Source organism: Pseudoliparis swirei, chromosome 20 (genome assembly GCF_029220125.1).
Source record: "Pseudoliparis swirei isolate HS2019 ecotype Mariana Trench chromosome 20, NWPU_hadal_v1, whole genome shotgun sequence".
NCBI classification, from domain to species: Eukaryota; Metazoa; Chordata; class Actinopteri; order Perciformes; family Liparidae; genus Pseudoliparis; species Pseudoliparis swirei.
The window spans coordinates 7,965,416-8,097,083 of record NC_079407.1 but is presented as its reverse complement, the minus strand read 5'-3'; the positions used below and the strand labels follow the sequence as shown (position 1 = coordinate 8,097,083).

Below are 131,668 nucleotides of genomic sequence, written 5' to 3'. Positions count from 1 at the left end.
ACGCATGTTAATTGTGATACATTTCAAAAGATAATAAGTCAGTTTGTTCATAGTGTTAGTCTTATAGGCAAACAAAAGCATCATTAAGAACATATGAGGTGGTTTAATATGCCAGATCCAGAGCAATAAACTAGTCATATTTAAAATAAAAACATTCTATATAATGGTTTATTTAATAAGGGACAGTGCACATTGATAAAAACTTTGCAGTAAATGTGCCAGAGTTAGCCAAGAGGCTATTTTTCATCTGTAGTCCCAATGTTGCTGATGTTAAGAACAAACCTAAAAACATAAGATTACAAATACAATCTACAAATAAAGCAAATAAAATAAGGGAGAACAATGTAAAAATGGACAGAATAAAAACATAATGTCAGAGATACAACGTAAAAGCTTACAGACTAAATGTGACATATAACTGCAAACAGGTGAACGACAAGAGAAGACACGCAGGTGGAGTAAAACGGCCGACCAGCAAGTCAAGACATACAGAGACCGGACAACAGACAGACAACAACTGACAGACAGAAAGAATGAAAGTCCAACCTGGGCAGATGGAGGAGGTAGTTACAGTCTAGTGCTGACAGAGCTGGGTAGTAATGTACCATTTCTTTGTTTCCGCTTTAAAAGAGTTGAATGATTGTAGCTCTCTAATATATACTGGAATGTAGTTCCAGTCAACTGCTGCTTGTACTGAGAAAGCAGCGTGACTGAAAGCACTTTTCCTGAGAGGGACGATACAATCCCCTCTCGCTGCTCCTCTTGTGAGCCGATATCCAGTTCGTGTGGTGACAAATTGTTTGAGAGGAGGAGAGGTCAATCCATGTATGATTTTGTACATCAGACAGATGTGCACATATTTAATCAAGTTATCCCAGCTAAGCAAGTTGTATTTTTTTAGTATAGGACAATGATGTGACAGAACTTTTTTTTTATCAAGAGTTTTGAGCGTCCGCTTGTATAATGACTGTAATGGTTTGAGAGTCGAGGCACTAGCATGTGACCAGGTTGTTAAACAGTAGGTCATGTGGGAAATAACCATTGAATGCATGAATGTTTTAGCTGCCTCTGTTGACATGTAGTTGCGCGAGAATCGGAAATTGGATAGATTGTATTTTACCCGATTACAAACTTTTTTCACCTGTGATTTGAAAGACAAATTAGAATCAAAAAGTACTCCCAGGTACTTGTATTCAGATACAACTTTTAGCCTCTCCCCAGATACAAAAACATCCGGTTCTACACTATCAGAGTTTCTTTTGGTAAAAAACATACACACAGTTTTGGATATATTGAGTTGTAAACAACATTGCGTTAACCAAGTAGTCACATTAGCCATGGATGTAGTGAGTTCTTTTGCTACATCTCCCAAATTGCTGCCATGCAAATAAATGACAGTGTCATCAGCATACATTTGAATGTTGGAATGAGGACAAACTGATGGCAGATCATTAATATATAAGGAAAATAATAATGGGCCCAGGACAGATCCTTGTGGGACACCTGTGGACAAGCGGAGGGCAGCGGATTGATGTTTTTGAATTTGGACAGACTGTGACCTATTTAGCAAATATGATTCCATCCATTTAAGTGTACCTGAGGAGAAGTTGTAACTGTGCAATTTAGACAAAAGAATACTATGATTTACAGTGTCAAATGCCTTCTTGAGATCAAGATACACAACTCCAACAACACCCCCTTTGTCCAGTAGAATTTTGATTTTTTTCAGTGAAGAAACAGGTGGCCGTCTCAGTGGAATAATTGGCTCTAAAGCCGAATTGCATTGGATGAAGGGCAAAGGGACTGTTTATCAAATGGCAGATCATTTGCTCAGCTACCAACTTTTCTGCAACCTTTGATATTGTCGGCAGGATACTGATTGGTCTGTAATTAGAGGTAGAAAGGCGATCTCCTTCTTTGAATACTGGAATAACAGCAGCCGATTTCCAAACACTGGGAAACATGTTTTGAGAGATTGAGAGGTTGATGATATTGCTGATGGGATTTATTAGTGTTTTGGAAAGAGTTTTGAGCAGACTAATTAGGGTATAAACAGTATTTTTAGAAGTAAGGTTTATTCAATTTTATTGACAAACACATTTTACAAAACAATCTATTAATAACTGCCTGTGCTATCTCAACTGTATTGAGATTGTATTGGTTACTTGTGTGTATATATATGTATGTATCTATATATGCAGGCACGTGCACAGATAGAGCCCTAGTGGTGCTCAAGCACCAGCCCTTTTGCCCTGGATGAGAAAAGTGCCCTTTTTGCTGGAGCCCAATTTTTTCATTCATCAGTATTTTAGAATAAAAGTAACTCTTTCTGTCATCAAGTCCCCCCAAATGTGTTTTAATATCCAACGGGGCATTTATCTGAGAATTTCGCCCCGACATGCTCCGCGGCGCTCCCCCCCCCCCCCTCCTCCCACCGCCTCGCCCCTCCCTCCTCCTCCTCCACTTCCTCCGCGCAGGTCTCCTCGCGCCACCAAACGGCTGCACCTCCTTATCCTCTGACCCGCAGCATCAGACCAACAGGTCATGACGGTGTTTCTCCCCTGACTTTGTTTTGTGATAAATCAACCAATACATTAGCGCTGCTGAAAACATGACGTCACAACTGGTCCGACGTTTCCTAAAGAAATAAACAAACAAAAACCCACGAAATCCGTGATTTCAAAGCCTTGCAGCTGTTTACTGACGTTAGTTATGTTTAGAGAGAGTGAGAGAGAGAGAGAAGAGAGAAGAAAGAGAGAGGGAGAGAGAGAGTGCATTCTTATTCCGTTCTATTTAACAGGGGCTTGTCTAGGATTTGCGTGGCCAGACTGAAAAAAAAAACATAAGGACTCTCTGGTATTGTTCAGAGGGATGTCTGTTGATGTCTATCAATATCGGTCATTTTGAAAATGACGTAAGAGGGCAATACGGATCCGTATCAGACCAGCGAGGAGGGCAATACGTGGCTGGCATGACGACCCATTAGCCAATCAGAACGCTTGTAGCCTACTGTTGTTGCTATATAATAATTAATCTTTATTCATAAAGAAAATGTAAGCTAGCAGTCTGATGCTGCCCAGAGGAAATGCAGGTCGAGGATGTATTGCATCTTCAGTGTAATGCTGCTTATGCTTCAACTCTGTCAGAATTTTTTTTTGGCATTGGGTGCCCTTTTTTTTGGTTTGAGCATCTGCCCCCCAAAATGTCTGTGCACGTGCCTGTATATATGTATATGTATGTATGCTATGTATGTATGTATATATATATATGTGTGTTAATAAAATACTCAAAATGAAAGACTGATCTAATGAAGGAATCAATTGTCAACTGACACACCTATTGTGGTCTGCGTGGCACTGATCAGAAAATATGCCTTCATAATTACATCCATAACTAATGTTCCCTATCTGCCTTATGTGAGCTTTTGTGATGTCTGAAAATTAAAAAATTAATACTACAACAAAAATATATGAATGTCGTCACCTTCCTAAAATAATGGCCTTTGTCATTTTTTGTTGCCTAAATCGTCTCCTCAAGATACTGGCCACCTGGTAAAATCGCCTATATCCTCAGTTGAACACATCATGTTATTCTACCCATGTAGTATAATATACCACAATACCATGTGATCAACTGTTTTGTGTTTTCTGAAAAACCTGTAAAAATGACGTATGCCATTATTTTAGGAAGGTGACCATGTGATGCTTTGTGAGAGCTGTCATCCTTCTCTTCAATCGGCTCTTCAAAGAACCCCAATTATGTTTGACATGACTGTCGCACAAGCTGAAACAGATCCTGAGAGAGCCAAACAAGTGAAATTCTTTCGACAATGAAAAGCAAACGCAGATATGCACTGCAGTTTACTGCACATAACACAGTCTTCAAATAACCAGCGAAGGCGGTATCTCTGCTTAACACAAGTTAGTACACTGTCATAGCGTAGGGAATCATTTCCACAGTCTGCTGTAGTAACGGGGATATTCATTTACTTCTGTGGAATATCTAATAGCTTTTTCATCTCCTCGGTGCGCGCGGTGCGAGTTCAGAGCTGCAATATCTGCATTGGTGAGGAACGACAGCCATGGGTGAGGGAAGTTATGATCTAAATTACTTTCATCAGCTGGTAGAGCTACGGCTTATACGTCTTCTTTGTGTGCCACTGGAAATCTGAATCAAGATCGTTCCTCTTCCTCCCCACCAAAACATCCTGGTAAAGAAACGACAACACGGCAGGGCATGAATGTATCACAAAGTGTCCCGAGAAAGGACCATTCCTCACTTTCGGTCAGAAAGAATTTTGCACCTCTTGTATTTGTTCTTATACAATTTGATATATTTCACCACCACTGATCACCTCCTTTCCACATTTGTTCTTTGAAAGTCAGAGTAGCATTTTTCAGACCCGGGTTTGTGTTCACAGAATATCGTGGAATACATCAAATGTATTGTGAACAAAGGTAAAGATATTGAGACAAAGAAGGCCAACAACTACAAACAGGACAGGTTGGAGAAGAGACTGTAAGACAGGCACGACACTGTAAATTGTAAAATTGAGGAAAGTAATATTTTAATATTATTGTGTGCCACTTGGTCAGATTTTCTCCAAATATGGGCCTGCTACATAATTAAAGAAACAAAGTGTAATACTCCTTTTGCGGAACACAAAACACGACGTCAGTTCGTTTGTTTACAATAATTGAGCTGCCGCTGTTCATTCAAAAGCTACCTTTTCAATCGGTTGTTCAGGGCTCGAGCTGATTCTCTGGTATGATACACCTGAACGCTGTTGCTAGGCAACCGGCAGCTTCAGCGATCAGTCTCACCTGCAGCGGCAGCAGCAGCAGCAGCAGCGTCTGCAGTCCAGACCGAACTGACCCGTTTACGATGCGTTAAAGAAGGGCCAGGGCCCACCATCAGAAGACGATTGGGACATGTCAGAAAGGTGAGCAGCGGTGACAGCAGGTCCAGTGACAGCAGGTCCAGTGACAGCGTGGCGTTTGGTCATTTTAACAGTGTGTGTCCAGAGTTTTTACTTCAATATCGCTGCCTTTAACGAATATTAGATTTAAAGTAACATTTGTGTGTTTGAGCTGTAATATTGTGGAAAAGGGGCAAAGCTTGTGATTACTTTAAGAGCAGTATCAAGTATATAAACGTGTGTGTGTGTGTGTGTGTGTATGTGTGTGTGTGTGTGTGTGTGTGTGTTTATGTCCAGCAATCCCCCGCATACAGCGGCTATCCTAAACTAGCTAATTTCACCTGCTCAGGTGTCCGCTACTGCCATGGCAACGGGTCCTAATCTGCATTGTCAGGCCCAGTTCCCCGTAACTCTAGCCACTCGGCCGGTGGTCAGGGTTTCAGGACACATCAGGGCTTACGTTACGAAGAGACAGGTGCATAAAGATGTGTTAATTGTTCTGACTTACCCTGCCCTTCTTTCTCTCTCTCTCTCTCACACTCTGTACCTCTCTCTCTCTCTCAGTTCCTCAGGTGTGAACACTCTCTGCGGCAGTTTCCCTAAATCCCACTCGTCCCAGTACTCTGACCTCGGGGTTACACGCACACCTCTGTCTGTGGACCAGAGTCCTGATTCTGGACTTGTATCTACACCTGTGAGTGGCACTCTCTCTCTCTCTCTCTCTCTCTCTCTCTCTCTCTCTCACACACACACACAATAGCCCAGTAATTGTCCATTGCTGCTGACCTCAAGTCATTTGTGCTCCTCATTCTCCCTTTACGACTGCAGCTCAGCCTCTTTCATCTCCTTACACTGCTCCTGTGTCCTCCCCCTTTTCTCCTCACCCTTTCATTTCAGCCGTCATCCCTCTCCCTTGTCTCCTCTCCTCTCTGAATCTAATATACTCAGTCCTTGCTCTCTCTCTCTCTCTCTTTCTCTCTCTCTCTATTTCCCCCTGAGTTTACTGGCCTCTTGCCTAGATTGCTCTGCAGAATGAGTTGTTGCCCTCTTGACTATTTGAATAAAGAGAGATGAAAAATGGCTTCCTTCTGAGCACTCCCTCTCTGCGTTCTATACGAGAGTTCTTCACCTGTGGTCAAATAAAAAAACTTGATGTACTCTGGACTTTATGGGGGGTTTGTGTTATTGGTGGGTTTGTGTTATTGCGTTCATAATGGATGATTCTGTTTTAGCACTGAACCCGTGCATCTCGTCAACAGGTGTTGAATAAATGATAAACGAGTGAGCTGGTTTAACTACCAGATAGCATTTTTTTCCTATTAAATGTTAAATATCGCATATTTTTAATCAGTATACATGACTCGTCTCAATTACCACATGTCCAACACTTGGAATTGAGAAAGTGCATCAGTCAAGTTTGAGTTTTTCTAAGGTGGGGATGTTTAGTGTCCAGTCAATGAGGAGAGGTGGCATGGGGGGAGCGAGGTCGTTCCAGTGTCTAGAATATCAGAGGAAGGAGTTGAGTTACACAGAACAAGCAAGGGTGAACGAGATGAGTGTAAAGGGGTTCAAAAGGTCACGTCGGGAGAAGAGTTCAGTCCAGTACTTCATCACACTGGAGTGACAAAGACAGGCGACTTGGAATTGCCGGGAACCAAAGAAAAATGTCTGAATGTTTAACATGACAATGACAAACAGATACACAATGGTAATCTGCATTTTATTTGTGCCGTGTGGCAGAAAGATCTGTGTTGGCACAAATAGGTGTGACATACAGATCTGCAAAAGAAAGAGAGACCAGAGAAGAGATTATAGGCGAGAGGGGAGGAGTGATAAAACGTTAGGGGTTCTCGTCAAGCATCGGCCAATCTGAAGGAGTAATATCATAGTAAATGTTAATATGCGAACCGGTATTGCTTAATGGTCTTAAAAACGGCCACAGACAGTTTATATTGCACTAATGGGAAACTGTGCTAGATTAAGTTTTAGTGACCAGTTCTCCCGATCACTGGTGTCACATTATGGATCAATAGACGGTGTTGCTCACTGGCCTGAGCGTCACATCGCTCATCTACCCTCTGCTTCTTCTTTTCTCTCCCCCGTCAGCTCCCATCCAGTCGGTTCCGGTTTGTGTCGTGGCATCGCCTGGAGCAGTGTGATGTCACGGGGGACCAGCTGACCTGCCCAAGGGTCAGAGAAGGTCTGCATCCAGGAACAAACATTTCAAAATCACCATTGTGACCTTTGAACTTTGATGTTCCAATATGCACACAGCCACAGTAGAAGTCCCTCTTAGTGCTCCGTCTGCTGCAGTAACTTTGGATTAAGCGAAACAGCCGGCAGGGAGATGTGATCTACGAGCTTCCTGTGAAATAAAAGAGGACAGTGTTTTCAAATTCAGGCACTGCGGCAGTGTGGCTTCTGCGTTTGAGAGTAGAAAATGTACCTTTTTAAAAAGTAAAACGACCCGTTAATTGGATTGTGGGATTTTGTTTAACGCTGCAGTGAAGTTCATTAACTTCTTTACGTGGAAGTTAATGAACTTTCACTTCCATTTAATTGATTTGAGCACCAAAGAAGCAATTCAAGCTTATGAATCACTTCCATTTTCTTTTGCTTTCATTTCAAGTACATTTCATGTCATTCAGTAGATAATGACGATTCCGGTGAAAACCGCAAGCAGAATAATGACATGAATATCGTCACAGACTTTTTCTTTTGACAATGTCTTCATGAAAGGGCCTTCAGAAGAGGAGCTGCTTCAGAGAGAGGGGGATGACATCTGTTTGGAGAGAGGAGGGAGGAGTAGGAGGAGAGAGGAGGAAGGACAGAGATGGGAGGATCGACTGCAAGAGAACTGGGAAAACTGTCTGGTAAGTCAAGAGACATCGTTTGTTTGCAATGGTCAACTTATACTGGACAGGGGGAAACTAGAGACTAGAGAGGGAGAGGAAGGAAAGGAGAGAAAGAGGATGGCTGTCATGGCGCAGAAACACAACCCAAAGGTAGTCAGATAAAAGTCTACTGAGGGCCAAAAACATGCAAACTGGGAATCAACTATCTCTGTGTCTGGAAAATGGGGAGTGGGAGAGAAACAAAGACAAACGCAAACTAGACCATTTGGCCGGGAGATGAGTGACCAGTTTGTGGGAGGTGAAGGACCAGGTGATGGAAACGGTTACTGCAGGTAACAGTAGGGAATGGCTGGATCGGGAATGACAGGGAGAGTTGGCGTCTGGCAGAGTAGGACAACAGAATGAATGCTGGGAGTTGGCTGGAGTTGTGAATCTCACGGTTTCACCACCTGTCTCTTCTCAGGAGTTAAATCTGTCCTACCAGGACCTGGGTGACCCCTTCCAGCTGGAGAATTTCTTGCGGATCCTCCGCCGGTTGATCCGCGTGGAGAAACTACAGCTGGTTGACAACTCGCTCACCAACCTGAGTTCTGTACGTCTGCCAAGGTACGAAGCACACTACCCAGGCTGCGCCATAACGCCCTCACAATCCACAGCCACGCCTCGACGTCACTCCTGTGGTCGGATGTGAGAGCTGTTCCTTTGTCCGATACAATGTTGTTACCTTCGCATTGAAAATGCGGAAGGTTATGTTTTGATCGCCGTGTATTTATTTATTTATTTGTATGCGTGTTACTCGCATAACTCAAAAAGTATTAAACCGAATCGCATGAAATTTGGTGGGATGATTGGTTATTATCCGGGGACCATTTGATTAGATTTTGGGATCGATCGGGTCAAAGGTCAAGGTCAAGGTCATGAAAAGGTCAACATCTTCTTTTTACCATAGCGCGGTCAATTTGTATCCAATTGGCATGCAACTAATGCCAAAAAGTTCATAATTCAATGCCCAATCTTGTGATATGCGAAGGTATGTGCTCTACCGAGTGCCCCTTCTAGTTTTCTTTGCATTAAAATGAAAGCCTTCTTTTGGCCAGGTGCAGAATGCTAAACCTGCACCGTAACCACCTGGTGTGTCTGCGTCAGCTGCCAAAGCTCCCAGCGGTGGAGCACCTTTGCCTGTCTGAGAACGCCATTGGCTCCCTGGCGGGGCTGGGCGCTCTGGGGAACAGCCCGCTTCGCCGCCTCAACATGACCCGCAACCCAGTGACCTTCACTCAGGACTACCGTGCACGGTGAGGAGAACCGGACGCTTCAGGGAGAGGGTGCAGTGAAAAGGAGAAGACGAGGACGTGTTTGGTAAAAGTTGTCGTCCTTGTCGTCTCTCTCATCTTGCTTTGGTCTTTGTGCAGTGTCTTCCTCTGTTTGCCAAAGCTGGAGATCCTGGATGGAATCCCAAAGCTGCCAGAAGACTCTCAACCCACCAGAATGCAGTTCCCAGAATCCACCAGGATGTGCCACATTTTATGACATCCTCTCTGTGGATGGATGCGTATGGAGTCCGCTGCAGCGATCCCATGAAACAATGGAACTTGAACTTTGAAGTTGCACCAAAGGTTTCGTAGAACCGTTCAATTTATTTGTACAAGTTGCCGAAAAACACACTGAAGATGCAGTCACAGGAAATGTCATGGTACAATGCTCCAAGGCATAGACAAAAAGTACCAATTATATAAGTATCTTCTTATCATTATTAATATCTTTGTAAATATATATTTTTATATATATATATATCCTCCATGTATTGCTAATAAAGACAACGTACTGTATAGTTTATAACTGACTGTGGTGCAGCACGGACACTCAGCTCTGGCTTTGATGGAAGCATCATGACTCATCTCCACCAGCTCCACATCTCTCAGGACGTAGCTGAGCCAACACATTCTCTCCCCTCTGACAGAATGCATCAGCCACACAGGAGCTGGTTTTCTTTCCAGACACGCTTTGTCTTGCCGAGCAGAAACGCATCAGCACACCGTCGATTATTTGACTGATTTATGAGTTTATAACCGGGAGTTGAGTCCCTCAGTGTACATCTGTAATATATAAGAGGAACGGGACATCCGCTATCGAGGCTTATCAAACATTTAGCGACCAGACTCCCAGTAATAATTGCCTCTTGTGTCCTCTGACTGCGCACTGACCCATGAGCCCGTGCAGCAGGTCACACACACACACACACACACGCACACACTCACACACACACAGTGCACCTCGGTAGCTTTGCAAAGCACTCACATTGACACAACTTAATTCCCACTTAAAGTGTGTGTCGTCTTAGTCCTGTAAAGTGCTTTGGATGAAAGAACAATAACAACCTCCATACTGTCATCCTTATAAAGCAGCGTTGCAAAAGGGGTCATGCACGTTGCCCCCCCCCCCCCCCCTGCTGGAGATGATTTATTTATTCATACATTTGCAGCAGCGTATTATTTTAATAATAGTTTCATTTCCAGCCTGCACCTGACACATAAACACACTTTGTTATCTGATACCGCAGAACACGAGAATGAAGACTGCCGCACGTTCCCACAAGGGAGCACACGCACACGCACACGCACACGCACACACACACACACACACACACACACACACACACACACACACACAGAAACACGCGCACACACACACGCACATGCGCGCGTTCTCCTCCCTCACAGTAATGCGGAGAAAACACAATTTAAGCAGCCGATATCTCGCTAACAAGCACACGGCCAGGCACAAACTGCCGGTTACACGCCTCATTGGGATTCGTTTAAGTGTGGAAGAGTGTTTGTGCCAACGCGTGTCACGTGCGTGTGCGCGCGCGTGCGCGGAGAGAGAGAGACAGAGACAACTGTGGGTCTGCAGCAATGTGTGAGAGCTCATTACTGCTGCAGAGAGAGCGCGTAATGAGCTCTCTGGATCCTCGTGCACTGCAACAGGATCCGGGTTTTAAAAAGAGAAGCCGAGCCCTCAGCTGTCTTCTTCAGCTGAGGGCGGTTCAAGATGTCATCAATTATCCTCGCTGCCCATTACGGCGCTATGTGATCTCTTCAAGTGTATACCAGTAGAACAAAACATCTTTTTTATAGCTCGGAGCTTTTCAGACTTCAAGTAAATCTTGCACATGGTATTAAACGGAAAGATGTGAGACTGCTGGTTTTTCGTGTGGGCACGCGCGTCTCAAGATAGACTCCGGCTGTGAAGGCATCGACACGTTCACATTACTCATGGCCTGGTAATTCACCCGTGAAGTGACGACTTGAGAACGAGAGAGAGCGCGCGAGGAATGTGGAGGCGTTATCTCCCCTGTCACTGTAAAAACACAGTGCGCGCGCACGTCTTTCTGTGGCCTGTTATTAGCACTTTGATGAGACACCTGTTGTTCTGGTGCAACAATCTCACAATGGCAGAGGGATGATGACAGGAAGGGGGGTGGGGGGAGAAGACATGAGAGGCAGAGAGGGGGGAAGAGAGAGAAAATACACGAGGAAGAGAAGGGGAGGAAATGGAAAAGAGAAGAAATATGGACAGGAAGTGAGAGGCAGAGGAGGAGAAGGGATTTGATTGAGACTGCGCGCGCCGGGCACACGTGTTGTATATTAGCGGTGATTGCCTTCACCAGTCAACTCGTTTGCTTTTCATTCCATCCCTAATTTGCCGATTCGTTTCTCACGTGAGCGAGTTCACACACACTCTTCTCAGCTCGCTGTGCTCTCGAGCCACAGAGAGAGGAGGACACGAGAGGATGTACTTTGGCCCGCAGTGCATGCTTCCACCGTGTGTCAACTCAACAATGAATATTCAAGAGTTCTTCTGCAACATCTGTGAAGCATTCCCAACAACTTCCTCTGGATCCGACATGGATTTTTAAGAATATTGTTATGGCGTTATCGTATTCTACCAACTCTATTCCAGGGGAAACATATAGCCAACTGAACCAGGGTGTGGAAACACATGGGGCCACCTATTTGTACATTTGAAGGTCATAATTACCTTCGCATTGAAAATGCGGAAGGTTATGTTTTGATCGCTGTGTATTTATTTATTTATTTATTTATTTATTTGTATGCATGTTATTCGCATAACAAAAAAACCGAATCGCATGAAATTTGGTGGGATGATTGGTTATTATCCGGGGACCATTTGATTAGATTTTGGGATCGATCGGGTCAAAGGTCAAGGTCAAGGTCACGAAAAGGTAAAAATCTTCTTGAATGACATGAAATTTGGTGGGATGATTGCTTATTATCTGGGGGCCATTTGATTAGATTTTGGGATCAATCGGGTCAATGTCAAGGTCATGGAAAGGTCAAAATCTTCTTTTTACCATAGTGCGGTCAATTTTTATCCAATTGGCATGCAACTAATGCCAACATGTTCATAATTCAATGCCCAATCTTGTGATATGCGAAGGTATGCGCTCTACCGAGTGCTCATTCTAGTTGTAATTGTAGAGCAAATGGTATTTACATTTTTTTTAAATAGTAAATTAAATGATGTCCTTTTCCTTCTCCAATAACTTCTCGTTGATTTATTTTTTATTTTTTTTAAAGTAAGAAAATGTGTGATGGAGAAATCATCAGAAGTACCACCGTGGTGACCTTTACTGTGCTTCATAAACCTTTCAACACTTGGCAGAAACATCTGACTACTGCATTTCAATTTGGCTGAAGCGAGTATTGCCAAGACTGCAGAATTTACGAAGTAGATCAAATTTGTAGAGACTTATGACTTCTTTTATCATGGCCGACATGAAATTATTATAATAAACTTACATTTTAGAGCATTTATGACCAAAAGCACTCTGCATGCTTTATTGTATTTAAACAAAAAGCCACCACCGCCATTGGTCCATATTTTCAGATGCTGCCTTACTCATCCTGCCTCCAGTGTTTCTCTTTGCTCTCAGAAAAGTGTCACATCATGTTGCTCATCCCTGAGTTTTTCTTTTTATCAGACAGCATGGACAGGTCAAAACGATAAGATCTTTGGGTAAAAATAGACCAAACTGAGGAAAGCTCTGCTTGCTACACAAACATTCAAAGAGACTAAATTGCAGCTAACATCCTCAAAGGAACTTACGGTTTGGGTTTTGCTTCATTCGTATTCATTGTATGGGTTAGTATCTCCAGGTAGTTAACTTCATAAACAACATGGACAACAATCCTTCGACATCTTTATTCTGCACAACAGTCAGGTGGCATAAATTGTACAATCAAAATCCCACTTGTATCAAATATAGCTGGTGGAAAAATGTACAAATCGTCAACATTTGTGTTACAATACATTGTACAGTAGAATAAAGATGTTGCAGGAAATTGCAGTAGGTTTGTGAATTGAATTCACAACAGCAGTCGACATGAAATAGCCATCTGTTCATGGCTATGCTGATGCAATTATGCAAGCTCGGCACTAACTTGCACACCTTGATTTCTCCTGTCCTATTGAAATTTTTTACTTTTTTCAGATGTGAAATTACCAAGACTTAACAGTGGGTTTCCAAGAATGGAAAGGCACATGTCAGTGTGACACTTTCAGTGCACCAGAAATGTCTTTTTGACCGGCAGCATCCAGTGAAAAACCTCCTGTGTATCTGCTTCAGGTAGTCTGTTAAAGCTATCATGAAACAAACTAGTTCAGTCGGTGGAAATACAAATACAAAAGTTTTTTTTTCTTTTTTCTCAACGATTGTCAGAATTGTTACAATCAACAATAAATAACAGAAAACGACTTGATCGATTGGAATGTAAGATAACAATTTAAACTCTAAAGTATACAGCCGTTTGCATAAAACATACATATAAAGGCCTGAACCTGAAGAGATCAGAATAACATAATTTATCTTTGCTTTCTTTACACATACTCAAAAGACAGAACATGGTAAATACATTCTCTCCCTGTCTGCTCTTAAAAAAAAACAGAACCAGGCAGGCAAACATGCAGACAGAAAAGCAAGTGAATACATTTATTTTTTAAATACACAGTATGCAGCCAATTTCCCGCCTGGCAAGTTCTGTCCATTTCCACAGTGAAAGATGCTCAGTTCCATCCCCACACAGAGTTTGCAATGGCATTCCGCCTTCCAGGCGTAATATTCCAATTTGCCTAATTGGAATTCTGAATGGATGGCTGGTTTTATTCCTTTGGGAAATAAGGGAAAGAAAGAGCTGTAAGGGCAGCCGAGAAGGCACCGCAACTGGTCAAAGTCTGCGTCCGTCTCACATCTCTGCCCTCCGATTGGTTCCCTTGTCTCGACCAGCCGCGTCCTTCTCCACTTCCTCGTCTTCCTCTTCGTAATTCTCTTCCTCGTTATTCTCCGCCTCTTTTCTGTGATGCCCCTCCTGCCTTGGTCCCTCCTGGGTTTTTACTGCATCCTGGAGCAAATCACAAGCACACAACAAGACTATTTTAACGGTCGTCAAATGCAGTGTTGTGAGCATCCGATGTCGGATATCGTTTTCCATTAAAAGATGATCCTTTTAGCTATTCATGACACATATGATCATATTTGAACTCATAACAGTCTGCCTGTAAGATTGGAACACAAAGTAGGCACAAGTACGCTCACTCACGAGTGTGAAACACCAGTCACTTAAAGAAGCGAGTGGGCCGAACTAAATGGCTAAATACGAGGGATAATAAATAAAAGGCTGTCATTCTCCAAGGAGGCCAGTTACAGAGCTTGGAGTCAATCAGCAAGGTGGGCTGCTCATTTTCATTCATTTTGTGCATGACTCAAAATTGAAAATCCAATCACTTCTTCAAATTATTTCTCAGAAATAACCCAGCGTACACTCATTTGTCATGTGAATACATGCAGGGTTCTTACACATTTTGACCAATGGATTTCCATGACTTTTCCATAACTTTTCCAGGACTTTAAACCAAATGTCCACGACCAAACTGAAATCTCGGTATAAACATGAACAATTTAGAGAATTTTGTATTCAAAAAATGAGAATTCCAAAGCATACAGTTTACCTCAAATGAAACGAATGAATGAGACAATAGTTTGATTAAAAGAATAAACATTTCTATTCATGTTTATTCCTTTAAACACTTATATAAATGTTTATTCTTTATGTGTAAATCCATCTGTTTATATTAATTATTTCAAACTCGGCGTGAATGAACATGTGAATATACCAACATTTCCATGACTTTTCCAAAACTTTTACGATTTAAGTTTTTTTCCATGACTTTTCCAGGCCTGGAAATGACCATTTTAAAATTCCATGACTTTTCCAGGTTTTTCGTGACCGTACGAACCCTGTACATGACATGGACGTATTGTTTCAGAGTCATGAGATGTGTGTGAGCTTCTCCATTTTAGCAGATTTGCTCAAATTTAATAAACCAAGCCCGGGTGGTGACACGACACCCCGAGAGACCGGACACCTGATCTCCCTCACTTGCCAGGACGTGCACGGGCAAGGTTCCCGTTACAGGGACGTGACACGGGCGTGCACACGCATCCTCGTCCCCGTGCAGCCACCGCAGTTTATACGTCACCCTTGTAAATATTACTTCCCGGATGTGGGACCAAAACATTTGACCGTGTCCAACAGCTTCCATCTGCTTTGATTGTTACTCAGGAACTGACCAAAAGTCCCAGATAATAATTATAGATTACCAGGTTAGTGGGGAAATTATTTTTTGATTATTATTGGCAACACCGTCTCAACTATTGCAAGCATCATGGCTGAGATCTGAAACTTTGAAAATGCATTTTGATGCAGGGACAGGAAGAATAACCCACCTGTTCTATGTTCTCCTCGTTATACGGATCCTCTCCATCCTCCTCCTCCACCTCCTCCTCTTCTCGCTTCCGTCCACCAGCTATGTCCTCCTGCGCCTTCAGTACGCCAACGACGAGAATCACACACACAGAAACACATGAGGGCGAGTCTCTTCCTGCGTTCCCTTTTGCTCCCTCGTATCTCCTGCGTTACTTTACTCAATATTCACAGAGAATGTCACATACATCGTCCTCTACTCCCTCCTGGTACTGGTCATCCAGCGTGTCTTCCTGTTGATCGGGGTTTCCAGCCATCTGAACACACACACACACACAAATCACACGCACACAGGTTTAAACACTACTTAAAGATCATTTGGTTTCAGAGATGCTGTGGTTCCCCCGCTGCCTCTGGATCTCACCATCTCCCGGTCAGTTTCATCATGCCACCATGAGTTGTGATTGTGTGTGTGTGCACATGTTCCGCTAGTGGCTATGAATGCGTCCCTGTCCCCCATTATCAACATGTCTCCCTCCCAACCTTTAATCTTCTTCCTGTCAGCACCTCTGTTACCTCGTTCCTCCCCCTACTCACCACCAGCTCCTCCTCCACAGCAGGTTGTTTGGGGCCTGAGCGTTTGTCTTTGTGCTTGGCTGGCACTACCGGCTCTTCCTCCTCCTCCTCCTCCTCCTCCTCCTCCACGACCACCTCCCCGTCCTCTTGTGCAACCCTGTGGTCCGGCCGCTCGTCCTCAGCCTCCTCGAACTCGTCCTCCCCCTGGTTGTTGGGGTCGTCCTCAGGGTCCAGCTCACCACCCTGCATAAAAAAGGACAGTAAAACAACACAGAACAAGAACGGGCACTCGGTAGAGCGCATACCTTCGCATATCACAAGATTGGGCATTGAATTATGAACATTTTGGCATTAGTTGCATGCCAATTGGATCAAAATTGACCGCGCTATGGTAAAAAGAAGATGTTGACCTTTTCATGACCTTGACCTTTGGCCCGATCGATCCCAAAATCTAATCAAATGGTCCCCGGATAATAACCAATCATCCCACCAAATTTCATGCGATTCAAGAACATTTTGACCTTTTCATGACCTTGACCTTTGACCCGATCGATCCCAAAATCTAATCAAATGGTCCTCGGATACTAACCAATCATCCCACCAAATTTCATGCGATTCGGTTTAATACTTTTTGAGTTATGCGAGTAACACGCATACAAATAAAAAAAATTAAAAAATACACGGCGATCAAAACATAACCTTCCGCATTTTAAATGCGAAGGTAATTAAAGTACAGAAGAGGTACAATAACATCAGAATTAGTGGGTTATTTTCGCATCAGATGGTGCAAGAGTTATGCTATAATGCATGCAATGAAACAGTTGCGTGGCGGATCTATAGGTGAACATGTTGGCAGATCAAACTGATTGTGGCAGTTCGTGCACTCTAATGATGCATTAACGGCCTTGTTGGTATTCAGAAGCTTGAACAGATCACTGGGTAGACTGACAAGTGGAAGACGGATAGAAGGGAGATGAACATGGGGGGCTGGATGGCTGAATGGACGCATGACACATGATATCGTGGTGTGAATGTGAAGCGCTGAAAGAATCGTCGGATGATGAGGACACATGCGAGCGATTAACAGACGGCAGCGAGTGGGATGGATGGGTCGACGCTCACCTGCTTATGTGGCGGCACTCTGTGATCCGCCTCTCGATTCTCCTCCTCCTCTTCCTCCTCCTCGTCGTGTATCATGTGAGCGTCTGTTAACGAACACAAACATACCCACTGTGAACTCTCCTCGTACCATCAGACGGCGAGAAACACACGTGATGCTCTTTTGCCGACATGATGAACAGTAACGTTCTGTATCTGCCCGTCTCTTTGCTTCTCGTGGTCGTCCTGCCTCACCTTCTTCATTGTCAGCGTGACGTTCCTCTTCTCCTTGAACAATATCATTGTCCATTTTCTCATAATCGCTTTGTTTCCTAATGACAGCAATGACAGTACAGTGGCGGTCAGAAGAGCACCGGCACGTTGAGAAATGTACATCTGTACGACAGTGTGTTTAAACATTTACTGCATGCCACGGATGATTATTGTTGTTGGGGCAGTCTTATTTTGAGTTATTTATACATATTTAGCTGTAGAAGATACTGCATATCATGTGTGGTCGAACTGGTTCAGTTTGCACATACGTGGACAAATCATCACGCACATTGACAGCCACGGCAGAGAGCTTTCCCTTTCTTCTTTGTAAAAATGCAATCAGCATCACACGTTTCCTCCTTGATGGCGCATGTGTTGTGTTACTGCCAGCATCAGAGAATAATTAGTTTGGCGAGTGGCAAACCAGTGTGACCGGAGGGAGATTTTTGTATTATTGTTCAGGTCTGTTTAAAAAAAAAAATTAATTACGAAAATGTCCGACAGCCAATGGTTGACTGAGCTGCTGATTTTCTATCTCCATGCGGCTTTTGAGGTGATGTAACAGTGAGACTGAAGATAAAACACACACTGCTTTGGTTCAGTTCATTTCACTTTCTTCTTTTCAAATTAAATTAAATTAAATTATATATTTAAATGATTTAAAGAGGACAGATTAAAATTGCATGTACCTCCTTCCTATTGGCTGAGCACAAGAAATGTCAGAGGGAGACATCCTAAAAACCGTGACACATAAAACTGAAATATGCAGTATAAAAGTTCATTTTTTTTGTAATTTGGCCAAACTCCTTCTGCACCATTTGAATTGATTCCCGCGACCGATTTGAAATGTAACCTTTGGTGCTCCTCTCGCAGCAGCAGCTCCCGCTTGTCGGCCTCCTTGTGCTGCAGGTGCTCTCTCTCCTGTTCTTGCTTCAGCCTCTGCTCCCTCTCCTTCAGCACCTTGTCTCTCGCGACCTTCATGGCCTCCTGTCGCATCTGCATCTGCTTGCGCTCCCCGGCCCTTTGAGCCTCCAGCCGCTGCTGCTCGTAGGCCGACTTCACGCGCTCCACCTGGGCGTGCGCCTCCTGCTGCTCCGGATGGAGGCCCTTATGAGAAGACGAATAGATGCAGAAAGGACCAGCATGTTGAGCAAGGAGAGGAGATGAGGGCAGATCAAACGCACAGAGCTGTTGCTAATTTGAGACGTAAATGTGGAAGCGCAGTATAATTCACCCTTTGGGAAAGTTTAATAGATTAAAATGACAGAGGAAAACGATGAACACAACACATAATGAGCAAGCTGTTGTCGATCACAGACGTAAACACTGAGGAACGCTTGTAATTCAATCCAGTTCCTCTGGGATTTAAGATAAATGATAAGCACTTCCCTTTGACAAGGACACATGTGACTAATTTATGATTACAAGGTTTGTTATGTAGCTCCAATAAGCTTCTTTGAAAGGTTTTAGCCACACAACACGTATACAAGTCACTTTAAATTAGTAACTAAGATATAGTAAATTAAAGCCAATTTAAGGCCTTTTTTTTTTTTTTAACCCTGTGTAGATCAAACTGAGTAGCCTGCGCCAGTTCTAACCGGTTGTGGATGGCGTCTCTGTCGGTCCAGGGCGTTCTCGTCCGGCTGTTCCTGTTCTGGCTCCTCCTCTTCGTCCAGCTGCTCATCCTGTGGTTGCTCCGGATCCTCATCCAGCTTCTGGGGCTGTCCGGCTTGAGCCATCTCCTCCTCTGCCAGCTCCCTCCTCCTCTCAGCTTCTCCCTCTCCATCCTCCTCTTTGTCCGACAACGTGTGCTGGGATACGGTAGGGTGGGACTTGACCTCGGACCGAGCGTGCAGCTCCTCTTCTTGATGGTCCAACTGAAGACAAAGCAACACAAGAGATGTGGATCAGATGTATGTGTCTTTATAATTATACGTCATTTAGCAGACGCTTATCCAATAAGTACAGTGCGCTTGCTCTTACAGTGCACCTTGTTGATGAGAATAGTATTATTTTTTTTTTTTTCTTCTCCAGAATCAGAATAGTATTACAAATAATAACATGATCCCAAAAAATCCCACATTACCCTGGACTCAGTGTCCTCGTGGGCATGCTCCTCTTTCTGTGGCTGGTCCAGTATTGTGGCCTGTTGGTCTTCCTGAATATGAAACTCGGGTGCGATGGCAGCTGCTTGCGCCTGCTGGGATGCAGGCTTTTGTTTTGGCTGTCTGGGATTTGGCGCCCTGTTCAGGGACTCCCTCAGCTGCTTGTATCCATGCACCTGCGCCTAACGGGATCAACGTGCACAGGTGGGCTTAGAGGGGCGATCCTGGGGAAATTGTGTGATGCCGCTTGATTTTCAGGATTCAAAACATTACCTGGCGTGCACCTCTGGGAAGTTATATATACACTTTATACTATACGCTTAAGTTATGGTAACTACATTGAACGTGCTTTTCTACAACACTCTAGCTTCCCATGTTAAAGAGAGTTGTGAAATTGTAAATGTTATTTTAGCCCAAGCCGTCTGACGGTTTAGTCTAAATTAAAAAACAATCTCAAATTAGCAAAATTATAAAAAGATACAAACCAGGAAAAACTTATTGAAGCTAAATAAGAAACAGGAGTATTAATCTGACGATGTATTAAATGCCAGCTTTTCAATGGATTTAAAACGAGGCTGTTTTAAATCCTCTGTGTTACAGCCGGATGTCAGTCAGCCAAAGGATAAAGATCCCAAAAGCTGATACCCAGCATAAATGTGAATGGGTTGAAAGCATAGACAACTATTACACATGTAGCGTATATATTCAGACACTAACATTATTTAGCCACCTAAATACTTTAAAAAGTACATTTTAACTTGATGTTTCTGTGGTGATGCAGACATTTCTTTCAGTTCAGACCATCATGCCATTAAAAAGGGCGTCATCCTTTACATACACACACATACTTTCTAACCAGGCCAGAGGGTAACATTTGAAAAATAATCTGAATTCCTCCCCTCTCTTTATCCTGCTCCACTCCCTCCATTATATCTTTCTGCCTGATTGGCTTGAACGTGCTTTAGATGTACTGCTCTGACAGGCCTGACTAAACCAAACCCCCTGGAGTGATAGAAAGTGTGGTGTGTGTGTGTGTGTGTGTGTGCGTGCGTGTGCTTGCCTGTCCAAGCAGATGCAAAACAGCACAGGCTTTAAAATAAATTAGCGAATGCAGACAGACAGAAAGAGAGAGAGAGGAGAAGAGAAGGCACTGAGTGAGTACCCATTAATGCAGGCAGAGAGGAGGAAAACATTTCACACAAATGAGCAGAGCCCCGTACATCCAATAAACCATTCAGGCATTTCAAAGGTCAGTCTTGGGGAGAAACAGCAAACATCTGATCTAATTACCCAAAAACCAAGCATCTCGGGGAATCTTTTTTTCCTCCTCCGCTTATTACACAGTAGTAAGAAGGTCAAAGTAAAAGGTTAAAGTAGGAGAGGAATGCAGAGCAGGACTTGCTCTTCAGTCCTCAAGCACGACCTTGTCTTTCATCAGCTCATTCGGATTATTGACAAAGCGTACAGCAGTAACAGAGGCTCCCCCTCACCTGGCTGTGTCACTTCATTAACACCGCGCGTGTCTCTGGAGCGTCACTGCTCACAGGCAAAACACACAAACCCATCTCCGCGTGACACAATTAAAATACCACTCTCCCTGCCTTGTACGTCAAAATCTCACCGAGAGCCTTTGATTACACCGGGCAATAATATTTGCAACACTTGATGGGGAAGAAAAATACGTGACCAAATTACTTGCGATGCAGCGATTCCGCATCAATCAGCTGTTGGATTCAGTGACTGGAATAAGCAATAAGACCAGGCTGAAGGCCTACCTGAGCTGCAGACAGCGCACTCTTGTGGTCTTCCAGTGTCAGTGCGAGATTGTCGTGGGACGTCTTCAGGTTCTGATGCTGAACCTGGGCAAATAAGTGCAACCAAACAGCTTGAACCAACCATGTATCTTTACGTACGGCTTTCATTATATTCACTGACATATCTGATTTGAACTAAAATGTAAGATCTGGCACATATTTATTAACGTGACACTGATAACTTTATTTCTTCAATTTCAAAAGCACACGTTGTGCGACACATACGACAAATAGAATCAATATAATGAAACAGGTTTGGTCCTACCTGTGCATCCTGTAGCTGTGTGTGAATGTCATGGTGGGCTTTCCGCAGATGTTTATTCTCCTCTCTCAGGTTATATACATTATCTACCGTCACAAACAGAAAACACATTCAGGGAAAGCATGCAGGAAACACGTGAAACAAGAATGATATTTTCCTCCAAAACATCTGCATAAATAACTAGAACGGGCACTCGGTAGAGCGCATACCCTCGCATATTACAAGATTGGGCATTGAACTATGAACATTTTGGCATTATTTGCATGCCAATTGGATAAAAATTGACCGTGCTATGGTAAAAAGAAGATTTTGACCTTTTCATGACCTTGACCTTGACCTTTAACCCGATCGATCCCAAAATCTAATCAAATGGTCCCTGGATAATTACCAATCATCCCACCAAATTTCATGCGATTCGGTTTAATAGTTTTTGAGTAATGCGAGGAACACGCATACAAATAAATAAATAAATACACGCTGATCAAAACATAACCTTCCGCATTTTCAATGCGAAGGTAATAAGGACCACTTGTTTCTTTTTTATTCTTACGACTTATCTTAACAACCCTGGTTATTTGTCAGTTAATATTCCTGCTTAACAATATATTTAGATATATTTATTTATTTAGCAGGCACATTACATCCATATATTGTAACAGATATAGCTTGAAAATAAGTTTCATCAGTCGTACGTAGAAGTAGGTACGGTAACACGATTACAAAGTTCCAGGAATAAAAGAACAGTTGAATCGAAACCTTACGCTTCAGAAAAAAGCAGGCACAAAAAACAAAGAGTTAAAATAGTGAACAAAACTCAAATGTACAAGCATCCCGAAGGAAAAAACAGAACGAAAATTGTTATTCGCACTAGGTTTAATACTACTTGTATTAATAATACAACACTTTTGTTTCCAGTCCAGTAGATCTAGAAGTCTGCAAATATAGCACTTATACTACTTCAAACATGCATTATTTAAAAAAAGTCAAACTGTTTAATGATAACAGCGCCACAAAAAGTGACACTGCATTGCTACTCGTGTGTTTAACCGAGCGCCGTTAGCATACGGCAGCGTTTCTGTGACCATCTGTACCTTTGAGGTGGGAGATTTCCGACTCTTTGACCTGCTGCACTTTCTCGTAGTGGTCTTTGTGCTCATCGAGCAGCCGGCTGTGGTCCTCGCCTTGGACCTGGTGCTCCTCCTGCAGATCGTAAAACTGCTTCTTCATGTCCTCGTGCTGGTTCTGACCGAGGAAGACAACAACTGTCATCATAGGATAATATATAAAGTAAACATTCATCAAAGCAGAAGTGAAACTAGAGGAACAAGAGGAAGGATAGAGTGTGGTAAGGCCAGAGAGAGAGAGTGTGTACCAAATATGGCAGAAAGAAAGATGGTTAAATATGAGGATGTAAATCATTAAGAAAGCGAGAATGTGATTGTGACTAAGGGTATAGTGATGATGTGTACCTTCAACATCTGATGTTGCACTTGTAGAGAACCAAATCTGCTGCCGGAGTCTTGCTGTTTGAGCATAACAATCAAAAGTTATGGAAAACATTCTTGATTTAGCGTTTTTTGAGAAAAATTAAACTAGTGACTTTGAAGGTCAAGCTTGCTACCGAAAGTGGCGAAGAAGTGAATTATAGTCGAAAGTGGCGGTATTTAAAAAGCAATGCGAGAAGATGTAAAACCATGGAGGACAAGAAACACAATATGAACGTCTACAAGATAGAGTTTAAAGATATTTGATGATGCTCCGTCATAGCTGAAGTCCTAATGTGTGGAAACATACCTTCTCCTTGTTCAGTGACTGCTGTGCATCGAGTTTAGAAACCAGAGAATCTACAAGACAGAAACGGCACATGTCAATCTTCACTCTGTTTTTTTAACAAGACTGAAAATTCTCCGTTAACTTTGCTAAATGCTTTTGATGGAGAGAAAAAGGTATGACACTATGACGCTGACTTATGAGCTTCATTCTGATGCCTCAGACACTCCCAAAAAACTCTAACCCACTTCACTTCAGTACTCAGCATTATATTAATAAAAAAACATTCTGTTAAACACATCTCAGCTGCTGCAGATGGTGTTTTCATAAAATGTTTACGGAGGCTAAATCGGTTAGAATGACCCCTAAATGTGTGAAATAACATTATATTACCTTCCATTTAAATTGCATACTACATTTACTTAGCAGACTACTTTTTGAAAAGGTGACTTATAATAATAATCGAAATAAAGAGTTGATGTATCATATTAAACTAAACGGTAATCTAATCTCCGTTGCAGCCGCACAATGAGAAGCGCCCGTGAATGGAGATAAACCTCAAGAGCGGGGAATGAGCGGAGACGTTATTTTTCTCACCTTCTTTGGCCTTTTTGTGCTCCAACCTCTCCTTCTGAAGAGACTTCTCCAACCTGGAGCGATGCTCGTACACCACTGGACATATAAAAACAGAGGGAGCGAGAGGGGGAGAAATGGAGGGAAGGAGATGGAGAGAGAAAACACAACATTTGTATTAGTGAGTTTGAACAACTTAAACATGTTTTCTAAGAACTCACGAACCCTGAAACGTTCCCTCTAGAGAGGTGGACAGAGAGAGGACGAGCATGATACGCTTTAAAATAAAGAGCCAGGTGTGATATTTATTCGACCGCACCGATGACAGCTGCTCCGTCGGCACAAAGCTGTGGTATTCCTCACGAGGCTGTCGGTCAAAATCTATTCGCAAATACTGCCGGTTCGGCTCTAGGCCGCTTCAGGGTCTGGCGGATTGGCTCATCTGAACTCAGTTTTAGTAAGTCGTGTTGAGCTTTTTCGCATTTCAACTGTCGTTCTTCCAAACACGTCATCTTAGCGCTAATCAGCGATGTTTTCTATTCCGTCCCTGGTCTGCGAGGCTTAAGTCCCGGCTCTGTCTTACATACGCACCCGAGACCAACTGGCGATGCAAGCCAGCCTTTCCTGTACACATGCATGTGCCAGAAATAATACGGAGACTTTTAGTTCATTTATACATCTATAATTTGCCTCATTCACTACAAAATAATATGTGTATTTAGGAGATAATAATACCTAATTGTATTACTCACTTGCACGTTTAATGTCGTTTTAGATCTGAAACGCTTTCAAACATCTTCAAAAGCTAGTTATGCTTTTTGCACGTTTTGAACAGACATTTGATAGCTAGTATTCTGACCGTGTTAAAATTGTTTTAGGTAACGCATCCTGTGACCTCGACATGTGACAATAATAGTAACACCCATCAACGCTTTGGAAATATATATTTGGCAATGCATCATCTGACAACCATGTGAAAGGAAAATCTCTCCTTTTGTACATGTTCTCTTTGACTCGCCAGCCTTGGGTTGGGAGGGGGGAGGGGGCGGGGGGGGGAGGGGGGTTGGGCAGTCTAACTGATGATGTGGCTGTTCTTCCTTCTGAGTGCCACCTCAACAGATTTCAGGATAGGACCGGTAGACACACACAATCGCGTTTGTAATAATTCCATGAGGATAACAAAACTGTGGAGGAGGAGGGTGAACACGGGAAGATTAGAACAAATGAAAGAAATGCGAGAGAGTGAAGCAGAGAAAAGCTGGCACAGATGGGACCGGCACGCATAGGGTTACGATAAATAGACAGACCGGAAGAGACTGAAGGGAAAGAGACAGTCAAGGAAACGCACACACACACACACACACACACACACACAGACACTTTGTAAGAGAGAGAATGACGCACACACACACACACACACACTATGATGACCTCAAACTAACAGATTTCTTATGTAGCTTAAGTCATCAAATGACTATATTTAAAGAAAGGTATCAAGTCCAAAATGTCCACTTGTGTTTCCTTCATGTTCTCAGACTTGTTCAGCCGTTTCACCCCCCCCCCCCCCCCTGTCTGTTGACACACGAGAGGACACTGTGCTTTGTTTGACACCTTCTTTTAGGCCAGCTGATGTCATGTCCTCACAGTTGTTATTAGACGTTTGGAATGTGGTTTCCTCATCTGCTCGATGTGGGGAACACGTCCCTTTCTAAAGACTGCGTCCTTAACTATTTCAAGACGACCCAAGTCCAGCCTCCTCTCAAGAAAAAACCTGGCCTTAATCCCTCCATAGAAGATCTCTCCAGACCGGTCTCCAAGCATCTGTTTACAGCTTTTTGAAAAGGCATAGCAAAGGAACCGTTTAATGAATGCAGATGCCGGAGATCGCTCCATTCTCATTTGACCTGCCTTAAGTGCAGCCTTGAGACCTTGATACACGAAGTGGATCATGGTATTTAGATAAACAGATTTCAGCAGTGGGAGGGTAAATTGAATACAGCCTCGCAGTGGTCTTTAGCATATTTGTTCTATTGTGTGGCGACAGTATCTACTCGTCAGCCCCCGACAGCATGAGGAGTGCCCCAGGGTTCAATTTGAGGACAACTCTTATTTTCTCTCCTTGTGCCACATCATACGCAGACATCGTGTCACATGTCATCGTTGTGCAGATGATACCGAGATTTAACTCCAAATAAAGCCCAAACCTCTCCGGTGTCCAGCAGATGTAAAAATATCTATTAAATTCAGAATTATTTTGACAGAAATCCCGCATGCGCAGATCCAGAAATATATTAGTCTCATTAATCACAACATCACAGTCCATGCAAAAAAAAAATATGGGTATTTTTTCTGGACTACATCTTCAGCAAGCTTGGCAAGTCCCCTTGTTATCGTCACACATTTCTGTCCTTGTTGATTGTATTATTATATATATATATATATATGTTTACATTATGTGTTTTCACATGAAGTGCTGTCATAATAAAATATGTTTTATAATGTGTGTCACTATGATCTTTATACCATAATCAGTGAGCCATCAATGGACTCTGCCTTGACCAGTTTTCAGTGTAAACTATACGTTTTCCAAGATGTATAATACTACAACTTCATAGGATAAGATTGTTTCAGAAGTAACACGTTACATGTGGTTTAATAATTGTTCAAATGGCTACATCCAACAAACTTCAATCAAGCAAAATTCCAAAGCATTCCAAAGGATTTCTTTTGATATGAACTTTCTTTAAACCTATCTGAGCTTGATCCGAAGGACGTCCAGACACAGGAGAGCAGGGAGGTTGTATTCTACTTATAAGAGGCTATGCACCCTCTCTGCCGTGAGAAGAGCCAAAGATGAGGCCATGTTGTTCTTAGCTCAGCTCCGTTCAGGCCACTCCACACACACCCTCTCTCTGGGGGACAACACGGACAAGCAGGGCAATAGCTACAAAGAGGCCAGTCTAGAAAAGGTAATTTGAATGTCCATTTGAAATATTTAAAACCCACAAAGTCATAATAATTTACATAGGACCGTTTATGCAGAAACACAATGTGCCGCACCTAAGAAGCTTTATCTCAAGACATATCAAGAGAAGGTAAAGCAAGGAGATTCATTTAAACATTGGTCAACAAAAATTCTATGTATTTAGTTTTTCTACATTTCTAGATTTGTTTGCATTTTAAAGCAATATAACAACATCACAAACTATGACCTCAACATGCCCTTATCCAATCAAACTCTTTGCCATAGCTCAACTCAGTATTTACAAATATTCTATTCCTCGTGCGAAGATCTGTATCACCATCTGCTGGTGCTTAAGGAAAGTTCCCACAGTCAAATTTGTAATGAAGTACAGACGACTATTCTCTAAAACCAGCAACGAATTGACTTTACAGCAACCCGTATCTTGTTCAAACCTCATGAGCATGGGAATGAACATTTCTTGTTGGAGGGTTTCCCCTCGGACCGATGAACCATTTCCCAAAAGGTGCGGTTAAAGTGCATCGGCAGAGCGAGTACAAGGGATCTCTCTATGGTGGTGACCTTCACTGGCCTACTGGTTTAGAAGTGGAGAAGCCCGGTTTGGTTAGATCTAGCAAAAGTTGGTGTGCACTGGGAAATACTATCAATCCCACTGGGGAAGATTGTTTTTCGGCAGTGTTGTCCTTGTGCAGTGCACTCGATCCTAACTCATTCCAATAATGCACACCGTGATGTGTGGAATGGTTCGGGTGATCAAAGAGCTCACAGAACACCCGAGTAGGGTTGGGTACTGAAAACCGGCGCCACATTCCTATACAACCGGTGCCAACCGGCTCGAAACGCAACGCACATTTCGGTGCTTCCTGAGCCGATTGAAATTCAAAAAATATATATTATTTTAAACTTCTCTGGTGACTCCGCCCTGTCAGATGGTTAACTCAGATTAGTACCGTAACGTTGATTGCAAGTCTTGCATTTAAAAAAGTAGGCCAACAAATAATAAATTAGCCATTATAACCATGTTAAAGCTAGCTCGTAGCTAGCGCTATCTACGAGCTACGAGAGTGACAGTCTGATATCCGCTTTTTGTCAGTGCTCCACGATAACAGCTTTTACAGGGAATATGGCCGAAGAGGTTTTTACTGTCCTCATTGTGCTTCTTTTTTTCTTTTGAGCATCGGTTCAGGCACCGTTCAGGCACCGGTATCGTTTTAAAAGTACCGGTTTAGTACCGGTATCGGAAAGAGAAAAAAAAACGATACCCATCCCTACACCTGAGCTGTGTCCACGGTAATGACCGCTGTCTTCATCCGGTGATCTGACTCACACAAACTGATCCAGGATCACATTTCAGGTCACAGAAGTGAAAGGTGTATTTAAACAACTGCAGAACTTTTTCTGAGTGAAATATAATATTTTCAAGTGTTTCTGTCAGTTTCCCTTCCATTGCACTACAGCTCGAATATGCAATACAATATACAGTAAGTACTGTATGAATTACTGCAATATATATATAATTATTTAGAATGGGTAATATTTGTCGCTCTCTCATAGAAGCAGACAGAGCAATGTTCTGTCAGTTTTCCTTTCATTGCACTACAGCTTGAATATGCAATACAATATACAGTTAGTACTGTATAAATTACTGCACTATATATATATATATAATTATATATAATGGGGCATATTTTTAGCTCTCTCATAGAAGCAGACAGAGCAAAGTTGCAAAAAGCTGCCAAGCTAAACATAATGTGGCTTTCAAGTTTCCTCTCTCACAGTAATTCCTGTGGCTTTTTTGTCTACCTTCTACTCTATAACCCACTTTTATACCCAGTACACCAATATTTCAGTAAAACTAGATAGACATTGGGGATTTGGGACAACCAGATAATGGACCTACATTTGGACTTGGACATTTTAAACACCAGAAACAACATCTAACAAATTCTAAAAAGGAAGAAATGATTTAGTTGTATTATTCAAATGAACTGTTGGTTTATATTCTAAGCGTAGACAGCAACACTTTTTTACAAAACTTTTCCTTCTTTTCCCCCCAAAAATAAAACCAGGTCTGTTAATTCCAGAGATAAAGTACATCTGTAACTCAAAGAACAATAGTATTGGTTTTATCTCATGGATAAAAAACAACAGAATCCGAGAAGAGCACTCGTGTTAATAAACCGGAGACGACAGCGTTGTTTGGTGTTGTACAAAATGATTACAACACTTTTTCAGCAACAGCCGCAATTATTCTATTGGATTAATTATTTGCGGATGACATATAAACAATAACGCGTCTAGGTCTGGGTTGAATGGGTGTTAAAGAACAGGGACACATTTGAGTGCAAGCAAAAACCACAAAGTGCCAGTTAATCATTTTAAATGAAAACTGTGGGCAAGAGTGAATCAATACAGCTGGCTCACAGCCCCTCAAGCTATGGCCCACCTCTAAATATAGGACACAAAAAACAGCAATCAACCATCAGCCAAGGATATCAAGTGGCCCGGGCCTTGGGATTGTCTGAATGGTCCATCGCTTTGTGATGAAAGTATGGGTGTGGTGCACAAGAGTTAAGCAAACTCAACTTCATTCAAAGTGTTACGCTATATGGTAATACTCTCCGTTTCGAAAAAATCATCAGCTTTGTTGCAGCTTTTTTATGAAAAAGGAGCCATTTGACTAAAAGAGGCTGCTTTGCTCGAGGATAAACAGATATTCAACAGTTCAAGCCAAACTGACCTAGCATGGAAAAGTCTGATGGCTTTTATTACAAATTAGAGGAGGGGTCAAATACTCAGGGGTAAGATTTGGATTTTGAGGGGATTGCAAATACAGATGCAGAGTGGTGTATACACACTTACAAGTAAAAGATAATTAAGGGGGTGCCGGGGTTGTTTTTTGTTGTTGTTGTTGTCTTTGTTGTTTTTTATTGTTCTTTTTATTTATTTTTTGGAGGGGGGGGGGATGTGTGTGTGTATGTGTATATATGTGTGTGTATGTATGTGTGTATATGTAAATATATGTATGTATGTGTGTGTGTGTGTGGGTGTAGGGGTATGTATATGTGTGTATATATATGTTTATGTCTGACATTTTTGTACTTGTTTTACGTTTATATCACTAAACAAATAAAAAAATGTAAGTGACCAAAAAAAACAGATATTCAATTGATTTGTACAATGTCCTACTCCAGTTAGGTTGCGCTTTTATCTCGGAAAATGTGGGACTTCCGACACCCCCGGCCAAATATCTTTGTCTTACAAATGAACATAATAATAAGCATTATAAAGCATGGTTAAAAGTACACATTTCTCATATAAGGCTGCACAGTTGGAGGCCTTAACCCCATAAACAACCTATGGAGGCAGATTTAGTGGAACAATATGATTTGTTACAGAATGTTTCACATGACAACAAAACAAACAGGATGCCTGTGTGCATGTGTACATATCATTTGACAAAAGTGATAGGTTGCAACTTCATGACTGCTGGTTAGGGGGATCAAAGGCACACTATTTGACTCACTGATGTGGGCACAAACCGCATTCTGAATACATGAAGCCATGTAGGGTCAAGCTTCCCCACCCAAGTTAGTCATTTTAAACTCAAGGCTTAATGGCATGCCACAAAACCTCACATCCTGTCAGCAAAGCAACTGTGTTTAAGTGTGTTTATATATGGAGGGAGTACATCAGAGAGCTTACTGTATAGGACCGTCCTGTTTAATTTGCTTCTGTAGAGTGGGAGTACACGAGAAGCTAAACATCAGGTCAACTAATGTGAATGTGTGTCACTGTTTTACAAACATGGCACTAAAGCAAATGTATTGGTCCATTATTATACATTTTTCAAATGTGAATGTTGTAGTTTTTAAATGTTAGTCAATGTCATAATGTTTTATGAGTGTAGCTAAATAACTCCTGACTGGATATTGGCCTCCCCCTCGTTCAAATTCAAAACACAGGACTGGAACTTGACTTGAGTTGAAATTATTCTAAGTTATTCCTGTTTTAGAGGGCTAAGAAAAGTCAATACAAATTCTATATTAAAATTCAAAGTGTTACCATCTTATGTAAACAAACCACACAATATTAGGGATGGTGCAGCACCAAGCTGACTAAACCCTAAAATGGCCATACGTTTCTTTAAAACCTTTCCTCTGTTCCCTCAACAGAAGCAGCTCTTCTGGATGACCTCATGACTTTAAGGTATACTCATCTGTATACTGTAGAGGTGAGCCTGGGGACACAGTGACTACAGCCAGGTGTCTGTTTGTGTGTGTGTGTGTGCGTGTGTGTGTTTTTTGTGGCCTTCAGTCCACAGTAAACCTCCCTTGTATATTGTGGAGTCACATTTCAGTCTTGCAGTAAGCTTATGGAAAAGGGAGACCCGTCCAGCCAAATGAACTCTGCAGCCCCATCTGCTGAGACTTTAACCAGGTTTAAAACAAAAATAGGTTACCCAAGGTCAGAGGTCAACGACTGCTTCGCTGTACAGTAAAGTTACAGTTCTGTTAGGTCAGAGAGAAAGTATAAGTGGAGTCATTCTTGCATTTAACACAAACGAGCGCTTCTTTGTATACAGTATAAACTCTATGTGCAACCACCCACATGTGTTGGTTAGTGACTCAACTGTGATGTTTAGAGGTGCTAATGGAATGCGGAACTGAGCGGCGGTTAGTGGTAAATCGAATTAAATCCTCATGTTGGGTATCAGGAGGCGCGTGCGTCTAACAGCAAGCGTGAGCACAATCACATCGACGTGTTGTGAGCGGAGTCTGGCCGTGACGCGGAGAACGACTCCTCGCGCTCACTCCTTCAGCTCCGTCACCTGAACAAACTTCAATCACGTCGCCGCGCCACTCGGTGTTTACCTTGGAGCTGAGCCGAGAGCGACTCCTGGTGCTGCTGGTACTTGAGGGCCATGACCTCGGTCCTCCTGAGCTGCGTGTGCATCTCGTACGATATCATCCCGCCGTACATCATCCCGCAGACCACGGTGACCAGCAGGAGACACTGGAAGATCCTCCGCTGCCTCCGAGAGCACACCCCGGTTCCCATGTTGGACCCGCAGCCCCCCTCCGGCCCCCCCTCCCCTCCCAGTTCTCTTTCGCCGCTGGAAACTTCCGACACAACTTCTGCTTCTTTCTTTTTTTACCTCCTGGTGAAGACGTGAAGAAACCCCCCTCCCCTCACTCCCCGAACATTTCCAAGCAGAAAAACACGAGTCAAACGCGAACGTCTGCGGATGGATACATTGTTTTCGCACGGCCGCCACATCCACCCGAGCTCTCTCTCTCTCGGTCTCTCTCTCTCTCTCTCTCTCTGCGACTTCAAAGTAGCCGCTCAGATTTTCGCTTCACTTTACGTGAAACTCGCCGCTTCTTGCCGGACAAACCGAGGCTGACGGCTCCCGCGCGCGTCCACGTTCCCCCTTGCAGACGTGAACTTTTCCGACGCAGTTTAAAGAGGCTTTTTGGGGGGGAAACGGAAACTCAAGTCCCGGACGAGGCCTCCGTAGCACCTTTAACTTTTAGTTACGTGTCAGCTGCCTGCCATCCAAGTACAACTCTGAAAGAAGTCCCTCCTCCTCCTCCAAAAAAAAATCAAAAATGTCCCTATTCCCGCCCTCGGAGAAATGTTTTGATCAATTGATCCCCAGGAAGCTCGATCAAGCCCTAGAAGGGTTTAGAAGTTTAGACCGTTTAGGTTTTACCAAATACGGATACTTGATGTTATAACATATTAGGTACCGCAGACATGGTTTGTAATAATAGCTGCAAAAACACCAGTGTTAATAGAGACATGAGAAGTTTAAAACTGTACATTATTCTTCCAATAGATGTGGAAATTATGCCATATTTATAGTGTACATGTTATACTGTACATTTTATATTTTTTAATTATGTCTGATGTGTTTTTCTTGTTTTTGTTTATTGTTATGAACCTTCCACCAAGTCGAATTCATTGTATGTGTAACTTGCGTGTATTAAAAACAAAAAATGACAACACAAGAACAAAATTGAACTTTAACCTTGGATGCATGAATGTGCAAAACAATCAACCATAATATCCATGAGATAAACAAACCTACGAATATGTTCAAGTGTAAATTGGCAGTGATGGCTGATTAAAATCTAGAGAAATATATTTATTTCGCTCATCTTTTCCATCTAAAAAATATATATATATCTTGAGTCAGGATATTCTTTATATTGCCGTTTATTAAAGTTTGATACAATATGTATATATATATATATAATGGAATATGTACACAATTATAACAATATATATATATATATAGCATATTGAATTGTATATACAGTGATTATAACACATACCAAGGTTTTATATACAGTAAATATCAGAAGACATTGTCAGTACAGATACCCTGGTACGGAGCTTCGAATTACAATATAACTGGTCATGTGCATTTCACCTGAAAAAAACAAATGGACATTGAAGGCTTTAAGAAAATAAATAAATAAGAGCAAAACACTGACCAATAAGTAACAACTGCAACATGTTCTACCGTTTACAGTAATAATATATACAGTGAATATTTCATTATTTGTGCGAGATTGAAAAACTATATCACTCATATTTCAGGATTTGGAAAGGGATGAAAGTATGAATCGTGCAATATAAAACAAAAAAAATTTGACTCTTACTTGCATATATTTGCAAATAAGTCAGAAGAAATCCCCCAACATCCACATATTTCTACATTATTGCATCAGCTGTCCAACTTAGCAGCCAGACATGCTATTGGGATGATCATGAACAACATATACTTAACTATCATTTTCTAAAAACATTGTTCTTTGGATGCGAACAAATAAAAAAATAATGGTATGCAGCGTGTGTGCACAGGCTCTTCATTTACTCTGGAGAATCAAATCATGTCCACGCTATAATGAGGTAGAGAGATGTGCAAATCTCTGCGAGTAAAGTGATGCCGCACCACACAGACACACTCTTACACACACACACAAACACACACAGTGTAACATTTGTCCCAACATCGACGAGCTGTTTAGCAGTTTCGCTAATGAGCTAAACGCATGTCCAATAACTTAAAATGCTCTTCATCAATAAGCCTATTTGTTTTGTTTTATTTTTTGCTCTGCTTTATTGTCTATTTTTGATCGTTTTGCTCTTTGAACGATCAAAAAGATAGAAAAAAAAAGTTTATGAATAATAAATGTTTTATCTACTCTGATTAAAACAGAAGTAACAGGATAGACACACCTAGAATCTGAAAAAATAATGTTGAGCCTCATTGCTTCAACAAGTCTTCAAGAGCATCTCATTATTGTTCCTATACTTGGATCCAACTGAAAATATCACATCAAAAGGTCACGTCTTGATCAAAGAATGTGTTTGAAGATGTTACTAAAGTGAAGAGGACGCTATTACAAGAAAACAGTTACTGCTGATCATAACAATTACAGAGGCAGATCATATTTTAGGAATAAGACAGGGAAAAAAGAGAAAGCATGTTTCACTGCATTTTGTAAAAAGAATACAAAAATCACTGCCAGTATTTCAAAAGATCGAACTTATATTTGATTTTAAAATCATTTAGTTCCGACTTGGATATATATATAAATATATATCTATAGAACATTTATATTAAGACTATTTATCTTCTCTCTTTTTTTCAAGGCATGAATGCGTTTCTCCAGAAAAAAAATTAGGTCATTAAACACCTGTAGATGAGCGTGTTTCAGGTGGAGGGATGCCCCCCCCCCTGCTACAAAAAACATATCTGGCTAAGTACATTTCAGGCAAAGTAGACCATCCAGGAAGAAAAGAATGCTCAAAATTCACCCAATCTGCCAAGTTCACAGAAAAACATCACTGTCCCTTACTCTCCTCTCACAAACTCTGTATTTTATGGCACTCAAAAACCCAATCAGGCAAGAAATGTAATTTACCATGCATAATAATGCAATCCTCCACAGCAGTGTTCATATACCCTCTCCATAATGTGTGAATATAACAGGCACTTCATTCTTCCATAAAGCTTGCGTTTGTGAAGAGACGTCTGGCACCTCCTCCGGGTGTGTTTGGTCCCCAATGGCCGATACAAAATGCGGCTATTCCAGCCAAAACAAAAAATCAAGTAATACGAGTGGGGAAATGTATCAAAAATGCCCGTATTCATCACCGGGAAAATATTTCACTGATGCTTACTCGCCTGCCTCGAGAGAAACAGACAGAAACGTCTCTAAAGTGGTACTGTAGGTGTTTTTTGTCCGGTTACCACAGTAACACAAGAGTTGATCATCTTAACGGCATAAAACTATGACGATAAAGGCGCGCTGGAATTGCCTGCTGGAACAATGCTACTGCAACGTCTCCTCCGTTCTCTGACGGTGGAACGAGGGAATCGTCACCACAGAAGGATCTCAAACAAATCGTGGACCGAGCAGTCCGTTCTTGACGTGCGTGGAACATGCTGGTGTCCACTCAGTGTCCTACAACACTGACAGCTCCACTTCCTCACACAGCAGAGGCTCCGCCTCTGGGACGCGAAGTAGCGCGCTGCCTTTGGCAGGGTGGTTCTTCCTGTACATGATGAACTGGGCGGTCACCTGGCGAGGTTAAGGCTCAAACACGAACACAAAGAGTCGAACAATGTTATCGTCTCTGAGACCACAATTGGAGACAATTTGGTGTAGTAATCTGGTTCAAATTGTCTTATACATGATTATCAGAAGACATGACAGATAAGACACAGTCACCTCGTAGCTGAACTTGGGAGTTAAAGGATACAAAGAAGTCAAGTAGGAGGACTCCCAGGCTGCCGATGAGCCAGGCCAGATGTTTGATGATGAAAGTCTGCTTGGAGCCCTTCAGGGCAGGCAGCACCACGATGACGCTAAACCCATATGTCCCATTGCCCATCATGGCCAGGGCAAACAGGAGGTAAGAGGTGCCCTCCGTAGACTGTCTCTGGAACTGGAATGAATAGAGGTTAGGGCACTACGCTGATGGACCAAACGGCAGGACTTGCTGCTATCGTTCCCTTATTTACTTTTGTACTGTATTCTGTTACTGCAGCATCACCTCCGAGTGTACATACTGTATGTCAAGATAACACACACAAAACGACTATGTTTACCACAAGCTAGGTTTCTGTACTCACAGCAAGGGATTTGTTTCCTGTGTACTTGTGCGCTAAACAATCGTGATTGTAACTTTTTTTCATATCAACAAATGGGCGATACACGACTGTGAATTCTTTCTACTGGCACACACTGTACTCTCTGTGACATGGCACTGGACAAATAGATAGATAAGACAGATCACGCAGATGTTTTTGTTCATGCTAAAAATGTAGGAACTAACAACTGTGTCATTCAGCACCAACAGCAGGAAGGATGTCACTTCTGAGAGCATCCGTTCGAGATTGCGAAACCAAAGAAACATATTAACCACTGTAACCGTGACTGAAGAATGTTAGTTACCGGTTGATTCTTAAATGGGCTGGACACAAACAATACCAGACAACCAGCTAGTGTTTGCCAGAGTAGTACTAAAGGTACTCACAATAAAAGACATATCTATAAATATACATGTATATGTTGTCACTACGGATGATGTTGAGATAACATGTGGGGCTATCTGCTGAGAAAAAAAGGCCCGATTCAACATTTATGAATTTCCGCGGGGAAAATCCATCTTAAATGATTTACAATAGTCACGGTGAGTGTGCGCCCAGAAGTTTCTCTGGCACTCGCAGCACGAGACGATCCCCTCTGATGTTTCTCTAACACAACAGCACCATTGTCCTCGACGGCTGGTACTTATTTAGACACAAATATACTTCTGATACGCAGACGCACACACGCATCCCACCTCCCGCTTCAAAACACACCCACGGTCCCCATTGACAACTAGGTGACATACAGGACTGTCTCAGAAAATTAGAATATTGTGATAAAGTTCTTTATTTTCTGTAATGCAATTAAAAAAACAAAAATGTCATGCATTCTGGATTCATTACAAATCAACTGAAATATTGCAAGCCTTTTATTCTTTTAATATTGCTGATTATGGCTTACAGCTTAAGAAAACTCTAAAATCCTATCTCATAAAATTTTAATATTTCCTCAGACCAAGTTAAAAAAAAGATTTATAACAGCTGAGTGTTTGTCAAGGCTCAGGAAACCCTTGCAGGTGTTTCGAGTTAATTAGACAATTCAAGTGATTTGTTTAATACCCAACTAGTATACTTTTTCATGATATTCTAATATTTAGAGATAGGATATTTGAGTTTTCTTAAGCTGTAAGCCATAATCAGCAATATTAAAAGAATAAAAGGCTTGCAATATTTCAGTTGATTTGTAATGAATCCAGAATGCATGACATTTTTGTTTTTTGAATTGCATTACAGAAAATAAAGAACTTCATCACAATATTCTAATTTTCTGAGACAGTCCTGTATACTGAGTGCCGTTTCACCTGAGAAAGCTTTCCGAGATCTCCCGCCAAGAGGGCGCCGTTCGCATGCAAGCCGAACAAACTTAACATTGCGACTGGAGACCCTGCGCCAAACTATTTGCCGCTTACATTTTTATAAAGCTGGGGGAAACGGGAGCTGAGGTAGAATATAGATGCTAGGTATCCACATATGTAGCCGGTAATTTCCACCGATTTAGAGGTAGCTGGACTCTGCTAGAGACGAGGACACGAAGAGAGGGAGAGAGGGAAACATACAAAAAGTGAATTAATATGTGTCCAATCAACCCTGAAAAAAAAAGCGACCCAAATTTGATTTGCAAGCACATTCATTGAATACATGTACAGATGAAAGCAAATATACACTGCACACATTCTACGTACCTGGGTGTCTAAAGTTGCACTATTGTCTACGATGAGTTTGGGTAAAGCCAGGAGAACTAACGTAGCAGCGCCACACCACATGAAACACAGCCACTTCAACACAGGGCTTTCTAGAGCAAAACACAAAACAAAGAACTGATTGTGAAGACTTGTAAATACCCCCCCCCCCCCCACACACACACACACACACACAACATGAGCACTCCTGTAGTATCTGTAGCTTTTGTGTTACACTAGACAAGTGCAAGATATTTGAATTGTTTTGATCTCTACTGTATTACCAGCATTATAAATAGACGGCAGCAAAAACTTGTATTAAACAAACCTATCATACGTATATATATATATATGCCGGGCTGTGTGCAGTCTTTCTCAGCATGAGTCATGAGGCAGCCATGCACTTTTGGTTTCCGTGGTAACCACTTATCAGACAAATAATGTTTGCAATGGCATCTGTCAGCTCTGAAGTTAGCAGGTGCCTGGCTGTCATACAATGCAAAAAAAATATAGAGAAATGATTAAGTCAACAGCAGGAAATACTTCCTTACTTTTAACTCAATGTCAGGGCTTACTTCTGCTGGATCTGTTCTTGATCTTATAGTAGAGAAACTGGGAAATGAGAATCAGGTCAGTGACGATGTAGAACACCACCGTGACTATCTAAGAGAGGGACAAGAAAAACATTGTTTTGCAACATTATTTGGTTATAAGTAGATGAGTTCACACTGTGTAGTGGTTCCCTCTATAGAGTCACAGCTATAAAGGCTAGTAAAAAGGTCACACTTCATGTCTTCATAATTCAAAACCCCAGAAACCGTATGCTTTTGAAATGTTTTTTCCATCTAAAGATGCCGACAAAATTGTCAAAGTTCCCAAGGAAGAGTGCAGACCATACGTTTATTTTTTATTTTTAAGAAAGCAAACTGATTTTGACATTTTGATGGGCCGCATTTGCATACACACACAGATATGTTTAAAAACCCGCAGCCAAAAGAAGCCTTGAACACAGCTTGATCTAAGATGTAATAACGACCTCAGGGGCGAGAAAGGACATTAAATATGACCAGGGACCAACAACCCAAGGTTGGATGGGGTTTACAGTACAGACACAGATACAAACTGAGGATGAGAGAGAGCATGTTTGTGTTTACCTGAATGAGCAGCTGGCTGGTGAGGTAGCAGCCTGCAAAGCTGGTCAAATCTCCACTGAAGAGGAAGAAGAGAAAGCCGAAAGACATGGCCTCTTCCACTTTACCGTTCCGATAGGCCTCATAGAATTGCCTATAGATGGATGTATTGATTGATAGATGGATGGATGGATGGACGGATGGATAGATAGATCAAAGATGGATGGATAGTTAAAATAACAAATCCCCAGCACTGTAACCAGATTACTGGGTTGCACTTCAAACAAAGTAACACTTTATTAACATGGCACACATCACGTTACTCACGGCAGAGCGGACAGCAGGAAGCAGAACATGGACACGAGACCGATCACCACGCTGCAGTACTCCCACACATTCTCCACACACTCCTCCAACAGGTAGAGGATCCACGGGGTTCCGTTGACGCACACCGGCCGGCCCAGCGCCACAGCCGTCCAGTTGACAGCCACGTCCGCACTCTTCCCGGGGAACCGCGCGGTGGCCATGGCGTTTCTGACGGGACCTGCACACCAGCTGCAGGCTCCGTCCTCCTCCTCGTCCTCCTCTTCCTCCTCCTGATGCTTCCAATATGTGAATAGATGTGAATGTATTCTGACAACAAGTCCCCAATGTTAACAGGTCCGGCACACCTATCTCGTGTAATAGATGTGTACTTGTTCTGTCATTTGACAAGTCTGGAAAAGAAGAACATAGAAATAAAACACGTGTTTTAAACAAAATCTGATGCAGTTTCAGTACTGAACAAGTTAGAAGGGTTACAACTGCTTTAAGAGTTAATTCCGAATCAGTAATTACGCCTTTAATTGGGGAAACGCCTCGGTACTTCGTGACGATTGCTCATTTAGGGTCAATTTGAGTTGAATTTGCATTCCGTTTAGACACTGTCATTAAGGCTAATTTACTGAGACTTGAGGATGCGACGCTCAGGTATAAAGATGGGATAGCAATCAGCTTCCGGTTACCGCTCAAGAGATGAAATGGACTCCGTTATACTGCAGAGTGTAAATGGGTCTGCGTAGATGTCCCCCACATCCTCGCACATGTCCGTGAGCGGTGTGCCTGGCCTTTGAAGAACATTGTAGATTAGCTCCTAGCTTAATGTTATCCATTGCCGGTGGTCTCTGAGTGACAAGACATCCTGAATGACATCACAACATCCGGTAAGGATTTTCAGAATAATATCCCGACAGACCGTTATTTCTATACAGAGGTGCAAATTGATTTTTAAAAAAGTTTGTGTGTATGTATCATGATTTGTTTCTAATTAATGATGCTTCATTGTATACTGTATCATATACACATAGGCCCTAAGTGCATATTACATTAACTGTACACATAGGATGCAGTACCGCTACAACGAACAGTGTTGCCCAATTTAATTAAAAATAAAGATGTTAAAGTATGGTAACTAATTTAGAAATTCATTTTTGTTGAGCCTGATGATTCAAAAATTTCAAAAATAGGTTGTTTTCTTTTGATAAGGTGCCCTCTCTGTACCTGCCTCACTTCAGTATTAAAGGAGACACATCCTGCGCTTTTGTTTTGAAAGCAAACGTACTAATACGACTTGCATTGCTTTGTCGCGCCGGAAACCTCTGACTGATGATGCCTGGCGAAATACCACCACCCAGAGCCGTCTTCTCTTTATGTGGCTCTGCCACCACCTACTGATCACATGGAGCTTTCATCAGTGCATTATTGAAATGAGTAATAGTTAAATAAGTGCCACTAATTTACACCTCAAACTCTAACAAATGGATGTTTATTCTTTGTTTGGCATTCCTTCTTTAGATTATTATATTAGCCTATTGAAATAATGTATTTAAACTATCGTACTGCAGCTACCTCTACTACTACTGCAACTATCACTACCACCACTAATGATACTAAAAGATTGTTGGCTTGGCTTTAAGCTGCCAAACGTAATATGGCCTTTACCTTTTTCTCTGCATCCCATATACAGTATACTTAGCCTACTGTATATTGCCCCTGCCAGTAGTCTCATTTTGGCACTCACGCAAACATTAAACAGTATGTCTGAGATGGGAAAAGAGAATCAATCTGTGCTAACTGTTAATATATTAATATAGTATATATGTGTATTTCATAAAAGCCTACATCTTAAATCCCCGACCCACAAATTAACGGAATACTTGGTGAATTGGTATAGCCTCATCGGTGTGTAACCAGCTGAGGAAAATCTTTGAGCTACCTTTGGTATTTCCAGAGTGCACCTGAAGGCCATCCACCTGTCGAGCCGCGCGCCCGGGTCGGCCGCACGATGGCGCGCTTTCTAATGGTGGACGACGATGATGAATACAAGGCTTGCTCTGTGGGAGAACTTGAAGCTGTGCAGGGGTAATTTGTGTTGCGATGTTCCACTTCGGACCGAGGTTTAGACTTAACGAACGACGCTCCGCCATCCAGTGTCCGCGCGTCATCGTCCTCGTCCTGCACGGAGCAGGTAAGCTGTCCCACTATGTGGGGGTTAGTAATTGAATCAGGCTTCTTTAGTGTTTGTTTTCTTTGTGCATGACATTCTGTTATTAACGCGTTGCCTGGCTTAAGGCATGAATGCTACCCACATTGCCCGATGTCCTGAAAGATGACTGGATGACGTGGAATCGTGCGTCGGAGCACCGATGCGCCTCGCTCTCTCCTCGTCGTGCGTCACATGCATTTTATTTGTGAAATCTAAATCGGAATACACGTGGGAAGCGGGCAGGTGGATCGCAGAGGGCTTTTCGTGAGTTGTCGCCAAAGGAACTGAATGCAATATAGTTGCTAATTTGTATATGCCAACTACACATATTGCCCTCAAACGATACACTGTAGAGGTAAGATTAATGTTATTATATGACAGCTTATAGGGAAAAGTTTTAGGTTTGGATGGAAACATTTGAGGTATGCTGGATAGTGTATGTTACACCTGTTTTACTTTCATTCAGTCTCTCTCTCTCTCTCTCTCTCTCTCGCTCTCTCTTTCTCTCTCTCTCTCTCTCTCTCTCTGTGAGTACAGAGGAATGTGTTTTTGGAGCTTGAAAGGCAAGTTCAGTCGCATTACTCACGTTTAGTCTTTGCATTTCTTCTATTGGTATGTGTGTGCGCGTGCGTGTGTGTCTCTCTGTGTGGCTACGCAGAGAGGAGGGGCTCTTCAAGGTCACAGACTTCTTCAGACAGACATATCTTGATGTCCCAGGAAAGGAGAAGACTGTCCTGCTTATTTTTCATGCATTATTTTAATGGATATTGAAATTCTCGTTTGGCCTATACACAGTGAAAGGAATTGACATTATATACAAAACTGCTGGACACGCCAGCTTGCAAACCATTCATTCATGTTTTCATTTATTTCTCCTTTCCTTCCAAATCCGTCACGTGGAGGCTGCCAGTTTATCACAGGGCCAGGCAGATGGACACACCCAAGCCCATATTCGCTCACTTGCTTTTCTCCAGACTGCAAAGGCCAAATCAAATATTGTTGCATTTTATTGTGTCCTTTAGAACATATGCATTCATGGCGCCTAAACCGGACTGCTAGTCTTTAATTCCAATCACCATTTGACTTGGTGTCACAAAAAGATCAATTTGTTATATAGGAATGAGGACAAACCTGTCTTCTAATTCCGGCTGAACTGGGTTCATGTGGAGTCATCTTTCAGCATATTTTGCTATTTTTTGTTCTGATGGCATTTAGGGTGAATTTCAGCTCCAGTTCAAATGCTTGCATATATATATTTAACTTTTATTTTTTTATTTTGTAAAAAATGTTTTGTTGAGGATAACAACTTGATGTATAACTGTTTGCCAGGATATGCACTCTAATACATAATAGGCCCAATCGCCGATTTAATCCACCTACTCTCACACAATAATGTGGAGAAGGCACGTTTTGAAAAGATTTCTAAACTTAGTAACATGTTAACCATGTATTGAGGATATTTGAACGCAGTTCACAGAATGATGTCCGAGGTCAGACCCGTATGAGATGAAACCAGAACATGCTTCCGTTCAGCTCTCTGACTTTGGGCTGCTGAAGGCAGAGGGGGGACTAATGAATAATGAATGCTTTATGGAAATGTGTGTATGTTAGTTGGCCGAGTGTGGCGGTAATGCACTTCTCCAACCAGCACTTCTCCTCTCAGCGATGGAAATCCTCTCAGCGGTCCAGAGTCTCACAGCGCAGCAGAGAGGATCTCCCCCATTACACTTTTGGTTGGATTCAATGCTATTTGACACAGTTATGCTAACAGAGAATCAGACACACACACAGACACACACCGACACAGACACAGACACACACACACACACACACACACAGCGAAACCAGTTCAAATCAGTTGAGGGTTTCTTCTTTTGGGACTCAAATTAATTTCACCTTGGAAATAAACATGGTTGGTACCTAAATAGTTTTTTTTGTGACCAATCTGGGTTAAATCTGTGTGTTTATCAGTTAAAACTATATAGTTTATGTATAAATCCCATACTGTCGTGCTTCAATCGAAGCACTGCTCAGTAACGGAGCTGGAATGATCCATTGACTAGTCCATCAGCAGGATAAAAGGCCACGGAGGATACATTGAACCCTTTTCACCACAGCTCTTTGGTATTCAGAACATCTCCGCAGTATAGGCAGTGTGACATCCATAAGTCCCTTGTGGTCTGGTTCCGCGTTCACTTATCGTGTCCACAGTGATCCCCAATCTCAGTCTCTGTTTTCGCTCCACATTTACCACTGTGCCTTTCTTTATGACTCGGTGGCTTCAGTGCGTCTTTACAGTAGCTATTTTCTCCGGCTCCTGTCATACCGTAATTCCCAATCCTTTTTCAGCGGGTGCATAAATGCAGGGCATAAATAATGCAGAACTTTCCCTTTTGTCTCACACACACAAACACACACACACACACACACACATGTACATAAAATAAAATGCACTCATACATTATGCGCGGATGCAAAACTTGGGGTGTCTATATTTCAAGAAGAGTTCTCTGCGGCAGCGCAGCCCTATTTCCAGAGAAGTCCTCCGGTAATTTCTTCAAAGTGACTTAGTCCTATTACTTATTCATGACATTCATGGCATCACGTTACATAACTGATAGGCCCCGTAGTTGGGAATAACTACCAATGAAACAAGCCTTTAATCATACCATTAGTATGGACAGTCTTCTGCTCTGGATGTGACAGGAAGATATGACCGGAGACACAGTGTGGCATAATTTGCCTGTTAGGTGTGGAGATGAAAACTTTTTTTTAGTTGTTTTCAAGCAGTTATTCATTTTGGGACCTTATCGTTGCCTGAGATGCTTAACAGAGTTTTCAAGGAGTCCTGGAATGATTCTGATGCACCAGTTGGATCGGATTCGAGACGATTAACGATTATTCAAGTTAGGTTCACGCTCCTCCGATGTGAGGATTTTCTGATCACAGTAAACTGAATTTCTTTGGGTTTTTGGTATTTTTGGTTGAACAAAGCTAAATCTGACTGTCAGGTTGAGGAATTTACAGCAAGTTATTTTCACCAATTTTGAGCCTCAACGAGTCATCGATTTAATTGAGAAAATAATAGGCGTAGTAATCGACGGTGAAAATAATCATGAGATCAAATGAGCTTGTGCGTATGATTGTCTCACTGTGGCTATTTTGTGAGCACTTTTTATTCATGTGTTTTTTTTATGTAGAAGCAATCATTAGGACATGTTGCTTCACATGCTGGCGCAAACCTTTTAATTCACCTATCGTAGGCCTCATTTTCAGGAAACCCTCCAACTTTTCCCAACACCAGCAACAAGGGCCATACAGTTTTGAGCTAATTCTCTCCAGCATTTAGTTCTGCGCCAAAAAGAAAGCTTATTTTAGTGCAATTTAAAAACACATGCTTCTTGTTTGCATATTGGCAGAAATGAACAAAGCAAACACTGATTCGCTATGACACATTTATTATGAGATCTTATTAAATCCATACGTTATCAAAGTGTGTAGCTCAAATAAGAGCAAACATTATCGGTGAAAGTCCAGAGGATGTTTTGTTAACTGGTTCCTGACTGCAAAATGAAGGCCAGCTGGGCATCTTTATCTTTGTCTCAATGGTGTGAGTTGAGGAATGTAAAATGTTTTACAAGAAGAAAGAAAAAGAAAAGCCAGCCGAGTTCCCCAATCCTTTACTCCAAACTGCTTCTTAATAACTCAGTCAGACATGAAGCAGTAATGTAGAGAAAACGGTGGAATGCTGTCTTTTTCTTCTCTAGTCTCACCCTTTCACTCAGCCCCTTTCTAAAGTATTTGTGCGAGTGTGTGTGTGTGTGTGTGTGTGTGAGAAAGATGTCCTGCAGGCCGAGCAGGTGCACATTACAGAGGGATAGGGCCCAGGGAGCAAAGAAAGGGAGAGAGGGGTGAGGAGAGGGAGGGAGGTCTGTCTTACAGGTCATACAAAAGAGCCAGTGTTTTCTCTCTCACTCTCTCGGAGAGCTGAGTGAAGACAGTAGAGGCCGTGGTGGTGGAGAGAGAGGGAGAGAGGGAGAGAGAGAGAGAGAGAGAGAGAGAAAGAGAGAGAGATTTCATTTGAACTATTTTAAAACAGGAAAAGTTTTTTAAAACGCACCTCAAATGTGCCGTTCAGTTAATATTATTATTTATCAATAGTATTTAAAGTTAAGAATGTATCAGAAAATACAGGTGGGAACAAGCTATCACAACTGTCTTTCCCTGTGTACGTGTGTGTTTAAGGCCGCATTCCTGAGCTTACTGAGCCGTAGCCGGGTGATTAATAGCAACTTGCTGATTGTTTAAGAACTGAAATTCCTCAGACCCATTTTTTTCCTCTGCTTTCACACACACACACGCAAACACACACACACACACACGCGCGCGCGCAATGCCACAGCCACAGTGGCGCTTAGTCACTCAGACAGGCTGTGACATAATGAGAACAGGAAAGGATAAGTAAATATGCACAACAGGAGAGAGAGGTAAAGTGTGTGTGTGTGTGTGTGTTTGTGTGTGTGTGTGTGGCATTCAGGTAGAATAATGGAAGCTCAGTATGCGAGTTATCTGCAGGTTACACGGTGAATTCAGAACACGGACACATTATCCACCTGGCTCTCATTCCTCCTTTTCTCCTGGTGCCTCTGCTCTCGTTTTGTTTCTTTCTTTCTCTGTTGTCTCTCTCTGATCCTCTATCTATCTCCCCTGCCTCTGCTTTCTTTACTGGATTTTATACTGAATTACTTTCAGAATTTTGTTTCAATCAACACCTCTCAACAAACATCCTAAACTTCATGAAGGTATATTGCAGGACCACATTGTTGCTATAGGTGTACCTAATAACTCACCATCCTGTTGTCTCAACATTCAAGAATGCACGTATGCAGTGTGTGTGTGTGTGTGTGTGTGTGTGTATAAATATATATATATTTAAAAAATGCTGCAGGTAATTGATGTCTGCCACCCTTCAACACACACATTCTGTACCTCCAACCATGCACAGAAGTAGCTCTCATTGTAGCTTGTTCAAGGATAATAGGGGTGTGTGTCTGCCTGCGTGTGATGTCGGTGTTTATAGTCGTTTTGTTGTTTTGGCCCCAGCGGCCCGGCTATCGGAATTCCTGATGTGGTACCCTGGCAATGGGCGGGTTTCTATGGCCATCACCGACTTGGCAGGAGAGACAGCGGACTCCCAAGGGCCCCGCTTTGTGCCTTCCTTTAGTTCTAGCTTGGGCTCGCTCCAATGTAACTTTCATAGAAACGGCGCGATGCCGTCTGATTGTGGAGAAAAGCGGGTGCAGCAAGACAATGACACAGATACATATGCTTATCCTCTGAAAGGGAGGCAGCAGACACACAGGGTGGCTGCTTTGAAGAATGTGTGTGTTTCCTACTTGTGAAAATGTGTCTATAAAAACAACGCAGGAACATGCACACAGTGTGAGTGTGTGTGTGTGTGTGTGTCTGTTTATTTTTTATATGGGAGTACAGATATGCTCTGTGTTAATTGATAAACACTTTTTTTGAAACAAGCATGCGTAGATTGTGCGTGATTGTGTATGTTTGTGAGTTTGTGTTTAAAACTCCCCTCCGCTCCTCTGGTTGCCTCTCATGGTGTTTAATGTTTACTTGAGGTTCACATTAACAAAGATAATGATTAACGTTGTCTTTTGAATTCTCACAACTCCATTCAGAAGACTTTAAGGCAGATGACTGTGTATTCTCATTGGACCATTTCTGTCACTATGATGACTAAATAAATAGGACTGAAAAACAACATATGAGGAATATAACAAATCAAATACATTTGAATACATTCAACCCTATCCAAGAAGGTCTATGTCAATACTGGTTTAGCCTTTCATTGCAACATGGTTGATTTGAAGCCAGCCCAGTGGAATGTGCACTGGACTGAACAATGCCACGCAGACGGTCACCCAAAATGCCACAGAGGCTGCATAGTTTAACCCTTGTGTTGCCTTAGGGTCATTTTGACTCGAATCAATATTACACCCTCCCCCCGCCTATGGGTCATTTTGACCCGATTCAATGTTTCACCCTCCTGTTACCTTTATATTTACTAACATATTTTACCCTTTGGGTTCAATTTGACGCCAGCAATTAAAACCTCCAGAAAATTATTAGAATTAATATTGTTTTCCAAGTTTAAGTGTGAGGCACTTTATCTTTGTTTGTTGACTACCGAAAGAACACCGACATTAAACATTGAATGGGGTCAAATTAATCCTAAGGCGGGGGGAGGGTGTAATATTGATTCGGGTCAAAATGACCCTAAGGCAACACAAGGGTTAAGCAAACACCTCTGTGAAGTGGAAACTGTAGTCACACATTCCCAGAGTGCGTGCGTGTGTCTGAGCGTGTATGCGTGTGTGTTTAAACAATAGTAAGTATGTGATGATTCTGTAGCTGATATGCCACACATCTCTGTGAGTAATCTCGTTCACATCATATACATCGATCTCTGAACCCATCGGCTATCGGTCTGACGACACATGAGCCTCAAGGGGTCAAGGGGTCATGGGGCTATGGTTCTGGTGGAGCCAGAGATATTTCATGTCCTGGATTTCCTTCACGCTGCTCATTGTTTACGGTCCTAATAGCAGCTTCAGAGGCGAGAGTTTATTCACATGTAGATGGTGTACAAACTCATTTTCAACCCATTTTTTAAAAGCAAAATAATTTTCAGTGGATTCTGAGATTGCATTTTGCCTCTTTGGTCTCCACGCGGACTGGGTACCTGAATTCAACCAAAGCCTGCTTCAACGTGATTGGTCGATACTACTCAGACCACAAACGCACTTCTGATGCCAACGTCTCAGAAAATATTTTTCACGTTAGCTTACACTTTATGCACCTGCAGAAAGAGGACGAGAAGGAGAACAAGCTGTAGAAGGGACGGCTAAGGCAGGAGGACAGTAGGAGATTGTTTAGATACTTGAAACGCTGTTGTTGAATGTCATTTTCACAGGAAGTCTATTTGAAATCCAAACAGCAGCAATAGTTCCTTTGGATACACGAGTATTCCAGGGACGTGCGGTCAGGGGAGGCAGAGCCTCACCTGTCATCCTGAGTAAAAAAAGTTCAAACAAATAATAATGATGACATCAAATTTATATTAGTATTTGTCCACCGATCTTTATGTATGACTAATTTCGAACATTTTATCGTCAAAATCGCTGAATTTGCCTATTTCCTGTTCAAATACAGGATGAAACGAGAGTTGAGGCGACGAGTCGAGCCTCACCTCTGATTGCGCAATCCATCACAAGCTGGGTTGATGCAATTGGCCCGTGCGGGTTGTCGTATCTCTGCATGTCGCCAATATAATGTTTGCAGATATGTTTATTTGCCCTGATTTTCCACAGTCTGGCGAAGGTCTTTAACCATTACATTTTAATGTTTGTAAGTGACATATTTAGTTTTGCTGAAAAGGCACAGGGTGAGGCAGGTAATACTCTGCCTCACTGAAGGGGGCGCTAGTGAGCCAACGGGTACTTGTTGCTGCTTCTTCTACGCTGAGGCACCAGGCGAGTCAAGCCCGTTTGTTTTTGTATTTTGCTACGCCAGACTGCCAACATGGAAGATATATATATATTGGTCACAGATATATCTAAGCTTAAACATGTATCAAAACTGAACTTTCAGTCAAAAGTGGACGTGATTAACATAGGTAGACCAACGCCGGTGTTACGGTTCAACCTGAGACCCTGTTAACTGGCGACCTTCGGTCGAATGCGTCTGTTGTTGTCGTAGTTACGGCAGATGTTGATAATAGCATGAGAACACGCAGCTGTCCTCGCGAATGCCGCATTGTTAAGTTCTACAATTCAATGAGAAACCTTCTCGTGTCGTGTCTGGTCTGAACATACCGGAGGAGACGATGTAGAAGAGAAAGCGTCCAGAGACTTGAAGCGTCGCGTGTTGTTTATGGGATGAAACAGGAAGTTAGCAAACTGCCCTTCCTTTGAAATACATTTGGTCAAATAAATAAACACTTAATCAACATACAATTGGGAGTCTGTTTTGTGCAAACATGCATCACGTAGCATAACTCTGTAGTACAACAACAACAAATATATATAAGGATGTTACGCGATTCGAACTCATGTCTTTGGGAGGAAAAAAGGTTAATTGCCGGGCTCTTAGCACTAGGCCAAGATCGACACGATTTACTCTGTTCGCACAATTAAATAACCTGCACTGCGGTCACTGGTCACCACGAAAGGCAGAGAACCACCAGATCAACTTGTGACCAAGGACACTGCCGACTACCATGGAGCATGTTGACGTGAACGAAGGAGCACTCTACAATAGTGATGGCTTCTCAAACAAATATTCAGCTGTTTCAATTCAAAACGTCTTTAAAGGGCTGCACATTAATGAGGAAAATGTTTGTGTTGTTGTCATGAGGTAAACATACACAATCTGGACAATAAGGCCAGAAATGGTCATACATGTATGAATATCCAAACATTACACCCATATGTGATTGTTTACCATCTGTCCACTTTGCCTTATTGTGTCCGTGATTTATGCCACTTAAATAAAGTAAATAAGTGACCTGTACTGTTTGACTTCTCTGTGTTCTTGGCTGGCCACACAATTAAGAATTCAACCAGCCAAGAACACAGAGAGGTCAAACAGTTCAGGTCACTTCTTTAGTTTACTTTAAATATGACAGATGGTAAACAATCACATATGGGTGTAATGTTTGTAACAGGGGGGGGGGGGGGGGGAGGTGCTGATGGAAATGTCACTCTTGCCTGTCTTCAAAACTTGAGAGCCCTGTTTATATATGTGTAAATCTGACACTAAAGGAGTCAGTGCCTCACCAACCATGAACCTCACCGCACGTCACTGGAGTATTCACTGTCTAATATGAAGCTCCCGCCAGCAGCATGTCAGCTGAGGTTAGCCTGAAGACTGGAAACAACATTCACCTGAGGCTCACTATTAACGCGTTACATCTCATTTGTTTCATTTGTTTCAAATGTGCAGGCTGTAGATTTACAGGGGGTTGTGTGCTGGACTACTTCTTGGCTGAGAGGGGTGACTTATCAGTGACTGATACCTTCGGATAGAGCCAGGCTAGTTGTTTCCCACTGTGTGCAATTTGCCTGCTGAGTGAAGCCAAGCAGCTGCTGGTGGGAGCTCCATAAGAGATATAAGACATTGTGCTCCAACTCCTGGGAGGTGGAGTACTGCTTTTCATTTAATTTGGACTTACATCGACTTCCATTCGACTTTTTCTTGGTTGTCAAAGTTGTCCAAGACACTAAAGAAAATCCCTTCCGAAACCTGGACAGCTTCTCTTTCTGGCTCAAATGAGCAGTTCTTATTCTCAGCAGCTCAATCTATTGCACGTCAGATTATTATTATTTGTATACAAAATAATTCCCCAGCATTTAATTATCTTTGGTTAATTTGTTCTTCTCTCCCTCTCTTTCCCCCCCCCCCCCTTCTCTCCTTCAGTGCTCTGATGTAGAAAGCCCTCTTCAGAATATGCCTTGTCTCCATGGTAACGGACATCAGGCAGACCCAGGAAAACATCCACATAACCAACCTGATCCTGGACTGTACTGAAGAGGATTGTACCACACATTCACACAATGAAGCATTCTTAAAAATATGACCACTGTTCTGCTGTTACTCCATGAAGTTATTTGACCAATTCCAGGAAGATCACAGGAGTCAAAGGGCCTAAAATATTGCTCGAAAAAACTTTAACTTTAGGATCACAATGCAAAGGACTTTGTATTCTCTCTAAATGGTTCCCTAAAACCAGGAGGAAAACTTCATTCAAAAGGTTAGCTTTTCCTTGATCCTTATATCAGGGATATATTCATTCACAATCAAGGCTTCTTAAACTGGGCAGCACCAATCCCATACTCGTCTGAAACCAGCACCAGGATGCACCAGCTGTTCAGCCAGGTGCTGGACCAGAGGGATCTGTCCAGGGCAGGGGACCTGTTTTCTCTGGAGGACACAGCGATCGAAGCATGTCTGTCTCAGGCTCTGGACCAGATCAAGGCTATCTCCTGCTCACAGGTCAGTATGCAGAACCAATCAAAAATACCACAAGGGCAAATGTCAGTTTGAATAATTATTCATGCACTTATCCATAATTCATCTATTCATCCTTCATTCATCACTGTCTCCCTGATGTTTTGTTTCCGCTTCCCATCTGCCGGCTGACAGGACTATTTGACCAATGACAACGACCAGGCGGTGGTGGAGATTTGCATAACGCGCGTCACCACGGCCATCAGGGAGACGGGCTCCATCGAGCGCCACAGCACGGCGCTGGTGGGGCTGTGGGAGTCGTGTCTCGAACACAACCTCACCCCGCAAGGTGAAAACACAGAGGACACACCGCACACCAAGATCGCCTCGGACATCACCAGCTGTATCCTGCAGGTATACGCACACACACACACACACGCCATATTGTTGGAGTGTTGAGAAGCACAAACGCCACATCCAGTACATACCTTTGCACATATCTGTTGACACTTTGAACAATGACTCTGTATAATATGATACTTCAGCAGTAGATTTGCCAGACGGGGTTTTGGTCTGTTTAAAACATAATTTTTTTAAGCAGTGGCATATAGAAGTAGTTTACGGTTTATACCCATCTCTGGACACAAGGATTTACTGTGCACCAAGATAAACATGACCACAGATATGTATCAGTGCACATGTTGCAGAGCAGACTCGCTAATCTGGCACAGATCTCTACATTGTTAACCGTTATACACAAATATCCGTCTGACGGACAATGCTGATCCTGAAAACAGTCCAAAAGACGATGAGACGGACAACACCTGGATGAAGAATTCGGATGTTTTACCTAATTAAAAACCGCAATATTGCAGTATGGAAATATACTGTACTACAAGTTAAAGCTCCTGCTTTGAATTGATTGCTGATTCATCAATGTTTGAAAAACATATTTTGCTGCTATAGTTGGTTGAGGTGGAATTATTACGTTTTTACGATTTTACCACTTGTTTAAACCAATACTCAAAACTCAAAAATACTTAACTGTATTGTTTGGTAACATTTGTTTTACTTGAATGCTGCAACTAACAGGTGAATCATAAGCTACAACTATCCACTGTAAGTCATCAGGCTGAAAGGATTTGGGGTATTTTGAAGTAAACGTAGATGAGAAAGGTTGAGGTAAAGTGTCTACATATATGAATTAGAATATCCATCATGCATCATATCCAACGGTTTTTTTTTGCTTCGAGAGTGAATACTCTTAATTTATTCACTGCTGAGGGGCTTTAGAAAAATGTACCCCCCCCCCCCACACACACACACACACACCTCCCCACCATATTTCCTTCGGGAATGTGCTTAATTCCATCTTAATGAGACCGTTTCTTGAGGGAAAGGCACACACACATACACATAGAAGTTATTTTTTCCTCTTGATTCTATTCCATTTTCCTCTCTCTTTCTTTCTTTCTTTCTTTCTTTCTTACCCGCCGACTATCTCTATCTGTTTTGTGCTAGAGAAGAGAAGAGATGAGCAAGAAATGTTTTGTTTAGCTCACTGCTTGTGCGCAACACACACACACGTATAAGCCTGCAGATGTCTGGCCTGATTGATGATGATGGCATCTACAGTGTTTAAAGAAAGTGTTTTATATGGGCATTAAAGGGACTCTCTGGAATAAGATAAAAGAGAGAGAGAGATAAATAAATCTCTAAATCCATACATAAGTAAGTTGGGAATTTTTTAAATTGTATGTTTGGATTTAAATGCAAACCTGTTAATTGAATGCAATGAAATGTAGATTGATGATCATCCTGACTGAATAACGGTGTTGGTGATACTTTGTCTGCACCGCCACCTAGTGGCTGAATAGAGATGTGACAGACAAAGAGAGGGCAAGTCGACACGCTTCCCCTCATGCGAAAACAACTGTCAACATCAGTTTGAAAGGCATTCTGGGTATTCTGAAGTAAAGGCAGATGAGGAAGGTTGAGTTTGAATGAAGTGTCTTGACGTCCACGGGGTGCAGTTAACCTCGCATGAAACATATTTATTTATGTAATCAGTGCTGAGGGTCTAAAAGGTGTCTCCTTTCATCATTAGACATCTGCAGTTAAAGGGGGAGGGGGAGGGGGAGAGGTTCTCTTTTCCATCCTACAGACTTATCGGTATCGGTATCAGTCTGTCCTGTTGAAGGTGCTGGTGCATTTCAAATCCCCTTTCTTTATTCTTCCTCTTGCAAATGTCCACAGGGACCAACCACTGCATTCGTCTGCCTCCTCCTTTCCCCCCTCGACACACTTGAAACTCATGGTAAATGTGAGCGCTTTTAAATGTCTCTTAAAGCCTGTTTTTTAAATTTATCTCACACTTATTGCACTGCTTGAGGAAAGTGGTGATCGTAGCTTCCACTTTTTTTCTGAAGAATCTTTTTGATGGATAACTGGCAGCAGTGGGGATGTTTTCAAGTCACACTGTAGTAGCCATCAAAAACAAACATACATCAAATTGCCACTGGCGCACCGTGGGTTTATGGTCTACGCAGCCAAAATATTGTCCATTCGGGATTCTGTTTTTCTGATCATTTTATTTCACTAAACTAAACAAGCAAACAAACAGAAGAACAAAGGAACTCCAAACGCTGCCTGTCCTGCGATGGTAAAAACAAAAATTGTCCTAACCAGGTGCATGCTGGTCTTGTACCTGCCTACCCCTACATATAACCACAAAAGACTAAATATATCTATTCAAAAACAACAACAACAACAACAACAAATTAAACTAAACTGAAGACTATCACACATAAAACATCTATTGTAATATATCAAAACATTTACCCTAAATAAGCAAACAACCTGAATGATTAAACAATACTACTAATAAAATAACTAAATACTAATATCAAATAAATAGGCTAACACACAGACAATATTTGACAATAAACGCTCAGTGCCTCCATAGATCAGCTGTGCTTCTGGGCCATTGTAGATATAAAAAAATAAATGTTAATGCAGGACGTTTCTTCTCCCTATTCAATATGTGAACCCAGACTGAAAAGAGCTAGATATCGTTACTTTTTATATGAAAGGATTTGTCACCGCCTTAAATGAAAGCCCCTGGGTCTGCTTCCTTTCCCTTGAATGCGTGTGCGATGCCCTCTCTTCTTTTGTCCCCTCAGAACTACAGCTGTCCCTCGGTCATGGTGCTGGCCGTCCCGGTGGCGGTGCGGTTCCTGCAGAGCGGGAACCGGGAGCTGAGCAGGAACATGTCCAGTTATCTCTCCCTGGCTGCGATCGCCAAGGCTGATCTGCTGGCGGAGCACACGGAGGCCATCGCGCTCAATGTGCTGGGAGGTAGGACGCGCAGACACATGTCCACTTGGAGAGGGCGCACACGTAAACTAACATGCACACAGGAGGGTGTGTGCCTTTTGTTGGCGCTATGAAGACAGGGCGAGTCACAGCAAGAGCTTTGCAGGAGAGCGCTGCTTATGAATGCACATTAAAAATGATTTCATTATAATAGGCGTTGTTTATTATAGCTGCTAAAAAAATCTTCTTTTCTCTGATGCATACGTAAGACGTAGTTTATTGTGTGGAGAAAAGGACAACCGATGTTTTGTGATGTGCAGTTTCTTCTTGTCTGTGTCTGTGGGATATATTGATATTCTTTTTCAACTTGGTTCTACTTTGTCTACTTAACTGTTTGATGAAAACATAAAAAAGATGTTCATTGCTTTCATGGCGCTGAGCTGATCAGTTCTATCAGAGGGCAGAGAGGGAAACGGAGCTGACCTCCGGTCAGTGGTTAAAGAAGGCCTTTAAGAAACAAGTTTTTGGGGGATTATTTTCAAGCTCATTAGTTTGGTGTAAGTGTCTAAAGAACCATAGTTAGCACTGCCTGATGGAGATCTGCTTACCTCTCACACAGCACACACACACACACACACACACACACATGCTTCATTAATACGAGGGAGTTGCCATGCAGCAGTTCAGTTAAAAGAGAACAGACTTTTTTGAGAAATAATTTAGGTCTCCATTATGTGAAAATGGTCACATGTATGGATGGGCTTTTTTTGCTTTTGGCAAAATGCTGAACTATCACCTCACACACACACACACACACACACACACACGCTCGCACACACACACACACACACACACACACGCAAACACACACTATTGCATGGTGCTTATCACCTCATGCAGCACCACAGTGATGCTCCCACCGAGCACATTTTCTGCTAGCAGCTCAGCACATGAAACAGCTCGGCTGTCTGGTTTATTATACAAGTGAAGTTGAGCCAGGGTTTGGGCTTAGAGTGTTAAATAGTTGGAAGACACTTTACACCTTTGGTCATAAAACTGTGGCTGAAAATAGAGATACCACGTGCCCTGGCAACGGAGAAACATAAATCAGGTTTTTTTTCTGATTAGAGTTGCTGTCTGAGAAAATACGATTATGTTTTCATTCAGGCACTGTGTTGTAAACCTATGCCTGTCAACGCGGCTCACCGTTGACGTCAGAAGTGCATTCAGGGGCAGATGTTAACTCTAAAGAAAGAAACGCCACTAGTTATTTCCAAAACAACAACAAATCAAATCAAATCAGCTAACGCTATTTCTTTTCTGGTGAATTTTGGAAGCTTTTTCACTGACACAATGTTTATATGAGTCGGTCGTTATTCAGTTTTGTGCACAAAGATGTGGATGCACATGCAAGCATCACTCTGCATTATGCTGATCGACTTTGGACGGCGGTTTTGGCGAAGAAGCGTTGCAATGCGAAAATCGCTGTTGGACCAAAGTCAAACACAGATAATTTGAAGGAGATGCAAATAAAGTCCCACACGTGTGTCATTTTGTCATATTAATAATGTTTGTTGTCCACAAGCTCGCATCAAATTCCGGTTGGTCAGCTGCTCAGGGCAGACACAGTCATCATGTTTGTGACATAACTTTGACCTGCAAATTTATTTCCAATACATTTATAACCTCCCCAAAGTCATCACATAATATCACACTTCAAGACACATTGAAAGTTTTTTTTCTTGTGAGCTTAGAAAGAAATGGAAAAAAGACTGGAGGGACAGAACATTCCTTGCAAATAAATACAAAAGTGAACAATGCTTGTTTGAAGGCTTTATGAAAGTAAGTTCATATTTACGTGTCCATGGGCAGTTTTTATTGCAGCCTCGGCTGTTTCACATTTTTACCCTCCTGCAACCCTCTCCGAACATTTCAATCTCATGTTGCCTCTTCAAGCCGAGCTCGCCTCTACTTCTCTCCTCCCATCTCAAACGGCAACATAAACACAAGACTATAGCCATGCCAAACTGTACACACACACACACACACATATACATGCACGCAGCGCTTGCAGAAGTAAAAACAGATGACCTCTCTTTTTCCCAGCAGCCCCTCTGTTCAGGATGTGAACTGATGTAATGGGGTTCGGGTGACGTTGATGGGGTGTGAGTTGGTCACACGAGCTACCAGCAAGTTCTGTGCGTGTGTGTGTGTGTGTGTGTTTACACTCTACGCTTGTTACCAAAGCCTGAGGTTGCCTGCCGCATGCAGTTTTTGTGTTCTTTGGAATGCAATGTATTAGCTACATTTAGTATTTTGTTGTATTTCTATTATATATCTGTTAGTTCCATGGAAAGCAACCTTTACGAGGATGTGTGTGTACACGAGTTTCAGGAATCCAGAAGCAGGATACAGCGTGAAGGTTTTATAGCTTGCTTTAGTAAGGACCCGGCCATTATCAGATACACACACACACACACACACACACACACAGTACCTGCACACAGAAACATATGGCATTGCTTTGGCCCAATAAGGATTTTAGAACTAAGAGTTCCTTCCTTCTCAAAGTAAAACCCGATCTTATGGTAACACTGAAGCTTGGAATGTTTCATCTGTCAGAGTTATATGTCTCTTCAGGCGACCCGACTGCGAAACATGTGTAGTCACTGTACTCCGTCTTGTAACGATAAGAGACGGCGGAGGGAGAAAAGTTTGGGAGGGTGGGTTGGATGGGAGTCGGTGTGAAAGGTGACGTTTCCATTTCACAACAGGTCCCAGACAGGAACAGTTGGAGACTATCCAGAGGTTGTAGCTGCAGGAGGAACCTGTTATATTTCACTAATGAGCAAGTGGGCAGGATGGGCCTCAGTAAACTGTGAGCATGTGTGAGCTGCTAACAACTTGCGTGCTATTATATATTATATATTTATGCAGTGGCAGATGTATTTTCATGTACCATCGTCAGATAAAACTTAATCGACAGGAGATTGCACACATTGTATTAAAAAATCTTTTTTATTAACGATTTTTTGATTACATTTATTTTTGCTGGATGTTATTATCTGTCAGTCAAACTTTGCAGAACTGCTCTTTTGAGTATTTTTAATTCAATTCAATTCAATTCAGTTTATTTGTATAGCCCAATTTCACAAATTACAAATTTGTCTCGGAGTGCTTTACAATCTGTACACATAGACATCCCTGCCCCAAAACCTCACATCGGACCAGGAAAAACTCCCAAATAACCCTTCAGGGGGAAAAAAAGGGAAGAAACCTGGAGGAGAGCAACAGAGGAGGATCCCTCTCCTAGGATGGACAGATGCAATAGATGTAATGTGTACAGAAGGACAGATTTAGAGTTAAAATACATTCAATGAATATGACAGAGTGTATGAATAGTTCATAGTAGGCATATTCCACGATGGAGACCTCCACGATCCATCAGGCAGATGGCGGTGGGGAGGAGGGGCGGAGTCTCAACAGGACAGTGGCGTAGTCATGAGCAGGAATTCCACGACCCAGACGATCCATCAGGCAGATAGATCTATGCCGTCTCATAGGGTCCGATGACCCCATGAACGAAAGTCAAAAGGACTTCGGGAGAAAGCAGAGTTAGTAACGTGTGATTGAGAGATGAAAATTCATCCTTAAGGAGAGAAAAAGAGGAGATAGGTACTCAGTGCATCCTAAAACGTCCCCGGCAGCTATAAGCCTATAGCAGCATATCAAGGGGCTGGACCAGGGCAAACCTGATTCAGCCCTAACTATAAGCTCTGTCAAGAGGAAGGTCTTAAGTCTACTCTTAAACGAGGTGACTGTGTCTGCCTCGGACTGAAATTGGAAGCTGGTTCCATAAAGAGGAGCTTGATAACTAAAGGCTCTGGCTCCCATTCTACTTTTAAGACTCTAGGAACTACAAGTAGTCCCGCATTTAGTGAGTAGCTCTCCTAGTGTGGCAATATAGTGCGACAAGCTCCTTAAGATATGATGGAGCATCACCAATCAAGGCTTTGTAGGTTAAGAGAAGAATTTTAAAAGTGATTCTTGATTTTACTGGGAGCCAGTGCAGAGCAGCTAGTGCAGGAGTGATGTGATCTCTTTTCTTAGTTTTAGTGAGAACACGAGCTGCAGCATTCTGGATCAACTGGAGGGACCTAAGAGATTTATTAGAGCAGCCTGCTAATAAGGAGTTGCAGTAATCCAGTCTCAAAAGTAAAACAGCGTGAACCAATTTTCTGCATCTTTTGAGACAAGATGTGCCTGATTTTTGAAATATTACGTAGATGAAAGAATGCAGTCCTTGAGATTTGCTTTGTGGGAGTTAAAGGACAAGTCCCGATCAAAGATAACGCCAAGATTCTTTACAGTGGTGTTGGATGCCAGGGCAATGCCATCTACAGAATCCACATCACCAGATAATTGATCTCTGAGGTGCTCAGGGCCGATTAAAATTACTTGGTTTTGTCTGAGTTTAACATCAAGAAGTTGCAGGTCATCCATGTTTTTATGTCTTTAAGACATGCTTGAATTTTACAGAGTTGGTTGCTCTCCTCTGGTTTTATCGATAAATATAGTTGAGTGTCATCTGCATAACAATGAAAGTTTATGGAGTGTTTCCTGATAATATTGCCCAAAGGAAGCATGTATAAGGTAAATAAAATTGGTCCAAGCACAGAACCTTGTGGAACTCCGTGATTAACGTTGGTGGTTATCGACAAATACAAACTGAGATCGATCTGATAAATAGGATTTAAACCAAATTAGTGACGTGCCTGAAATGCCAATCGACTGCTCCAGTCTCTGTAACAGGATGTCATGGTCAATGGTGTCGAATGCAGCACTAAGGTCTAACAAGACCAGGACAGAGAGGTGACCTTTATCTGCTGCCATTAAGAGGTCATTTGTAATTTTCACCAGTGCCGTCTCGGTGCTGTGGTGTTTTCTAAATCCTGATTGAAATTTCTCAAATAAACTATTATGATGTAGAAAGTCGCACAACTGATTTGCGACCACTTTCTCAAGGATCTTGGAGAGGAAGGGGAGGTTAGAGATCGGTCTGTAGTTAGCCAATACCTCTGGATCCAGAGTGGGCTTCTTCAGGAGAGGTTTAATAACAGCCACCTTGAAGGTGGGTACGTGGCCTGTTAGCAGAGACACATTGATAATATCTAATAGAGCCCGCCAATTAGGCAAGCGTCTTTAAGCAGCCTCGTCGGGATGGGGTCCAAGAGACAGGTAGAAACCGTTGAAAATAATTGGTCACGGTTGATAGGAGAAAATCCTCCAAATATACACCAGGGCACAAGCGGTTTCCAAGGCCATTCCACTTGCGAAGAGATTGGCACTGGTTATGGGACAGAGATTATTAATCTTGTCCCTAATAGTTAAAATCTTTTCATTAAAGAAGTTCATAAAGTCATTACCACTAAGGTTTATAGGAATGCTCGGCTCCACAGAGCTGTGACTCTCTGTCAGCCTGGCCACAGTGCTGAAGAGAAACCTGGGGTTGTTTTATTTTTTCTATTATTGATGAGTAATAGGCTGCTCTGGCATTACGGAGGGCCTTCTTATATGTTTTAAGACTATCTGCCAACTAAAAGGATTTCTTTGAGATTAGTTTGAGCGCCATCGTTTCAGCAGCTGTCACGCTTTGCTTCAGTTTGCGGGTCTGAGGGTTATACCAGGAGCAAACCTCCTCTTCCTCACTGTCTTCTTCTTCAGAGGCTATCGAGTCGGTCAGTGTCATTCTCAGAGAGCCTATGGCACTGTCAACAAGATGATCAATCTGGGACGGACTAAAGTTAGACCAGGAGTCCTCTGTTATATTGAGACGTATCGAATCAAATGCAGAAGGAATCGCTTCTTTAAATTTAGCTACAGCACTATCAGTTAGACATCTAGTGTAGAAACTTTTGACTAGGAGTACACTCGGTAGTATAAATTCAAAAGTTATGAGGTTGTGGTCTGACAGAAGAGGATTCTGTGGGAAGACGTTCAAATGCTCAATGTCAACGCCATAAGTAAGAACAAGATCAAGTGTGGCCAAAGCTGTGGGGTTCTGTACTCTCTGGCCAATCGAGTCCAACAAGGAGATGAATGCAGCACTAAGGCAATCATTATCAACATCCACATGGATATTAAAATCTCCAACAATAATAACTTTATCGGTTTTAAGAACCAAACTTGATATAAATTCTGAGAATTCAGATATAAACTCTGAATATGGACCTGGTGGCCGGTACAGAATCACAAATCGAATTGGCTGTAGTGTTTTCCAGGTTGGATGTGAAAGACTAAGAACAAGGCTTTCAAATGAGGTGTAGTGTAATTTTGGTTGAGGATTAATTAATAGGCTCGATTCAAAGATGGCTGCTACTCCACCTCCCCGACCGGTGCCTCGAGGAATGTGAGTATTAATATGACTTGGAGGAGTCGATTCATTCAGGCAGACATATTCTTCATGGCTCAGCCAGGTTTCAGTTAGGCAACATAAATCAATGTGATTATCTGATATTAAATCATTCAGTAACACAGCTTTAGATGACAGAGATCGAATATTTAGGAGACCACATTTAATAGACCTATTTTGTTGCACTGCTGAAATAATTGTGTTAACTTGTATAAGGTTGTTGTACGACTCCTCTTCTGCTTACTTTTGATTTATTTAATTGAAGTGGCCGTGGGACAGACACAGTCTCTACTCTAAAGTCAAGGGTGGGTAACTGCTCGAATGGAAGAGCAGAGAAGGGTGTTAAACTACAACTCTGCTCCCGGTTCCTGATCTGAACCCTGGGTTGTCATAGATTAAGTCCGGTGATCAACTTGGTCATATTCGCAGAAATGAGGCGCTCCGTCCAACGTGGGATGAATGCCGTCTCTCCTCATCAGATCAGGTTTTCCCCAGAAAGTCTTCCAGTTGTCTCGTAGCCCACATTATTCGCTGGGCACCACCTCGACAGCCAGCGGTTGAAAAGCGACATTCGGCTATACAATTCGTCTGTCTGCAAATTTGGGAGAGGGCCAGAGAAAATTACGGTGTCCGACAATGTCTTGGCATAAGCACAACCGATTCCACATTAATTTTAGTGAGTTCGGCGTCATCCACCCGGCGTGTGTACGGCGGGCGGGGGGCGTCATTACCACGGCGTGTATTACAATCTGACAGTATCTCCGCTTATCCTTAGGCAGCAGCTTCAAACAAGACTCCGTCGCCGCTCTGGCCCAGGCACACGACTCTGGTCCGTGGCTTCGCTATTTTCACGTTCCTGACTATAGAGCTCCCGATAACCAGGGTGTGTTCCTCAGCGGGTGTGTCGCTGAGCAGGGAAAACTGGTTCGAAACGTGAAGTGGTTGGTGCACAGCGGGCTTCTGTGTAATGTTTTCCTATTGCATTATGTATGGGGACAAATCTACCCTTCTATAGTGATTTCACTCCCAAAACCTTTCATTTATGAATTCATTTATTTCATTATAAATGTACACTACCGTTCAAAAGTTTGGGGTCACCCAGACAATTTCGTGTCTTCCATGAAAACTCACACTTTTATTTATCAAATGAATTGAACATTTCATAGAACATATAGTCAAGACATTGACCAGGTTAGAAATAATGATTAATATTTGAAGTATTAATTTTGTTCTACAAACTTCAAGTTCAAAGGAAGGCCAGTTATAGCTTATATCACCAGCATAACTGTTTTCAGCTGTGCTAGCATAATTGCACGGGTTTTCTAATCAGATATTAGTCTTCTAAGGTGATTAGCAAGCACAATGTACCATTAGAACACTGGAGTGATCGTTGCTGTAAATGGGCCTCTATACACCTATGGAGATATTTCATTAGAAACCAGACACTTCCACCTTGAATATTAATTTACCACATTAACAATGTGTATAGAGTGTATTTTTGATTAATTTAATGTTATCTTTATTGAAAAAACAGTGCTTTTCTTTGAAAAATAAAGACATTTCTAAGTGACCCCAAACTTTTGAACGGTAGTGTACATGCTTGTATTATTTTAGAATTATTTCTGAATACAAGATGGTTACGGAGCCAGGGAAAGCTCATTGTGTTTCGAATTGTGCTTATTTAAACGCAAAGCATTTCTTTTCATTATTTAAAGCAGTTTGAATGACCTCAACTAGTAAAGAAAAAGACGAGCCTGTTCGGAATGGCCCGATTCTCAATATCGCTCATTTACACAACCTCGCACTCTACAATGAGCCCCTCGGGTCAGCGTTAACTTTGGCAGCTATTTTTTACTTCGCATTCTGCGGAAGGTTATGTTTTGATCGCTGTGTATTTATTTATTTGTGTGTGTGTTTGTGTGTTATTCGCATAACTCAAAACGTATTAAACCGAATCGCATGAAATTTGGTGGGATGATTGGTTATTATCCGGGGACCATTTGATTCGATTTTGGGATTGATCAGGTCAAAGGTCAAGGTCAAGGTCATGAAAAGGTCAAATTCTTTTTTTTACCATAGCGCGGTCAATTTTTATCCAATTGGCATGCAGCTAATGCCAAAATGTTCATAATTCATAATTCTCATTCCAAGTACCAAAAAAGGCTGCGGCGAAGGTATGCGCTCTACCGAGTGCCAGTTCTAGTTTATTTAGTCTTGATAGAATGCTTGTATTTCCTGTATATTCATACCATATTTGTCCGTCATCTATTTAGTCTGTGTCAATTAAAAAGGTCTATTGTTTGGGACTACAGATGAAAAATAGCCTCTTGGCTAACTCTGGCACATTTACTGAAATGTTTTTATCAATGTGCACTGTCCCTTATTAAATAAACCATTATAACAAAATAAAAAAGGATCTGACAACGTTGGCTCCTCAAGCAAAGCCGGACTCTACGAGCTCACGCGAACATCCACGGAGATCAAGCTTTACGCAGCATGCCCTTCGTAACAGTGGCGGTGTAACACTTAATAGGGGTCTCAATACACTGGACAGTGTGAACAGGACACAAGAGCTGTCTACGGCAAGAGCTCGTAGACAGACTTCCATTTCAGTTACATTTTTGTAAGATGCTATACGGATAAACTTAGATTGCCTTCCAAGCTAAGGAGCAACAGAACATGTTAAACTCAGCTTGTTAGTGCTGTGAGCTTTATGGGGAGAATTAAAATCTTAGCCCTCATATGATTTAGTGTCAAATTCAATTAGTATTTCAACAAGTTCAATGCCATTTATGCAGGAAGAAAGATTTTCATTCGCTCACTTCTGGTGCGCAACACACACATACAAGCCTGCAGATTTCTGGCTTGAATGATTATGATGGCATCTACAGTTTTTTACCTTAATTTTTTTTATATGAGCATTAAGTAACGGAAGAGCTGGTTGTCCGCTAACTGTTTGGTGTCTTTGAACAAGGCACAGGACCCCAGATTGTTCCCAATGAGCAGGCCAGAGCCCTGCATGGTGGCTCGTCTGCCATCAGTGAGTGTGAGTGTGTGCGTGAATGAATGAAAGTCAAATTGTGCTGTCTAATTATTGATTGTACTCATAACCCATAAGCAGACTTGATGAGATGTTTAAAAAACACTGACACTGCTGATCCAGCAAGAGATTATATTATAACTTGAAATGTTTATTCATATCTCACTCTCCATTCATCCAGTCATGTTATGCAAAATATATTTATGTACAATATACATTCATTTTCACCTTTTCACAAGAACTTTAAAAGCAATTTACATTATAATACAAGACAACTCCATTCATGAACGATTAGTGTGTAAACATTGTCCTCAGTTTCTTTTAACAATTACAAAAAACGATGTAAATGTCACATAACAATCACGGTTTTACTTCCTATTACTTAATGCAGTTTAAAAAAAGAACACACAAATATAACTATTAAAAATAAAACAGAGCAGAACTCCTATGAATGTAAACACTTTAATTGTTACACGTTGGAAATGTAAGGTCTTAAAAATGCTCTAAAAGCTTTCATAAATTCAAGAAAATTCTGAGAGTAAATTAATAAATTGGTAATAAAAAATCTGAAGCTGTTTCTGCAGTGGCTGGTTGTCCATGCATGAAAACAATCTTTCAGTCAGGTCAGGTATTTTATACATTATATAATGTTAACACATTATCGACACATTAATGTGGTACCTCTGCTTTCAATTCAAACATCTAATAATTGTACCTACAACACTTCAAAAGTAGAAAACAAAAATATTGTGTTATATTAATGCTTAACATTAGTACTAGCTATTTCTGTACACATCTAGATAGAAAGAGATAAAAGGCCATCGTTACCCTAAAAACTTCATCACTCTGCAGTTACAAGATAATCTCTTGTAATTGGTTGTGACCTCTTATTTTACTCTGTCAGTTTACTGGCTCACAACCCATTCACTGTAATGATATATTGTGTGTGTGTGTTTGTGTGTGTGTGTGTTATGCTCTCAGTTCAAAAGATTACGTTACAAAAATAAATGTCGTCTCTCACAACATTGGCTTTCTCTACGTTGAAAATGTCCAGTAAAGTTCATTGCAGCATTATTGTTCATGATAATAGCGATGGAGATGACGATGAAGGAAAAAGTAACATTAGAATTAAAACGTTTAACTATAGGGACAACGATGGTACATTGTAAATTGCTGGTTGTAAATTGCTATCTTCAGTTGCATCATGCAAGCTTATCGCGATGTCGCTGGTATTCACAATGATGATGAAGATTATGAGGAAAGGTTCCACCACGAGGAACCCTTCAGTTAATGAACTGAGCGCCTCCATGTGGCACCATCTCCGTCACGCCCCACGCCACCATGTTCCCCCTGCCCTGGCCCTCCCGCAAAGCTATCTGGGAAATCTCTCCCTCTGACAGCGCCCTGTCCCACATGTTCACTCCCGTCATCTTGCCCGCAAACGCCATCTTTGGATCGAACCCTCCATCAAACCCTGCCACCCCGCTCCTGCTGTTCGGAGACTGAGGGCAGCAGTCATTTCTTTCTTGCCCCAGCAGGAGCGAGCCTCCGTCGGGTAAGACGTGTCCTTCCGCCACTCCGGGCGTGGAGGCCACTTTCTTCCCACCTGCCCAAAGGGACGCCAGGCCCTGCTCGGATGACCACGCCCCGCACAAGTGGATCCACTCCGACGGGCCTCCTGGTTTCACCACATCCCGGGCCTCCACCAGGTGAGCCTCTCCTCCGATGGTGAGGAGCGCAGAGGTTTGACCCAGCAGCAGCTGGATCTCATATGGGTTGCGACGGTTCCCGTATGAGAACAGCACGGTTCTGTTGGACATGGTGGTCGGCTTCACCCACATGCAGACAGTGAAGGACGAGACGGAGAGGGGGACGTCTGGTATGACGGAGGTGTAGATTCGACGGGAACGCATGGGGAAGAGGAGCGCCATCTCACAACCTGAACAAGAAGACATGTTTAGTGTTACCTGCCAGTATTGGTGATGGATTTTTCTTGAATCCTTGGAGAATGGACACCTTGATAGAAAGACTATCTAGTCATATTGTAAATATGTAAGCTAAAGATATTTGAACCAAAGCAAGCCATGTCTCACAGAAGATTGAAGGCATTTCAGAAGACCAGGAGTTAGAAGTAAATCTTATATTTGGAGCATCTGGGTCTCATTTTGTGCTTGTAGTTTACATGTATCAATACAGGATCGCATATGAGGTTTCTAAAGTCATTATTATTCAACTGAGGAAAGTTTTAGCCGGACAACATTTAATGTCCTCAAAGTTGCTATTTTTATTTTATAGGATTCTGTATTTTTGATTATGATACTTCCTGGTAGGAGCATATAAATAGAGATAAGAAAAATGGGCCCGCAATTGAACCTTGTCAAGTTGTGGGACTCCACATTAATGAATGTATCTCTGATGCAGATGACTGCATGACCCATTTAAAGCTACAGCGCCGTACGGTACCTTCTTGTGGTTGGACCGATGCAGTGAAATGCATTTGTGAATTTTACTGGCATGTGTTGTTGAATAAAACGGAGACATGTCTGTGGAAAATGTATTTGTGATGCTTATGGAGCCATACAGTGAATTCTCCTCCTGTTTTGTAAAGGGACTTATATGTGGCAGTATTACAGTAAATATGAAGTTAGTTTTCCTCCCCCACCAACACATGAACACACTCTCTCACACACACACACACACAGACGCACACACACAGAGACGCACACGTCTCTCTCTCTCTCTGGATCATTTGGTTCATTGGTCTGTTTTGCTTCATTTATCGTTTCCCCTGCGTCTTTATCTCTTCAACTTACTCCATTGCAAAACTCTTTATCGTTAAAACTACTTTTCCAATCTGTTTTAAAAAACGGAGATATTGTGTTTGATTTCTGGCATATTTCTTTAAGTAAGGTCTTTACAAGCATTTTTTTCTTGTGGAAAGCTACTATTTTTTTTCCCCACTGTGCATGTTTTATTTATATTTTTCTACTTCACTCTTTTCTCTTTTGTTCGTCATCATTATTTACTTCCATCCGTCACTCTCTCATTTTTCTCTCTTGGGTACCAAATAATTGTGTCATTCGTCTCAGGTTTCTGTCACTCAGAAAATAATAGTGAACATGCTGAGTGTGTATGTATGTGTGTGTATGTATGTGTGTGTGTGTATGTGATGGTTTCCATCTGGTTCTGCTTTACCAGGGTGCTTTGGTGTGATTTTTGTGGCGACCAGCTAATGATTACATCCCCCTCTGGTCTTTATGTAGGCCAGATTTTTATTTCTGGACTGTAAATGTGTGCGCGCATGCATGAGTAATATAAAATATCATTTTTTTCACTTTTTATTTGATTAATTCTTGGAAATGAAGTTGTCTTTCTGACACAAGTGATGCTTTTGTGGTTCAGGGCTACCTACTCACACTGAGTCACTCCAAAGTTACATTGGTATGAGTCAGTGGACTGCAAACCGGAGAAGAAGCTCTGATAATGAAAACCACATGTGGTGCCGTCTTGAATCTGAGAAGATTATGTTGATGTTCACGGTGCGTCCAGCAAGTGTTTTGCATTATGCTTATCCTTTCATGCATGTATTGGTTTCCAATATTATCCTTAAATCAAAGTATTTCTTAATAATTATGTAAATTAAATGAAAATAGCTGACAGAAAAAGTTAAGCTTGACGAATGAAGTCTTACACTACCTGAGCTGAGAGTTTGAGGCTTTTTGTTGTTTTGTGATGACTCTAAAATGTCTTTTGAATAATGTCCAATAAACTTCAATAAGTGGCAATAAGTGAACATAAGACAAGTGACCCCACACCATCCACTGGCCCGTCTTCTTGACTAATTGTGAAGGGAAAAGGATAGGTTGCTACAACATGCCTGAAGACATACAGAATAAGTGGAATAAGTATTTGGGAACCCCATGAGCTGCATGATTAGTTGTTGAACGTTCACCAGCAAACGGTTCTAGGTGTCAACGCGGAGGAAAAGAAATTTGAAGGTGGATGGTTGTTTTTCTGGTGTTGTTGTGAAAGGGGACAACAAATACAAAGAAAGCAACAGGTAATGACAGACCGAGAGATGGCTGATGTTAAGATGGATATCTCACCTGCGGGTAGTGATCTCTGCCTCGATGACCTCAGCACCTCCCCCAGTTCCACCTTAATCTGTTCCATCGCAGCCAGCACCCCTTCCAAAGCCACCTCTTGTGGTGTGACCTCTTGCTCCCGGAGCCCTGCCCCCCCAGCTTCTTCCGGTAGCTGGGATCGTGGCTTTGCATTCAACCCCGTCCCCGCTCCTGGGCCGCTGAAGCAGCTGGTCTCCAGCTTGGCGAGTCGGGAAGCTTGTGTTTGTGCTGCGGAGAGGAGCTGCTGCAGCATCGCCTCCAGGTGGTTAGAGTTCCAGGCAGCAGCAGCGGTCTGATCTCTGGGTCTGAGGCGCTCCATGGTTTCTCTGATGCGGCCTTCCATCTGCACGGCCATCTTTCTTCCTGATGCCTCCAATGCAACGCCGCAGGAGTAACCATACTGGCTTACGAACCTTATCAAAAGGACCGATGTAAAACATGTCAACCTTTTCTATCACGAGAATAATCATTCGTTGCTGTACATTGATTACTTTGTCCAACTAACCTGAGCAATTCTCCACGCAGTGAAGCCAACTCCACCTTGACGATCTCATCTGCATACTGAAGCAGCATGTTCTCCCTCATCTCACTGTTTTCCAGCATTGTAAAGATTTTGTCCCATTTGGACAAGTCTCGAGAAGTGCAGGGTGTTGGACTCGGTGTGGCTGGATAGAGGGATGAAAAGAAGGAGAGGAAAGTTAAGCTCAAGATTAAACAGAATAATTTATTTTGGGGTTTCTACAGCATGCATGTAGAGAAGATCCGACATTATTCTTTTCAAAACTTACATCCGCTTCAAAACACTGGTTCTGGCATACCGTGCTCTAGACGGATCGGGCCCCGTCTACATCCGGGATATGGTCACACCGTACACCCCGGCACGTTCACTCCGCTCGGCAACAGCCAATCGACTTGTGACTCCTGCACCTCGAGCTAATCACTCGAAATCCAGACTGTTTGCTGTCCTGGTTCCTCAGTGGTGGAATGAGCTCCCCACTGACATCAGGACAGCAGAAAGTCTCTACATCTTCCGCCTGAGACTGAAAACACATCTTTTCCGACTATATCTGGATTAAAACACAGATTTGCATTTCAGTGGCACTGGGATGGCACTTATTGTGGTGCTTTTGTGGTTCGACTGAGTTGAGGAAGTGTTGCTTCCTGTGTTCTTGTTGTTCTTGGTTTGAAATGCACTTATTGTAAGTCGCTTTGGATAAAAGCGTCTGCTAAATGACATGTAATGTAATGTAACATCTGCATAATGGTTTGGGAGATACAACTAGTTACCAACTTTGTAGCTTGTACTTGTTTGCATTTTGGTCAATGTCCGCCAAATAAGTAGTTCCTGTTTGCAATGTACTCATGGATTCACAGATAACTATCATCGGATTACTTTGATAGTGATGGAAACATGACAATGTGCACGTTCTGAAGTTATAATGATTTCGAAGAAACCTTATAGATCTTTATTTGCAATAGACATGGGAGAACATGATATGAAAGGTTTTTTTTCTATTTCTTGGGAGTTTTTCCTCATCCGATGTGAGGTCCTGGGACAGAGATGTCTATGTGTACAGTTTGTAAAGCCCTTTGAGGCAAATTTGTAATTTGTGACATAGGGCTTTACAAAATAAACTGAATTGAATTGAATTGAATATGCTCAGAAAGTGTTTATGCGCTTGTCCTATATCTGTGTTCAGATTGGACTGATAACGAGGAGAACGACAGAAATCATAGATGAAAAGTAGGTAAAATGAAGAGTGGAGAAAAGAGGAAATTAGATTGTTAGGGGAGTGATAAGAGAGTGTGAGAAAGAAACCGTACAAACCACTTTGCTTGTCCGGAAAGATCACCTGGCTCCCTGCGTGAATGAGGAGAAAGAAGGAAGGAAAAGGAAGGTGTTGGTTACAATGAAAAGGAAAGAGCTGCTGAAAGTAGGAGAGAGATAAAGCAAAGCCATGGAAGTGAGAACGTGTCTGTCCCCGAGGTTCAGAGTGAAGTAGACGGAAGGTTCATGCACTCTGCTGACCCTAACTTACTAAACTAAAAGTACTGTCAGTGGTTTAAAGAGGATAGATTTGCAGATGAGTTGAGTGTCTGTGAGTGATTTGTGTCCTTTAGCCTTCTATCATTACTGCCTGCATGGTTTCATTTGTGAAATCATTCCTGAATGAATGCGTTGTGTTTGTGAGACTTTTCAAAGGATTTGAAGTCGTTCATGCACATACCTGTACATCCAGCATTCGGTAGAACACTGACAGAAGATTACTGATTTAATAGATTAGGAGTACTTTAACCTGTACATGTCTTAGCCTGTCATTCAGTTAGAAATGAACTAAGTCATGGCCTCTCTCACGTAGCCCTTGTTGATTTAAGTTCCTCTCCCTCCAGCCCTTGAGGACTACCAGCGGGTCAGAACTCAGAAGCACTGATCTGTGTCTTCCTATGGGCCTCTCTCTCTCTCTCTCTCTCTCTGCCCCTCTCCCCTACTCACACACCTGCAGACTCCATGCAACTCACGTGATTCAACTGTTTCTCTTTCGTGCAGTGAGCCCATGAGGAAACGTGGTGTTTCTTCAACCTTACTGCGCCTACCTTTCTCTTGGTTTAATCACATCGCAGGCTGTGGCCAGAGCAAAGTGTCCTGCCCGTTAACTAAAGCGCCTGTCGGTTTTAGAACGACAAACAAATGCCAAATCCAAGCTTTAAAGGGATCGATTGCAAGCACGCAGGCGAATGCACTCACTCGTTCTCGCGGAGAACAGCTGAGAGAGAAGCGTTCCGCGATGATACAGGATGCTGTTGTGGTTCTGCGATTGGTGACCAGTCATTCACGCTGTAATATGTGTTGGTTCAGAAAGACGTTTTCTCTGGCTCAGCATTTTCTTTGACGCTGCTCGTCTCGTACAAACTCCAGTGCCTGCCAACAGTCTGTGTACTCGACGTACTGGGATCTCTTGTCCCTGTCTTTTCCTCTATCTCCGTAATTTAAGCTCCCTTTGCACATAAATGATAGAGTACCCACCAATACAAGACAAAGAACCGCCTTCCCTGTATTATTCTGTCTTTTTCTGCAACCTGTGATGTGGCTACTGTGTAACTGGACCTCAACTGTTCCTTTATTTCCCCTCCATTGCTCAATTGTTCTTTTAAAAATCATAATGCTAGCCAAAAGTCCAGCACTTTTTTTTGTGTCAGTTTTAAAGTTCTGTTCGTAAAGTATATTTGTAACTCAGTTCAATCCCAGTAAGACACTAGCTATTAAGAGATGATGAATCATAAAGTTCTGAGCTCACACACAACCCCCATGCACAAATCCTGCAAGAAATCAATGACACGCTCTCGGAATGAAGTTAAGTTGCAACATGTCCATCTGAGAATCTTAATGACATGAATCACCCCCCAATGCACACACAGTTTAACACTTACGTTCTGGTGTCTCTCCATCTGTGATTTCATTGTAGAAGGTGTCAGCATAGTTGACCTCAATATCATCCTCATATGCGAGAATCAGACACGCGCACGCTGACAGCGCACACACCGCCTGGGGGAGCCTCCACCAGAACATGCTGCTGCTGCCGACTGAGTGTGTGTGAGAGAGAGAGAGAGAGAGAGAGAGAGAGAGTGTGTGAGTGTGTTCGAAGAGTGTGTCTGGTAAGTTTCAGGTCCGCTCCTCTGCCGACCTGCTTCTCTGTGTGTGTCTGCGATTAGCTCCGTTTGTTTTTAGTTTTTTAAAATCTCTGCTGCTTCTCCCGGTCTGTCTCACTTTCTACGCTGCTGAAGGTCCACCGCTCTCTTTTTCAACCCCTCACTCTGTCATGCAATATTTGTCCCTCCTCCCTAATGACTCCCCACCTCTAAATCTCTCTCTCTCTCTTTTGCTCTCTCCCCCTCTCTCTCTCTCTCTTGCTCAACCCCCCTCTCTCTCGTTAAATGCTGAGCAATCCTTTGGCAGGAAGCCTGGCAGTGTAGAGTACTTCAACTAGAGGGGCTACGTGCGTTACACACACACACACACACACACACACACGTATAATCATATACAGTACCTTCTGTTGATTTACTATATGTATCTATAAACTTAACATGCAGACTTTAACTCTCAGCCCTGCATACTTACTCTTGAAAGATCAATTTGGCTCAACTTACCATAACAAATGCTGGGAACATGATGTCATCGCTACAGCAAAGTCTGACAGGGCAAGAAACACAAGCGCTGAGGCCATCACATATATTGTAATGAGGCCAACAAATCAGGCCAACACCTTCACCAGATTATTAAGATCATTCATCTTTCCAATAAACCCAAACTGTGCTTCCAACATGTTAGTTAACCCTGAATACACTGCAAAACGTTCTGTTGGAGCACAACTGCAAACATCGTCAGTGAAAGTTGAATGATTCAGTCCCACATCAGTTTAACAACGATGGATTTATGATCCGAAACCCATATTTGCAATAGGCCTTAAGGTCAAGTGTTCTTTTTTAACATGACGCTGATATGACTGCTATCTGTTTGCTTTTTGAAGTGGGACCCAGATCTCAACATTTACTTTGAGTACATTATTGAAACCAAAAACATAAATATGATCAAACTTGTAATAAACTCAAATAATTCCTCAATCCCCAAACTAATGCTTCTACAAACCGTAACTCTAAACCCGAGCCGTCTTTGATCCACACAAATTCTAATTACAAGTTTAGCCTTAAATTCTTTTATTACACAACATTGTACCAACGCAGGAAGAGTATCCTGTGAGTAAATTATGGAATGTTCAAAAAGCTCTATACATTTCCATCCTTGTGAAAACATTTTGCCTTCACAAGTACAGAATGTGAAAACGGCACTGAAACCTGCAAGCCAGGCGGTGAGTAATGCGTCGTTGGAGGTAGTCAGTATGTTGTAATCAGAGACAACTGCAGCCCCTGCAACTCCCAGAGAGAAAGAGAGGGAGGGCAAGAAGTAATGGAAGGGGCAGGAAGCGGAGAACACAAACCTTCCTCGTGTTTGCCCCATGCAGAGGGGTGTGTGTGTGTGTGTGTGTGTGTGGGTGTGTGGGGGAGAGAGAGAGATCGGGGGGTAGATCGGGGGGTAGAGGGGAGTTTGAATAGAACCCAGACATTAGGGGTTTCTAAATGGCTTTATTGTTCTCCTGCTCTGTTTATTTATTTATTTGTCAGCCTCACCATGTGGGTTTGTGTGTATATATTGTATCTGAATTTGTACGGTGTGTCAGTAAATATTCTTCTGTGTGTGTGTGTTTTCAAGGGGATGGAAATAATGACTTCCTCATGAGATTTTATCTCGCTCCCCCTCCTTCCATCTTTCTGTCTGCCCGTGTCTCTCTTCCATTGTGTCTGTTTTCTCTTTCTCAAATACTTACTGAAACACACACTCGGCCACTTGTTATCTGCCTTTTAATTCCGACAGCTGCGTAGACCGAGAGGAAGTGGAAAATGTTACTTTATTTAGTTCTCAATATATCTTTAATCTCAGAATGTGAGACTTTTTTCTGCTAGAGTTTGTGTTTCCTCAACATCGGTGTTTTGCTTTGACGACATCATTTCCTCAGCCACTTCTGTCTAGTAATAATGCCAGGGCTGACCTTAAAATGCATCCTTTCAGTCAATATTGATTACTGATCATCATTTTGAATTACCTACTTTTGAATAATAATTACCAAGGGGAGAAAAATATTGAATTTGAAGGTGCAATGTGTAAGATGTGGCCATAGTTTCAGTTTCAAACCTAAAAAAACTGGTTGTGAATGTGAAACAGAATGTGAAGAGGTTTCAGTGTTGACGATTTGTCTAAGACGTGTCTGGTGTTAGAGCGATGTCTGTCGGTGTGAAGCTGCACCGATCACGGTGCGTGTGCATCATTTGATAGTTTGTTTATTGGATAAATCCAAAATGTGCCTCCTTCCCGCCTCCAGGAGACGATTTCGCCAGCAGGAGAGTGGGCGCCGTCTCCGGGAGATGCAGACTGTTAGTAGTTAGCTCTAATCCAGCAACGGATTGCCACCAAGATAATGCGGTCGGACCGGGAACCTGTCGGTTCAGCCAATCTTCATCTTCTAGGCCTCTAAAAGTTGTGAGAACAGTGAGTAGAGAGAAAGGGAGGACATCATGAGTCTAAACAAACTGACTCTAACCCTTCAATTAATAGCACATTGAAGCGTGTGAATCGAATTTGGGACACGGCTGGGATTCACACTTTTTATAATCACTACCATAATTTTACACTCTTTGATTAAAAAAAATATGAGACAAAAAAACAGAGAGACATGCTGACTCCTTAACATTATGGGAAAATGATGACTTAAGTTATACAAGTTAAAAACTGAGTGGTTGTGTCTTTAATTATACCAGAAGACGCACATTCATTTCAGGAGACATGCGATAGGGAAGAGTAGATCAAAAAGTTAAAAATAAAACTCCCGCACACTGTGAACATATATTTGTTACAACATTATTTTGCTCGACCTTTATCAGGCAATGCAACGTAGACTTTGTAGTCAGTCAAACCAGTATGCTACATTTAAGGTACAAAGCGATGATTTGTCATATGTAGAGCTAGAGGGATATTATATGCTTAGAGATTTTTTTTTAAATAGAAGTAGACAAAAAAACACATATATGTATGAGTGAGAAAATGTGTCCACATTTTACTTTAAGCCTGCTACCCGAGGAAGGAAATGCATCATGCTAGCAAAGCATCATACAAATCACTTCAGTGTGTGTGCATGTGCATTATGCACATTGATGTTTGTAGCATTGTGTCTGCGTCATGGGAAGCTAGATGTGGATAGACAGGATTTATGGTTAAGATCAGATGTATAAGTTACCTTGCAGGACTCTAAACCTTTCATGCATGATTCACGAGTGGAAATTAATTGGCTCCACTGCATATTTTATCACCACGAAATGTCAACTTAGAAGGCACAGGACATTTTGTGTCACACACAGACAGTGAGAGTCTGTACGGGCAAGTTATCATGGGGCAAGGAGAGGATGGTCATTGAGTTTAAAGTTTACTCTTTGTGTGTGTGTGTGTGTGTGTGTGTGTGTGTGTGTGTGTGTGTGTGTGTGTGTGTGTGTGTGTGTGTGTGTGTGTGTGTGTGTGTGTGTGTGTGTGTGTGTGTGTGTGTGTGTGTGTGTGTGTGTGTGTGTGTGTGTGTGTGTGTGTGTGTGTGTGTGTGTGTGTGTGTATTTAATGGAATGCGTATCAAATATTTGAATGCATGAAATATTTTGAATCTTGCGCACATGTGAGAAATTCCCTCCATGTCATTTTGTGTTGCACTCCACTCACGATCCCCTGCAGCTTCATGTGGCGCTGAATACTTTAAAGTAGTTCACTGTGAGTTTGGGGGGTCGGTCGGTGGGTGGGGGGGGGGTTGCCTCATGCAACAAAAATGCACACAATCCCAAGAGAATTATATTTTCTGGAAGATGTTTGAGTCCTGTCTCTATTTTTCTTCTATTTGATAGTTCATCCCGCCCTCTTCCACCAGAGGTTATTCGAGCTGTGCGATATATGACTATAAGGACAAAGGTGCAAAATGAATGTCGGGAAACATGTGTAAGCTGTAAAGACATCCAAATACGTCCCTCTGGATATCCTTTGTGCTGATCTCTGCATTTTTTTCCTGTACATTAACGTACCGTGGATAAGAGTTCAGTGTGCACGTTTTGTGCATTGTGGGTTATTAATGGAATGTTCTCATGTTCTCACTGCAACTATAGTTCATTCATTGAATAGTAGGGCTGTCAGCGTTAACGCGTAAATCTATGCGATTAATTTGGCCGCGATTAACCCACTAAAATATGTTTACGCAATTAACGCAACTTTGTTTACTTCCGGTGTCGTTGAAGTTGTTGCACTCCTGTGAGTGTCAAGCCGCGGCAGTCCGCCTCCTTCCTCCCGTCTGCTCCTCGATATTCACAGAGAAACAGAGGGCGACGTGTCGGTGACGCGGGGCGGAAAGTGCAGGTGGAGCTCTGCGGCGCGCGAGACGGAGAGCCGAGAAGAGTAACCGACACGTGGAGACAGAATGACATGCTGCTGTAGAGACGACCAACAACAGATGTTTAGTTTAATAAAAGAACAAAGACGTCTTGAAGGAAAGAACCTTACATTACTTCTGCTGTAATCTGGCGCGATAGAGAACATGACAGGGGGGCGGGGCCTCACCCTGATAGAATGGTGGGGGAAACACTGGGATGTGTCACATGCAAAAGACTTTAAAAGGTGAATTTACATTGTTTTGTAAAACCGAGAAAATGCGCCCAGCCTCCAGAGGGTTAACGTGACATTGTCAGTTACCAAGGCCACTGGTTCTGCTGTTCAATGTTAAAGATGACAGGACCAATGGGGTCTCTAAATACACCTTTTTTTACGAATCTGATGTTTCACTGAAGAAACAATTTATCATCCACGATATTAAATACCTCGCTGGCACTTTATAGGTAGGAGCCTCTTTGAAAACACAGCTCTGTGTGAAGTTTAGTCTTTAAAAAAGAATACAATTAAACAAGTGTCTAAAATACACGCTGTCTGAAGGGATTACTCGTTCATTTAGAAGATTTAGTCTTTAGAAGAAAAAAAACTTTTAATCGTGATTAATGAATTTCAAAATGTGCGATTAATTAGTTACATTTTTTTCATCGATTGACAGCCCTATTGAATAGTCAATCGACAGACAATTAGACTGCGAATTGTTTGAGCAGTTTTTCACGAAAAAAACGGCACAATTCTGACAGCTTGTAAAATGTTTTCTTCAATGACAGGAAATATAATCCTTGGGTTTTGGGGGTTTTAACTTCATGGCGCTAACGTGGCACCATAGCTTTAATGGTAATGTTGGCCCAGACTATAACGAGGACACTCATGGTTCCCACATGATAAATCCTAATCACGCTGACGATCCCCTGACTTTTCATTCAGCGCCACCATCTGGTCAAAAAGTGTAATTTGTCCAATATCTTAATTTATCACTAAATTCCCTGCAAAACTGATCACATGCACTTGGTTTGCTAATGTTACCATGCCAACACACGAACCCAAAATGGGCAACGTGGTGTCAATAGTATATCTGCGAAACATCAGCGTGTTAGCACTGTCATTGTGAGCATGTGTGCAGGATGTTCGGATTTAGTTCCAAGTCCACCCGTACAGGGAAAAAACTAAAAGTAGAAGCGCTTCACGGCTGTAAACTTTTATTCTGGTTGGCTGGTGGTCAGACAAAACAAGACATCTGAAAAAGTTGCTATGATGCTACTTCTTTAATACATGTACCCTGCCAGACAAAACAACGCACAAAACACTTTTTTGTTTTTTGTTAACCTTCTTGAAAGATGTTTCTTTTTGGCCTCAATATAGCCATTTCTATATATAGGCCTTGGTTTTACTGTACGGTGAAACGCCTTGTTTTTTGCTCATCAGTCATGTGTGTTCTCTCCCTTATCTCAGTTTCAAAATATCTTGAACCACGTGGGGTTTGGTCTCACAGACTTTGGGTGTTAACATATCTTTGCTTAACATTTGAAATTGAGTAAAATAAAATAATCATGTGCATCTTGACTTAGATGCACTGGTCCCAGCACTGTTAGTGATACCTTCAGTTAATGGTTTTGTCATTGCTGTGGGATGTAATATATTTGTACGACACTGAAAATCCGTTTTCCCATTATTCAGCCAATAGCTGTATTAATGTCATTTTCTATTCAAAGTGCATGTGTGGGTAAATGTGACATTTGGAAAACAGCACAGCAGAAGAAAGCCATCGTGTCCTCTCCTGCCATCGTGTCGTTAACAAAGGCCTTTGTGTGCCACACAACCAAAGGTCATTACAGGATATTTTATTGAGATTTGTAAGTTATGATGATGGCTTGGGTGTAAGCTGGAATGAAGGTATGAAGGTCAGAAACTGTATACACGCACGCGCACACACACACACACACGCACACACACACAGAGGGATAAGGGATTCAGTGTGAGTGAAATAACATAACATATATGAGACAATAGGTATATTTACTGGAAGTTATGATGATGGGTTGGGTGGCAACTGGATTGAAGGTATGAAGATCAGAAACTGTATACACACACACACACACACACACACAAAGGGATATACAGTGCCAATTCAGAGTTCAGAGTCAAATTAAAAAAAATATACGAGACAACAGGTATATTTACTCAATAATCAATATCTTCGTGTCTCACATGTATTGCCTGTGAGCGTGATCTCACAGGTACCCTGTTTCTGTGCAGATTCCTGTCCCTTCCTGTCTTTTAACATTCCTCTGAACAGACCTGTAAATGCTGCAACCACAGCTTTATGGTGGTTGCCAGCACTCTCCTTCACTACCTGTCTCTTTTTATGGTGATTTGTGTCGTAAGTGGAGAGATGGCTGTGTGTCTATATGGTGTAATTTATGATTACAGGAGGCGAAAGGGACCATCTTCTAAACATTGACGTGCACTCTTCTTCCCTCCTCTGCCTCTGCTCAGATCAGCACAGACCAATCCGTCCTCTCTTCAGTACCAGTCATCTGTTACAGGAGAAAACCTGTAGTTACAGAGATTTATAGCTGTGAATCACCTGTTTTAAACCATTTATGAAATACATGACAAAGGTTCCCCATGTGAGCTACTAGCTGTTTGGAATATTATGGACCAGATGTTCATGATGAATACAAATATGATTAATGATGATAAATACTGTAATTTCGCTTCAAGGTGTCACCCCAGATGTATTGCTCCATGGCTCTTGGTATGGCAATGTTTATTTCAGTCCCAATTTAAATATCCTAGCAAGTACTGGGTGGATTGCTGGGACATTTTTGTACCATCATTCCGATGTGTCATAATTATTTTGGTGATCCCCTGACTTTTCTCCGAGCGCCAACATTAGATATTGTAGTTAACATGTGTTAAATGTCTAAACTACTGGATGGATTGTCAATTGTCAATGTAATATTTATTATAAAGTGTAATAGAATGAAGATTGGAAAAGGGTGAATTTGGTTGCCGCACCAGGACATGTAGTTTTTGGGTCAAATTTGATTAGTAACAGCAACATATCCACTTATCCTACCATACGCTGCATTTGTTGTCTTTTTGATGCACTTTTTTTTTTGAAAGTAGGTGAAGTTTTGCCCTTGTTGTTATTATTTTGTTCTTATTCATTGACATCATCTGAATAACCACTCTTCATTATTATTATTCATTCATTATTATTCATTACTTCTCATTAAACATCACTCTATTGTTCCATGTTTCTGTTCTTGTCGGACCGTCTTTCTTCCATCCGTCATGTAAATTTAAAAGATTATTTGAGTAAATCCCCAATTAAGAACACCACTTATAATGTGTCCATGGGTTTAACCCTGCAGCATCTTTAACATAAACCTTTATTATATTCTACTTTTATATTAGGCTGCAAATTGTCAGTGTGTTGAAAAACAGCCGGCTGACACAGAAGCCATTGTTTGAAATCTTGAAAGGTCACCAAGAACAAATCTTTCATTTGAAAACAAGAGTCTTTGTTCAGCAAAGTGAATCATTTAAAGATGTTTCATACGTGAGTCAATGGCTGTTGGGTAATGCCTTTTTTTTTAGGCTGTGTGCTGATTTAAAGATGCCGTTGTTTCCAGCTGTGTGTCAGCGCTAATTTTCTACAACAACGTCATTGAGGAAATATTGACAACAAATGCCGAACCTTTTATTTACTGGACACAGATGTTGTGTCATGACGGGGGATCTTGTGTGTTTTCTAAGTTAAATGACATTTAGGGCAAATATGCATGATGTCACCCCACGCTTCGGTTTTCTTGCTCGTGATTTACAATCATTATTTGTTAGATCTGGGAATGTGGCAACATCAATAAGTAAATGCAGATAAGTAGTCTGATGGAGTAGATCAGGGGTCCCCAAACTTTTTCCTGTGAGGGCCACATCACTTTTCCCTTCTCTGATGGGGGCCGGGGTCAGTTTGTAAAAGAAAAAGTGTGTCGATCACAGGGGTGCCTAAATGTAAACATTTATTATTTTCCAGACAGCCACACATAACCAAATATTAATAACCCTTTCCGGGATCTTCACAGAAAAAAAAAAGTCAGGAAATAAATAACACTATTTATGAATTAATAATAATTTAAAAATCATAATGCGTCTCTGTTATTGTTCAGGGGGCCGGGCCAAATGTGGAGACGGGCCGCATCCGGCCCGCGGGCCTTAGTTTGGGGACCAATGGAGTAGATTTTAAGGGTTCATTTTGGGAAAATGTGGATGTATGTCCCACATGTAATTTTTTTTTCTTCACTAGATTAATTCTTAACTGAAAGCAATTCTGTCTCTCTCTCTCTCTCTCTCTCTCTCTCTCTCTGGCAGGTAACCACATGCTATTACGAGTGTTGCCCTCGGTCTACCCCAGACAACCAGATACCATCCACTGTCACCTAGGCAACCTCACTGCGATGATGTCACAGCTGGAGTCCCCAGAGCAACAACACCTAATCCGACTCATTCAAATTGTTGCGGAGCAACATCCACTGGTGAGTGTTTGTGTTGTTTGACGACACGTAAAGCACAATGCACTGTGGGTAAACCAATCTATTTGCTGTCACAACTCCAGACTGTTTGTATTACTGCATAGGCATAAGGAAATCACCCCACTTATTCCACTGATACTGATCGAAATACAAATTATATTTAGTCAAATTTTTACAAAATGTTTTTGTTGGCACTATTTTCATCAGCCTTGGACAAACTGTTTCAAAAGGCAGAGTAACACCTAAAACAAGTATCCTTCCAGCTGTATAAGATACTACTATTTAAATGATAATGTACATAAGACTGTGGGGATATTTAAAACTAAAGCACCATCCAACTGAATGAGAACTGAGTCTCTGTGGCCACAGCTTAAGTTTACATTCAGCTTGGTTTTGCCTGATAATAATGTACGCTTGTGGCTTTTGTGTAACATTTCTGCCCATAAATCAAGCTTACTCAGAATGTGTACTATTCAACTACGCAATATCCTGTAATGAGCTCATGTCGAAATATAGAAAAAGCCACTGGAACATAGGAGTGAGGAAATGGAGTGCATGTGGAGTGCACATTTCTCTATAAAAACTCCCTTGTTCCTGTATATTTCAGAGCAGAGCTGCAGGTGGTTAGCATGAGGAGAAAATACCTGCAAACAGAGCACATGGTGGTAAAATATGGATAATCTAACTCCTCAGAAAAACCAGCCATCTGGAGTTATTAGAATATCCACCCACCACACAGAAATACAACATATTTCTGCTGTGACTGTAGCTGCAATTATCACAAATGCTTCCCAATATTCACGTACTGGAAGTGCCGCGGAGCCCACGCAGCTCGAGCATCTTCTCCCCGGAGAACACACAGTCTACGATAATAATCGGATTATTCGGAACCAGTGACTCATTAAGTGGCAGCAGCAGGGCCGGTCATGGTGGGCATTGTTTGCCTGATCCAGTCCATTCTAGTGCATTCCAGTGTGACCAGTCCAGATAATGTGTAAGGAACTGCTTATTCACAAACTTAGTACAGAGAGTCCTGCAGTCAAGCTTTCTTTAATATTAGTCACCAGTCTGTTTATCTCGCTCCAACTCCTCTCACGTGAAGCCTTCATTCAAGGCACATTGAACTCGTGCTCGGTATTAAGTGATGGTGCTCACACAGCGACGGGATTACGGCTGTAATCAAAAGCGATGAATAATGCGCTGTGTCCTCTCGAACTTTGCTTCTCCTCACCCGGACAGATGTTGAGCCCTCAGGTGCCCACGCTCGTCGGTTACCTAGGAGACCAATCCCTGACTGAGGCCCTGCTGGGCGCGCTCGTGGACGTGTCACAGGCCAGCCCTTCTTCACTGGTCAGCTTTCTGCCGACGCTGAGGATTGTGGGACAACAAAGCCCTGCTCTCTTGGGGCACGTGGCCAAAATCCACGGTGCCGTGGGCATCATCAGTGAGGTACAAAACACCGCCGTCAAAAACACACACAAATTACCCGAGTTCATGTTCGTATGCAGCGCTGATTTGACGTTGATTCAGAAAGTGGATGCGTCAGAATACTCTGGGAGACTCCAATAAATTACTAATCCCAGCCAAGAAATAATAATAATAATGTTGTTTATACACTTTGAGTTTTGTACAGATTACACAAACAACATATAACGTGTTCATCTGGGAGCTTTAGAGGTGCTGGGAGAAGGATTTTCTTACCTCCGGACGGAGCCAGGCTCCTCTGTTTACACTCTTTGTGCTAAGGCTTTTGTCTGGGGGCTACATATTAACTTTAAAGACATGATCGTAGTATCGATCTTCTCATCTAACTTGCTGCAAGAAAGAGAATCAGTTTTTTTCCCGAAATGTAGAACTATTTCCAGAAAGAAAGAATCGCAATTATTACATCAAGGTACATAAAGAGAGACAAGAGTCTGAAGGTAATAAGAAGGATAGATAGTGCTGTATATATTTATTGTTTGATATGTTGTCTTCTGTTTGAGATTACATTGCCTGCCTGGATGGACTCCCATCGCTTGATTGTGTTGTGCTTCATTCTGCGCTTTGTTCTGTTTCTTACTGTTCTTACTTGTTGACTTGATAGCTTTGGCCTGACGCAACAGAATAACTTTGAATTTATACTACACTGGTGTAATTAATTTCTATTTCCCACGTCCTCCTGTAACTTTGAACCAAAGTTACTAGAAAAGATGTCTAACTGACTGTGTTTACAACCTATTAGAAACTCAATATTATTTAGGAACTGATGTCTAACCATTTTAGCTGTATTGTCTAACTTATAGACAGTCTGGTAGTCTTGTCTCAGTGAGGTTGAAACTCTCTGCAGCAGAATCTGAAGTCTTGACTCGACAGGAAGAGAAGAAGACCCTTAGAGGAAGAGAGCTCTGAGGAAGAAGTTGGTTTGCTTCCTGAAGCTTGAACAGATTATGAAGCAAACAAGATCAAGAAGAACAACACAGTTCAATCAGAAAGAATTAGTTTGATATAATAGTCTCTAAAATGCCAAAGCAGCCGTCATATAGATGCCCAATATAGAAAAAAATAAAATAACTCATCAAACAAGAAAAAATAAAACAAGAACTTCAGCACTATCAGAGCAGCTGAGAGCGAGACACAGTGACAATAACATTCAAGATAACCTTAGTCTTTTAATGAAAATGCACTTTTGATATAAAACAAGATTTTATTAGGACAAGCATAATATAGTTCCAATCTGTCCTAAGCCAATGCCAAATCAAGTTGGAATGGTTCCCTGGTGTATTTAACTGGTTTATATTTCCTGGACCTCTCCTATCAATTTCTTTATCGGCTTTTCAACGGTTTCTACTGGCTCTGTCTCTTCTTCCCACGACCCCATCCTCTGTCTTGACCAATTGCTTTAAACCTTTTTACTGGATATTTTATTGCTCTTATGCATCTTATCAATGTATCTGCACCACCGGCTACACCTTCAAGGTCCTATTAAGACTCAAACCCTGAAGAAGCCCTCCAAGATCCTTGAGAAAGTGGGCGCAAAATCTATTCTAACCTCCCCCCTCTCTCCAAGATCCTTGATAGAAAAGATTGTCATTCATCAGTTGTTTTCTACATCATAATAGTTTATTGAGAAAATTATTTCAAAAGATTTAGAAACACCACACACAAAGCAGCCGGCACTGGTGAAAGAAGAAAAATTACAGCTAATGGCAGCAGATAAATGACTGGTCTCCTTGCTTGGCAGTGCTGCATTGACCTCTGTCCACTGACTTGACCTGTTATACAGCATCTGACACCATTGTTGGCATGATCAGGTTGGGCACAAATTTTTTTTTCAGATATTTCATCAGAGATCAATCATTGGTTTTTTACTTATGACCTCGACGCTAACCAACGTTAATCACGGAGTTCCACAAGGTTCTGTGCTTGGCTTAATTTAATTGTTCATGGCATTATATTCTTTTTATATTCATTACCTTATACACAACTTTTATTGTTAAACACCACAGACTACACTCAACTATATGCAGAAAAAAACCAACTATATAAAAAAGTAATAAAATTCAAGCATCTTAAGACATAAAAACATGGAAAACCTAAAACTTCTTGATGTTAAACAGACAAAAAAACTGTAATTTTAAAAATACCCATGTACCTCAGATCAATTATCTGGCCCTGATCAGGATTCCACTGTAATTGGCATGATGGGATTCTGTAGACTGTAAAGGCATTTGGCTTTGATCGAAATCAAAAATCTCATCTTTTGCCACGTAAAGCAATCCTCAAGGACTGCATTCTATCATCTCAAACTTCCAAAAAAATCATCACAAAAAAAAGCAAAAAGAAAAAAAAAAATTGGTCAAAAATCTTACTTGAGACTGGATTATTGCAACTCCTTCTTAATCAATTGCTCTCAAGTCCCTCCAATAAATCCAGAAGTTGATCCATCTCGATCCAACCAAAAAGCTCTATCAAAACTCAGAAAAGAGATCAACTCACCTGGCACTCACTCCATCACTACTGGCTCTGTAAAATCAAAATCAATCTTTTTATCTCTTTCTAAAAAAAGCTGATCTCTTTGGTATCCATCATAGCCATATGAGCTGAGCTTATATATTTCTAGCTTAGAACTAGATAAACACTTGCATCACTGTACTACAAAAGTAACTGGGAAAGGAGTCTAGTCTTGGAGCCAGAGCCTTAGCCTTTAGTTATCTTCTTCCTCTTCAAGGCTCTCCATCCAGTTCTCAGTCCTGGGCAGACACAGTCACCAAGAGTAGAGACTAGACTCTTCCTTGACTTAGACCCTTAGAGGTTTACAGGTCAGGCAGGCCCTGGTTCCCTGATATGTCCTTATAGGCTTATAGCTGGCTTAGCGGCCGGGGGGACGCTTAGACCTCTTTCTCTCTTCTCCTCTGATGAATTTCATCTCTCAATCTCTCATACTAACTCTGCTTTCTGCCTTTTCGAAGTCCTTTTCCTTTTTACTCTTTTTCATCGGGTCTCCGGACCCTATGGGGACCCTCCCATCTGCCTGATGATGATCCTGGGTGGTGGAATTCTCCTGGAATTCACGCCCACCCTCCTGTTGAGACTCCGCCTCCCCCCCTCCACACCCATCTGCCTGATGGATCGTGTGGATCTGGAGGTCGTGGAATATATGAACTACTCATACTAACTATTCATCATGTCATTCATTGTATTTTAACTCTAAAATCTGTCTTCTTCACACACACATCATCTATCCTGTCTGTCCATCCTAGAGGATCCCTCTCCTGCTCTCTCTGGGTTTTTTTTCCTTTTTTCCCCTGAAGGGTTATTTGGGAGTTTTTCCTGGTCCGATGAGGTTTTTGGGCAGGGGATGTCTATGTGTACAGATTGTAAGCCGAGACAAATTTGTAATTTGTGAAATTGGGCTATACAAATAAACTGAATTGAATTGAATTGAATTGAACTGAAGGTCCTTGGAGTTAGTCTCACTCTGCACTTTGTGTGTTGTTAGCTGCTGCAGCAAATGTCTGTATTGTCTGTGTTTTTCTGTCAAAATGGCTCGGGAATAATGCTATTACTACACCTCACGTCCATCCAGCAATGTGTATTCACACACACACACACACACATACATACACGCACACTGAAAAAAGCGGTGATTATTCCAATGAGTAGGGAGCAACTGGCTGCACTGAACATGACTTGTTCTCTGTTGTCCCGCCAAGTGTAAAGGCTACACTCACCCACCGGACAGAGCGGGCGGGCACACCCGGAGGTTTGAACTCCCGTCTGACACCCCGCACATCAGTGTTCTCCTAAACAAGCGCGTGCGCCGGCTCCTCGGAGAGCTCCGTCCCTCCACAGCTGAACAGAGAACAAGAAAACACAACAGACTGCTGTCCTGGCAGGGAGAGAAGGAAGGAAAAAAAATCGAATTTGAAGGAACTGTTCAAGAGCCGCTCTGTCAGCCTCATGGAGCAAGAACGACACAATGAAAGAAAGTGCGTTTTTCAAAAGGTGACGACGTCAGTTCAACTGCACTTGTGTGGCAGAACCTTTATGGTATTATGTAGCACCAATTTTAAGAAGCAGTTACATTCTACAACTAAAACTATGACTTCAGGAGGAGCCCCCCAACACTACCCCCGCTCACCATACAAAATAGCACTGTTTCTGCGGTGGAGACCTTCAAGTTTCTGGGATCCACAATCTCCCGGGACCTGAAGTGGGCCTCCAACATTAACACCATCCGCAAAAAGGCCCAGCAGAGGCTGTACTTTCTGCACCAGCTCAGGAAGTTCAACCTGCCTCAGGAGCTGCTGATCCTTTTTTACTCCGCCATCATCCAGTCTGTCCTCTGCTCTTCCATCACTGTGTGGTTTGGATCGGCCACCAAACAGGACAGAGTCAGACTACAGCGGATCGTCAGGTCTGCAGAAAGAACCATTGGTTCCAGCCTCCCCTCCATTCTGGACTTGTTCACTGCCAGAGTCAGGAAGCGGGCAGGAAAGATCACTGCAGACCCTTCACACCCTGGACACAAGCTGTTCCAACTCCTGCCCTCTGGTAGGCGCTACAGAGCACTGTACGCCAAAACCACCAGACACAGAAATAGCTTCTTTCCACTGGCCGTCACCCTGATGAACAATTAATCAGACTCTTCCATCTGCACTATCTGCACTTTTTGACTACTGTCTTTAATGTATTTTTTATATTTATCCCGCTTATTGTATATTGTGTGTGTGTATAAGCACGGAAGAGCAAAGTGAAACCGGAGTCAAATTCCATGTATGTGCAAACCTACATGGCCATTAAAGCTGATTCTATTCTATTCTATTCTATGACTACTGCTTCTAATTATGTACTCCTTTGGAAGACTCAAAAAATCCCAAATGTGTTTGGAATAGTTGACATTTGTCCCATGAGCCTCATCGTGGACAACCCATGAGTTAAACACTCTAATGGCACTCATTTTGACGTAGAAAGTGGTGTTACAGCCATTAACTCCCTGTGATTGGCCTCTGCAAAAACACTTGAGTGGCTGATTAAAGGGTTAATGAGCCGAGCAATTTGCAAAGTGGCATCTCTGCTGGCTGACGGGCTGGAGAGGGAGGGCGCGATGCCGCCTGAGCTGTCTCAAGACACACACGTGCACACAGTGGAAGGTCAGTCATTGAGGAGGAAAAAAAAGCCAAAATTGAGCCCACCTTTATTTTCGGACTTTACGGATGGTGCAGTCATGTGTGTAGCCTCTTCGCCTGATGGTTAAAAGCAACACTTGTACTTATTCTGTTTAGAATATATTTCCTTTCCATCTGAAAGTGGTTCACAGTAGCTTAGGTGCTTGGTGAATTCCAACACAGTAAATGCACAGTAATGTACCCCCCCCCCCCCCCCAGATATGTTTGTTGAAAGTTGTGCCAGTAAGAGACAACACGAATTAGGAAATGTTTGTCGTTTTTGGTTCTGACAAATAAGCACATAGAAGTACTTGATTTAAACCGCGGGCGAAGATGTTCTCATCCCAGGCAGACTGTCAACACCCGTCGCAAAAATACCATGGAAGATGCAAACCTCTGCTGGATAATAATAAAAATCTGTTTGCACGAGTGTGTGTGTGTGGGGGGGGGGGGGGGGGGTGCTGCTTTCACATATGGGGCTAGCCTGACATGTGACAGTGTATGACTCAGAAAGTGTTATCAACGTTAATCTTGCGGACGTAGCAAGAAATACATGTCACACTGTGATACTGTAGGCGGGATGAAGTCACACATGATACATTAGTGTGTGTGTGTGTGTGTGTGTGTGTGTGTGTGTGTGCAGAGCAATTAAGGTGACAGAAGGACAGCTGGAAGGCTTCCCTCCCTCTTTTCCTCTGGGTCCATTGAACACAGTTTAATGTCATTTTGGAGTAATTAATGAAATGGGAGATATGGTATGACTCCCACACACACATGCACAGATTATGAGCTGGAAACCATTACTCAGTGTTCTTTTACTTCAGGGCAACCTTTCCTCTTCAATCTTCTTGTCGAAAAAAAAGAAGCGGACACAAATACATAGTCACACACAAACACACATGCACGCACGTGCACGCAGTTGGTCAGGCCTCAGCGTCCTGTCTTTCTTCACATTGGAAGTTGGAACCATTTGGAAAATAACTCGTGATTTTCTGGGAAAAGCCTCAGCAGAGGCCTCCTGGTGATGGTAGGGGAGAATACCTCCTGTGGGTTTGTGTTTGTGCCATACACACACGTACACACACACGTGCACGCACACACACACATTCTCACTGCGGTGCATTTATACTTGATTGTAACATGATTGCACAACATTGTTTCAGGCTTCTTTTACCTCCTGTAGAGAGTTGGTCTATATTGAGTTATATAGTTATCAACGTAGAAGAGAACGAAAGCATTTCAGCTTCAACGCTATCCAACAGTCTTGTTATAATTCATAGTTTTCCAAAACTTGGTGTTAATAATGTTTCAGAATTGTGTTGATTGAATACATTTTTAAGCTTGTAGTTTGTGGTGTTTTTTTTACAGTATTTCTCATCATGTTGCCATTTTTTTCAGTGTTGATTAGGCTGATAAAACATCAGAAATACCTTTTAATATAATGCCTTCCAACATCACCACAAAGTACAGAGTATAAAGACTACAGCCTCGAAATAACAATTAAGTCTTGTCTTCGCAAAATGTGAACTGTTTATAGAAGACATTGTATCCAAGTGTTGCTGATTTACGAGACACCCAGATGACATCATACCTTCCAAGCAAATATTATTTTACGAGCCAAAATAAAGATTAGAAGGCTGCACTGCTTTTAAAATTGTTAACTTTGTGCACCGTCTTTATATTGGTACACCTCCAATGCAAGATGGGGACGACAACATTTTACCTCAGGGAAATAAAACATATTTATATTAACAATTTGAGAAGGTAAAAAGAAACTCTTAGCCAATAACTCCTAAAAATATTAAACCTGCCAAGGGCTTGCAAGTTACAAGCCAAAGAGGTGATTTAAGAAGCTTAATGCAACTGGTGTTGAGCACAATCATGACGCATGGAAAAATATTTAGCACAAAAACAAAAGGGAAATTGTAATTTAAGTTTGATGTTTTTTTACAGAAATTCTTCACAATTACTCTGTTCAGATAGAATTTTCTTTGGCTTTCAACTGTTAAATCATCCCTCGTTTGATAGTTTCACGGTTATTGTCGCAAGTGATTTATGTGCTGTAGGAAACAAAGGACCCAGTCATGCACACAGGAGTATCTCCATGCGGCTTGCTAGTGTGCCAGTCTTGCAGCTCCAGAGGGAGCGGAGAGATCAGCGCTGATGGACAATCAAGGGAAACTAAGCGACCGAGTAAACATGGGGGTGTGGGGGGGGGGGGGTGGAGAGACAAAAACAACCAGATAGTGAGCTGAGCAAAGAGTTGGCTTGTGGCTGGACAGATGCAGTGTTTTATTTTCTCTTTTTTTTGCTGTGTAAACTCTGATTAATTCCAAATTAAAGTGACGTTTTGGATAAGATTTCTCCTGCACACAACCACATGTTTCACCGCCAGGGGAGACGGACTCCCGGTGTTGGAATGATGATAATGGGGTTGTGTTTTTCTGTTCGGGCAGTTTCAATTCACAAGATTCATACTTTTTTAAAAATGTGTATAGTATTATAGTGAGTCCTTAAAAAGTAACACATCGCAACAGTAAAAGCTTGAGGTGTGTGAAGAAGTAGCTCCCATCCATGTGAAGTCTTTGTACACTCCACTTCAGGCTCACGGACTCCTAAATACCTACCCTGTCATGTTTGTTACGGTATAAAGTCAAGTTCTGCCTCTTTTTTGGTAGTTTTGACATCCCTTTATAAATATAGCACCCTGCAGAGAGTGCTCGTGAAAGATGCTCAAACTGTGCAGTAACTGCATTCTTCTTTCCTGGTTTACAAGGCGTACTTTAACAGTCTGTAAAATAACAGGTCAGGGTCCAAAATGGGCTGTTATAAAAAGTAATTTCCTCATTTAGAGGGCTTTACCTGTTATGATATTACATATTATAGGATGCAGTACATATAAAAGAGAAGTATGCGCCTTGCTTTAGGGATTAAAATGTGCATAACAGAGGGTTAAACCTTGTTATTGTGTGTCAGCGGTGAGCTGGGCCCTATTTCTTGTACGTGGTTCAACTAAGTCGATCAAATGTCCTATTATCCAGCTTAAATTAACCGATGATTGGAATCAGGCTATCTCGACTTCTCAAAAGCTGATCCGCGCTCAATCTATCTCGTTAATTCAAACCAGATGTCAGTATTGGTATAATTGCGCGTGCCCGTCTGACATCAAAAGGGGGACGAGTCGATCACCGAAACCATGATTTTCTAACGGCACAAAGGCAAATAAACTGAAAGGAAGCGCCTCTTCTTTCTCCGCTGATGAGCAGGAGATGATCATGAACGCATATGAGGAATTTCAGACAATAATCATGGAAAATCTAACACCGCCACCACTGTGAGGGCGAGACGAGAAGCATCGTCCTTTGAGGCAAATTTGTAATTTGTGGAATTGGACTATACAAAATAAACTGAATTTAACTGAATTGAATTGGCGACATATCAGACAAGTTAAATGCGTAATGCTGCGTTCACACCAATATTCACAACACGCGTGTTTACTCTCCCGACTATTTGTGGTTTATTTATTTAATTCATTCGCGCTGGAGAGCGGCTTATCTCCGTCGCTTATCTCCGTGGAAACAGTTACTCACATGGAAGAAATAACCACTATTTTTGCTTTGTACTCGTGAATATCAAACGCCCTCATGGTTCATAACAATATCATAAATATATATTTATTCATGACATCAGCCGTAGGATCACACAACTCGGGGACTACATCTGATGAACTGGATGCGAATAAAGAATCCATTCATCTGTGCATTGACTTTGCATAACATCTACTCGCAATGCTTTTCATGCACAGCTAATTGTAAGTGCCTCATCATCACCCCAATCAATCCGATTATATTTCTTTAAATGTGCCTGCTGGCAGTCGGCTTAATGGCTCGACACTTTTAGAGCAAGTAGATCATATATATGTGGATATGCATGTATGTGGAGATGACCATATAGGACTAGGAGTTTGAATCTCTGTATGGATGGATCAGTATGTATTTATGTATTATTCATAATCAGATATTCAATCAATAAATGATGATGTGGGCAGAATGGATAGCGCTCGCATATGAAGTCATCATGACGTGAAAGAACTCTCCCTATAAAACACTAATCTAACTAATATCGCTCCTTCATCAATGGGATCTCTGAGGAAAGGAGCTGCCATTTTCTTTGGGGGGCGTGGCCACCTTATCCAGCTAGATTGAGTGACAATGGATGTGTTGCTATGGTGATTTTGCCAAACTTGCTTTGTGGAACTGAAAAGCCTGACTTATTGTCTTATCCTGAGAGTTATCCAGTTAACTAAGTTAGCCAGGTACAAGAAATAGGGCCCAGGTCGTATTTGCTCTGGATATAGAAGAGTCCACTGAGAATGCCAAAAAAGTATGTTACTACGAGTGGAAGGTATACTGCTGAGTTTGCAGGAAGCATGTGTTTGCATTTAGTGTTGTTTGTTGTGATTTAGAAAGTTACACCAAACCACCCACAAACTTCTTGGAAGTGTAACGTCCAATGTGTGTCGAAATAGATTTAAATACACTCTTTTTTCCCCATAGTGAAACAATACGTTATCATGCAACACTGGTGCCATTGTCAGTCATTTTCAGTGTCCTCGGAAACAAACACAACTTAAGAAACTAGAATGGGCACTCGGTAGAGCGCATACCTTTGCATATCGAGATTGGGCATTGAATTATGAACATTTTGGCATTAGTTGCATGCCAATTGGACAAAAATGTATCGTGCTATGGTAAAAAAATAGATGTTGACCTTTCCATGACCTTGACCTTGACCTTTGACCCGATTGATCCCAAAATCTATCAAATGGTTCCCGGATAATAACCAATCATCCCACCAAATTTCATGTGATTCAAGAAGGTTTTGACCTGTTCATGACCTTTGACCTTGACCGTTGACCCGATCGATCCCAAAATCTAATCAACTGGTCCCCGGATAATAACCAATCATCCCACCAAATTTCATGTGATTCAAGAAGATTTTGACCTGTTCATGACCTTTGACCTTGACCGTTGACCCGATCGATCCCAAAATCTAATCAACTGGTCCCCGGATAATAACCAATCATCCCACCAAATTTCATGCGATTCGGTTAAATACTTTTTGAGTTCTGCGAATAACACGCATACAAATAAATAAATAAATAAATACACGGCGATCAAAACATAACCTTCCGCATTTTCAATGCGAAGGTAATTACCATTAAACTGGATGTTTTTTGGACAGTAAAACAATTTGTCGGAAATCTTATTCCGCCTCTCTTTTCTATTCTTCTTTCTCTGTTTAGTTTCGTGCTGGGACCAGTGTGGATCACGACAACAGGCGTTACATTTTGAACAACATCTTTCTCTCCGTGTCGCCTCCTCTCTCCAGACTCATGCCCGCAGCGTGTTGGTCTACCTGGTGTCCTGCCTGGGCAGCATGGACCACAGCTTTCACCACACGCTGCTGCTGCAGATCAGAGCGCTCACCGACCGCTACCCGTCTGTACTGGGAGGCTGCGGCAAAGACATCTACAGGATGAGCAACTCGTTCACGGCGATAGCCCGACTGCTGGGGAGACGGCTGGAGGAGAGCACGGCCACGCTCGGCAGGTGAGGAGCACACAGGCATTTGCTGTTACCTGTGGATGTAGATATGTGACCTACAGACACCAGAGAGCCATTCCTCTTTTCATCCAACTGGTCGGACGAAAGGGAACCCATCATGTGAGGGAACTGACAACCCATCTGCTTCATCGCATTCTTACTCAGACTGATGTGTTTGCTGGGGTTTTTTTTGTAGGGGGGGGGGGGGGTTCTGGTCTTAAGTTGGAAAACGGCGATGTCATGTATTTCACTTCACCAAATAAGGCATGTAACAATACTTGAATGCAATTTTATAATAGTTGTGTTTTTATTTTTATTCAATCCACACACAATTCGATTTTGCGTGTTGCCAATATACTCGTTACATGTTCAGGGGCTTTGAATGGTGTTGATAAATGACAAAGAATGATGTCCAGCAAATGTGATGAGTAAATAATGTGTGTGTCTGTGCGCATGTTAATGTGCATACACTGACTGTGCATCTGGCAGCAGTGTGGGAGTGACACGCACAGCTCTCTCCGAAACAAGAACATCATGTGCAGGATTGGAAGCTTCCCAAAAACTTTGTTTGGTGTTTTCTGAAAGAAAGACAGAGGGAACGAGGGATTAAGAGGAGCAGGAGGGTTTATTAGTGAAAGAGACGGGGATGGAAGACAGAGGGAAAACAACAAAGAGGTAGTTGGATGTCCTCCTTCAGCAAACAAGTGGAGTGTTTAATTAAGTTATAATGGCCACTTGTGGGAGAACAATAGGGACCGAAAGAAAGAACGAGAGAGGAGGGATGGAATACTTAGTTTGGTTAAAGAGTAAAAGAGAGGAGGAAGGCAGCATGGTAAAGGACAGATAAAAACAAAGGCAAAGAGAGAGGGGGACACATGGAGGGAGAGACGCAGAAATAGAGCCAGTCATCATGAGAAAGCAAGAATTACAGAAAGGCTAGCGAGGGGACTGAAGGAGGGAGGGGGGAGGGGAGAGGGTGGGGGAGTGAGGATATTGAAATCCATCCAAATTGTGTCCGTCCAGCTTCATCTCACGTGCCCTCCACATGCAATCCAACCCTTTGGCCTGTGTGCGTGTGTGTGTTCTTACAGGGCGGATGAGGCGTGCCCGCCGTCTCCTCGTGCATATCTTCCCGGGGGAGGTCGGGGGTCAGAGCAGCGGCTGCAGGTAAAGATCCAGGCCTTTGAGAAGAAGATGGGGGAGGAGAGGGGAGAGGAGGGGGAGGTGGAGGAGGACTCTCCCGCCCCCCAACGCCGCTACAGCCTGAGCCAAGCCGGCAGGGAGGAGAGACGGGAAATGCGCTTCAACAGGTCTGTTAGCACGAAACGTGAGCCGGGTCTGCTGAGTTTCTGCTCACATCTGAGCGGAGAGCAACAGTTTTATGAACGCGGTGGATTTTTATGAACTTCAGTCGTATTAACAAGAGATGCCTTGGGCCAATTTCTTCTTGAAGAAAGACAGACCATCCAAAGATACAGACATACTGTTTATTGAAATCATAAAAAAGCACCGAGCAGATAATTTGATACTGTTTGAGACGAAACTACGACATCCAGCTTCAATTTAGCACTGGTAAACGTAGAAACTTTAGCTCTTTGTATTTCCCCTGCATGTTGTCAAAAACAGAAAGCAGAGAGAGAACAGAATCCCTTTTGACAGGTGGTTTTTCACCCCGGTGACTGTTTCTGTCGTCTGGTCTCTCGAAGGTCCAAGAGCCTGGCCCTCCACGCCGCGCGATCGCGCTCCATCAACTCGGACACTGGGGAGGACTCTGAGGGCTCGGAGCCCAGCCCGGACAACACCTTCTCCAACACACTCGTGATCTCGCAGAACCAGGAAGCGACGCCGCCTGTCGAGAGGAAACCGAAGGGCGACGCCTCGATGGCCGTCCCAGCTGCCCTGGACAGAGCGGCCAAAGAGGCCGAGGGAGGTGAAAGCAGAGGGGAGGAGGAGCGCGAGGACGCGGACAGACTCTTCGTCCATTTCAGAGACAATATCGAGGCCATCAAGGAGTTCTGTCGAGACACGGTGCAGCAGATCCCCATCCCAGAGCAGTGTGCGATAGAAGGTAATGTGGACATGACGGACGTCATGCTTCCTTTCCTACGAGCTGAAGATAACGTGATGACAGTGATATCGGTTTATTTAGGAGGCGGCGGAAGAAAGAATCCAGTAAAGAGAGAGACAGAGGGAGGGTTTGTGTAACGAGATTAGATTCAGAAGAGGTGGTTGAGGATGATTAATGATACACCTCCTCTTCTCCTCTCCTCTCCCCTTCTCTCCTCCTCGCCTTCTCCTCAATCATTCTTAATCTCACATACTTACACACATTGAGCCCCAATCGCACAGGGATTTATTTCTGGAGGGGGAATAGCTTTATTTTAATATTGCATGTGCTCATAAGTGATTTTACTCCCACCCAGAGGGCATATGAGTGGGATTTATTTATTTGTTCTACCTCAGAATTAGTTATGGTCCTCCTGTGATTCATATCCTGTCTGGACAGACACCTTTTTGTGTGCAGCATTAAGAGGATCCGGGTGCATAAATCTCTAGTATGAACAAGTTTTCAGCGGCAGTTTAGTTACTGAGAAGCGAAGCGAATATTAAAAAATCTAAATATATAAAAGATGCATCTCCCTATTTGTCCAAATACAACTTCAGATAGTTTCTTTTATTTGATGTGACTGATGACGTATACTTTATTGTCTTTGTTCAGTTTTACATTATATGCAAACCACAATGCAAAAAACTAATGTGTGAGGCTAAATGTCACTAGCTAATTTGTTCATGGAAAAAATAATCAGGGTATAGATGCAGAGAATTATTTTGAAATGGCCAGGGTTATTAGATTCTGTTCCGTCTTTACAACATAGTTATGTTAAAGTAGAAACAGATGAGTGTTATGCATACGGGTAGTATGCATGAAGTGTGTGTATGTGTGTGCGTGAGTGAGTGTGTGTGTGTGTGTGCATGCCTGCTTCCATACCATAGTTATCGTAGTGCATACTGACTAGAAACAGGGGTCAAGCAGTTCATGTGAAAATGAGAAACATTTTCCATCTCCAAACTAATCTAATTACTTAAACTTTGTAATCCATGTTCACATTTCCCCTATGATTCTTCTCATATTCAGCAATTTGATATTTGATATATTTTTATTCATGCCATGTGATTTCTCCTTAGTTTCCATTTTTCAATTCGATGTGCGTCACTTGAATTCAGACTTCCTTGTCATCGAGTACTGTTGTAATGCCTGTTCACCTTTTTTTTCTTTTTCTTTTTTGTGCAGCCCCTCCTGTAATGATACATCCTCGCGACAGAGGACGCCAACTTTTGATACATGAGATAAAACAAATTGTTCAAGATCAGCACATTTAGATATGAAAAACATTGAACTTGACCTTACACCCTTGTGTGTGTGTGTGTGTGTGTGTGTGTGTGTGTGTGTGTGTGTGTGTGTGTGTGTGTGTGTGTGTGTGTGTGTGTGTGTGTGTGTGTGTGTGTGTGTGTGTGTGTGTGTGTGTGTGTGTGTGTGTGTGTGTGTGTGTGTGTGTGTGTGTCCATAAGTATGCAATAGGATAGTCAAGTCCTTTCTCTCTTCCTTGTCTGAGTCATCTTCAGCAGTGAGCCCCACCTATGGAGAGACAGCTTCAGTCTTTTGAACATATTAAGAACAGACAAAGCTCTCACATACACACACACACACACACACACACAGCACCAGACTCCAACACAACATGAGAGGTGACGATATTTTGATTGACAGGAGATGTTATTGCTCCGTATTTGGCCTCAATGTGATTTTAACTCAGGCGGCCAGGTGTCACACAAACACACACAAACACACGCACACACGCACGCAATACAATACTCCCCCTTTGGCCTCTGGTTAATTGATTAAATCTGAAGAATTTTGGGGGGAAATATGCAAATGTGAACTCATAGAGAGATATTATCATAATCAATGAGTCTCTTAATGAGAATCGACACCTTAACATTTAGGAGATGATGTCACAGGTGGTCTCAACTGGATGATGTCATCATGCTGTTGGCTGACACGTGAGCTGTCGACCCGTCCTCATCCCAGGGGATGAGGTTTATACAGAAGAACTCTCATTATCCTCAATCCAAACATCTACACACACACACACACACATTGACAAAAGAAAAACAGCATCACAGACTATCAGATACAAATCAGCTCTCTTAGAAACACACCTGTGCCAAAGAGTGAAGCACGATGAACACACACATCGTACACACACATGTAGTTCATTCACGTGTAGTTTTAAATTCTCTATCATATCCTATGATTTCTGTTTTGTGCATTTTTAAGGCATGTGACTGCTGAATGACAAATGATGGTTGGGTTTGACGATATATCACTTGGAACCCGAAGCACGGATAGTTTCACTTTGTTATTAAACTTGTGTCTGAGTTATCCAGCATAGCTTTTGAGTTTTTACAATCTTCTGACTAAAACTAGAACATGTTTTATTCCTTGAACCATTTTTTGTGAAAGGCTCTTATTCCCTTTCTTTGCGAGTTAGATGAGGAGATTGATAGCACTCTTATGTTTGTCTACAACCAGCAGCCAGTTGGCTTTGCTCAGCAAAAAGAAAGCAAACAGGGGGAAATAGCTCGCCTGGCCCTGACAAAAGATGACTGCCTAGCAGCACTTTTAAAATTATTTTGTTTAATCCGTACTATATGCCGTTATTTTGTGCTGCACGTTTGTCTGTTTATAAAACCTGCTTCTTGTTTATATGGATGGCCTATAAAGCCCTATAGATAAAAACGTGGTGTCAATTCAGATTTCGGGAGCGTGCAAATTTCACCATGCAGACAACCTCTGCTTTTCTTTTGTTTGCCGTCTTTTGTGCCGCAGCTGGAGGCTACTTCACTGGGTTGCATGTGCAAACTATCCACAGTCATTGCGTTGAGCGCTTTCAATGCTCTCCTTCAACTTTCCGCCACAATGTGAATACACTTATTGTTGTGTAAGTATTGCTGTAAACCAGGGATTCCCAAAGTGTGGTGCGCGCACCCCTGGGGGTGCGCGAGCTGCCTCTAGGGGGTGCGCGAGAGGAAAAATTTAATGGTGGTCTAATGGTGTAATAATTAATATTAAACATTCTCAGGGCTCTCAAGTGTCATTTCGGTCTTAACCAGTGGCGTCCCTAGGCTAAAAAACCCGGGGCTAAAGCCCCGGATGTTTTTTAATTCGCCCCGAATGTTAATATAAAAAATATAAAAAATAAAGATTTGGCACACAAGTGGTTAACACCTCCAGGTCGCACGTGACGTCATTCACCCAAAGCAGCGGAGTCAGACTGGCAGCAGGCGCACGTAACAGCAAGCTGCTGTCTGAGAGTGTTTCTATATCTACAAATTTCGCTGCTTCACTCTTCTGGGCTAAGCCCAGCGCCCCCCCCCCCCCCCCCCCCCGTCAACAACTCTTGCATTCTGTTGCGTTTTTTTTTTTACGTGTGGGGGATTGGGGGTGCGTGAACCCGATCGGGATGTAGAAGGGGGTGCGTGGTCTAAAAAGTTTGGGAACCCCTGCTGTAAACACAGAAGAAATCCTGAGAAGAGAAGATGTCTACCGATGATCTAATGAACTATTCTGTAAATATGTTCCCAAAGTTACATAAATCCATATTTTCAAGGGACGTCACACGCACGTCAAGAATAAGAGAGCTAACTGACACTAGTTCAGCCTGGAAATGTTCAACTTCAGCATCTGCGAAATATTCATGTTGCAATTGTTCTGTTTGTTTGTCTTTGTTTGCGTGGTTAGATTCAGATCGAGGATGTGTGGCCAAGCTGTCGTTCTCCTGTCCTCTGAAGGGCCACTACTGCCTGTACGCCAAGTCCTGCTTCAACCTGACCAGCCGACAGCCGCACCTCTGGATGCACATCATGCTGCTCCACCTACAGGTGCTCAGACAACGTGCTTCTGGTTTACGTTGCAGATCTTGTGTCCTTTTGGAAACCTCTCATGACGCATTAGATCAATATTACACGCTTTGAATTAAAGATTCATTCGGAAAGTCTCCACGTCATTTGGGGAATATATGAAGAGCTGTATACTGAGAATTATCCTGGATTGCAAGATGTGGTAACATCTGTTCACATCTATAATGGCAAACAAGAGTAGCATTGTTTTCCCAACGTGTATATCCTTGTTGCAAATGTTTGTTTTCCATCCCGATCCTAACCAAACCTCTGCTTTATATTTGTACTTTGTGTCTCCACTGTTTACTTTTCTCTCTCTTGACCAGAGTAAGTCCAGAGTCGCTCTGTGCTCCAAGGATGAGTGTGTCCAGAGGCTTGCCACCCTTTGGGAGAAGACGCAGCTAAAAGGAGCTCACAGCTTCCCCATGGCTATGACACAGAACACCACGCCACACAGGAAGGTGTGTGTGTGTGTGTGTGTGTGTGTGTGTGTGTGTGTGTGTGTGTGTGTGTGTGTGTGTGTGTGTGTGTGTGTGTGTGTGTGTGTGTGTGTGTGTGTGTGTGTGTGTGTGTGTGTGTGTGTGTGTGTGTGTGTGTGTGTGTGTGCTTTCCCCTTATCTGTCTCGAGCAGAGAGAATGAAGTCATCGGTAGTGAAACAAAAAAGACAAAACTTCAACATAGGAAAGTATCAAAGTTCAACATCCACTTTGTTTAAAAATGGAATGCACTAAATGGACACTTCTGTATACAAGGCCTACTCAACCCTACACCCCTTCTTCATCATGTGCGTGTGTTCGTGTGTGCTCATTTCAATGTCTGTTTTAGTAAGTGTGTGGATGCGGGTGGTGTTTCCTCATTCTGCCCCTTCATAGTATGACAAGCTAAGTGGTTGCTAGGAAATAATTCGACTAAAGAAAATACAGCTGTGGTCTGTCTTTCTCTAGACTTGTGTTGTGGCTTCTATCAGATAGACCAGCTATGGTTACCACATGCAGCATGAACGTACCAGTTATTCATAAACACCCACTCACACACACACCCACTCAAACACTATACACCAGGCTGCAGTGCGGGAGTTAATATTCAGATACGCTACTTCAATAATAGTACAAATTCCACACTGTAAAATTGTGATAAATGCTGTCCCAGAGCCCAAAGTCACATTATCATAATGCTTGCTTTGTCCAGACCTCACAATTATTAAGCATAAATTCTAAATAACAGAATAATTAACATTGTATAATAATGATAATTAGCAACAAATCAAAGGCTTTTTAAAAGCTGAAACCATGAATCATTTTTGAATTCATGAAAAAAATGATCAATTATAAAAAATATTTATTTTTTGGTGTATTTGTCTGAACTGTTTGGTCGACCAGAGCTGTCAAATAGTTCTAGTGAATTAAAAATGCAATATTTAAGGAGAAAGTGGAAAAGGAAAGATGCATGTTGAGTATAAGTACCTCAAAGTTTTACTTAAATGAACTTGGGTCCATTCCTCCCCTGCAGGGCAGGACGACTCACGCTGTGAGACGCTCAATGCTTCAAACGTGGTTATAAACTTCTGTTTTTACGTTTTTTTCCTGTATCAGTCCCCGGTAAAACTTCTGATTTACGTGCTTGGCCACCAGTAAAATATGCTTTGTGCAGTTCTCGACTGGCCCCCCTGACTGGACCACTCATACCTCATACCCGAAGGGAATAGTTTGACATTTCGAAATCAGCTCATTTGCTTGCTTCAGAGTTAAATGAGAAGATCAATATCCTCTCAGGAAAAGTATGTCTGTGGGAAAAGTATGAAGCCTGCAGCCAGTCAGCGTAGCTTAGCATAGGACTGGACACAGGGGGCAACAGCTTCCTTGGCTTTGTCCAAAGATAACAGAAAACTACATGAGCCTCCAAGCCTCACGAACTAGTATGTTTTATGTTGCTTGTTTAAGCTTTAAATACAGATCGCTTCTTGGGGGACGTTTTCTTTCACCAGAAGGCTTTTCACAACGTGCGCTCCAAGTGTTTCGAACAGATACAGACCTGATGAGCAGTGTGGAGCTGATCAGAGCCGCCATTAATGAGATGGCCTAACAAACCCGCCAAGTACACAGTGTACTCTGTCAGAATTATACACTTTTGACGTCCCTTTTTCTTTCAAAATGGATCAGAAAAGCGAAGCTGTGAATTAACAGCAGAGAGGGAAGAAGAAGGTCACGACCTTTCCCTCCATCCATGTGCTTTGCATTTCCTCTTTGCTTTCTTTACCACTCTATTAGTCCTACAGCTTTACTCGCTGTCAGCCAATAAGAAACACATGTAGTGGAAGACGAGGAGAGGAGAGATGCGAGAGGAAGGAAAAGCTGTTGCATATATGAGACAGAAAGGGTTATCGAATGTGTCTGATCTGATTTAAAAGGACACGAGGCTCCACAGATATACAAATGAGTTATGTGCAGCCTCTGGCAACTTATGTGAGTCGTTTTTGTGACGAAGATGGCAACAAGCTTTGGTGAGCAAAGATGAGAGGGATGGAGGGAATTAACATCTAAATGACCCACCAAATTAGGGGGCTGCATCATTGCGTTAATCATAAGAGACGAGAGGGTAAAGTGGAGATTGATGGATGAAAGAAAAGGACATGATGGGCAAAAAAACATGCAGACATTGAGGGATTAGGATAAAGCATGAAAGAAGTGTCAAACCGTAAGTAAATGAAGAAAAGGGAAAAGAGGTAAAAGAGATCTAGGGAGAGGAAAGGACAACCACGTATTTTAGGGAAAGCAGAAGAAGTAAAGACAACATATGTGACATGCGGAGTGATTAAACACTGATGAAGGAGGAAGATGTGAACATACACACTGAAAAAGACTGAGGGGGAAAGATTGTGAAGAAGTAGAATACAATAAAAAACGATTGTGGAGAGGATGTGGCGAGAGAAAGAGGAAAAGAGGGAAGACACGGCGTGAGATATGACGGCAGCAACGTGGAAGCCTGCGCAGGGAAATACTTATTATTATTTCACCTCCTGCCTTTGGCCCAGAGGGAGAGCGTTTTGTTCATTCCACTTTTAGTGGAGATAAAGTTTGGTGGTGGATGAGGATGAAGGGCTGAATACCATGAGATAGAGTAAAGCTAAAGCCTGAGATTAGATAAAGATATGTGGGGAAAGAAAGACCAAAACAACAGTCAGGACGGGAGGACAAAGACTCACAGGATGTGAGAGTTGTCTGTCTGCGCCTGATTGAACCGGCTTGTCATATCAGGACATCGTGCGTTCATGGCCAGACATCGTGAGAAATGTTCAAAAGAACCGAAAATAAAGCCGTTGCCTTGTTTAGGGGCTTCGTCCACTCCCCTTTCCGACACTCCCACTTCTTATCCACTCACCTCTCTCCTGACTCACACTCCCCTCTCTACTCCTCTTCCTGCTTCCACCTCCCACTGCCCTTGCTTTCTCTCTCTCTCTCTTTCTCTCTCTCTCTGGATAAGTTTCTTCAGGAAACCTCGGAAAAGCTCCTCTATCCTCACATCTTCTCTACTGGCCTCTTCTTTCATCTGAACCTGTCTCCCGTCTCGTCTCATTAGCTCTAGTAATTTATCAGACTTAAAAGCCCCCTCCTGGAGCCACAGAGGCTTTGTACAACTATGTAGAACTCCCCAAGACCTGTAAACAGACTTTGATGTGTAAAAGTGATGGAGTTTCCCTTTTAAATACAATAAGATAATACAACAGTAGATGAGACTACAAAGAAAGAGGTAAGAGAAGTGTGTATATTCTGGAGAGCTCTCCATCGTCGCTGTCTGCCTGCAGGTGTAATCAGTCATAAGCTGTTTAAATAAATAATAAAGTAGGATGGGAGCCAGAGCCTTCAGTTATCAAGCTCCTCTTTTATGGAACCAGCTTCCACCTTCAGTCTGGGAGGCAGACACAGTCACCTCATTTAAGAGTAGACTGAAGACTTTCCTCTTTGATAGTCTTATAGTGAGGGCTGAATCAGGTTCACCTGGTCCAGCTCCTAGAGATGCTGCTATAGGCTTATAGCTGCCGGGGGACGTTTAGGATACACTGAGCACCTATCTCCTCTTCTCTCTCTCCTTATGGATGAATTTTCATCTCTCCATTGCACATTATTAACTCTGCTTCCTCTCCAGAGTCCTTGTGACTTCACGTCTCATAGGGTCCATTGGACCTGGCTGGGTCTGATGCCATGGCCCTGCTGATGCCCCGCCCACTCCTCCTCTCTACCTCCATCTGCCTGATGGATCATGGAGGTCTGGATCGTGGTCCATGCCTACTACCAACTAGTCATACACTCTGTCATACTCATAGAATGTGTTGTAACTCTGTAATGATTCCTTCTGTACACATCACATCTATTGCACCTGTCCATCCTGGAGAGGGATCCTCCTCTGTTGCTCTCCTGAAGGTTTCTTCCCTTTTTTCCCAGTGAAAGGGTTTTTTGGGAGTTTTTCCTGATCCGATGTGAGGTCCTTGGACAGGGTAGTCGTATGTGTATGGATTGTAAAGCCCTCTGAGGTTGATTTGTAATTTGTGATAATGGACTATACAAAATAAACTGATTTGAATTGAATTGATCTGATCGTGATCAAATTATAATTATCTACAAACAGCGATAGAGGGCGGAGGGTGACGTGCAGAAGGAGAGAGAAGCGGGCGTGCTAAAGGGGTGAAAGGGGGTTACATGAGGATAGACAGATTATATTGTTTCTTCATCTTGTTATTGGATCCACCTCTCTGGCCATGATGGATCAAAATGATGATTGTGTTTGTCCTCATCCATCTGTTGTCACTCTAAACACAGCGGCTTCCTCCCAAAGGCTCATTCACACCGCATACAAATCGGTTACTCTGTGTATTATGGACTTTCGGAGTATTATCGACTCCGGAAGCATCAATCTTGACTCATCGAGGTTGATGCTTCGCTGCTGGTTCTGTAGTGCAGTAGATATGGGCCATGTGTTTCTGGAGTCGGTGTTTCTCACACATTGTTACTCGTTGTGACTCACAGTCAGTCTCTCATCGCCTCTCCACTTCTGTCTTTCCTTTGTTGCTTTGTATAGAATAGACGATTCAAGATCAGCTTTGCTGTGTCATCAGTAAACAATGTTAGCTATTTTAATTACCTTGGCATTTGTGTCGGCACACATTTAACTGTTTAATTTTATTGTCTCTTATGTGAGTCAAAAGTCATTGGAATGGAGATGACTGTGTACAAGCTTAAATGAACAAAGTGGAGCGTTTAGCTCTAAGGAGTCAGATATTCACCTCGGGAGCTAAAAGAGGGAATGAATGTTGGACTTGAATTCATCAGGTGGTCACAACCAAGACTACAAATTAATAATCATATAAATGTAGATTTTTTTGGAATTGAGTCTTGAGATGAAACAGAGATAACAAAAGAAGAACAAAGAACGTCAATGAAGGCTTTAATTTCTGTTTTTGCTCTTCTGCCGACTGGCTTCGGTGATACAGTGATAGACAGACGCTTCATCCAATCACCGGCCACTTCTAAGTGTGCTCCCCTTTACAAGACACTCCTTATGATAGTAAACTGTAAATTACTATTTGGTAACTAACTCACTTCTAACTGTCATTCAAATGTACGGTAAAAGAAGAACACAGTATAGCATGGAAATATTCAAGCAAAGTACAAGTACCTAAACGTACTCAAGTACTGTACTCGTACTGTACATCTGTGGATGTTTTCTTTAACCGGTCTCTCTCATTCTTGTCCTTTCTTTCAATTCAATTCAATTCAGTCTATTTGTATAGCCCATTTTCACAAATTACAAATTTGTCTCTTTCACTTCAAAAACAGAAAAAAACTGGAAAAAATCGAAACTGTTTAGGTTTTTTTATTCCGTTTTTTACAAATAAACTATGTTTTGGGGCAACAGCTGCATAGATGATTGAACAACATTCGGTTAGTCAATTCTCATCCACCATTCAGCCTCTCACACACAGTCTCACACTCAGTAATCCTATAGTTCCTATATCTGCACACATACATACTCAAAGTCGTATCAGAATAATAAAGTGTCGTAAACCCACAGAGCTCTCTCAGCCACACACAGTCCTGCTCTAAATGTATCCGCCGGCAAAGACCTTTCACCTCAATTACAACACAAAGTACGGCTCTGAAGTACGGATGAAACTAAATGCTCGCAGTGTGTGTGTGTGGTGAAACCTGGGGTTTCAATGGTCCAATGGGGGAATACACACCTAAAAAAACAGCTTTCACAGATACATCCTCACTTGTTAACATCAAGGGCCGACTGAAGGGGCACGGTGCGAAAGGTCAAGCGCACTCGTAGCTCGGTCATTATAGTGTTACAGCCTGTTTTTCTTATCCTCCTTAAAATCCAGTTCCCTCCGGGAATTTCTTGCGAGTAGCTGGTCCGTGGTGAGAAATACTACCATCGTTCTGAAAGGCAGGGCCGGAGTGGGGCCACTTTTCAGCCCGGGAATTTCAGGCTCAAGACCAGCCCACTTTTTTCATGGTATAGTGGAAATTGGATAAATGAAGCAACAGTTCAGCTCTTACTATCCTGTAGTTCTTTTATTAATACCATGGTCCAACAAATAATGTAACGGTTAAATACAACAATAATAATCCACTTAAGATGAGAAGTTAACAAAAAATATGCACAACATTAAAAAAGGCAGAAGGGCGTAGCAGGGGTGTCAGACTCAGATTAGGCAGTAGGCCAGATTTGTTGGAGTGAGACCTCATGGGGGCCGTCATTGTCATGGTCATTATCATGGTCATTGTCATGGTCATTATCATTTTTCTGCATGAGTATTATATAGTGGTGATTTACTCCTTTACTACACCCACTTCTGAGTAAACAATGCATATTGGTTCATCAAGTACTGTACCGCTCTTTCTTAGAATATATAACTTTAATTCATATAGTGTCCACTGTTATCCTCTCTACCTGTCCCTGTAGTCATGGCCTCCTCATTGCAAATGTCGGGCTCATCATTTTCAGCAGGAGACTGTCTTATCTGCTGCTCCGAAGCTACAAAGAAAAATTAAGAGTTATATTACTGCATACTTCAATATCAATATCAATAGTATATATCAATATTTGCATAATATTTGCAAAGTCTATGGATCGCCATATGTTGGGTGATATAAAAAGGCTAATATTGTAATTCAATTAAATATTTTGCTTGGGAATAGGTTGACAACGCTACAATGATATTAATCAAGGCTACAACGTTAGCCGAATAGTTATGTTGCTAATCATTAGGCCTTTGTCTCTCTTTACCAGTTGCCACTTGTGTTTATCCTCTTGAAAATAAATCTGTAAGCTTGGCACATTTGGCAGCATCCTCCTCCAATGCCTTTCTTTTTCTCAACCTGGCTTTTTCAGCCCCTCCTGCCCTCTTCCTCCCGTCCGTCCTCCCTGACGCGTATCGTTGCGGTCGGGCCGGCCCAGCTATCCGTAGCTGAGAAAACTTTTTGGAAAAGACGGCTAAGGAACGAACCAACTCTATTTGGAAGAGGAGAACTTCCTCGCATGGTGTATGTACCATGCGAGGAAGTTCACCCCTCCAAAATAGAGTTGGTTGAGTTCCATAATGGACTGAACCAACTCTATTATTTGGGAGGGGTGAACTTCCTCGCATGGTACAACCCATGCAGAGGCTGCGGTGTCAGAATGCTGAACGTGTGTAGCCCACTTTAAGAGAAGATGGACTAACCTGACAAATGTCAACAAATAAAATTCTCGACCGGCCCAGAAATGAAGCGGCCCACCGGGAACTCTCCCGATTCTCCCGATTACCCACCCCGGGCCTGCTGAAAGGGATCATCGGATAATGTGAAAGTACTTCAGAGTTCAACGAAATTAGGTTAACCAGCGATTACAATATCACCCACAAAGAAACCCATGGGTAAAATATATGCAGTGAACACACACACACACACACACACAGGAGAATGATTGTTTCTTTGTCATGAGGACTGATGACAGTGATCCATCATCTCCTTGAATGTTCCTGTTTTTTGCAAAACCGGCCTCAGATAAATATGTATTATCTCATGGGTTTAAATGCCATTGAAGGGGGTTTGTGTGTATCGAAAGTGAAGTATAACTCTTACCAGATGCAGCGGATCTTCAGGGATTTGTATTGGTTCCCATTACTTTATATTCTGAAACACACACACACATATACAGTATATACACACACAATGATGCACGATTACGCAGTCCATGACTGGAATGTCAGGTTTTAATTACCTCTTAAAGTTGATGGCCACTTACAATATGTGTGTGTGTGTGTGTGTGTGTGTGTGTGTGTGTGTGTGTGTGTGTGTGTGTGTGTGTGTGTGTGTGTGTGTGTGTGTGGGTGTGTGTCTTCATGTACAGCAGCTTTAACAAGCCTTAACAGATTTCTGTGGGCTGGTTAAACCTCTCCTATAAATTCTAATTAAGTTTTCTTATTTCTTCTCGGTCTTTATAGTATTTTGTGTTATATAAACTAGGGAGAAAAGGGTGGGTAGTCAGAATAAGGGATGATGGATCAGTATTAGCTCATAAAAACCGATGAATATAATATAGAAGATCATCTATCCGTCGCACTTGTAGTGGTGATGTTGGTTACAAACTATATTTGAACGTAAGATCTTTTGTTCAAGATGAATATGAAGAATATCTGTCTGGACACTGGACAAATAATAGATATTCTATTTTCTTTCCGTCTGTCTTCAGGACCTGGACCGTCTCCAGACTCAGCTGGAGGAGGTGCGTTTCTTTGACCTGTTTGGCTACAGTGAGGAAGAGGAAGGGTGGCTTTGCTTCATGTGTAACAATCCTGAGAAGGCCACAGGTACACACAACACACACACACAAACATACACACAAACACACACACAGGCCACATTACACCATGATCAGTGTACACATAGTTTACTTTCCAGGCATAACCAAGTTAGTTTCATACAAACATAGACGTTTGTAAAAAAGCACAGATTTTAAGTATTTATTTTAACCCTTGTGTTGCCTTCGGGTCATTTTGACCCGATTCAATATTTAACCCTCCTGTCGCCTTCGGGTCAATTTGACCCGATTCAATGTTTAATGTCGGTGTTCTTTCGGGAGTCAACAAACAAACATAAAGTACCTCACACTTAAACTTGGAAAACAATATTAATTCTAATAATTTTCTGGAGATTTTAATAGCTGGGGTCATATTGACCTCAAGGGTAAAATATGTTAGTAAATATAAAGGTAACAGGAGGGTTAAACATTGAATCGGGTCAAATTGACCCGAAGGCGACAGGAGGGTGAAACATTGAATCGGGTCAAATTGACCCGAAGGCAACACAAGGGTTAAGAAATTAACATTCTCTGTAGTCATATTTATATCTGTGAGACATTTTTTGTCACCATTAAATTAAACAGGTCAATTACTGTAATATGTTGTGAATCAATGCTGATGAAAATGTTAATAATTGAAATAAGCAAATAAAATCAATGAATTCGAGGCCCAAAAAAAGTACGAAGATGGTCGAGAGGAAGCAAACAAGGAAAAATAGACAGGAAGAATTAATGTGGCAAAAATGTACCCGCCACTCCTCAGATATTCTCTCATATATTACCATCAAATAACTCACTTTGACGGATGAAATCCACCCTAAGTTTCCCCTAAAGTGCTGCTGCCCCTTCTTGCCCTCTCCAGTTTTCTCTTTACCTTATTTCAATCCTGTCAAACGCTTTCCTGGGCACACAGCTCGGCTCTGATGGTAAAACCACCGCAGAGCTGAGCTCAATGGGATGTTTTCACTCAAGATGCCATCACGGGGAAGGATCTTTTCCCACAACAGTTAGGAGAAATGGTTCTTATTTAATAGCTGCCAGTCTGATCTGAAGGAGCCCTGTAATCAGTCAGTCAGTGCGTATTAGTTTCCTTTGGACCCACTTCGACGAGCACGTTGTCCTGATGAAGTCATCCTTTTAGACGACCATCTGTCTGCCTCTCTTCAACTCGGGAGACTTAAAGCTGGATCTAATGTGACCAACATATTTTAAATATATACTGAGCACATTTAAAAGTCATAACAAAAACCAAACAAGCTCTTTTATACACCTGTCTCACACAACAGCAGCTACTCGCTATTCAGACTTTCTTCGTCATGTTTCATTTTCATATGTGCAATGATGTGGATTCAACCATTAATAATATGTGTTCTATAGTTTACTATTTCTATCCTTACAAATACTTATCCATAACATCACGTTTATCACTGTTATCTTTGCTACTGTTAGACTGCATATTTCTAATAATAGAACATCGTATCTTATTCCGCACTGTGAGAAACAAAGAAAGCACAAAGTGAGCAATGAGACAGTGAATTTACAGAGTGTATAAATCGATGAACGACAGTTTAGCCTTCAAAGGAAATGTGTGTTCAATCTGCGTGTATCTCTCTGTCGGTCTTTCATAGAAGCACTTATTAGTTATATAAGAGTTCTAGATTAGTGCAATTTGTGGCTGGTGCTGAAGAAATAATGTAATAATGAGAGTGTGTGTGTGTGTGTGTGTCGGTGTGTGTGTGTCTGTGTGTGTCTGTGTGTGAGTGCTATGGAGGGAGAATTTACATATGATTACCACAATAGTATCTCACAGGTTTTATTTCTCAATAATGAGAAAAAATAACTTTATATTTACAGTTTCTCAGTGAACATTGTGTGCATTTCCTTCCTCCACTAAAAACACTAGAAAAGACCATTTAGTTTTGAATATACTTTCTACCACCGACTGTCAATCAGTGAAATATACAGGTGTGAAAATGTAGGAAGAAATACACATCACTAGGATTAAAGCTAATTCCAGTAAGTAAGTAAGTATCATTTTTGATTAAAGTTTCGTGTCTCCTTCAGTGTTCTTTTCCGCTGCCAATTCAATATCCCAAAAAGCAACCAACAGCCTTTCCCCCACATTAGTGGTGTGCATAGAAAACCCAGTATGACGCAATCTTACAGTGTTTATTGAACACGCTTCAGGTGCTTAGAAAACAGTTAGAAAGTATAAGTCATCTGAAAGCACATTTAGTACTTTGAATAACACTGATTCACTCGGAAGTGGTTCTGTAGTCGTCAGTATTCAAGTTCTAAGATGATTTAGTGAGTGATGAATGATACGATGTATTATAGAAGCTATCATAAAGCTGTGTTCACAGCTTTTTTTTTACACTTTCCTCTGTGTCATTCCCTTGTCATCATCCATTTCTTCCACAAACACATACATGCACAGAAGTAAATGCACACGCACGCACACACACACACAAAGACACACATACACACACGTACACACACACACGTCAGTCTGCCCGATCCAAACAGAACAAAAGCCAAAAGAAAGCCGTTCTTTCAGCTCGACTGCTCTGAGCCAACTGAATGACTGCAGGGATCCGATGATTCCCTTTTAGATCCATGCCAGTCACTCTACATTCCACGATTGAGAAAAGCAATACTTGTCCATCCCATTGTAATGTTGTAATTGGAAGCGTGTGTGCATGGATACATGGATATTACTCAGGCATTTGTGGCCTTGTAGGGCCCATCTGCTCTGCATGTCTTACTGGTATACCCTTAAAGGGTTTGTTTACCCATATGACATAAACACTGTTTATTTTCTCACTTCCCCCTCGTAGCACGAGGAAGCTTTGTAGCTTTACCAATGAAAAATAACACTGTAATTCATGGTATCAGAAAGAAGTGAAAAGCCCACACGGGGCTGGCGGGCGTGGAGACAAATGGGTTCAACAAACACCGGTCTGTGTTCCCCATGTCAAACAAGGAGTCAGTGTGGATTTATTTCAAGGCACTTCCGTAGTTAATTTAACCCAAATAATGATCTTTTCCTAAACCTATCTAAGTAGTTTAGTTGCCTGAACCTAGCTAAGTATTTCACAATCGTTTCCTGTGAAGAATGGAGGAGTATGTTTTGTAAGATAACATACAATCATTTGAAGATATGTTGTGTACTAAATAGTGAGATTACTTCCTCGACCCTACTATGAGGAGAATTAATGGAAGTGTGTGTGGTGTGTGTGCAGGACATTGTTAAATTACTTTTTGAGAAATCAACTGAAAAGATTGCAGAAAGGCACAGCATGTTGAACAGCGTGTATAATTACCGTTGGTAAAACAATAATATATCTACTTTTTAATGTTAACCATTTGTGTTTAAACTATTCAATAAACCCATCACATCACTGTGGCTTATTAACACATGTTTTATTGTGTTAATTAGTATAAACCCACCAGCCATAATTAAAAAATAGTAGTAAAACACAACCAAACCTAACAGAGTTGCTCTAACATGTACATTGTTTACCTGTTAAAAACAACATGTATTGCATCACTTGTTAACACACAAACAGTCCGCTGTTCACCTCAGCATGGCCAGTGATGAAATTAACTCATTCAAAAGCAATAAGCCAGCATAAATAATTGAATATTTGTGATATGAGCGAGATAATTAAAGACTTGGCCGGCAGTGAGATTAACTGTAGTCTTGACATGTCCAGTAAAAGTGAATGTCATGGCTATACATCTATCCTGCGTTGCATTTAAACAGCCCACTGTGTTAAATAGGTGATCTCTCCGTGACCTTTACCACCTGAGGTCGCATGAACTCAGTTGCTGCCCTGAACCAACGTGATCTGATCATTAGTCACATAACTTTGAGGAAAAGGGGCTACTTTACATTTCATCCTAAACATGTTTACAGATCATTATAACCATTACTTTCTTTCTTTCTTTCTTTCTCTCATATATATATATATATATATATATACACTACCGTTCAAAAGTTTGGGATCACCCAGACAATTTCGTGTCTTCCATGAAAAATCTCACTTTTATTTATCAAATGAATATAAAATATAGTCAAGACATTGACAAGGTTAGAAATAATGATTAATATTTGAAATATTAATTTTGTTCTACAAACTTCAAGCTCAAAGGAAGGCCAGTTGTATAGAGCGTATTCACGTGACGTCAGAATCTCAATCGCGCCATCTTGGGGTCCCACTTATTAAATGTCAGAAGAAGTTGACCTGGCTATCGTGTCCGCTGTTTGATTATGCGAGAGCCCAGCCACCTCATGTCCTTCTGCATTACCAAAGAAAGATTTCAGGGGTTGGAATTGAATATTTGCAACGCTTTTTTACCTGATTTTACTCGCTCAACACTTTGTGGATAATTCGCTAGTTACCAGCACTAAAACAGTTTTCATTTCCGCTATCGACCATGGGACATTAACAACTATTTCTGCGTTATACTTGTTGTGGAAATACCACAAATGTCGGAACATCAAGCGCCCCGTGTCTGGGTTCATACGATGATCCGTAGTCGCACAGCTCCGCCTCCAGGACGAGTGTCTGGATGAAGCCGCTTCCAGCTCCTTCAGGACCAGCAGTGACTGTTTGGTGGCCGTGCTGAGTGCTGTTCCCATGGAGACAGTGTTTTATTTTACCTTGCAATGAATCACAGAGTAAAGGCAGACATCGCCCGACGGAGTTGCCATGTTCATGGCTTCCTCCCAAGTTTCCATCCACAGTTCCTTTTGCGCAAGTGAAAGACATTGATTTTCGCTCGGCGAAAAAAAGCAAAAAGAGATTATTGACGAGAGAGCGTCAATGGAAACGTGCCCACAACCCGATGTATCAACAGAAACACATGAGAACAGTCGTAACGCTCATACCGAGTGAAGCCGAAGTAGATGCATGACAAGTTGAAGTAATAGCCTCTTGTTGAGCTGATAAACCCATATTCTGAATCATTAGTCCCACATCCAACAATGAGGCACAGTATAATCACAAGGCACACCGCTTTGAACTGAAATCGTGTCTCCTTCAGGATATAATGGTCATTTCTAAGGGAAGAGCGGCATACAAATAAGCAAAACAATGCCGTGGTGGGACCCCAACATGGCCGCCAGAGTTTGTTGTGGTCACGTGAGTGAATACGCTCTATAGCTTATATCACCAGCATAACTGTTTTCAGCTGTGCTAACATAATTGCACGGGTTTTCTAATCAGACATTAGTCTTCTAAGGCGATTAGCAAACACAATGTACCATTAGAACACTGGAGTGATAGTTGCTGTAAAAGGGCCTCTATACACCTATGGAGATATTTCATTAGAAACCAGATGTTTCCACCTAGAATAGTCATTTACCACATTAACAATGTAGAGAGTGTATTTCTGATTAATTTAATGTTATCTTTATTGAAAAAACAGTGCTTTTCTTTGAAAAATAAAGTCATTTCTAAGTGATCCCAAACTTTTGAACGGTAGTGTATATATATATTTTATAGGGATTTTCCAGAAATATCTTTTCATTTTAGACCAAATAAATGGTACATTTAATAAATTGACATTAGGACATCATTGAGGACACTAGGACATCATTAAGGACACTAGGACATCATTGAGGATGAGGACATAAGGACATCTCTTGACTTTTCAAGCTCAGATGCAGGCTCAAGGACAGGCAGACACAAACTGCTTTCATTAGACACAATTCTCACACGGCAAGAGGGCAGAAAGGAGCCTCCAAGGCCGACACCGAGAGTGATGAGTATGGCACATTTCATAAAGTTGGTTTGTGATCCTTTGTGTCCAAAGAAAATTGGACACAATATTTTAGTTTTTTAATGTGCATGCACCTCAATTCAAATGGTTTATGAAGATATTAAACGTGTGAACAGGTCTTTCACCAAAATGAAAACGTCCATAAAACAAGCTCACAATATGTAGTCGTAGCCAGACAACACTAAATGTCCACTGGTAACTTACACCTGTCCAACTGAAAGCTGTCCAGCTCCATCCAGCACATGAGGTCAAAAGTTACAGTAAATAACAGCAATGACACATCTCACTGAAATAAATGTAGCAACTTGACTTCAGACCCCGTGCAATTTGGAATTAAGTCCATGTCACATTTAGGTGACCCACTTTTGCATTTTCATCAGAAATGCAGCACGTACGTGTTCACATATTGACATAATGTTCACATTACCAGCTGCCACCCGATGACATTTTGTGTCCTCCGTTGTGAAGAAAAGTCGTTACTGCAGCTGCGTGATGCTTTATGATATTGTGTTGAGTTTAACTACTGGAATGCCTTTGAAGCGAGCAAAGATGTGTGTGTGTGTCTGTGTGTGTCTGTGTGTGCGTGTGCTTGTATATACAGGTATAACATGTCCACTCTCGCTTTCACTTCTGTTTGTTTTCTGGCCTTATTTCGTAGTTCTTGACTGAACTTTTAACACCTTCATCACAAATGTACACTCACTTTAAAGTGCTGCAGAGAAAGCCTCACTCCCTCATGCCTCTACATGTGGGTTTGAACACACACACACACACACACACACACACACTCATGTCTGGAAGACTAATACCGTTTGCAAAAAGAAAACCCCAAGGAAGACTTTCCTTCATTTTACCATCAATCAGTGAAGACACAATAGACAGAAAGTCCCACTTCCAGGAATTATGTTGCAAATTCGGAAGATTCCTCTGCTAAAGGCAGAAATCCATCACGCTGTGCCAACATTTAGGAGTGAGAGCCATTATTACAGATGGAGTTTTGAAAGTGTGATTTTTGATATTCTGTTTTTATCCTCATGCAGGGCTGCGCTTATAAGGACACATGTTAGGTAATACCTTCTTATTGACGTGAAAGGATAATCATTTCAGGGTATTAGCCTCGTTCCCATGATTTTGTATCCAGTAAGCTAATGAGGACAATGTTTTTTTTAAATTGGTCCAGCACTGTGGGAAAACGATGTTGGGAAACGAGCTGCGAGGGCATTTGCACAGCGTCAATGTGTCATTATGCTGACTAATCCTCCGCTGCAGAGAAATAAAATGTGTTTTCTTAGCTTTCATCTGATCCGGTCTGTATTTTTTTTAAACATCGATATTCAATGCCATTGGTGATACTAGGGGACACATTGACATTGAGGGTATAACATTTTAGATTTTGATTTAAGCATGAATAAAGGTTAAAATTGTCGCACCGGTTCTCTCGACAAGAAGCTTGTTGTTGATACTTTTATGTGCGTGTGCTGTATATTGTCTTTACAATCAAAACAATCGAAATACGTCTGTTTGCGTTCCCTCGGCTGTTTTTCCCCCTTCTGAATCATGTTTTTGCAAAGCCAGGCATGTTACAAGAAGCATTTTTTCTTTCTCTCTGTTATGACTTCCATCACTCAAAAATGAAAAAGATGACATTAGCACAGTTGGAGTGCTGGTACCTTGTTTCCAGCCACATGTTTTCTTCATGGTGATCATAACTAGGGTGAGTCAGTGAACTGTGGGTTAAGCCCACAGTTCCATCTCATTGTTCACCTCACCCTCGTGTTGTCGTGCTCCAGCCAAACTCAATAAACACCAAACCACACACATTTATCCACAAATATACTCCTTCTCATATCATACTTATGAAAGCCAAGCAGCTTGACACATAGAAACATGAACGTGTAATGAGGCTCGTTTGAGTGCTTGAGCTCTTTCCGTTTGGGTCGGACATTGGACTCTTGCCTGTGGAGCTCAAAACGTAGCGCTGGAAGAGAAGTAACGGGAGAAGATTCCGAGATTAAAACAATGGGTTCTGGGTCATGTGGACGGATCTGAAGAGAAGCCTAAATGTAGCAGAAACGTACATTTGTTGCAACTCGGCGTTTGGTTTTTGCGTCTTTGTCTCAGAGGAGATGTTGCGAGTTACAGAACTCGCCGGAGGCTCACAACCAATCCAGGGATCACTTTCCAGGTGTCGGCATCAAAGCGGCGATACGGGACGAGGCCCCTTGATTTATGCACCAGACAAGTTTATCTACGCACCCTGAAAATATGTGTTAGATGATGCAGAGAAGCCGGCACACCATAATGATGGGAGTGTGTCCAACTGTATTATGAGCAGTGTGTCTGCTGAAACTGACAGGAAGTCAATGTGCAGAGGACACACACACACACACACACACAGACCGACAATTTGGAAGGAATGTAAATGTCTTACTCAAGTAGATCATCAGTAGAATATGAAAAGCAATTCATATTAATACACTTTGAGTAAAAACAGACCCGTTGACGGCAGTTCACTTTTATTGCTGGATGCTGGACGCACTAAAGTTCCAACTGAACTCTTTGAATGGCTCCGCCCCCCAAAAATATTAAGGATGATGAGGAAATCAATGGTTCTGTTACAACCGTGCAAAGGATGTTGTTCTCTATTGTGTTCTTTTGTGTAATGTTGTATCATTATTGATTTAAGATGCTATTCTTTGAGCAATTCATAATTTTTCTTGGTCTATAAATCTGAAATCATATCATACCCATAAGGCCCATAAAAGATTTGCAGACTCTGAAATGATTTTTTCATGAAATCTGTCTAAAAACTGAAAGGTATTTGATTTATAATTATGTGAAACAGTTGACCGACATACACGCACACACACACTTTGATCGGATTGCTGTACTCTCTTGACTGCTTTACTCATCGCCGTGAACACAAAGAGTGGCTCTGTTTTTGCGGTCAACATCTGAAGTCCTGGTTTGCTGGCAACAAACCGAAACCAGTCCAATCCTCTGTGGTCCGGGGACTCAGACACACAGTCAAACATGTCACACAATCAGTTACTGAAAATGTATGTTTGATCACACGCTGCATCTCCATTCAAGCAAAACACTCATATACATGAATAAAATAGATCCATGTAACACACACACACACACACACATACAGAACTTGATTCAAGTCCAGGAGGTTGATGTGGGTGAGTGTTTCTAATCAGACCAGTCCAGACTTCACTTTGTGGGAGTTCTCCTTTATCTGATCAGAAACACACACACACACACACACACACACACACACACACAATACTTCTGCTGAAACCTAACTGAACTGAACCACTCATTAATGTTGACTGCTAGTGGATAAGCTAAAGTTTGTTTGTATCCTAGAATTTCATCTGTTACATTTTAAAGTGCTTTAGGGTTATAAAACATTACAACTACGAACAAAAAAAACAGGATGAAATCTAAATAAAGGAAATTGAGAACGGAATAGAACTAATGATGTAAGTCTCAGATCAGCCGGGTGACTGTGCTGTGCTTTAAATACCTTGAAACACTTTCTCTGGATAAAGATTTGCATTTCGTGCATTCACTTACAGTTTCAATGGTAGTGACCTGTTGTGACCTTTATATTCCATATCTCTGCTTTCTTCTACTCTACATTTAGCCAGTGAGATGTATTTTATGTTGCTGCCGGCCCATGTTCAAGGCATACAGGCATCTTTTCCGCTGGGTCCCATTCTTGAATTATTCAGGGGCCATGAGTCGGCTGCATCCACGAGGCGGTCACACTTGGTGTTGTTTTTTAACGAACACTAAAATAAACACTACATTTAAACTTGTATCTGTGTTAAGCAATATTTCTCCCCGTGTTTAGTGGAGTTTTCTCTTGAGAATGACAGCTTTCTCTTTGCACGTGAGACAGGAAGTAGTCCCAGAAGTCTGCTCTCGTCCTCTTTTTTCACCTCTACTGAAGCGTCCGTCTACCAGATCAACCGTTCCTTCTGGTTCAACATCCTGAATGTTGTACAAAATATAAGGCTTTTTTTATGCTATGATGTTACAGTATTGCTTTAAATAGTGGGGGAAATCCCGATAGGAAAAAATGGACATTTGTTTGCCAGATGTAATAATAAATTCGAACCATGTAGGGGGTTATGAAATTGTCCCGTGAGCTGCTCTTGGCTGGCCTGCCCGACACTATAAAAATAAATGTGCAGCGTCTAGAAATGTGCTAGTTACTGTTTGGTTGCAAAACACTCCACATTTTTTACTTCACCTTTCGGGCTAGATGTTCGAGTAATCATAGCTCATACCCACAGTAAGTCTAAGATGTCAGGCCCTCCCACCAGCTCATGAAAACATCCTATTGGCAGACCGTTCAGATGAATCCATTGATGGTCAGCTATAATGTCAAGTAAATGGGCAAAAACAATTTTTAACCCTCCTGTTGCCTTCGGGTCAATTTGACCCCATTCACCTGTTACCTTTATATTTACTGACATATTTTACCCTTGGGGTCAATTTGACCCCAGCAATTAAAACCTCCAGAAAATTATTAGAATTAATATTGTTTTCCAAGTTTAAGTGTGAGGTACTTTATGTTTGTTTGTTGACTACCTAAATAGCCCTTTAAATATATAAAAAAGTTGATATTTCTTATATGTTTGACAGTGAAAAAGAGCCTGGGGTCAAATTGACCCGAAAGAACACCGACATTAAACATTGAATGGAGTCAAATTGACCCTAAGGTAACAGGAGGGTTAAAGCAGTACATTTGATTTCTGTCTGTCATTTTTCCCTTCTGTTTCTCTCTGACTGTATGTTGGGCCTTCTAGTTGTGAACCAGGAGGGACAGCCTCTGATCGAGGGGAAGCTAAAGGAGAAGCAGGTCCGCTGGAAGTTCATCAAGCGCTGGAAAACCCGTTACTTCACCCTGGCAGGAAACCAGCTCCTCTTCCGGAGAGGAAAATCAGTACGTAATTAATAAAAAGCAACCCTCCTCACACATGTACACACTGTCCCCGGCCTCAATTTAGAACATCTTTTTTCATGTTTCCTAGTTCCGTGTCATTTGAATCATGATGAAACTCTGTATAAAACAGTGGAAATCACGTTAGGGGATGAGCTCATTATCCCCTCAGGAGCATCTGGGGAATCCGACTGTAATAAGCCATGGCCCCGGTAAGGCCTCTTGGGGGACTCCCACGGCTATAGCATGATTCTGCATGAGTCACTCTCACCCACTATGACTGAAAGCAAATGTCATTACGCACAAGTAGCAAACACACAGCAGGAGGTATTCCCTCGTACAGCTTCATTGAAGAGATGTGTCCCTACGGGTTGCACCAACGCAATTGTTCCTGCAACTTCCTGGAAGGTCGGACAAAGGCTAAGGTCTTTCCGCGCGAAGGAAAAGTGTGTTTAATCAGAAAACACGGTCCAAACTTTGTGAAGGTCATATTTCTGAAAACTAGGTTTGCTGGAAAATAAGGTAAAGTTTGATATTATCCAGCTGACAGAAGAAAATCATTTTCCGTCAGCTCGGTTTACGATTTGTTGGGAAATTTTATGACACCTCTGTGTATTGGTGCTTATATCCGTGTTTACGGCGGTGATCTACAGTGAAACAATTACTTATAATTTAAATAATTTACACAGCCGACAGGAGATTGGCTTTCCTCTGGATCTTGAGACATATTGACACAAGCAGCTCCCATAAAGCTCGACATCAAAGAGGAATATCTTAAAGTGGAATATCTTAAAGCCGTGGGATAATTTTCTGGTATTCAGAAGTAGATTTGAGCTCTCTTTTTTTAAACTCCTAACAATAGTCGAGTTGCTCCATTCCAGATGGTATTGCAGCAGCCACACACTGGAGAGGTTCTGAGTCTTCGTTCCTTAGATATGTTGGTGAGCCTATGTTGTGAAAGAACTTTTTCCAAAAAGGGAGTGAGATTAAGAACAATTAAATGGATTGTTTATGATTGAAGGAGAAAGAAAAAACATTATAATAACTTGCTCGCCAACACAAAGGACAAATATGAATATTGATACCGTATATTTGTGTAACAATATAGATCAAATGTAATAAGGCTGTCTCAACATATACGGACAGAAAATACACACGTATCTCTCTGGACATCCTGAGTATCCAAAGGATATTCAAGTCTTTGCCTTAATTCCAGCATCATTGTCTCATGAAATGCAAGCTGTCAAGAAATATGAAAGAATAATAAGTAAGTTCCACATTAAAGGTACAAAATACTTGCAAAAACGCGTTGGTGAGGTGCGATTAGTTTTAACAAATATTGTCTCATAAATTGGTTTATAAGACAATATATTTCTGGTTAGGATTCCAGCGAACATCGGCCATATGGAAAAAATCATTAAATGTCCATTTAAATAACTGCATGAATCCACTGACATGAATCTCCTATTGTGGGAAACATCAGACCCTCTGCACAGCCAGCCGGGAGGTAAAACGGTGTCACACACACACACACACACACACTACAGAAAGGATGTGGACAATTCCCGTGAGCAGCTAACTCTGGTTTCGTGGTCATTACCACGAGAGACAGACCAATTCAATATCGAAGCAGAGAAAAGAAAAAAGAAGACGGGAGAAACAAGAGAAAAGGAGAAACCTCTCGCTTAACTGAGGGTTTGCGCCAGAGCGTTGTGGCCGTTGATCAGTCCGCTGATGGAAATCAGTTATCACATCGGGCCTGAGCACGAGTGACTTGGCGCTTGCCTCCCCATCATCTGCCCAGTTGTGATGCGCACTCACACAAGTATTTTTAACAATAGCAAAGGCCCACATGTTGCATCATGCCTGACAGGAGCCGACTGGGTAATTTGCTACAGGTGCTGTTTTATGTCCCAAACTACAAACGGTACTTTTTGTTCGTGTTTGTAAGGTGTCCGTTCAGACAATCATGTTAGTCAAATCAAACTTTGGGTCAAGGTCCTGCTCAGGATCTTCTAGAATGCTCGTGCTATTTTTATTAAAGGAAAAGATTTGAAGACATCCTTCACCAAAGTATAATGGACAAAACTGTTTTCTTTATGATAAAGATCTCTTTTCTTAAGCCTACATGTATTTACCGGTTGTACAGCTGATGGTAAATGAAGACTTGTCAACGACTCTCGTGTTTTCTCTGCCCCGCAGAAAGATGAGCTGGATGACATCCCCATTGAGCTGAGCAAAGTGCAAAGTGTCAAGGTGAGGAGGTTCATTGTGATCACCCCTCCAACACCTGCTCCCAAAACCTTTTGATCTTCACTACTGAGCACTACTTCTTTACATTACCAGCAGTTTAGTCTGAAGGTTACCGTTTCTTTATTAGAGGTTACATTGCTGTCATTGAAAAGCTTTTGATGTCATCTGATTCTGGTATATAGTGTACTGTGTAACTGGATCCGAATATAAATCCTCCCCAATCATAGTTTGTATGATTTAAGAAGGTAGCTCACATCCCCAAATACGATTGAATAAATGAATTACTGTAAAGTCGGAAGAAGGAGGTTACATGAAGCCAAATCACATCCATTTAAAAAGATGACAGCGACAAGCCTCCCGGAAGACAGATGTTTCAGTGTGAGGTTGTCGTCTGCTTCGTTTTTCCTCGTAGGTGGTAGCCAAGAAGCGCGTGATCGGGGGCTGCCACGGGCCTTTGAGATCTTCACGGACAGTAAGACCTACGTGCTGAAAGCTGAGGATGAGAAGCACGCTGAGGAGTGGCTGCAATGCATCAACGTGGCCGTGGCCCAGGCCAGAGAGAGGGAGAACAGGGAGGCGACCACCTACCTGTGAGAGCTTCACGAAGGAGGACACAGACAGGACTTTACTGTTGATAATACACACACAGATATACCTACACTGAGTCATATTTTGTTTTGCTGCAGGCAAACATTTTCACTGCCACGACTCTAACTTTGTGTCTGGATAGGTGGCCAAAACAACTTTTTATTCAGAAATAAAATGTTATATTAGCCAGCCATGATGTGAATCCAATTAGAATGAAGGCTGTCACTGTCCCTCGCTGTTACTAATGCACTCACTGATGTATTTTCAGCTGTGGACCATCTTAAATTGATGTTCCGGTATATAAATGTACATTAATGTTACAGTGTTAAAGTTTGAAGTTGCACCGGACTGGACCTCACAGTATGGATATTTCAACTTCCTCAGCTTGAGACCAAACACTACTGAGAGCTTCAACAGCCAAACTAAATCTGTGGGAACCTGGGACATATGAGTTTAATGATGTGTGATGATTGAGATGTATGAGGCCAGAGTAGTATTTAGCAATAAAGACTTTGTAGAAGCCCTCATTAGGACTTGGAAGCAATAATGAAACTGAAGTTTGTTCTTGAAAGCAGGAATGAGCCGAATGGACAGCAGTTGGCAAGGGCACTTAATGCTGGATTAATGTCCTTGTGTTTGTGTGTGTGTGTGTGTGTGTGTGTGTGTGTGTGTGTGTGTGTGTGTGTGTGTGTGTGTGTGTGTGTGTGTGTGTGTGTGTGTGTGTGTGTGTGTGTGTGTGTGTGTGTGTGTGTGTGTGTGTGTGTGTGTGTGTGTGTGTGTGGGTGTGTGTGTGTGACGTAGCCTTAAAGGAATAGCTCAACTTCACATTAAAGTGTTCTTTCTTTTCGAGAGTTAGACGAGAAGATTGATTCAACGCTCATGTCTGTAAACTAACTATAAATCGACAGTTAGCTTAGCTTAGCATAAAGGCTGGACACAGGGGGAAACAGCTAGCGTGGCTCTGTCCCAAATCACTCTGAATCTAATCACCATTAAAGCTTAGGCCTACCTGTCAACAACTCATATTTTGTTTGTAAAGTAAACATTTATTTATTTGTTTCCTGCTGTTAGCTGGCAACTCCTTGGTGGTGTAAAAAGATAAGGAAGTAGCTGTTCCCAGCCAAGAAATAGTCCCGCACATAACCCTGTAAAATCCCAACTTCTTAACCTATAGACCGAGCCGGGCTAAAGTCTTCCCTGTTTCTCGGGTTTGTGCTAAGCTAAGCTAATCAACTTGCTAGCTTCATATTTACCGTAGCCTACGGGCAAGATTATTTCCCAAAATGTGGAACGTTTCTTTTAATTCACATGTTTTCTTGTGGACCATGGATGTACACAGTTGACCCAAATAATGTATACAATGTTTTTTGTTTTGTTTTTGCATTTTTGATTCACACTGTCATCTTACAAACACAACCACTTTTTCTCCCCTCAAAGTCAGCAGACAACTGCTCAAGTGGAGTTATTTAGAAATCTCAAACGTTCCCTCCGACAAATAAGAGCACCTCGTATGAAGAAAGCCTTTCGACCCAATGTAGGGGAGAGCGGGGTAATGTGAGACATCGGGTAATGTGAGACACCCCCTGTATCTAGGCAAAGGAACCCATTTGTGGTAATGTGAGAATTATGTTTTCAAGCCCCTCCCATTCCCCCCTTGCCATGAAAAAGAAGTGGGTGCTGGTGCTGTGTTAAGTATGTTTTTTCACAAAAATTAGTTTTTTGCATGTAAAAGTAAATTTTCCTGCTGTGAACTAAATCAACTTTGTGTCAAACAAATTGATTTAGGTAGAAAACCATATATCATACATGTCGATGAACCTCTAACATATACAACCATGTGATTGATGCGAGCTGAAGATTAGCCTGAATGGCTAAAATATGTTGTTTTTTCTAAAATAGTGGCTGTGGGGTAAAGTGAGACAAATGTTATGGGGTAAAGTGAGACAGTTTACCCCAAGTTAAGTTTAGTCTTAAAGATATTTGAGTGTAATATTACATTAATTATGTTGTATTTGTAATATCATAAACATTGTAGAAAAGCCATCATGCCAAGAAACTACACCAGGAAGACAACATGGGGCCAAACACCCCTTGCAGAGATGGAGAGTGCAGCCGCTGAGGTCATGCAAGGACATGCACTACCGTTCAAAAGTTTGGGGTCACTTAGAAATGTCTTTATTCTTCAAAGTAAGGCACTGTTTTTTCAATAAAGATAACATAGAAATGACTTTATTTTTCAAAGAAAAGCACAAGATAACATTAAATTAATCATAAATACCCTCTATACATTGTTAATGTGGTAAATGACTATTCTAGGTGGAAACGTCTGGTTTCTAATGAAATATCTCCAGAGGTGTATAGAGGCCCATTTCCATCAACTATCACTCTAGTGTTCTAATGGTACATTGTGTTATCGCCTTAGAAGACTAATGTCTGATTAGAAAACCCTTGTGACATTATGTTAGCACAGCTGAAAATAGTTATGCTGGTGATATAAGCTTTACAACTGGCTTTCCTTACTACTTCAAATATTAATCATTATTTCTAACCTTGTCAATGTCTTGACTATATGTTCTATGAAATGTTCAATTCATTTATAAATAAAAGTGAGTTTTCATGGAAGACACGAAATTGTCTGGATGACCCCAAACTTTTGAACGGTAGTGTAAGACCTTAAGAAAAGCTGGAAGGGATAGAAATATTGACAAGACAACCCTCGAAAGATTTATAAAGGAAAATAGAAAGGGGAAGTAAAATCAGTATCCTGGGGTGCAGTTGCTGAGGCAAAGAGAATATTTACAGATGAGATGAGGAGGAGCAAACACTTGAAACAACTAGCTGACCAGTTCCATGGCCTTGCTCCAGTTGATTGCCGTGAACTGGCATATGAGTTCTAATCTAACTGGTTCTATCTGTCATTTGATTGTTAATTAAAACATTTTGCATTATATTTTGTTGTAGCTATAGGATTTTGTTCGGAGTTACTTTCAAGTGTTTAAATAAATGTGCTTAATTGATCTTAATCTCCATGATTCTATTACTAGTCCGATATTAGTTTTGGAATGTAGTTGTCAATCTAGCTGTCAGGATTGTAACTATTACAACATGTGTTGTTATGGTAGTTTTAAAATGGAAAAAGTAAGTGGATCACTTTACCCCCTTGACTTCTCAGGTCTGTCTCACTTTACCCCTAAGCTGGGGTAAAGTGAGACACAAGACCACTTTTTTTGAAACAATCATATTTTCACAGCCCTTTGTCCAAAAGACATTCTGATAACGTACATTGCGAGGTAACATCCTGAATTAATGGGAAATGTGTACGTTTTACTGATATATCATTTAAGCTCGCCTAGAGGGGAGCAAATGTAAAAAGTGTATCACATTACCCCGCTCTCCCCTACTTTTTCCTGCTCTTCTCTGAATTTACTCATGAAGCGAGCCCCCAAAGAGTTACTGCAATGGTCATATTTCTGCTCTTTTGCAATCTGGATTCTGCATGGACTGAGTTATTTTTGGCGAGAAATGTGCAACTATTCCCTCCATGTTTTACACGGAGCAGTGTCAGCTCAACCGTTGCTCAACACACTTTTAGGAAATCATTGAAGTTAATTTGCGGTTTCCTTCGGGATTTAGAAACTGTGCCAACTCGGTCGTATTGATTTCATTTCAACTGACAATTCAGTAAAAGGTTTTGACAGCAAGAGACAGTGGTGAATCTCCATCATTTAAAAACAGGCTCTTTCCAATAAATAGTGTGTTTTGTCATCCTGTGTTGAAGCTGTGCGATTGGAGGAAGTGCACGTGAGCACCTGCTGATAACATTTGAGCTCAAGTTCTCCTTTACATTCCACCGGAAAGCTCACAGCATGTGGCAGTATTTTTTTGGAGCACAACTCCCTCGTGTTGACAAAAGTGATTTGTTTCCTTCTGAAAAGTCAGCATGGCTCAGTTCAAAACCTTTTGAAACGAAGCTCCTCGTGGACGTGTCTTAAGCTCTGAACTGCCGGCACCAGACAAACGTTCGCGGTTGTCCAAATTGTGACGTGTGGCGTCTGATTGGATCGTTGTGTGGATCCTCGCGTGTGTTGTGTGTCTGCCCACCGGTGGAAGCATCGTCTGTTCTTTGATATCGAATGCGTTTGCTTTTGGTTACACTTATAGAACCCAATATTTGATATATTTTTGCCTACGGTGGTATTAATCTTAACTCTTTGTCCTACAGCTGTAGCCCTGTTAGCTACATGTAGCCATAACATTGCCTTTCCCACCGGTTCAGGTTACCACTGTTTGTACTTGTTATTGAAATACAAACTGAGATCGATCTGATAAATAGGATTTAAACCAAATTAGTGCCGTGCCTGAAATGCCAATCGACTGCTCCAGTCTCTGTAACAGGATGTCATGGTCAATGGTGTCGAATGCAGCACTAAGGTCTAACAAGACCAGGACAGAGAGAGTCCTTTATCTGCTGCCATTAAGAGGTCATTTGTAATTTTCACCAGTGCCGTCTCGGTGCTGTGGTGTTTTCTAAATCCTGATTGAAATTTCTCAAATAAACTATTATGATGTAGAAAGTCGCACAACTGATTTGCGACCACTTTCTCAAGGATCTTGGAGAGGAAGGGAGGTTAGAGATCGGTCTGTAGTTAGCCAACACCTCTGGATCCAGAGTGGGCTTCTTCAGGAGAGGTTTAATAACAGCCACCTTGAAGGAGTGTGGTACGTGGCCTGTTAGCAGAGACACATTGATAATATCTAATAGAGAGCCGCCAATTAAAGGCAAAACGTCTTTAAGCAGCCTCGTCGTGATGAGGTCCAAGAGACAGGTAGGCGTGTTCAAGTAGAAACCGTTGAAAATAATTGGTCACGGTTGATAGGAGAAAATCCTCCAAATATACACCAGGGCATACAGCGGTTTCCAAGGCCATTCCACTTGAGGACAGATTGGCACTGGTTATGGGCAAGAGATTATTAATCTTGTCCCTAATAGTTAAAATCTTTTCATTAAAGAAGTTCATAAAGTCATTACCACTAAGGTTTATAGGAATGCTCGGCTCCACAGAGCTGTGACTCTCTGTCAGCCTGGCTACAGTGCTGAAGAGAAACCTGGGGTTGTTTTATTTTTCTATTATTGATGAGTAATAGGCTGCTCTGGCATTACGGAGGGCCTTCTTATATGTTTTAAGACTATCTCGCCAAACTAAGCGGGATTCTTGAGATTAGTTGAACGCCATATGCGTTCAAGCTTTCGTGACGCTTGCTTCAGTTTGCGGGTCTGAGGGTTATACCAGGAGCAAACCTCCTCTTCCTCACTGTCTTCTTCTTCAGAGGGCTATCGAGTCCAGTGTCATTCTCAGAGAGCCTATGGCACTGTCAACAAGATGATCAATCTGGGACGGACTAAAGTTAGACCAGGAGTCCTCTGTTATATTGCGGCGTGGTATCGATACAAATACAGAAGGAATCGCTTTTAAAATTTAGCTACAGCACTATCAGTTAGACATCTAGTGTAAAACTTTTGACTAACGGAGTACACTCCGGTAGTATAAATTCAAAAGTTATGAGGTTGTGGTCTGACAGAAGAGGATTCTGTGGGAAGACGTTCAAATGCTCAATGTCAACGCCATAAGTAAGAACAAGATCAAGCGTGTGGCCAAAGCTGTGAGTGGGTTTCTGTACTCTCTGACAGAAGCCAATCGAGTCCAACAAGGAGATGAATGCAGCACTAAGGCAATCATTATCAACATCCACATGGATATTAAAATCTCCAACAATAATAACTTTATCGGTTTTAAGAACCAAACTTGATATAAATTCTGAGAATTCAGATATAAACTCTGAATATGGACCTGGTGGCGGTACAGAATCACAAATCGAATTGGCTGTAGTGTTTTCCAGGTTGGATGTGAAAGACTAAGAACAAGGCTTTCAAATGAGGTGTAGTGTAATTTTGGTTGAGGATTAATTAATAGGCTCGATTCAAAGATGGCTGCTACTCCACCTCCTCGACCGGTGCCTCGAGGAATGTGAGTATTAATATGACTTGGAGGAGTCGATTCATTCAGGCAGACATATTCTTCATGGCTCAGCCAGGTTTCAGTTAGGCAACATAAATCAATGTGATTATCTGATATTAAATCATTCAGTAACACAGCTTTAGATGACAGAGATCGAATATTTAGGAGACCACATTTAATAGACCTATTTTGTTGCACTGCTGAAATAATTGTGTTAACTTGTATAAGGTTATTGTGTACGACTCCTCTTCTGCTTACTTTTGATTTATTTAATTGAAGTGGCCGTGGGACAGACACAGTCTCTACTCTAAAGTCAAGGGTGGGTAACTGCTTGAATGGAAGAGCAGAGAAGGGTGTTAAACACAACTCTGCTCCCGGTTCCTGATCTGAACCCTGGGTTGTCATAGATTAAGTCCGGTGATCAACTTGGTCATATTAGCAGAAATGAGGCGCTCCAGGTCCAACGTGGGATGAATGCCGTCTCTCCTCATCAGATCAGGTTTTCCCCAGAAAGTCTTCCAGTTGTCTACGTAGCCCACATTATTCGCTGGGCACCACCTCGACAGCCAGCGGTTGAAAGGCGACATTCGGCTATACAATTCGTCTGTCTGCAAATTTGGGAGAGGGCCAGAGAAAATTACGGTGTCCGACAACGTCTTGGCATAAGCACACACCGATTCCACATTAATTTTAGTGAGTTCCGACCGACGGGCTCGGGCGTCATTACCACCGGCGTGTATTACAATCTGACTGTATCTCCGCTTATCCTTAGCCAGCAGCTTCAAACAAGACTCCACGTCGCCCGCTCTGGCCCCCGGGAGGCACACGACTCTGGTCCGTGGCTTCGCTATTTTCACGTTCCTGACTATAGAGCTCCCGATAACCAGGGTGTGTTCCTCAGCGGGTGTGTCGCTGAGCAGGAAAACTGGTTCGAAACGTGAAGTGGTTGGTGCACAGCGGGCTTCTGTGTAGACTTACGACTCCTGCGAACAGTTACCCAACCATCCGGCTGCACGGTTACCGCTGGGGCACAGCTAACAGCTGACTGTAGCTCCGCGCCGACTACGGGAGAGGGCGGGCTAACTAGCATAGCTGTCTGAGCCGATAGCGCGGGCCGTGCATCTAACCCACTTAGACCTGCCTCCAACCTAGCAAATAAACTACACTTGTTGCATGTATCGTTATCATTAAGGGAGGCAGGGGGATAACTATACATGAGACACACTGAGCAAGAGGGAGCGGGAGGGAGAGAAGAAGAAGTCATGCTCGCTGTTGAGCTGGCAACCAAAGCTTACCGGAAGAGTGAGATCTATCCATCTATCTGTCTGTCTATCTATCTATCTATCTGTCTATCTATCTGTCTATCTATCTGTCTGTCTATCTATCTATCTATCTGAAGATCTGTCTATCTATCTATCTATCTGTCTATCTATCTATCTGTCTATCTATCTGTCTATCTATCTATCTATCTGAAGATCTATCTATCTATCTGTCTGTCTATCTATCTATCTATCTGTCTATCTATCTGTCTATCTATCTGTCTGTCTATCTATCTATCTATCTGAAGATCTATCTATCTGTCTGTCTATCTATCTATCTATCTGTCTATCTATCTATCTGTCTATCTATCTGTCTATCTATCTATCTATCTATCTATCTGTCTGTCTATCTATCTGTCTGTCATCTCACTACTTTAAGGCACACAGAGATTCCATGTGCTGCTCTGAGGATGGAAACACTGTAGATATCAACAATCACAAACTGTATTATGTGAAGATGATTTTCTGAACGTATAAAAACATTATGGAGCCTTGTGTAAAGAATCGTAGGAAAGGCTTTTTACTTTAGTATTAGATTACGTTACATTTGATTTAATATTTATTTTTTACAAGCGCTGTTCAATAAAGTCTCGAAAGGCTTGAATGTCACTTCTGTCTTCCCCTTCCTCCGACATTGTGTTTAATTTACTATGAATTCATACTACAAACAAATGAACGCTGTATTTTATTGACAGTTATTGGATATTGTTATGGATTGTATATGTGCTTGTTACACCTTGTGCATGTCTGACACTGCCTTCTTTTACCCATGACAGAATTGCACAATAAATATTTTCTTGTGAAATAGCCCTCTCTCGCTTTGAGTCTTTTTCACTCCCGGGTTTGGTTTAAGTACAAAGTAAAAAGAATATATATATATATATATATATATGTGTATAATATATACAAAACCATTCAAAAGTTTGGGGACACTAAGAAATTCCCTTTCCACTGTTTTTTTCAATGAAGATAACATTAAATTAATCAAATACAGACTAAAATACTCTATAAATTGTTAAAGTGGTAAATGACTATTCTAGGTGGAAATGTCTGGTTTTTAATGAAATATCTACAGAGGTGTATAGAGGCCCATCCCATCTCCAGCAACTAGCACGCCAGTGTTCTACTGGTACATTGTATTTGCTAATCACCTTAGAAGACTATTGAAGAGTTAAAAAGCCCTTTTGCAACTATGTTAGCGCAACTGAAAACAGTTATGCTGGTGAGAGAAGCTACGAAACTGGCCTTCCTTTGAGCTAGAACAAAATTAATATTTCAAATAAAAATCATTATTTCTAACCTTGTCAATGTCTTGACTATATTTCTATTCATTTTGCAATTCATTTGATAAATAAAAGTGTGAGTTTTCATGGAAAACACGATATTGTCTGGGTGACCCCAAACTTTTGAACATATATATATATATATATATATATATATATGCACAAAATAAGATAATAGAAGAATTTTAACAATGATTTTCTGGAGTTTAAGAAGAAAATGAGAAATTGAGCAGAGCTAATTTTGTGCTAAACACACACAAACACCGGCAGCAATTTGCTCAAATTATTCCATATGTCCCGAAATGAAACAGAAGAATTTCTTTGTCTACATTCAATTCAATTCAGTTTATTTGTAGAGCCCATTTTCACAAATTACAAATTTGTCTCAGAGTGCTTTACAATCTGTACATATAGACAGATACATGTGTGTATCTCGGTACTATTTATGTAATCGAGAGAGATTTCTCTGAGTCCAAACCCTTCAGATTGAATCCTGTTGTGATTGTTTGTGTTCCGAAACACTGTTTCACAGATCAGCCCACCTGAGGCTCACAGAGACGGTGGCCTGATATTCCCAAACTGCCATTGTGTGAGCATTCAAAAGCACTTCAAGAGACACTTTTTTTGTGCAGGAATGGAAACATAAAACGCAGCCCAGCATTCTATAGGTCACTTAATAATTGACCACAAAATTAACCACGTGTCTGGACATACTCAGAGCAGATAAGACTCCACATTCAAATCATCTATCATGATTTATGACCCCATATTCATGGTTTTATGGTGATTCACATTCCTGAGGTCATAGCAAAGCATCCAAAACGTAAAGACAATTCAACTTGATAATCTAGGCCTAGTCATAAATCTGTATTTTATATATATACATTTTGTATGATCGTTTTGATGACACTTTGGAAGCCTACTATATTCATAACATATTATGTAATGTGTATACCATTTTTACATCATACTATACGTAGAACATGAATTTTTTCTGCAACAAACAATTTGATTGATTCAATGCTATGACTACGTATTACATGTTCTATGGCAAATAAACAAATAATGTCTTAGTATACATAATACAACTCCTTTCTATGTTTCTACAAAACCAAAGCAAATCCCCCACTAACTGACCGGTCACTCTCCCACTTCTCCCTAATCTGCCTCTCAGATCTTAATAAATCACAATCTGGTATGAAGACTCCCATGGTCTATCTCCCAGCCCTCCACCCGCTCCTCCTCTTCGTCATCAACTCTTCCCTGTCTACTGGCTCTGTCCCCCTCGCTCTCAAACTCGCCTCAACAAACCTGACCTGCTCAACCTCAACAACGACGACCCATCTCCAATCTCCCTTTTCTGTCTAAAATATTTGAACGCAACATTGCAAACCAACTCAAAGGCCACCTG

General features: G+C 41.9%; 4 protein-coding genes across 9 annotated transcripts; 1 reads left to right on the top strand and 3 right to left on the bottom strand.

The window, feature by feature from the left end:
• Positions 1-12,981: 12,981 nt before the first annotated feature.
• On the bottom strand, positions 12,982-32,091 carry golim4a (golgi integral membrane protein 4a). 3 transcript variants are annotated; one of them, XM_056441629.1, is made up of 16 exons: positions 31,883-32,091; positions 24,050-24,124; positions 23,477-23,526; positions 23,152-23,205; positions 22,774-22,924; positions 21,686-21,768; positions 21,382-21,465; positions 19,588-19,788; positions 19,100-19,378; positions 18,355-18,590; positions 17,484-17,560; positions 17,253-17,335; positions 16,152-16,373; positions 15,803-15,871; positions 15,578-15,673; positions 12,982-14,192 (listed from the first exon to the last, which is right to left on the bottom strand). In XM_056441629.1, exons 1-16 carry the CDS (start codon positions 32,067-32,069, stop codon positions 14,037-14,039), a joined length of 2,103 nt encoding a protein of 700 aa, XP_056297604.1. In that variant the 5' UTR covers positions 32,070-32,091; the 3' UTR covers positions 12,982-14,036. The 3 variants fall into 3 exon arrangements, with proteins under 3 accessions (XP_056297604.1, XP_056297603.1, XP_056297605.1); XM_056441628.1 differs by having other exon boundaries at positions 18,355-18,608; positions 31,883-32,089; XM_056441630.1 differs by lacking the exon at positions 19,588-19,788 and having other exon boundaries at positions 18,355-18,608.
• Positions 32,092-33,212: 1,121 nt separating this feature from the next.
• LOC130211166 (lysosomal amino acid transporter 1 homolog) lies at positions 33,213-39,601 on the bottom strand. Its single transcript, XM_056441842.1, has 7 exons — positions 39,317-39,601; positions 39,014-39,143; positions 38,435-38,522; positions 37,863-37,972; positions 37,590-37,691; positions 35,790-35,975; positions 33,213-35,608 (listed from the first exon to the last, which is right to left on the bottom strand). Exons 1-7 carry the CDS (start codon positions 39,514-39,516, stop codon positions 35,492-35,494), a joined length of 933 nt encoding a protein of 310 aa, XP_056297817.1. The 5' UTR covers positions 39,517-39,601; the 3' UTR covers positions 33,213-35,491.
• A 1,805-nt stretch (positions 39,602-41,406) lies between these two features.
• On the top strand, positions 41,407-121,986 carry veph1 (ventricular zone expressed PH domain-containing 1). Of its 3 annotated transcripts, none has more exons than XM_056441102.1 (15): positions 41,407-41,495; positions 51,009-51,584; positions 51,735-51,953; positions 54,722-54,896; positions 80,831-80,994; positions 82,231-82,440; positions 93,033-93,253; positions 94,339-94,557; positions 94,954-95,315; positions 99,051-99,190; positions 99,535-99,669; positions 107,943-108,060; positions 118,664-118,800; positions 121,000-121,053; positions 121,463-121,986. In XM_056441102.1, the coding sequence occupies exons 2-15, from the start codon at positions 51,447-51,449 to the stop codon at positions 121,538-121,540; spliced, it is 2,370 nt and encodes a 789-aa protein (XP_056297077.1). In that variant the 5' UTR covers positions 41,407-41,495; positions 51,009-51,446; the 3' UTR covers positions 121,541-121,986. The 3 variants fall into 3 exon arrangements, with proteins under 3 accessions (XP_056297077.1, XP_056297079.1, XP_056297078.1); XM_056441104.1 differs by having other exon boundaries at positions 121,000-121,061; positions 121,470-121,986; XM_056441103.1 differs by lacking the exon at positions 41,407-41,495 and adding an exon at positions 41,700-41,868.
• ptx3a (pentraxin 3, long a) lies at positions 64,437-72,202 on the bottom strand. Of its 2 annotated transcripts, XM_056441106.1 has the most exons (5): positions 72,114-72,202; positions 71,860-72,012; positions 68,936-69,095; positions 68,413-68,843; positions 64,437-66,245 (listed from the first exon to the last, which is right to left on the bottom strand). In XM_056441106.1, the coding sequence occupies exons 2-5, from the start codon at positions 71,996-71,998 to the stop codon at positions 65,590-65,592; spliced, it is 1,386 nt and encodes a 461-aa protein (XP_056297081.1). In that variant the 5' UTR covers positions 71,999-72,012; positions 72,114-72,202; the 3' UTR covers positions 64,437-65,589. The 2 variants fall into 2 exon arrangements, with proteins under 2 accessions (XP_056297081.1, XP_056297080.1); XM_056441105.1 differs by having other exon boundaries at positions 71,860-72,196.
• Positions 121,987-131,668: the final 9,682 nt, after the last annotated feature.

Bases quoted from the DNA above. Each gene is read 5' to 3' on its own strand.
- golim4a (XM_056441628.1), bottom strand. From the start codon at position 32,069: ATGGGAACCGGGGTGTGCTCTCGGAGGCAGCGGAGGATCTTCCAGTGT. The intron at 23,527-24,049 runs GTGAGAAAAATA...TCTGTCTTGTAG, and splicing joins GCACAAAAAGGCCAAAGAAG to ATTCTCTGGTTTCTAAACTC. The intron at 21,466-21,685 runs GTAGGACCAAAC...TTATTTGCCCAG, and splicing joins CACAGCTACAGGATGCACAG to GTTCAGCATCAGAACCTGAA.
- LOC130211166 (XM_056441842.1), bottom strand. From the start codon at position 39,516: ATGGCCACCGCGCGGTTCCCCGGGAAGAGTGCGGACGTGGCTGTCAAC. The intron at 39,144-39,316 runs GTGAGTAACGTG...ATCCATCTATAG, and splicing joins TTCCTGCTGTCCGCTCTGCC to GCAATTCTATGAGGCCTATC. The intron at 35,976-37,589 runs GTAAGCGGCAAA...TATTCATTCCAG, and splicing joins TCCCCCAGCTTTATAAAAAT to TTCCAGAGACAGTCTACGGA.
- veph1 (XM_056441104.1), top strand. From the start codon at position 51,447: ATGCACCAGCTGTTCAGCCAGGTGCTGGACCAGAGGGATCTGTCCAGG. The intron at 54,897-80,830 runs GTAGGACGCGCA...TCTCTCTGGCAG, and splicing joins CGCGCTCAATGTGCTGGGAG to GTAACCACATGCTATTACGA. The intron at 121,062-121,469 runs GTTCATTGTGAT...CGTAGGTGGTAG, and splicing joins CAAAGTGTCAAGGTGAGGAG to CCAAGAAGCGCGTGATCGGG.
- ptx3a (XM_056441106.1), bottom strand. From the start codon at position 71,998: ATGTTCTGGTGGAGGCTCCCCCAGGCGGTGTGTGCGCTGTCAGCGTGC. The intron at 69,096-71,859 runs GTAAGTGTTAAA...CCCTCTATCCAG, and splicing joins AGATGGAGAGACACCAGAAC to CCACACCGAGTCCAACACCC. The intron at 66,246-68,412 runs GTGAGATATCCA...CTTCTTGTTCAG, and splicing joins GCAGAGATCACTACCCGCAG to GTTGTGAGATGGCGCTCCTC.